Source organism: Gossypium hirsutum, chromosome D10 (assembly GCF_007990345.1).
Source record: "Gossypium hirsutum isolate 1008001.06 chromosome D10, Gossypium_hirsutum_v2.1, whole genome shotgun sequence".
In the NCBI taxonomy this organism is placed as follows: Eukaryota; Viridiplantae; Streptophyta; class Magnoliopsida; order Malvales; family Malvaceae; genus Gossypium; species Gossypium hirsutum.
Window position 1 is genome coordinate 65331517 of NC_053446.1, and position 131890 is coordinate 65463406.

The 131890-nt window shown below is 35.3% G+C and overlaps 8 protein-coding genes and 4 long non-coding RNA genes across 19 annotated transcripts; 2 read left to right on the forward strand and 10 right to left on the reverse strand.

The window, feature by feature from the left end:
- Positions 1-13717: 13717 nt before the first annotated feature.
- On the reverse strand, positions 13718-17168 carry LOC107934958 (inactive disease resistance protein RPS4-like). Its single transcript, XM_016867484.2, has 5 exons — positions 17091-17168; positions 16534-16602; positions 14639-16017; positions 13981-14037; positions 13718-13869 (listed from the first exon to the last, which is right to left on the reverse strand). Exons 1-3 carry the CDS (start codon positions 17166-17168, stop codon positions 14713-14715), a joined length of 1452 nt encoding a protein of 483 aa, XP_016722973.2. The 3' UTR covers positions 13718-13869; positions 13981-14037; positions 14639-14712.
- A 212-nt stretch (positions 17169-17380) lies between these two features.
- On the reverse strand, positions 17381-23429 carry LOC121222136 (disease resistance protein RUN1-like). Its single transcript, XM_041102064.1, has 3 exons — positions 23251-23429; positions 22768-23161; positions 17381-17761 (listed from the first exon to the last, which is right to left on the reverse strand). The coding sequence occupies exons 1-3, from the start codon at positions 23427-23429 to the stop codon at positions 17381-17383; spliced, it is 954 nt and encodes a 317-aa protein (XP_040957998.1).
- Positions 23430-28250: 4821 nt separating this feature from the next.
- LOC107934959 (toll/interleukin-1 receptor-like protein) lies at positions 28251-28697 on the reverse strand. The gene has a single exon (XM_016867485.1). It carries the CDS (start codon positions 28695-28697, stop codon positions 28251-28253), a length of 447 nt encoding a protein of 148 aa, XP_016722974.1.
- An 11598-nt stretch (positions 28698-40295) lies between these two features.
- Positions 40296-43404, reverse strand: LOC107934960 (disease resistance protein RPV1-like). The gene is made up of 7 exons (XM_041102065.1): positions 43033-43404; positions 42488-42659; positions 42129-42266; positions 41287-41756; positions 40741-41016; positions 40438-40518; positions 40296-40355 (listed from the first exon to the last, which is right to left on the reverse strand). The coding sequence occupies exons 1-7, from the start codon at positions 43402-43404 to the stop codon at positions 40296-40298; spliced, it is 1569 nt and encodes a 522-aa protein (XP_040957999.1).
- Positions 43405-45143: 1739 nt separating this feature from the next.
- Positions 45144-121241, forward strand: LOC107934943 (mechanosensitive ion channel protein 10). Of its 7 annotated transcripts, none has more exons than XM_041103657.1 (6): positions 45144-46256; positions 46340-46443; positions 113549-113647; positions 113829-114049; positions 114139-114227; positions 114831-115013. In XM_041103657.1, exons 1-4 carry the CDS (start codon positions 46080-46082, stop codon positions 113905-113907), a joined length of 459 nt encoding a protein of 152 aa, XP_040959591.1. In that variant the 5' UTR covers positions 45144-46079; the 3' UTR covers positions 113908-114049; positions 114139-114227; positions 114831-115013. The 7 variants fall into 7 exon arrangements, 2 of the variants coding, with proteins under 2 accessions (XP_040959591.1, XP_040959592.1); XR_005919943.1 differs by lacking the exons at positions 45144-46256; positions 46340-46443 and adding exons at positions 111717-112424; positions 112856-112937 and having other exon boundaries at positions 113080-113647; XR_005919942.1 differs by lacking the exons at positions 45144-46256; positions 46340-46443 and adding exons at positions 112498-112937; positions 115081-115462 and having other exon boundaries at positions 113080-113647; positions 114831-114918.
- LOC107935450 (disease resistance-like protein DSC1) lies at positions 46462-49524 on the reverse strand. Of its 2 annotated transcripts, XR_005919939.1 has the most exons (5): positions 48111-49524; positions 47482-47538; positions 47294-47369; positions 47136-47208; positions 46462-47026 (listed from the first exon to the last, which is right to left on the reverse strand). XR_005919939.1 is itself a non-coding variant. In XM_041103655.1 (4 exons), exon 1 carries the CDS (start codon positions 49087-49089, stop codon positions 48190-48192), a length of 900 nt encoding a protein of 299 aa, XP_040959589.1. In that variant the 5' UTR covers positions 49090-49524; the 3' UTR covers positions 47042-47208; positions 47294-47369; positions 47482-47538; positions 48111-48189. The 2 variants fall into 2 exon arrangements, 1 of the variants encoding a protein (XP_040959589.1); XM_041103655.1 differs by lacking the exon at positions 46462-47026 and having other exon boundaries at positions 47042-47208.
- Positions 67394-68230, reverse strand: LOC121222595 (uncharacterized). The gene is made up of 2 exons (XR_005919946.1): positions 67694-68230; positions 67394-67583 (listed from the first exon to the last, which is right to left on the reverse strand). It is a non-coding gene; the product is annotated as an uncharacterized lncRNA (long non-coding RNA).
- Positions 89939-94784, reverse strand: LOC121222596 (uncharacterized). The gene is made up of 6 exons (XR_005919947.1): positions 93153-94784; positions 91696-92415; positions 91550-91615; positions 91378-91462; positions 91167-91242; positions 89939-90456 (listed from the first exon to the last, which is right to left on the reverse strand). It is a non-coding gene; the product is annotated as an uncharacterized lncRNA (long non-coding RNA).
- Positions 94860-97489, reverse strand: LOC107934971 (disease resistance protein RUN1-like). Its single transcript, XM_016867496.2, has 2 exons — positions 96610-97489; positions 94860-96531 (listed from the first exon to the last, which is right to left on the reverse strand). Exon 2 carries the CDS (start codon positions 96420-96422, stop codon positions 95418-95420), a length of 1005 nt encoding a protein of 334 aa, XP_016722985.1. The 5' UTR covers positions 96423-96531; positions 96610-97489; the 3' UTR covers positions 94860-95417.
- LOC121222594 (uncharacterized) lies at positions 98163-99562 on the reverse strand. Its single transcript, XR_005919945.1, has 2 exons — positions 99421-99562; positions 98163-99330 (listed from the first exon to the last, which is right to left on the reverse strand). It is a non-coding gene; the product is annotated as an uncharacterized lncRNA (long non-coding RNA).
- On the forward strand, positions 99331-100463 carry LOC107934932 (uncharacterized). The gene is made up of 2 exons (XR_001694103.2): positions 99331-99944; positions 100048-100463. It is a non-coding gene; the product is annotated as an uncharacterized lncRNA (long non-coding RNA).
- A 3039-nt stretch (positions 121242-124280) lies between the features above and the next one.
- LOC107934968 (disease resistance protein RPS4B-like) lies at positions 124281-128182 on the reverse strand. The gene is made up of 2 exons (XM_016867494.2): positions 128090-128182; positions 124281-125633 (listed from the first exon to the last, which is right to left on the reverse strand). Exons 1-2 carry the CDS (start codon positions 128180-128182, stop codon positions 124281-124283), a joined length of 1446 nt encoding a protein of 481 aa, XP_016722983.2.
- Between the last annotated feature and the right edge of the window lie 3708 nt (positions 128183-131890).

Here is a 131890-nt window from a genome sequence, read left to right on the forward strand (position 1 = left end):
TGTCAGATGTCATCTTCACCAGAATCATGGCCTGTGAGACTCCAAAACAGGCCTGGGATAAGCTTAAGAAGGAGTTTCAAGGCACTGAGAGAACAAGGCAACAGCAGCTGTTAAACTTGAGAAGGGATTTCGAGAATTTGAAGATGAAGGAAGAAGAAACAGTGAAGCAGTACTCAGATAGAATTATGGCAGTGGTTAACAGCATAAGGCTCCTAGGTGAGCACTTTGATGAGGCAAGAATTGTGGAGAAAGTCCTCTCCACTTTGCCTGAGAGATATGAGGCCAAGATATCCTCTCTAGAGGACTCAAGAGACCTTGCTAGCATCTCTTTGACTGAGTTAATCAACACCTTCTATGCTCAGGAACAAAGGAGAGCTAGCAGAACTGAAGATCACCAAGAAGGTGCATTTCAAGCCAAGGCCAGAGAAGCCTCGAGCACCAATGCTCAAAGAGGCAAAAAGCCTTGGAAGAACAGGCCTAAGCCTGATGCTGCAAGGAGCAATGACCAGCCCTGCAGATATTGCAAGAAGCCTGGCCATCTAGAGGACAGATGCTGGTTTAGGCCAGATGCAGTATGCCAACACTGCAAGAAGAAGGGCCATGTTGAAAGGGTCTGTAAAAACAGAAGTAAGCCAAGGCAGAATCAATTTCAGCAGTCAAAGGTTGAAGCTCGAGTGGCTGAGGACAGTAGTGACCAAGAAGAATAGGTCTTTGCTATTTCCTGTGTAGCTGCTGAGAAGAAATGCTCAAAAGGCTGGTTGCTGGACAGTGGTTGCACTAACCACATGTCACCAGATGCCTCCTTGTTTAAAACCTTGGACAGAAGTTATAAAACCAAGGTCAAGGTTGGAAATGGTCAGTTTATAAGGGCTGAAGGAAGAGGAGAAGTGCTGATATGTACTCCCACAGGCAACAAGATCATTCCAAATGTGCTGTTGGTACCACAGATTGACAGAAACCTTCTCAGCATAGCTCAACTGCTCGAGAAAGGTTATTCTGTTGTGTTCAAGGATAAACAATGCCACATTACTGATCCAAGTGGATCAAGCCTTATGACAGTCACAATGACTGATAAATGCTTTGAGGTTCACTGGGCAAATGACTCAAACTCAGCATACACAGCCTCTGTTGAAGACTCCAAGCTTTGGCATCAAAGGCTTGGACATGCCAACTTCAGATCAATGGCTCGATTGGCCAAAGAGGGCATGGCAGAGAACTTCACCAGCTCAGTGGAGCATGATGATGTGTGTGAAGTTTGCCAAATGGGGAAACAGGCAAGACTGCCATTTCCTACAAATTCAGCTTGGAGAGCTACTGAAAGACTGCAGCTGGTGCACTCTGATGTATGTGGCCCGATGAGGACTGAATCACTCAGCAAAAACAGGTATTTCATCCTCTTCATTGATGATCTTACAAGGTTTTGCTAGATTTTTTTTTAAAACACAAGTCTGAGGTAGCTCAAGTGTTTGTGAAGTTTAAAAATGCTGTAGAAACAGAAACAGGTTGCAAGCTGAAATCGATAAGGACAGACAATGGCACTGAGTACACTTCAGCTCAGTTTCAAGCCATTTGCAATGATGCTGGTATCAAACATCAGCTTACAAATGTCTACACACCTCAGCAGAATGGGGTAGCTGAAAGAAAGAACAGAAGTCTAATGGATATGGCCAGATGTCTCCTGTTTGAAAAGAAACTGCCCAAGACCATGTGGGCTGAGGCAGTAAACACTGCTGTTTACCTTCAGAACAGGCTTCCTACCAAAGCTCTTGCATCCGAGACACCTTTCGAGGCTTGGTTCAGTTTCAAGCCTTCCTTGGCATATCTGAAGGTGTTTGGTTGCTTGTGTTATGCTCAAATACCAGCAGCAAAGAGAGACAAGCTCTCTAAAAGGGCTCAACCAGGTGTTCTAGTAGGCTACAGCTCAGTCAAAAAGGGCTACAGGGTTCTGGATCCCTTGACAAACAAAGTCCAGGTGAGCAGAGATGTCATCTTTGATGAAAAAGCCTGCTGGAATTGGGAGAAAAATGAGCCAGAAGCAATTTCAGAAGACCTAGTGCCTAATCAAGCTGAACTTGAGCAACTAGGACCTGAAATGGATGTTGATGATGTGCCTGTGAGAGGCACAAGGCCCCTAGAAGATATTTATGAAAGGGCACAGGTTACAATAGCAGAACCTAGCAGTTTTGAAGAGGCTGAGGCAGATGAAGGTTGGAAACAAGCTATGGTTGATGAAATCAACATGATTGTAAAGAATCAGACATGGGAGTTGGTTGAAAAGCCTGCCAACAGAAAGACTATCGGTGTAAAATGGGTCTATCGAGTGAAGCACAATGCAGATGGAAGTTTAAACAAGCTAAAGGCCAGGCTAGTTGTAAAGGGCTTCAGTCAAAGGTATGGTCTGGACTACATGGAAACATTTGCTCCAGTAGCCAGACTCGATACAATCAGATTGCTGATTGCAGTTGCTGCTCAGAACCAGTGGACAATCCACCAAATGGATGTCAAGTCTGCATTCCTCAATGGATTTCTAGAAGAGGAGATATACATCGAGCAACCCCCAGGTTTTATAGTGCCTGGTAAGGAACATTTGGTGTATAGGCTAAGAAAGGCCTTGTATGGCCTAAAACAGGCCCCTCGAGCCTGGTATGCTCGAATTGACTCATATTTGGTCAGTTTGGGATTTGAAAGGAGTGCTAGTGAGCCAACACTCTATGTTAAGAGGAATGGAGCTGAAACACAGCTTATTGTGTCACTATATGTTGATGATCTTCTAGTGACTGGAGGAGACAAGTTTATGATGGCTGATTTCAAAGCAAGAATGAAGGAAATGTTTGAGATGTCAGACCTGGGATTGATGACATATTTCCTAGGAATGGAAGTCAATCAAATAGAAGGAGGAATCTTCTTGAAACAAAAGACATTTGCCCTGAAAGTGCTGGCTAAATTCTCAATGGAGAATTGTAAACCAGTGAGCACACCAATGGTTATTGGCATAAAGCTATCGAGCCAGGAGGAACATGAATCTATCTGTGAAACAGATTACAGAAGCCTTGTTGGGTGTTTATTGTATTTGACAGCAACAAGACCTGACATTCTGTTTGCTGTGAGCATGCTATCAAGGTTCATGCACTGCTGTAACCAGCAACATTACAAGGCTGGGAAAAGGGTGCTAAGATACATCAAAGGTATCTTAAACCATGGAATACAGTTTAGAAAGGCTAAAGAGTTGAAACTGATTGGCTACACTGATAGCGATTGGGCTGGTTCAAAGGATGACATGAAGAGCACTTCTGGCTATGCTTTTACACTTGGCTCAGCTATGATTTGTTGGAGCTCAAGAAAACAAACAATGGTGGCTCAATCGACAGCAGAAGCAGAGTATGTGGCAGCTGCCAATGCTGTTAATCAAGCTATGTGGCTGAGAAAAATTTTGAGCAACTTGAATCTACAGCAGAATGAAGCAACTGTGATACATTGTGACAACAAGTCAGCAGTTGCTATTGCTAAAAATCCTGTCTTCCATGGCAGGACAAAACATTTCAACATCAAACTCCATGTGATAAGAGAAATGGAACAAGCTCGAGAGATCGAGCTAATCCATTGCAGTTCTGAAAATCAGATTGCTGATATCTTCACAAAGCCTCTTGGTGTATCAAGATTTCTAAGCCTGAAGAGGGAGCTAGGAGTCTGCTGCATAGAAGCTGAGGAGGAGTGTTGAAGTCAGCTCCCATGTAGCAGCAAAGGTGGCCATGCAAGGAACGTGCTTCAACAGCAAAATTGGTGCAGCAAGCTGAAGCTATCCATTTAGTTTCCTTAATTGAATGTTTTGTATTTAGTTAGGATCAAACTTAGTTGGTAGCTGCATTTTGATGTAATTAGGTGCTGAATGACAAGTTTAGGTAGAAGTTTTTTGTTTTTCAATCAAGTTTACCAAGTTACTAGGCATTTTAGTGGTGTTAGGTATGTTATTAGGTGATTACTTGTTTGTTTTACTTATTGACTGATATATGTAATGGCTTAATGCCTTGTTGATGTGTTAATGAAAGATATCAGCTCATTTTTCATTCAATCTTCTTCTCTCTTTTCTGTTTTTTCACTTGCTAGTTTCATCTTTCTGTTTTCTACTTCCGAGCTTGCTTCTTCACCAAGGCTCGAGGCTTACTACTCAAGCAAGACTAGAAACAGCTTGTTGCTGCCTCTTGCACCAACACACGTTTTACGACTGCTGGAATTCCGGCACCCCCTTAACATCATTCTCCCAAAGTAGTGACTGTAAATTCACAACGAAGAATCACCGTATGCAGCAAATGGTTATGGAAAATCGCATCGTTTGTTTCAAGACACAAACACCACTCTGCAACCGCATAACATGTTCAGCTAAGATCAACACCTACAGATTTGTGTAAATAATGCAATATAAAATAATCAGAGTAGTATAATTTGTGTTTTTTCTTGTAGTAAAAATCATAGTTTAGGATTAGAGGAAGTGACTGTAAAGACAAAGTTTCGAAGCTCATAAAAATGAATGTATGAACCAAATGGATTAAATCCAAATTATATGAAGAACATAAGGTGATAGAATAGTTAATGCTTAGTGACTAAAGTCCCTGATTGCCAATTACAGAATAGCATCAAAAACACATAATCATCATCTAATGAATCAAACTGATATAAATTTTGATCTGCAAAGGAAACTTTTTCTAATGATGTGCAGTCAAGTACACTCAAGTCGAGCAGATATGGTGGAAGCTCTGAGAGTAATTTGAGGCTCTTGCAACGATCCATATGCATATACTTAAGGCTTTTAAACCTCAAGCTTGGTGAGGGCACGTCAACAGTTGGAAATTTAATGATTGGACAACCACTAAGATGTAGAGAAGAAAGGGATTTCAACTTCGAAATATTGCTTGATACATCTTTTACCATTGAGTTTGTCAAGGTCTACCGTTGAAGTCTGTCGAGATGCTCAATGAAATCAGGTACTTCTTTTATTCCGGTTTCTGATAAATCTAACTGATACGGGGTTGCGCGCGGACCAAGATCGAGTTGCCAAGTCACGAGAAACTCCTACGAAAACCCTAAACAATTAGATCTGAAACGAAACAGAAAATTAAAAGATTAGATTTTTTTGAATTTTCAGATCTGAAATAAAATCCCCAAATCAGCAAAGAATCAAATTGAGAATAGAAATAAGTGTTAGGGTTCTTGAAACCCTCAAGGAGATTGTGATTCTGCCCAATTGAACACCAAGATAGTTTTCCCTAAATTTCGACAATCTAATTTCACCCAAAAAGAGTATGGAAAAACCCTAGAAATTGGGGATTTTTGGGCTGATTCCTTAAGATAGAAAAAGGCTGAAAACACAATAAGAACAGAAAATAGATTAGATAATGATTAAGCACAAGTAGAAATAAAGAAAGAATTGACAGTAAAAAATTAAAAGATAAGTCCTAAGAAGCCTTGAAATCTCGAAAGATCTCACAACTCCCTTCAAACGGCTCTAATCTCCCCTCCAAAGAATATCAATGGCAAGAAGAAGGTTGAAGATGGCTCCCACAATCAAAAAGATTGTTAAAACAACTTCTAAAGAAAACTCAAGAGAAAATCCTTGAAGAACTCAAAGAGAATTTTCACTCAAATCAAATCTGAAATTTTCAATATAATTGTAATGTAATGTAGGGTGGCTGGCCAAGCCATATAAATAGGCCTTTCAAATGTTTTCCTAATTTAATTAGAACACTAAAACTAAAACTAAAAAAAACTCCTAATTATTTTAATATGGAAATTCGGCCAAGGGTCTTTTATTTGGGACTCTTGGACTGAATATAAAAATTTAAACTAAATAAAATAAATAAATAAATAAATAAAAATAAAACTTTACAACTTGGGCCACTTTGACAATTTGGCCTGATTTTCAACTAAGTATGGGTGGATTTCTTGATTGGGCTTGGAATCTTCTTATTGGGCCTCGCCTTCAAGAATTTGGGCTTTTGTGACTCGTATCATTCCCCCCTTCCTCAAAAAGATTCGTCCTCGAATCTGAAAAATCAAATGAACTCGACTTTCCTCTATCGAACGGGAGTAATGGCAATTGAGTCCACTGAAAAGAATAGCCATGAAATAGTAAATAGCAACACAAACAAGCTTGTAGTCCAATTATAAGCATAATAGAACAGGTATAACGCAAGTGAATGGACAGATTCAGATTACCATGCAAACAATCTAATTTACTCACCACTGCCTCGTCAAATATTTGAAACAAAGATGGACATGTTTTAAGGCATTCAGTCGTCTCACATTGTTCCCACAAACCATGAATAAATTGCGAGTAATAAATCAAATGGTAAACATAATCGTCACAAGTAGGTATTTGAAAAGATTCACATGGTTCACAGAGTTGCATAATCATACCATGCATAAATCGACGGTCTATAGATTCACTCACACATGCATTATCAAAAACAAGAATCTTTTTATCAACCATCAAAACAGATAGATCATCAATAAATAAAATAGGACAGTCAAGCATGTTTCGATCTAAGTGTTCATCAACACGATCTTTATCACTATTCGAGGAGTACAAAAGTGTTTCAAAGGTTTCAAGCATCTTACCTTGATAAACAAAAGAATAATGGTCGATTTTACCTTTTTCATTTAAAACAAACCTTCGCTCATCGGGGGCATAGTGTAGTTGAATCTCCGTTGTTGAGTTAACCTTTGTCAAATGGAACTCAAACTTCATGTACAACCACATAAACTGTTTAAGGCACGAATATAAATTGAAAACAAATTTGGAAAATTTCGTTACCTTATTCTCCAAAATAGATTTGGACAAATTCGAGGATTTTACACAAGGTAAATCAAGAGAATAACAAATCACGCTTCTTTTCGTAATGACTTTATCAACCACAATCGAAGAGTAACAATTAATCGGATCAAAATGAGGGGATCTTTTAAGAACTAAGTCACCAAAAGTTTTATCAATAATTTTCAAATCTGCAATGGACTCGGTTTCTAAAATTTCCTTACCTCGCTTACCTTCGGGATCATGTAGTGTGATTTCATCTTTGCCTAAGTTGATCGTATGAAAGCGTCTTTCATTTGAGAGGTATTGAAGTTGAAAGTTATCTTTCGATCTTTCAGGAACCTGAAAAGTAGCAACACAAGAAAAATTCATATCTTGGTTAGTGGAAACATTCCTCACTAGCCTTTCCTCGTCTTTTTCTTTTGTTTCTTTTTCTAACTCATTTTCTCTTCTTTCTTCAACTTCTTTTTCAAATTTCTTTTCTGTTTCACATTCCTTTTCACTCTCAATCTCTTTTTGCTCTTTTTCATTCTCTTTTTCTTTTTCCTCACTTGTTTTAACAGAATTTCTCAGTTTGATTTGGTCCTCATGGACTTGTTCCGGAGTGAGCGGCACTAAGGTAAGTTTCTTTCCTTGATGCTTGAAAGAATACCTATTGGTACGACCATCGTGAGTGACTTTTCGATCCAGTTGCCATGGTTCTCCTAGCAACAAATGGCAGGCTTGAATAGGCATTACGTCGCACACAACTTCGTCTTGATACTTACCGATAGAAAAGGCAATGCGCACTTGTTGAGTGACCCTAAATTGGCCTTCGTTGCTAAGCCCTTGTAGTTGATAAGGTTGTGGATGCTTGGTAGTGGTTAAGCAAAGCTTTTCCACCATCGTCGTGCTGGCTACGTTCGTGCAACTTTCACCATCAATAATAACTCTACAAAGCTTACCTTGTACATGGCAGCGAGTATGAAAGAGATGTTCTCGTTGCTGCTCGCTCTTTGGTTTTGCCAAAGAGGATTGTCCACGATCATGAAAATCATCATCCATTCTAAGGACACGTCGAGGGCCGCGCCTCTGGGGTTGGTTATCCCTATCTTCTTTGATTGGATGAGGTTCTTGATTCAATCGCACCTCATTGATGGTAGCAGTCAAAGCTCGAAGAGCAGCAGCCTGTTCATCCAACTGTTGTTGGAATTTTTTAAATATGTCACCATTATTATCACCTGTAGACATTTTTTTTTTAAAAAAAATCTGCAAAACACTCAACACTCAAAAATAAAAGTTATCAAACCTCACCGTTAATCACTCAAAAAGAAAAAATCAAATTCTCAATGAGGTCGAATTCAATCTTGTGAGTTCTTTATCAGAGTTTATATCAACCAATTAGAGAGTGTGAACCAAACTACCAAAGAATCCTAATTTGCACTAGGATGCCAAAAACTGACGAGACACCAATTGATTCGTGTTGCACCGAGGAAGAAGTTGTGCACACGTTTAAATCCTACTAACACAAGAAACAAGAAGGTGTTAGATAACGTAAAGGAAGAATAAAGGTAAACAAATGAAAACCTACAGCTAAGAATCAATAAAATTGCTGAAAACAGAAAACCCGAAAAACTGCGGAGTAACTTGACAACTTCGTTTGAGGTGTTCCCGATCTCAAAAAATCACAAAATTAAATCTGGAATGTCTTCAAATATTGAATTTTTGATCTGGAAAATTTGGGCACCAAATTCAACCCGCTGAATATTTTTTTTAATTTTTTTATTGGATTTTGTCTTTTTTCAATTTTTTGACTTTTTCGACTTATTTTTTTACGGGAAATATTTTTTTATATTCAATAACAGTGCCAAAAATATGTATGTAAAATTTCAGATCAATCAGAAAACGTTTACCCACTCAAATGAATTTTTTATCGAAAATTTTTCTGGGTAAAACTGCTGTTTGTAATTTAAAAAATAGAGATCAGTTTAGAAATCAACCAAGAACACCCAAAACGCCCAAAATCTGATACCAAATGATACGGGGTTGCGCGCGGACCAAGATCGAGTTGCCAAGTCACGAGAAACTCCTACGAAAACCCTAAACAATTAGATCTGAAACGAAACAGAAAATTAAAAGATTAGATTTTTTTGAATTTTCAGATCTGAAATAAAATCCCCAAATCAGCAAAGAATCAAATTGAGAATAGAAATAAGTGTTAGGGTTCTTGAAACCCTCAAGGAGATTGTGATTCTGCCCAATTGAACACCAAGATAGTTTTCCCTAAATTTCGACAATCTAATTTCACCCAAAAAGAGTATGGAAAAACCCTAGAAATTGGGGATTTTTGGGCTGATTCCTTAAGATAGAAAAAGGCTGAAAACACAATAAGAACAGAAAATAGATTAGATAATGATTAAGCACAAGTAGAAATAAAGAAAGAATTGACAGTAAAAAATTAAAAGATAAGTCCTAAGAAGCCTTGAAATCTCGAAAGATCTCACAACTCCCTTCAAACGGCTCTAATCTCCCCTCCAAAGAATATCAATGGCAAGAAGAAGGTTGAAGATGGCTCCCACAATCAAAAAGATTGTTAAAACAACTTCTAAAGAAAACTCAAGAGAAAATCCTTGAAGAACTCAAAGAGAATTTTCACTCAAATCAAATCTGAAATTTTCAATATAATTGTAATGTAATGTAGGGTGGCTGGCCAAGCCATATAAATAGGCCTTTCAAATGTTTTCCTAATTTAATTAGAACACTAAAACTAAAACTAAAAAAAACTCCTAATTATTTTAATATGGAAATTCGGCCAAGGGTCTTTTATTTGGGACTCTTGGACTGAATATAAAAATTTAAACTAAATAAAATAAATAAATAAATAAATAAAAATAAAACTTTACAACTTGGGCCACTTTGACAATTTGGCCTGATTTTCAACTAAGTATGGGTGGATTTCTTGATTGGGCTTGGAATCTTCTTATTGGGCCTCGCCTTCAAGAATTTGGGCTTTTGTGACTCGTATCACTAACTCATAAAAGTTATTTGGGATCTCCGGAAACTTATTGAGACTACGACATCCCTTAAGGTGAAGGGTTTTAAGTGATGTCAAATGGTCGAGGCAAGGAAGTTCGACCAAACTTTCGCATTTTTCATAGTCAAGTGTTTCAAGGTTGACGGCTCCTAATAAATTAGGGATCTTCTTTAAATTTTTGCAACTAAAAAGGTTAATTTCCCGTAAATGAACAAGATCCTGCACATGATGAGAACATAAAGTAGTTAGACCATCATTTACTTAGACTCTATCAAAATAAAAATTTATATTTGATGTAGTGGGTGTATTAATTCACCCACCATTGTTTCTTTTAAAAAATAGAATAAAATCTTTTATATTTATTTTTTAAAAAATTAATAAAAATATGTTATCATAAGATTAAATGTTATATCAATTATAAATTATTTTTCTTAAAAAAATTCTTGGATGAAAAAAGTATAAAAGTATATATACCTGATGACCTTCGTTCCAAAGTTGTTCTATGTTTCCATATGCTAATCTCAATACAACAAGGTTCTTTGGATTAAAATTTGGTGATAAAGATTTGAAGGGGTAATAATCCCATCGAAGATACCTTAGCTCATCTGGAAGAGATATTATATCAACTTGGTATGGAAGTAGCTTCTTATAATACTCATGCTCTTTTCACAACAAATTCCTTGAATTCCTTGAATAACTCGTGTTTTCAAAACCAAAAGGTTGGAATAATAGGTTATCCATATGTGACATGTCTAACTTTATTCCTTGAATTCGATGAGTTCCTTGATAACAAAAACTAATTTATCAAATATTATCCCGAAAAAATTTATAGACATTCCATTAAATAACTCATAAAAGAATAATTACATTATGATAGGCGTAGACTAATTGAGCACTTTTAGGAATTTTTACATACAAAAAGTGTTTTCTTTTCTGTTGTTTTTATTTTTTTCAAATCAATGCATTAAGTATTTAACTAAGTCATAAACCTTGAGCAGATTCTCCACTATACCTAAGACATAGTCATTATGTGTCATTATGCATCAATTCCGCCATACCAGGCCCTTGGTGCTTAAGAAAACTTGATGCATCATTTGACGAGAAGAAGATGAAGAAGACGCCATGAAAGTGTACGGATTGTGAGATTGAGGAAAAAGAGCACAAATAAACCGTGGGAGCTTTGCTTTTGCTTCTACCTTTTAAATGGTAAGAAGAAAAAGTGACTTGATTAAACGGGGATGAGATTGAAAGTGTTTCTGTTAAGCTGAAGCATAGCCAATTCGTCCTAATCCAAGGCTCGGATAAGAAAAAGTCTTATTTTTTCCTAAACCTATTTTTTGAACCTCATGTTTTTTTACCTAAATTCTCTTATATTTTAGATTAACCTTCAAATTTAAACGAATAGTTCGGCCGCTTGAATAAATCTACTCCGGATTTACATATTGGCAGTAGTACTTTTTAGTCTAAACCCACCAAAAAATATGAAAGGACTTTGATCTAAATCAAGGCTAGCTTAAATAAATAATAAAAAGAAAAAAGCCTTCAATTTTGTCTAAATTTATTTTTTTATTCAAATTCTCTTATATTTTGGAACAACCTTCAAGCTTGATATTTGCATTTATTTGTAATACGAGCTGTTACCCTTAGATGAATATCCAATTTAAAGGGACTGTTTTTCTTGCCTAGTCGGAAATAATTGTTCCATTCATTAGTGTACTATTTGGTCCTCGACGCCCCACAATTAAGTTCACATGATATTGATTTTCATGTGTTTTTTTCCTTACCTTCATTCATTGATTGCAAAAAAGCAAATCAATACTATGCTACAAAGCCGTCTGTCATCCTCTTGGCTTAATTTTCATGGAAAATCTGCAGATTACAGTCTTATGCCTGTAACTTCATAATGCACCAAAGCATGAAAATTCACCACTTGATATGCGACGCACAATTTTTATGTTTTGTGGGTGATAAATAAGATACATTAAACACCTATCATCCAGTTTGGTTTTTAAATAAGCACTTCATTTTCTATCATATGAGATTAATTTATTTAAAAATTGTGGATGCAAGCTTACAACATCTATCACTAGCTAATTTGTAATGCTAATGGACCTGAATTTGTGTAATTACTGCAATATAAAATAATCAGAGTTGTATAATTTGTGTTTTTTTCTTATAGTAGATCATAGTCTAGGATTACAGAAAATTATTTTAATTACTAAGCTTCCAATCTTGAACTTGTTGGATATCATCTCATCAAAACCAATGTACAAACCAATTCCAAAACAGAGTAGAACTCTGGAATTTTAATTGCAAAAAGGGAAAATTGATTCAAGTTTTAGCCCAAACTGATGTAACAATCAAGTCAAATAGCTGTACCATGAAACCAACTCTTAATTTTGAAGTTCCAACTAAACCAAAATCATTTGGATTTCTTTTCCAGGTGTTTATGTTGGGTTCCTCTATGGGGTAAACATCAATCTAGCTTGAGAATGAAAACCGTGATAGGGTTGGCATTGAAAATAGCATCCAGGCTCCATGTGTTCATTCAACGAGTTTTGAGATGAGAGCAACTCTGCCAAATTCTGCATGCATTTATATGGTCCATTGATAAATCAGGGGAAAAGAATGCCATGAGGATGCTAATAATCAGAATAAGTCAGTAGTAATTTACCCAACAGCATATGCTTCCTCTCAATGGGATAAACAAGGCAACTCTGTTGACAAGTTGCAGTACTGCTTCAATATCTAAGTCCAACCACAATATAAAGAAATCATTTAGTAGACGAAATTGAAGATCTTAAAAGCTTACTTGTTACAAACATCTGTTATTTATTCCCTCATCTGCTTTCCTTACATCAATCATTGCCATCTTTATTCCCTTCACATTAATCTCTAGGTAAAAGGGCACATCTATAAATGTGGATTTTGTGGGAACTTTACTTGTTGGTGAGAAAGAAGATATCAAAAAACCACCCATAATCTGCAACTTCAATTCCAGTAGAGTACTGAATCTGAGTCTGGCTTGACTTTCATGCAAGTTTTATGAAATCTACAGATCACAGTCATACCAAAAAAAATAAAAAATAGAACATAACAAATAGAAAATACCTACTCCTAGATCAATATAAAAGCATAGGTCATAAGATTAACCAATCTCAAACATATGTTGATTATATTTAGGTAATAGTTGGTAGATTTACCTAACATGAACATAAATTAGAAATCATGAACTGAAATATTATATATATATATATTTACCAACTTTCAAAGGAAACATGAAACATAAATCAATGGGCGAACAAATCATTGAAGTAAAATGCAGATAGTATTGAGATGCAATATGATTAAATCTCTACTTGCTGCCTATGGCATGAGCACCAATGGTGGAACCTAAACAATTAAGCTGAATGATGTCCACCACTGATCCTATGAATCAAAACCAGCCAATAGCAAGTCAACTGTCAAAAAGAATTCAAGTATGAATCTTAATCTCTCCTCACTACAATGCTCAAACAACATGAAAGCAGTAAGATACAAAGAAATTTCAGCCCAAACTGATATGATAATCAAAATCCAAGATAAGAAAATATCAACTCCAATAGCTCTACCATGAAACTAACCCAATCTAGCTTGAGAAGAAAACTGTCAAAGGTTGCCTCCAGCTCCATGTGTTTATCCCACAAGCTTTGAGATCTGTTGCAAATTCTGGATTTATATAATCCCATTGATAAATATGGGAGAAATGGTGAGGATGCTGAAAATCATTATATGAACCTAAAATCATGATAATAAGTCAAAGTCAAAGGTAACTTACTTCTCCACCAAGACTGAATTGCCAGAACCCAAAAAGGGGCTCTAAAGATTACTTTGACTTTGTGTTGACAAATCTGTTGACAACTTGCATTGTCACCAAATATCAGTTCAAACACTTATATAAAGCAAGCATTCAGTAAATAAAATTGAAGGTCTTACAGCTCAGGTGTTCCTCCTTGTATGGCTAAAGCTCCAATTCAGCAGTGGCATTCCCAAAGATTTGTCATTCCCTAATCTTACATCAACACAGAAGCAAAGGATATAAGAAAAAACAATCTCACAAATAACCAATCTTTCTAATGAATCAAGATATGATTGAAGGAAAATGCAGCAAGTATTGAGATACCAGATGATACCAACGCTGGAACTAAACAATGAAGCTGAACCGAGTCCACCATTGGTCCTATGAATTAAAAAAAAAAACCCAATAACAAGTCAACTGTCAATAAGAATTAAGTATGAATTTTAATATCTGAATTTTGGCAACCACCAAAATCCCCTCTGGATATTTTATCAACTCCAAAGCAGAATCATTTTGCTACTGTATTGAAATCTCCAGTTACTGTTCAATTTTCCTCTAAATTAATTAATATATATGGAGAATTTCCTTCTTGGACAATATATGCTATATCTACAAAAGAACACAGACACGACAGGGGAATGAAGATGAGAAAAATGATAGTAAGCAACAATCACAACTGTTAACAAATTTCCAATTTTATGTTTCATAAATTATGCTTTTAACATTTACAATGTGGAACTACAAGGTTTCAGTATGGTAAAGCACCTTCTAGAAGACAAGTAATTTATAAAGCAGAGCAAGTTTAGATTCATCCTGGTCGGTTTTAATTAATTAAAGCACTTCATTTGCTGTTATTAATTTATAAGTTCAAAATTTACTATTAACAATTGTGGAAAACAAAAGCATGGCAATATGAAAAATGAAATGAAAAAACTGAAAAATGTATGATAATATGAAAAATGAGATGAAATGAAACCCTTACCTATGCATTTGGATGACATAATTGAGAAGTTGAAACTCCTCAAAAGCAGAGCCAAAGATGGAAAGAAATACAAACTATTTCAATCTTTTAAGTCCTCCATCCCCTTCTTCACCATCATGGCTAAAGCTTCTTTTGTTCCCAGCAACTCTCTTTTCAGTAGCATCTGAATCACTCTTTTTATCCACGTAAAATACATGAACACCACATCTCTCGACCTTGATGTACTCTTCTCCTCCTCTTCCTAAACCCAAAGGTCTGATGTAGAATTTGAAAGACGCCTCCTCATAATTCTTGTCTTCTATAACCATGTCGATGCTAGATAGAATAAACACGTGATAATCCATGTACTTAACTCGCTTAAAGAAACTGAGGAGAGATATCTCACTTCTGAAATTTTCACAACCACCTCCACCATTGCCACCACCGGCGGTTGTAAGTTGGTACTCACAAATACAGCCACCTAAGTGAAGTGCAAGGCAGTGAGTGGGATCAGCCACAAGGCAGATAGCAAAAACCAAAAATCTGCTCCCACTATCCCCATTTGGGGCTATCTTCAAACTTAAGGAAGAATTCATGCTCTGACACTTGAACATATTTGCTGAAATTTTGTTTCCTGGGAAATAACAAATCAATCTTGGAGCTCCGTCAGGGTTGGATTGCCGATCATATCTCGCTGCCCATTTCTTAGCTAGGGATCCAATTTTGAGCATGGCATTTGCTTCAATGTTATTAATTGACTCTTGATTCAATTTGAAGCAATTACAGAATAGCATGGTAAAACAAGTATCATCAGCATCTAAATAATCAAACTGATATAAATTTTGATCTGCAAAGGAAACTTTTTCTAATGATCTGCAGTCATGTACATTCAAGTCGAGCAGATATGGTGGAAGCTCTGAGAGTAATTTGAGGCTCTTGCAACGATCCATATGCATATACTTAAGGCTTTTAAACCTCAAGCTTGGTAAGCGCACATCAAGAGTTGGAAATTTAAGGATTGGACAACCAATAAGATTCAGAAAAGAAAGGGATTTCAACTTTGAAATATTGCTTGATACATCTTTTACCGTTGAGTTTGTCAAGGTCAACCGTTGAAGTCTGTCGAGACGCTCAATGAAATCAGACACTTCTTTTATTCCGGTTTCTGATAAATCTAACTCATCAAAGTTATTTGGGATCTCCGGAAACTTCTTGAGACTACGACATCCCCTAAGGCGAAGGGTTTTAAGTGATGTCAAACGGGCGAGAGAAGGAAGTTCGACCAAACTTTCGCATTTTTCACAGTCAAGTGTTTCAAGGTTGAGGGCTCCTAATAAATTAGGGATCTTCTTTAAATTTTTGCAACTGAAAAGGTTAATTTCCCGTAAATGAACAAGATCCTGCACATGATGAGAACATAAAGTAGTTAGAGCATCATTTACTTAGACCCTATCAAAATTAAAATTTATATTTGATGTATTGGGTGTATTAATTCACCCACCATCAATACATTAAATTGTTTCTTTTAAAAAATAGAATAAAATTTTTTATATTAATTTTTTTAAAAAATTAATAAAAATATGTTATTTAAATGCTATATCAATTATAAATTATTTTTCTTAAAAAAATTCTTGGATGAAGAAAGTATAAAAGTATATATACCAGATGAACTTCATTCCAAAGTTGTTTCATGCTTCCATATGGTAATTCCAATCCAACAAGGTTCTTTGGATTAAAACTTGATGATAAAAATTTGAAGGGGAAATATTCCCATACAAGATACCTTAGCGCATCCGGGAGAGATATAATATCAACTTGATTTGTAAGTAGCCACTTGTAATCCTCATGCTCTCTCCTCGACGGAATCAAAGAAAAATAGAAAAAATACATCTAAGATTAATCAGGCTTTCAAAAACAGAAGGTTGGAATAACAGGTTACCCATACGTGATATGTCTACTTTTATTCCCTGAATTCGATCAGTCCCCTGAAAACAAAAACCAATTTATCAAATATTAGCATGGAGAAATTTATGGACATTCCATTACATAACTCATAAAAAAATAATTATATTAGGATAGGCGTAGACTAATTGAGCACTTTTAGGAACTTTTACATACAAAAAGTGTTTTCTTCTCTCCTGTTTTCATTTTTTCAAATCAATATAAAAAAATAATTATATTAGGACATTCCATTATTTTTAGTATATATACCTTGAGCAGATTCTACCTAAGACATAGTCATTATGTGTCCAGTATGATGATAATTATTTTATTTTCTAAATACTAATTAAAAGGGATAATACTTGCTATGATATCAAATGTATAGGTTTATATAGTGGCATTCAACCAAATGACAATATCTCATTAAAGTATATTAAAAAATATAATTAGTGCTTACTTTATTATATTTGAGCACTTCTTCCACGTGTTTAAGATTCCATAGTCTACTGCACTTACCAAGGGTTTTAGATACTTGACAAACAATGTCCTTTCCCATCTCTTCAAGCGTATCATGCATATCAATTATATCTCGTAATTCCCGGCGGCGCATTGCAGAATAACGAAAATAACCAAGAGAGAAATTAAGAGTAGATGAGACATTGATCAGGCATTTGTCAAACAATTTGTTTATTCCACACACTGCACCCTTATAACAACCACTTAGAATAAGTTTTGTTCTTTTCATGGGTTCCCCATTAAAGAAGCATGCAATGTCAAGAAATATATTCTGCTCTACTAAATCTAGCCCATCATAACTACTTCTCAAAGCCTCTGAATTTTTTTCTCTGGGGGACAGTCCTTTAGCTTCTCCACCTTACTTTTCCAATAATTTATACTTCTCTTATTTAAATCAGAACCCAAAACTTTAAGAGCAAGTGGATTGCCTTGAGTGTACTTTACAAACCTACGGGATAGATCTTCAAAACCAACTGCGGGATTCAACTGCTTAAACGCAAAGGTAGAAAAAAGTTGAAGAGAATCGTTCTCAGTTAACCCTTTCACCTCATGTATTGTGTCAGCTCCTCCACTCTCAAGCACTTGTCTATCTCTTGATGTTATAATGGTTTTACTTCCATAACCAAAATGTTTAACACCCATATAATCTATTTGGTCTGAGTCATCAACATCATCAAGGACAACAAGTTGTTGGTGCAAGAGGCAATAACAGGCTGTTTTTATCTTGCTTGTATAGCAAGCCTCGAGCCTTGGTGAAGAAACAAACTCGGAAGCAAAAAACAGAAAATGAAGCTAGCTAGTGAATAACAGAAAAAAAGAGAAGAAGATTGAATGAAAATGAGCTGATTTTCTTCATTAACTCATCAACAAGGCATTAAGCCATTACATATATCAGTCAACAAGTAAAACAAACAAGTAATCACCTAATAACATACCTAACACCACTAAATTGCCTAGTAACTTGGTAAACTTGATTGAAAAACAAAAAAAATTCTACCTAAACTTGTCATTTAGCACCTAATTACATCAAAATACAGTTACCAACTTAGTTCAAAACAAACTAAAACACAAAATGTTCATTTGAGTAACCAAATGAAACAATGCAGTTTCGGTTTGCTGTTAAAGCACGATCCCTGCATGGCCACCTTGCATGGTCACCTTGGCTGCTGCATGGGGGTTGACTTCAACACTCCTCCTCAGCTTCTATGCAGCAGACTCCTAGTTGCTTCCTTAGATTTACAAATCTCGATGCACCAAGTGATTTTGTGAAGATATCAGCAATCTGATCTTCTGAGCTGCAATGAATTAGCTTGATCTCTCGAGCTTGTTCCATTTCTCTTATCACATGGAGTTTAATGTTGAAATGTTTTGTCCTGCCATGGAAGACAGGGTTTTTAGCAATAGCAACTGCTGACTTGTTGTCACAATGTATCACAGTTGCATCATTCTGCTGTAGATTCAAATCACCCAAAATTTTTCTCAGCCACATAGCTTGATTAACAGCATTAGCAGCTGCTACATACTCTGCTTCTGCTGTTGATTGAGCCACCATTGTTTGTTTTCTTGAGCTCCAACAAATCATAGCTGAGCCAAGTGTAAAAGCATAGCCAGAAGTGCTCTTCATGTCATCCTTTGAACCAGCCCAATCGCTATCAGTGTAGCCAATCAGTTTCAACTCTTCAGCCTTTCTAAACTGTATTCCATGGTTTAAGGTACCTTTGATGTATCTTAGCACCCTTTTCCCAGCCTTGTAATGTTGCTGGTTACAGCAGTGCATGAACCTTGATAGCATGCTCACAGCAAACAGAATGTCAGGTCTTGTTGCTGTTAAATACAGCAAACAACCAACAAGGCTCCTATAAAATGATTCATTAACAGGCTCATGTTCTTCTTGGCTCGACAGTTTTATGCCAACTGCCATAGGTGTGCATGTTGGCTTGCAATTTTGCATTGAAAACTTGGATAAAACTTTCAAAGCAAACGCTTTTTGTCCCAAAAAGATTCCTTGATCAGCTTGTTGTATCTCTATTCCAAGGAAATAAGTCATCAACCCCAAATCTGACATCTCAAACATCTCCTTCATTTTTCTTTTGAAATCTTCTAACATAGTCTTGTCTCCTCCTGTTACAAGGAGATCATCCACATAAAGAGACACAATAAGCTGTGTTTCTGCTTGATCCTTCTTAACATAAAGTGTTGGCTCACTAGCACTCCTTTCAAATCCCAAACTGACCAAGTATGAGTCAATTCGAGCATACCAGGCTCGAGGGGCCTGTTTTAGGCCATACAAGGCCTTTCTTAGCCTATACACCAAATGTTCCTTACCAGGCATTATAAAACCTGGGGGTTGCTCGATGTATATCTCCTCTTCTAGGAATCCATTGAGGAATGCAGACTTGACATCCATTTGGTGGATTGTCCACTGGTTCTGAGCAGCAACTGCAATCAGCAATCTGATTGTATCGAGTCTGGCTACTGGAGCAAATGTTTCCATGTAGTCCAGACCATACCTTTGACTGAAGCCCTTTACAACTAGCCTGACCTTTAGCTTGTTTAAACTTCCATCCGCATTGTGATTCACTCGATAGACCCATTTTACACCGATAGTCTTTCTGTTGGCAAGCTTTTCAACCAACTCTCATGTCTGATTCTTTACAATCATGTTGATTTCATCAACCATAGCTTGTTTCCAACCTTCATCTGCCTCAGCCTCTTCAAAACTGCTAGGTTCTGCTATTGCAACCTGTGCCCTTTCATAAATATCTTCTAGGGGCCTTGTGCCTCTCACAGGCACATCATCGACATCCATTTCAGGTCCTAGCTGCTCAAGTTCAGCTTGATTAGGCACTAGGTCTTCTGAAATTGCTTCTGGCTCATTTTTCTCCCAATTCCAGCAGGCTTTTTCATCAAAGATGACATCTCTGCTCACCTGGACTTTGTTTGTCAAGGGATCCAGAACCCTGTAGCCCTTTTTGACTGAGCTGTAGCCTACTAGAACACCTGGTTGAGCCCTTTTAGAGAGCTTGTCTCTCTTTGCTGCTGGTATTTGTGCATAACACAGGCAACCAAACACCTTCAGATGTGCCAAGGAAGGCTTGAAACTGAACCAAGCCTCGAAATGTGTCTCGGATGCAAGAGCTTTGGTAGGAAGCCTGTTCTGAAGGTAAACAGCAGTGTTTACTGCCTCAGCCCACATGGTCTTGGGCAGTTTCTTTTCAAACAGGAGACATCTGGCCATATCCATCAGACTTCTGTTCTTTCTTTCAGCTACCCCATTCTGCTGAGGTGTGTAGACATTTGTAAGCTGATGTTTAATACCAGCATCATTGCAAATGGCTTGAAACTGAGCTGAAGTGTACTCAGTGCCATTGTCTGTCCTTATCGATTTCAGCTTGCAACCTGTTTCTATTTCTACAGCATTTTTAAACTTCACAAACACTTGAGCTACCTCAGACTTGTGTTTTAAGAAGAAAATCCAGCAAAACCTTGTAAGATCATCAATAAAGAGGATGAAATACCTGTTTTTGCTGAGTGATTCAGTCCTCATCGGGCCACATACATCAGAGTGCACCAGCTGCAGTCTTTCAGTAGCTCTCCAAGCTGAATTTGTAGGAAATGGCAGTCTTCCCTGTTTTCCCATCTGGCAAACTTCACACACATCATCATGCTCCACTGAGCTAGTGAAGTTCTCTGCCAAGCCCTCTTTGGCCAATCGAGCCATTGATCTGAAGTTGGCATGTCCAAGCCTTTGATGCCAAAGCTTGAAGTCATCAACAGAAGTTGTGTATGCTGAGTTTGAGTCATTTGCCCAGTGAACCTCAAAGCATTTATCAGTCATTGTGACTGTCATAAGGCTTGATCCACTTGGATCAGTAATGTGGCATTGTTTGTCCTTGAACACAACAGAATAACCTTTCTCGAGCAGTTGAGCTATGCTGAGAAGGTTTCTGTCAATCTCTGGCACCAACAGCACATTTGGAATGATCTTGTTGCCTGTGGGAGTACATATCAGCACTTCTCCTCTTCCTTCAGCCCTTATAAACTGACCATTTCCAACCTTGACCTTGGTTTTATAACTTCTATCCAAGGTTTTAAACAAGGAGGCATCTGGTGACATGTGGTTAGTGCAACCACTGTCCAGCAACCAGCCTTTTGAGCATTTCTTCTCAGTAGCTAAACAGGAAACAGCAAAGACCTGTTCTTCTTAGTCACTACTGTCCTCAGCTACTCGAGCTTCAACCTTTGACTGCTGAAATTGATTCTGCCTTGGCTTACTCCTGTTTTTACAGACCCTTTCAACATGGCCCTTCTTCTTGCAGTGTTGGCATGCTGCATCTGGCCTAAACCAGCATCTGTCTTCTGGATGGCCTAGCTTCTTGCAATATCTGCAGGGCTGGTCATTGCTCCTTGCAGCATCAGGCTTAGGCCTGCTTTTCCAAGGCTTTTTGCCTCTTTGAGCATTGGTGCTCGAGGCTTCTCTGGCCTTGGCTTGAAATGCACCTTCTTGGTGATCTTCAGCTCTGCTAGCTCTCCTTTGTTCCTGAGCATAGAAGGTGTTGATTAACTCAGTCAAAGAGATGCTAGCAAGGTCTCTTGAGTCCTCTAGGGAGGATATCTTTGCTTCATATTTCTCAGGCAAAGTGGAGAGTACTTTCTCCACAATTCTTGCCTCAACAAAGTACTCACCTAGGAGCCTTATGCTGTTAACCACTGCCATAATTCTATCTGAATACTGCTTCACTGTTTCTTCTTCCTTCATCTTCAAATTCTTGAAATCCCTTCTCAAGTTCAACAGCTGCTGTTGCCTTGTTCTCTCAGTGCCTTGAAACTCCTCCTTAAGCTTGTCCCAGGCCTGTTTTGGAGTCTCACAGGCCATAATTCTGGTAAAGATGACATCTGATACACAGTTCTGAATGCAGGACATGGCTTTGTGCCTTTTGGTCCTCTCATCAGCATGTTGTCTGATCTGAGCTACTGTGGGATTAGCCCTCAGTGGTGCTGGCTCAGCATCTGTGTTAACAACTTCCCACAGATCAAAGGCCTGCAGGTAAGTCTTCATCTTTACCAGCCATATGTGAAAGCTTTCTCCATTGAAGACTGGTGGGGCTGCTGGTGAAAATCCTGAAGAAGCCATCAGGTTCCTTGGTTTGAAGCAACAGGTCCACTAAGACAACGGCTCTGGATACCAATTGTTGGTGCAAGAGGCAATAACAGGCTGTTTTTATCTTGCTTGTATAGCAAGCCTCGAGCCTTGGTGAAGAAACAAACTCGGAAGCAAAAAATAGAAAATGAAGCTAGCTAGTGAATAACAGAAAAAAAGAGAAGAAGATTGAATGAAAATGAGCTGATTTTCTTCATTAACTCATCAACAAGGCATTAAGCCATTACATATATCAGTCAACAAGTAAAACAAACAAGTAATCACCTAATAACATACCTAACACCACTAAATTGCCTAGTAACTTGGTAAACTTGATTGAAAAACAAAAAATTCTACCTAAACTTGTCATTCAGCACCTAATTACATCAAAATACAGTTACCAACTTAGTTCAAAACAAACTAAAACACAAAATGTTCATTTGAGTAACCAAATGAAACAATACAGTTTCGGTTTGCTGTTAAAGCACGATCCCTGCATGGCCACCTTGCATGGTCACCTTGGCTGCTGCATGGGGGTTGACTTCAACACAAGTACTTTCTTCTTGTTGAGTCTCTCTTGAGTTAAAGTGGATCTAATGGAGGGGGTGTCTATATCAACATTTGATTTCAATAATTCCGAAAGAAATTTATTTTGTAAAGATTCCTTCCCTTGCCTTTTTATTTCCTCTCTAACATTTTGAAGAAACCAACGACTTTCAAACTCTGAAGAGAATTTTTTATATACAGCCTCAGCAAGGGTTGTTTTGCCTTGACCACCCATTCCCCAAAGTCCTATTACACGATAGTCTTTTTGCTTAAACAGCTCTAAAATCGTATTTTTCTGATTTTCTATTCCAACCAATTCTTCAGAAGCACTTTCAAACCCAATATGCCTCAACTTTTTCATAACATCTCCAACAACTTCTTTAATGTAATCGGTTTCAGGTCTAGAAAACAATAAAAAATGTAAATAAGTAAACATGAAATCTAAAACAAATATAAGTTGAAAATAACAAGATGAGAAAATTATTGTTACTTGTCAAATTTGCCTCCTTTTATATGGCACCCTTTTAATGTACCGATCTCTGCAAAAGCAGATTTCCATCGTTGTACTGTATTAGTTGTGTTGAAGTCAGCTCCCATGCAGCAGCAAAGGTGGCCATGCAGGGAACGTGCTTCAATAACAAATTGGTGCAGCAAGCTGAAGCTATTCATTTAGTTTCTTTAAATGAATGTTTTGTATTTAGTTAGGATCAAACTTAGTTGGTAGCTGCATTTTGATGTAACTAAGTGATGAATGACAAGCTTAGGTAGCTGTTTATGTATTCAAACAAGTTTACCAAGTTACTAGGCAAATTAGTGGTGTTAGGTAAGTTATTAGGTGGTAACTTGTTTATTTTGCTATTGTAATCCCTTATATGTATTGGCATCATGCCTTCTTAAAATGTTAATGAAAATTCAGCTCATTTTCATTCAAATCTCTCTCTTTCTTTTCTGTTTTCCATTGTAAGTTTTTTTCTTCCTTGATTGTTTCTGCTGCAAGCCTCGAGACTTGCTGTTTAAGCAAAGCTGAAATCAGCTTGCTGCTGCCTCTTGCACCAACAATTGGTATCTAGAGCCCTTGTCTTAGTGGACCTGTTGCTTCAAACTAAGGAACCTGATGGCTTCTTCAGGATTTTCACCAGTAGCCCCACCAGTCTTCAATGGAGAAGGCTTTCACATATGGCTGGTCAAGATGAAGACTTACCTATAGGCCTTCGATCTGTGGGAAGTTGTCAACACAGATGCTGAGCCAGCACCACTGAGGGCTAATCCCACAGTAGCTCAGATCAGGCAACATGCTGATGAGAGGACCAAAAGGCACAAAGCCATGTCCTGCATCCAGAACTGTGTGTCAGATGTCATCTTCACCAGAATCATGGCCTGTGAGACTCCAAAACAGGCCTGGGATAAGCTTAAGGAGGAGTTTCAAGGCACTGAGAAAACAAGGCAACAGCAGCTGTTGAATTTGAGAAAGGATTTCGAGAACCTGAAGATGAAGGAAGCAGAAACAGTGAAGCAGTATGCAGACAGAATCATGGGAGTGGTTAACAGTATAAGGCTCCTTGGTGAGCACTTTGATGAGGCAAGGATATCGGAGAAAGTCCTCTCTATTTTGCCTGAGAGATATGAGGCCAAGATATCCTTTCTAGAGGACTCAAGAGACCTTGCTACCATCTCTTTGACTGAGCTAATCAACACCTTCTATGCTCAGGAACAAAGGAGAGCTAGCAGAACTGAAGACAATCAGGAAGGTGCATTCAATGCCAAGGCCAGAGAAGCCTCGAGCATCAATGCTCCAAAAGAAAAAAAGCCTTGGAAAAGCAGACCTAAGCCTGATGCTGCAAGGAGCAATGACCAGCCCTGCAGATATTGCAAAAGGCCAGGTCATTCAGAAGGCAGATGCTGGTTCAGGCCAGATGCAGTATGCCAATACTGCAAGAAGAAAGGCCATGTTGAAAGGGTTTGCAAAAATAGAACCAAGCCAAGGCAGAGCCAATTTCAACAACCAAAGGTTGAAGCTCGAGTAGCTGAGGACAGTAGTGACCAAGAAGAGCAGGTCTTTACTGTGTCTTGCTTAGCTGCTGAGAAGAAATGCTCAAAAGGCTGGTTATTGGACAGTGGTTGCACTAACCACATGTCACCAGATGCCTCCTTGTTTAAAACCTTGGATAGAAGTTGCAAAACCAAGGTCAAGGTTGGAAATGGTCAGTTCATAAGGGCTGAAGGAAGAGGAGAGGTGCTGATAAGTACTCCTACAGGCAACAAGATTATTCCAAATGTGCTTTTGGTGCCTGAGATTGACAGAAACCTTCTCAGCATAGCTCAATTGCTCGAGAAAGGCTATTCTGTTGTGTTCAAGGACAAACAGTGCCAGATTGCTGATCCAAGTGGATCAAGCCTTATGAAAGTCACAATGACTGACAAATGCTTTGAGGTGCACTGGCCAAATGACTCAAAGTCAGCATACACAGCTTCTGTTGATGATTCCAAGCTTTGGCATCAAAGGCTCGGACATGCCAACTTCAGATCACTGACTCGAATGGCCAAAGAGAGCTTGGCAGAAAACTTTACCTGCTCAGTAAAGTATGATGATGTGTGTGAAGTTTGCCAAATGGGGAAACAGGCAAGACTGCCATTTCCTACAAATTCAGCTTGGAGAGCTTTTGAAAGACTGCAGCTGGTGCACTCTGATGTATGTGGCCCAATAAGGACTGAATCACTCAGCAAAAACAGGTATTTCATCCTCTTCATTGATGATTTTACAAGGTTTTGCTGGATTTTCTTCTTAAAACACAAGTCTGAGGTAGCTCAAGTGTTTGTGAAGTTTAAAACTGCAGTAGAGACAGAAACAGGTTGCAAGCTGAAATCGATAAGGTCAGACAATGGCACTGAGTACACTTCAGCTCAGTTTCAAGCCATTTGCAATGATGCTGGTATCAAACACCAGCTTACAAATGTCTACACACCTCAGCAGAATGGGGTATCAGAAAGAAAGAACAGAAGCTTGATGGATATGGCCAGGTGCCTGTTGTTTGAGAAGAAACTGCCCAAGACCATGTGGGCTGAGGCAGTAAACACTGCTGTCTACCTTCAAAATAGGCTTCCTACCAAAGCTCTTGCATCCAAGACACCTTTCGAGGCTTGGTTCGGTTTCAAGCCTTCATTGGCACATCTGAAAGTGTTTGGTTGCCTGTGTTATGCACAAATACCAGCAGCAAACAGAGACAAACTCTCTGAAAGGGCTCAACCAGGTGTTCTTATAGGCTATAGCTCAGTTAAGAAGGGCTACAGGGTGCTGGATCCTTTGACAAACAAAGTCCAAGTGAGCAAAGATGTCATCTTCGATGAGAAGGCTTGCTGGAATTGGGAAAAGAGTAAACCAGAAGCTACTTCAGAAGATCTGGTGCCTAATCAAGCTGAACTCGAGCACCTTGGTCCTGAAATGGATGTTGATGATGCGCCTGTGAGAGGCACAAGACCCCTAGATGAGATTTATGAAAGAGCACAAGCTGCTATAGCAGAACCTAGTAGTTTTGAAGAAGCTGAAGCAGATGAAGGTTGGAAACAGGCTATGGTTGATGAAATCAACATGATTGTGAAGAACCAGACATGGGAGTTGGTTAAAAAGCCTGCCAACAGAAAGACCATTGGTGTAAAATGGGTCTATCGAGTGAAGCACAATGCAGATGGAAGTTTAAACAAGCTAAAGGCCAGGCTAGTTGTGAAGGGCTTCAGTCAAAGGTATGGTCTGGACTACTTGGAAACATTTGCTCCAGTAGCCAGACTCGATACAATCAGATTGCTGATTGCAGTTGCTGCTCAGAACCAGTGGACAATCCACCAAATGGATGTCAAGTCTGCATTCCTCAATGGATTCTTAGAAGAGGAGATATATATCGAGCAACCCCCAGGTTTTATAATGCCTGGTAAGGAACATTTGGTGTATAGGCTAAGAAAGGCCTTGTATGGCCTAAAACAGGCCCCTCGAGCCTGGTATGCTCGAATTGACTCATACCTGGTCAGTTTGGGATTTGAAAGGAGTGCTAGTGAGCCAACACTCTATGTTAAGAGGAATGGAGCTGAAACACAGCTTATTGTGTCACTGTATGTTGATGATCTTCTAGTGACTGGAGGAGACAAGTTTATGTTGGCTGATTTCAAAACAAAAATGAAGGAAATGTTTGAGATGTCAGACCTGGGATTGATGACATATTTCCTAGGAATGGAAGTCAATCAAGTAGGAGGAATCCTCTTGAAACAAAAGACATTTTCCTTGAAAGTGCTGGCTAAATTCTCAATGGAGAATTGTAAACCAATGAGCACACCAATGGCTATTGGCATGAAGCTATCGAGCCAAGAGGAACATGAATCTGTCTGTGAAACAGATTATAGAAGCCTTATTGGCTGTTTGTTGTATTTGACAGCAACAAGACCTGATATTCTATTTGCTGTGAGCATGCTGTCACGATTCATGCATTGCTGTAATCAGCAGCATTACAAAGCAGGAAAAAGGGTTCTGAGGTATATCAAAGGTACCTTGAACCATGGTATATGTTTCAAAAGGGTCAAGGAGTAGAAATTGATTGGCTATACAGACAGCGATTGGGCTGGTTCAAAAGATGACATGAAGAGCACCTCTGGTTATGCTTTTACACTTGGCTCTGCAATGATTTGTTGGAGCTCAAGAAAACAAACAATGGTGGCTCAGTCAACAGCTGAAGCTGAGTATGTAGCAGCTACTAATGCTGTTAATCAAGCTGTGTGGCTGAGAAAAATTTTGAGTGATTTAAACCTACACCAGAATGAAGCAACTGTGATATATTGTGACAACAAGTCAGCAGTTGCTATTGCCAAAATCCTGTCTTCCATGGTAGGACAAAACACTTCGATATTAAACTGCATGTGATAAGAGAGATGGAACAAGCTCGAGAAATTGAGCTGATTCATTGCAGCTCTGAAAATCAGATTGCTGATATCTTCACAAAGTCTCTTGGTGTATCAAGATTTCTAAGCCTAAAGAGGGAACTAGGAGTCTGCTGCATAGAAGCTGAGGAGGAGTGTTGAAGTCAGCTCCCATGCAGCAGCAAAGGTGGCCATGCAGGGAACGTGCTTCAATAGCAAATTGGTGCAGCAAGCTGAAGCTATTCATTTAGTTTCTTTAAATGAATGTTTTGTATTTAGTTAGGATCAAACTTAGTTGGTAGCTGCATTTTGATGTAACTAAGTGATGAATGACAAGCTTAGGTAGCTGTTTATGTATTCAAACAAGTTTACCAAGTTACTAGGCAAATTAGTGGTGTTAGGTAAGTTATTAGGTGGTAACTTGTTTATTTTGCTATTGTAATCCCTTATATGTATTGGCATCATGCCTTCTTAAAATGTTAATGAAAATTCAGCTCATTTTCATTCAAATCTCTCTCTTTCTTTTCTGTTTTCCATTGTAAGTTTTTTTCTTCCTTGATTGTTTCTGCTGCAAGCCTCGAGACTTGCTGTTTAAGCAAAGCTGAAATCAGCTTGCTGCTGCCTCTTGCACCAACAAGTTGGTTGCTTTGATTCATGCTCATCGAAGGATCTCTCAAAACTCCCACCAATTTTTCGCACGTTGGAATGATCGACATGATAAAAGATGGGAAAAACAGTATGTCCATGAGAGCGCTTGCGGATCATGATGTCAGAGATTTCAACCAAGCATGATTTCGAAGAGGCATAGTCTGCAGACAAAATGATGATTGAGATATTTGAGACTACAATTGCTCGAGAAAGTGCTTGTGAAAGCTGCTCCCCTTTTTCCAGTTTTTCTTCATCGAAGAAAACATCAAGTCCCTTGCTTTTCAAAGCCTCAAGTAGATGACTGGTGAAACTAAGGCGCGTGTCTTCACCTCTGAAGCTCAAGAAAACATGATACTTCATTAGAGTAGAAGATGAAGAAGAAGAAGCCATGAAAGAGTATTGATAGTGTGCTTGGAGCAAAAGAGAGAACAAATATTGCAAGTGAGTTTTGCTTCGGTTGTGGTATTATTGTAAGAAGAAAAAGTGTAAATGGGAAAGAGATTGAAGGCTTAGGCAAAAGCACAGGCGACGACTCGAGCTTAGCCAATTATCTTTTACTCAACGCAGGTGTTACTTGCACACCACATGAAATTAGCCAATTCGGAAAGGGTCAAATTTTGTTCAGGTCCCTCTGCTATTCTCAATTTTGAGATTTAGTCCTTCTTCTTTAAAATGATCTTTTTATTTTATGTTGTCATTAATTAATTCAAATAGGTAAGGTTGTTAACTATTCAGGTTAAAATTTTAGAGTGGATGAAAAAAAAAACTCTTTTATCATAAAAGATTCTTGTAATTTTAAGGGGAAAAAATCATGTTATAGTCTTATTTATTTATATTAATTAATGACTCAAAAAATTTATTTAAAAATCTTTAATCACAAAAGAAATTCCAGAAAAAGGTTGAGATAAAAAGAGAAACATGTGGGTTATCATACATGTTTATCATTTTTCACTATTTTTTCCTAGGTGAAATAATGATAGATTTTCTTTGTTAGTCCTTTCTAACTAGAGGTGTCCATGGGCCGGGCCGAGCCCAAAAAATTCAGCCCACGTCCTAGGCCTAGGCCCAGCCCGGCCCAAAATGTGGGCCTGGAATTTTGTCTAGGTCTGGCCCGGGAAAAATTCCTAAGCTCGAGCCCGGATCGGCCCAGCCCATTTTTTAATAAACACCAAAAATTTATTTTAAAAATAAAAAATAAAAAAATATTTTAAAATGAAAAAATAAAAAAATAAAAATATTTATTATATTCGGGCCAGGCTGGGCCGAGTTGGGCTCGGGCCAAAAAAGTGGTGCCCGAGGCCCGGCCCATTTTCTAAACGGGCCTCGTTTATTTGCCCAAACCCATATTTCGGGCCTATATTTTTATCCAAACCCTCTCATATTTCGGGTGGCCGTCGGACCTCTATTTCAAACATAGGGACGGCAAGTTTGGGTAAAACGACTTCTTTAGTCTTTCTTAATTTCAAAATTGAATAAATTGGTCCCTTTAAAAGAAAGAAATTTAATCTTTGTTAATTTTGAAAGTGAGCAACAAATAAATTTTGAAAATTGAATTAGAACATTTAACTACATCGTTAATATCTTCTATCAAATTCACATAATTTTGATTGGTATAACAATAAATTTAGCCCTCCATGTTTACATTTTTGTCAATTTGATCTTGATTCTAAAAAATCAACAAATTTAGCATTAACATTTACATTTACACAAATGTAGCGGTCTGAATTTGTTAAATCAAGACAAATTAAACATAAATTCACCTAAACTGCTTAGCAACTGATTTAGAGCTTGATATAATCAAGATCAATAGGAGATACCATTGTTATAGATTAGTAAGTCTTAAAAGCAAATCAATATTTGGATTTGCCTACCCTTGAGAGCTTATATATACTTCGATCCCTTGTGTAATATTTAGTAAGTCTTTACAGTGTCTAATTATTTAGATATTTGATGGGTTTCTATTGCTTTGCAAGAAAATGAAAACTTGAGCTTACCCAATTATCTATCACTCAATGTGCGTATGGACCTTACAGACCCATCAGATTCTATCTTTTGAAAAGCCTTTTACCTCTGCTGCCTATCATCATAAGATTACCTAATTTTACAATCTAATGAAAATGATCAAGTTTAATACAATGAAGTTTACAATCAAGTGGAATAAATTTGATTAAACATCGTTTGAAGATCATATAAAATAAAGGAAAGAAAGTGTAAACCTTAAAATAAAGCCTCAATGGCTTCAACTGCGCTAACTTGAGTCGGAGCTTACAAGCAACACGTAAAACAAAAAACAACAATACAACATAATGTAAAATGTCAATAAATACAATGCCATGAATATTAAAATCCGATCCACCCCGTCCTTGGCTGATATGCCTTGGCAAGACATTTACGAAAATCAATATCTTTCACTAGAAGGATCAATTGATTAGCTCGGATATACGTCCCCAAAAGTATCCGAGGTTGAATTGATACACAATGAAACTGTCATGCTCTAGTTCGAAGCTTCAAGCACAGTATAATAGCTCGAATCACAGCCACGTTTTACGACTGCTGGAATTCCGGTACCCCCTTAACATCATTCTCCCAAAGCACTGACTGTAAATTCACAACGAAGAATCACCGTATGCAGCAAATGGTTATGGAAAATCGCATCGTTTGTTTCAAGACACAAACACCACTCTGCAACCGCATAACATGTTCAGCTAAGATCAACACCTACAGATTTGTGTAAATAATGCAATATAAAATAATCAGAGTAGTATAATTTGTGTTTTTTCTTGTAGTAAAATCATAGTTTAGGATTAGAGAAAGTGACTGTAAAGACAAAGTTTCGAAGCTCATAAAAATGAATGCACGAACCACATGGATTAAATCCAAATTATATGAACATAAGGTGATAGAATAGTTAATGCTTAGTGACTAAAGTCCCTGATTGCCAATTCCAGTATTCATCCTTTCTATCCAAAAAGAGAGTAAAACTCTGGAATTTTAATCACAAAAATCAAACCAAAGTTCAATCTCTGATAATCTAAAATACAAAAAAAAAGAAAAGAAAAGAAAAGGAAAATTAATTCAAATTTCAGCCCAAACTGATATGATAATGAAGTCAAATGGCTCTACCTTGAAACCAACTCAAACTAAACCCAAATCATTTGTTTTTAAAAAATCAGATGGCCATGAGGGTTGTAAAAGATCACAATGAAACAAAGGTAATTAAGCTCACCAGGAAGGCTAAATTGGCAAGAGCATATGGCTCCTCCAAAGCTCCAACAACCAGAAAGCATTGAAGCAAAGTTGAATGATATCAACTAGGAAAATCTGTTAACTAATTGCAATACAGCCTCGACGTCTCAGTTCAACCACAAATATATGGCAATAACTCAATAGAAGAAATTAGAAGCTTACTCAACTGCCATTAATGTCGTCTTGACTCTGTTTCCTCATCTGCTTTTCTTAAACCAATCACTGACATCTTCATTCCCTTCACAGTAGCATATTTAAAAAGTCAAAGCTTAATCTCTGGGTTTTGGCTGACTTCTACTACATTGCTTTAAACTCTGCAAGTAAAAAGCACATCTATAAAGTGAGATAAAAAAAAGATTAGGCATAGGGCACAACCTTACATTAACACTAGAAATTTAGTGGAACTTGTTTTTGTTGGTGAGAAAGAAGATATCATATCAAACCCACCCTTAATCTGCAACTACAATTCCAGTATAAATAGAAATGAATCATAAATCAACGAATCAAGATATCATTGAAGGAAAATGCAATGAGTATATTGAGATACCAGATGATTAAATATCTACTTTTCAATGAAGCTGAATGAAGTCCTCCACTGATCCTATGGAGTCAACTGCCGACAAGAATAAAGCATGAATCTTAATATCTCCTCACCACAATGCTGCTTAAACAACTTGAAAGGCAATAACATACAAAGAGACTTCAGCCCCAACTGATCTGATAATCAAAATCCAAGATAAGAAAATATCAATTCCAATGGCTCTACCATGGAACCAGCTCTTCACTTCAAACTAAACTCAAATCATTTAACATTTTTCCAGTATCTTCTTGGGTTCCTCAATGGGATAAACATAAGCTCACCAATCCAACTTGAGAATGATAGCCGTCAAACGCTTGCCTCCAGCTCCATGTGTTCATACCACAAAATTTGAGATACGAGCAACTCTCGGAATTTCTTTGATAAATCTAGAAAAAGATAAGCATTAGATGAACCTAAAATCATAATAATAAGTCAAAGGTAACTTACTTCTCCACCAAGACTGAATTGCCAGAGCCCAGAAAAGGTATTCAAAAGATTCCTTCAATTTTGCGTTGAACCATCATATGAATAGAATCAATAAGGCAAATCTGTTGACAACTTGCATTGTCTCAAAATATCAGTTCAAACACATAAATAAAATAAGCATCAAGTAAACGAAATTGAAGCTCTTACAGCTTAGGTTTTCTTCCTCATATGGCTAAAGCTCCAACTCATTATTGGCTAAAAATATTTTGCATTGGTCACAAACTTGACTTTAATACCAGAAATTTCATGGGAACTTGTTTTGTTGGTGAGAAAGAGGATATCAGAACCATCCATAATCTGCAAGTTCTGTTGAGTATCGAATCTCACAACAAATAGGAAACACCTACTCCTAAATCAACATAAAAGCAAAGGTTATAAGAGAAACCAATCTTTCTAATTAACATGAAATCATGTAATCATGAGTTGATAACATATAAGCACCGCTGTTAGAAACTAAACAATTAGGCTGAATAATTTAAGTATGAATCTTAATATCTAAATTTGGGCACCTACCACTAACCCCTATTGATAATACTCTAAAATGACATACTTTTACGAGCTAATTACATATATATTTTGTGTATGATCCTATTAATTTGGGCTGTTTATGGATATTTTATCAACTCCAAAGCAGGATCTTTTTGCTACTGTATTGAAATCTCTCCAGTTGCCATTCAATTTTCCTCCAAATCAATTAATATGGAGAATTTCCTTCTTAGACAATATATTCTATACCTACAAATGAACACAGACACAACAGGGGAATGGATATGAGAAAAATAATAAGGCTACCACAACTATAGAACAAATTTCCATTTTATGTTCATAAACTATGCTTTTAACATTTACAATGTGGAACTACAAGTTTTCAGTTTCTCGAAGATGGTAAAGCACCTTCTAAATGACTAGCAATTTATAAAGCAGAGCAAGTTAGCTTCATTCTGGTTTGTTTTAATTAAGTAAATTGAAATTTTAGTTTTAACAATTGTGAAAAACACAAGTATGGCAATATGAAAAATGACATAAAAAAACTGAAAAATGTATGATAATATGAAAAAATGAGATGAAAATGAAAACCTTACCAATGCATTTGGATGACATAATTGAGAAGTTGTAACTCCTGAAAACTAGAGGCAAAGATGAAAAGAAATAAAAACTTCGAAAGTTATCATGCCGTTTTTTCCTACCATATCTCGCTGCCCATTTCATAGCTAGGGATCCAATTTTGAGCATGGCATTTGCCTCAATGTTATTAGTTGACTCTTGATTCAAGTTGAAACAATTATAGAATATCATGCAAAACACATTGTAATTGTCATCATCAACTAAAGAATCAAACTGATATAAACTTTGATCTGCAAAGGATACTTTTTCTAATGATGTGCAGTCATGTACACTCAAGCCTTGCAGATATGGTGGAAGCTCTGAGAGTAATTTGAGGCTCTAGCAACGATCCATCCACATATACCTAAGGGTTTTAGACCTCAAGCTTGGTGGGGGCACATCAACAGTGGGAAACTCTCTTGAATCGAACAGGGAGATATTACACTGTAGCTTTGGAATACTTGAGCCGCTCATCTCTAACTCCCTAGGATTACTTAAAGAGTCTATAGACAAGGCCGCTTCTTCAATTGGAGTGTCAGATAACTTTAACCATATTAAGCCTCTCGGGACTTTTGGAAATTCGACTATTGGGCAACCACTAATATCCAGTCGACGAAGGGATTCCAACTTGATCGATGCATTTTTTACCGCTGAGCCTTTCACTTTTAAGTACACGAGATTACATAAAGGGTCGAAAGGCAATAACACTTCTTCAATTTGAGTGTGTTAAACTTCTTGGGACATCTGGAAATTGGACCATTGGGCAACCACTAAGATCCAGTTTAAGGGATTCCAACTTGATCGATACATTTTTTACCACTGAGCCTGTTGAAAGGTCAACAAAGGTAGGAAGCAACTTGTTAAAAAGGTTGAGCAAGTTGCACCGAATGTTGAAAAGTTGAATGGGATAATTGTATTTTTGGTCCCTAATTTTTTAGGCCATTTGCAAGTTAGTCCCTGAACTTCAACTATAAATAGGCCTTTTCATTTTTCATTTCAACCATCCCAACTAATCTTTCTCTCTTAGTTTTCTCTCTTCTCCCATTTGAGAATTCTTAAGGAATTCTATTTGTTTGTAATACTTTGGAGATAGTAAAGTTATCATCTGGTGTTAGTGCCCGAGGACGTAGGTATAATTTACCGAACCTCGTTAAAACTCTTGTGTTCTTTCTTGTCCTATTTTTTTTCAATATTTGAGGGTATAATAGTAGTATTTAATTGTGCTATTAAATTACTATAGAAGGGATATTCTGTCTAAGGAAAGACTTGGTATTTAAGAGATCCATGTGATCCACCTCTCTTTCCTGGGAATTGAACTTTGTGTGATTTTTTAGTACAATAATTTACACGCTTCCGACCCTATTGGAACAACAAGTGGTATCAAGAGCCGAAGGTTAATCGTAGTATGCTCTGTGGTTGCAGTTTAAACTGATCTTCCACATCAGAAAAGATTTCCTTAGGTATATTGAAAGATTATGGAGAAAACGGTCGGTGTAGGAGCTTCAACATCGTCAATGTGGACAAGACCGACAATTGCAAATGCAAGATTGGCCGTGGAGATCTTTGATGGCACAGGCCATTTTGGTATGTGGCAAAGTGAGGTTCTAGATGCCCTTTTTCAGCAGGGTCTAGACATTGCCATTGATGAAGAGAAACCAGATGATGTACAGGAGAAAGATTGGAAGGTGATCAATCGGTTGGCATGTGGCACAATTCGATCATGCCTTTCTCGAGAGCAGAGGTATGCTTTTTCAAAGAAGACTTCTGCAAATAAGCTGTGGGTGGCACTTGAAGAAAATTTTTTGAAGAAAAACAGTCAAAATAAGCTCCACTTGAAGAAAAGACTGTTTCGCTTCACATACGTCCCAAGTACCACAATGAATGATCACATCACCAAATTTAATCAGTTAGTCACTGATTTGCTGAATATGGATGAGGCATTCAAAGATGAAGATTTGGCTTTGATGCTGTTGGGGTCACTTCCTAAGGAGTTTGAGTTCCTAGAAACTACTCTACTTCATGGCAGGAGTAATATATCTCTAAGCGAAGTTTGTGCGGCCTTATACAGTTATGAACAGAGAAAGAAGGACAAACAGAAAAACTCAATCAGAGATACAGAAGCTTTAGTAGTCCGAGGTCGTTCATACACTCGGAAGAAAACTCAAAAAGGGAGATCAAAGTCAAAGTCCAGACTCGGGAAAGATGAATGTGCTTTTTGTCATGAGAAAGGCCATTGGAAGAAAAATTGTCCAAAGCTGAAGAATAAGGGAAAAGCTGCTGTAGATGCATGTGTTGCAAAGCATGATACTAGTGACTCTGAACTATCACTGGTTGCATCATCATCGTCGTTCCATTCAGATGAGTGGATATTGGATTCGGGTTGTACCTATCATATGTCCCCTAACCGGGAGTGGTTCTCTGATTTAGTAGAACTAAATGGAGGAGTTGTTTATATGGGCAATGACAATGCCTGTAAAACTGTTGGGATAGGTTCAATCCAATTAAAGAATCAAGATGGATCAACCAGAGTTCTGACTGATGTTCGGTACGTGCCCAGTTTGAAGAAAAATATCATCTCATTGGGAGCCTTGGAATCCAATGGTTCAGTTGTTACTATGAGAGATGGGATTTTGAAAGTGACATCTGGCGCACTTGTGATATTGAAGGGCATCAGGAAAAATAACTTGTATTACTACCAAGGTAGTACAGTTATTGGAGCAGTCGCTACAGCTTCCGGTAACAAAGAATTGGACTCAATGCAGTTGTGGCATATGAAGTTGGGACATGCCAGCGAAAATCCTTGCAAATTCTGGCAAAGCAAGGATTGTTGAAAGGTGCAAAGGCTTACAAATTAAAATTTTGCGAGCATTGTGTTCTGGGAAAGCAAAAGAGAGTGAAATTCGGTACTGCTATCCATAATGCAAAAGGTATTTTGGAATATGTTCACTCAGATGTGTGGGGGCCTTCCAAGACACCTTTATTGGGAGGAAAACACTACTTTGTTACTTTTGTTGATGACTTTTCCAGAAGAGTTTGGGTGTATACCATGAGAACTAAGGATGAAGTGCTTAGAGTTTTTCTTAAATGGAAAACTATGATCGAAAACCAGACTGGCAAGAAAATCAAGCGGCTTAGGATGGACAATGGAGGGGAATATAAAAGTGATCCGTTCTTCGATTTGTGCCAAGAGTATGGTATTGTTCGACACTTCATAGTTAGGGATACACCACAGCAGAATGGATTGGCAGAGCGTATGAATCGAACATTGCTTGAGAAAGTTCGATGTATGTTGTCCAATGCTGGGTTGGGCAAGCAATTTTGGGCTGAGGCTGTGACATACGCTGGCCATCTTGTTAATCGTTTGCCATCATCTGCATTAGAAAGAAAAACTCCTATGGAGGTATGGTCTGGAAAACCGGCTACAGATTATGATTTCTTACATGTGTTTGGATCCACTACATATTACCATGTGAAGGAGTCAAAGTTAGATCCGAGGGCAAAGAAAGCTCTCTTTATGGGAATCACTTCTGGAGTGAAGGGATTTCGTCTTTGGTGCTTAAGCACAAAGAAAATGATCTGTAGCAGAGATGTTACCTTTGATGAATCTGCCACATTGAAAAAGGTAGCAGATAAAGATATTCAGATGAGCAATACTCCACAACAGGTGGAGTTTGAGCAGATGGGGATTTGCCCAGTTAATAAGTCTAATTCTCCAGCCACAATGGAGGAATTAGAGGTTGAAGAGGTTCTGACCCAAGAACCACTAAGTACACCAGAACCAGTTGCAGTTGCAAAGCCACAGAGAGAAATTCGTAAACCTGCTCGATTTACTGATATGGTGGCCTACGCCCTTCCCGTTGTTGATGATATTCCTATCACTTATCAAGAAGCAATGCAAAGCTTAGAAAGTGATAAATGGAAAAGCGCCATGGATGAAGAAATGCAGTCTCTCTTGAAGAATAATACTTGGGAATTGGCGCAATTACCGAAAGGTAAAAGGGCAATCGGATGCAAGTAGGTATTCGCAAAGAAAGATGGATCTCCTAGCAAGAAGGATATTCGCTACAATGCAAGATTGGTAGCTAAAGGCTACGCTCAGAAGGAGGGAATTGACTACAATGATGTATTTTCCCCTGTTGTGAAGCATTCCTCCATTAGAATTTTGTTGGCCTTGGTAGCACAGTTGAATTTGGAGCTAGCTCAACTTGATGTTAAGACGGCTTTCTTGCATGGTGAGTTAGAAGAGGAGATCTATATGACTCAGCCCGAAGGATACACAGATGCTGGTGGTAGAAATTGGGTTTGTAAGCTGAACAAATCGCTATATGGATTGAAGCAATCCCCGAGGCAGTGGTACAAGCGATTTGATAGCTTTATGAGAAGGCAGAAGTACACAAGAAGCAAATATGACAATTGTGTATATTTGCAGAAGCTGTATGACGGATCTTTCATTTATCTACTCTTATATGTTGATGATATGTTAATCGCTTCGAAGAGCCAAAATGAGATAGATAAGCTGAAGGCTCAGTTGAATCAAGAGTTCGAGATGAAAGATCTAGGTGAGGCCAAGAAGATTCTCGGCATGGAGATAAGTAGAGATAGACCGAGAGGCAAGCTCTGTTTAAATCAGAAGCAATATCTGAAAAAGATATTACAATGTTTTGGTGTAAATGAAAACACAAAACATGTAAGTACCCCACTTGCTTCTCATTTGAAACTTAGTGCTCAATTATCTCCGAAGACTGAAGATGAAAGAGAATATATGGCGAAAGTCCCATATGCTAATGCAGTTGGGAGTTTGATGTATGCGATGGTGTGTACGAGGCCTGACATTTCACAAGCTGTTGGAGTTGTGAGCAGGTATATACATGATCCTGGAAAAGGACATTGGCAAGCTGTGAAATGGATTCTACGGTATCTTCGAAAAACCGTAGATGTTGGTTTAATTTTTGAACAGGATGAAGCACTTGGTCAGTTTGTAGTTGGATATGTTGATTCCGACTTTGCTGGTGATTTAGATAAACGTCGTTCAACTACGGGGTATCTGTTTACTCTTGCGAAAGCCCCAGTGAGTTGGAAGTCTACCTTACAGTCTACAGTAGCTGTGTCTACTACAGAGACAGAATATATGGCAGTTACAGAAGCTGTTAAGGAGGCTATTTGGCTTAATGGATTATTGAAAGACTTGGGAGTTGTTCAAAGTCACATTAGTCTATATTGTGACAGTCAGAGTGCTATTCATTTAGCGAAAAATCAAGTCTATCATTCAAGAACCAAGCATATCGACGTAAGATATCACTTTGTGCGGGAAGTCTTTGAAAAAGGAAAAATTCTACTTCAGAAGATTCCGACAGCAGATAATCCCACAGATATGATGACCAAAGTGGTAACAACAATCAAGTTTAATCATTGTTTGAACTTGATTAACATCCTGAGAATTTGAGCACCTACAGGTGTATGGCGCTCGAGAGCACATTTAGAGGCACTACAAAAGATAACTTTATCGAATTTGGGGAGTTGAAGGAAGTGTGTGAAGATGTGATTATCCTAATCAAATCTTCAAGGTGGAGATTGTTGAAAGGTCAACAAAGGTAGGAAGCAACTTGTTAAAAAGGTTGAGCAAGTTGCACCGAATGTTGAAAAGTTGAATGGGATAATTGCAATTTTGGTTCCTAATTTTTTAGGCCATTTGCAAGTTAGTCCCTGAACTTCAACTATAAATAGGCATTTTCATTTTTCATTTCAACCATCCCAACTAATCTTTCTCTCTTAGTTTTCTCTCTTCTCCCATTTGAGAATTCTTAAGGAATTCTATTTGTTTGTAATACTTTGGAGATAGTAAAGTTATCATCTGGTGTTAGTGCCCGAGGACGTAGGTATAATTTACCGAACCTCGTTAAAACTCTTGTGTTCTTTCTTGTCCTATTTTTCTTTCAATATTTGAGGGTATAATAGTAGTATTTAATTGTGCTATTAAATTACTATAGAAGGGATATTCTGTCTAAGGAAAGACTTGGTATTTAAGAGATCCATGTGATCCACCTCTCTTTCCTGGGAATTGAACTTTGTGTGATTTTTTAGTACAATAATTTACACGCTTCCGACCCTATTGGAACAACAGAGCCACTCATATTTAAGACCTGAAGATTACATAGAGAGTCGAAGGCAAGGACACTTCTTCAATTTGAGAGCCAGATAAATTTAATTCTATTAAGCTTCTTGGGATTTCTGGAAATTTGATCATCGAGCATTCACAAAGATTCAGTTTACGAAGGGAATCCAACTTGATCGATACATTTTTGACCGCTGAGCCACTGATATTTAAGTCCTGAAGATTACATAGAGAGTCGAAAGGCAACGACACTTCTTCAATTTGAGTGCGAGATAAGTTTAATTTTGTTAAGCTTTTTGGGATTTCTGGAAAGTTGATCATTGGGCAATTACTAAGAATCAATTCACCAAGGAGTTCCAACTTCGAAATATTGATCGATACTTTTTTGACCTCTGACTTGCTCAACGACAATCTCTGTAGTTTGTGGAGATGCTCAATTGAATCAGGCACTTCTTCTATTTCAGTTATTTCTAAACCCAAAGAACAAAAGTGTCTTGGGACCTGAGGAAACTTCTTGAGCCTATAACATCCCTCAAGGTGAAGCTTATCATGATGAAGAGATGCCAAATGATTGAGGCAAGGAAGTTCAACCAAACTTTTACATAAGAGCAATCAAGGAGTTCAAGGTTGATGGCTCCTGAAAGATTCCCTGAAACGTCAATTTGCCTTAAATTAACAAGGTCCTGTATAGAAAAATTAACTGTATTACTTTTAAGCATTAAAAAATGAAAAGGAAATGAATAATTATAATACTAAAAAATAAAATTTTATATTTGATATGTTGGGCGTAAATTCAGCCACAATTACTAGATCATGTCACTTATTTAAATAAATTTAAAAACTTTAAATAAATATTTTTTTTCCTTAAAAAAAATTTTAGGCGAAGAAAATATGAAAGCGCATACCATACGATCATCTTCATTCCAAAGTTGTTCCACATTACCACGTCGTAATATCAATACGACAAGATTCTTTGAATTAAAACTTGATAAAGTTTTGAAGGGAAGAGATATACTATCAACTTTGTTTGCATATTGGGGTGGAGGTTCCCATAAAGTATGTGCAAAATACCTAATGTTGATATATCTAAGCTTATGCATCTTCTCAAAACCGGTAGCACAAAATTGTTGATTACCAGTTTGAGTTACATCTAACTTTATTCCTTTAAAAAACTCAGTCACCTGATAAATAAAAAATCATAGATTAACATAAAGAAATTTATCGACATTCTATTAAATCAGTCATAAAAATGCATTAGATATTTAACTAACCCAAAAAACTTTTAACAAAATTCCTTGTTGTATCGTAAGACATTTGGTCATTATGTTTATGGTAAGAAACAAATAATTTTATTTTTTGAAATAATAATTAAAAAGATAATACATGGTACACAACAACATCTATTAAACCTACCAAAGAGTGAAAAGAAAATAAATGCAATTAACACTTACTTTATCATATTTGAACACTTCTTCCATGTCTTCACAACTCCACAATCTACTTCGCTTTCCGGGGCATTCAGATTTTCGCATAACAATGTCCTTGCCCATCTCTTCAACCATGTCATGCATAAAAACACATCCATATTTGTTCTCAAGTAGACACTTGTCGACCAATTTACTTATTCCACATGTTGCACCCTTATAACAATTACTTGGAACTTTTTCTACATAATCCATGGCTTGCCCTTTAAAGATGCATGCTAGGTCAAGAAATATATTATTTTCTTCCTCATCGAGCTCATCCAAGCTACTCTTCAAAATATGTGAAATTTTAAATTCTGCACATTGCTTTAGTTTATTCACCTTGCCCTCCCACTCTTTTTTCGACTTCGTATATAGTTCAGAACCCAAAACTTTAAGAGCAAGTGGACTACCTTGGACATATTCTACAAACTTGCATGATAGATCTCGAAAATCAACTGCAGGATTCAACAACTTAAATGCAAATGTAGAAAAAAGTTGAAGAGAATCATTCTCATTCAACTTCTTAACCTTATATATGCGGTGAGCTCTTTGATTTTTTAGTACTTGTCTATCTCTAGATGTTACAATGATTTTACTTCCAGGACCAAAATATGTGACACCCATAAAATCTATTTGGTCTGGGTCACTAACATCATCAAGGACAAGAAGTACTTTTTTTATTATTCAGCCTCTCTTGATAAGGGTAACCTATGGAAGGGGTATCAATACAAATTTCTTTTTCGTTTAACAGTTTGGAAAGAAGTTCATTTCGTAAAGATTCATTCCCCTGTTTTTTTATTTTCTCACTAATGTTTTGAGAAACAAACGACATTCATACTTTGGAAAGACTTCTTTATAAACAGCATCAGCAAGGGTAGTTTTGCCAATACCACCCATTCCCCAAAGTCCTATTACACGCACGTCCATTTGCTCAATCAACCCCAAAATCATCTTCTTTTGATCATCTGTTCAGACCAATTCTTCAGAAACACTTCTACAATTGCTATTCAACTTTTTTAAAACATATCCAACCACATCTTTAATGTACTTAGTTTCAGATCTAGAAAATGATTAAAAAAACCAGCCGTCAAAAGAAAGATATGTCAAATATAATAAGATGAATATATATATATATATAGTTACCTATCGAATTTGCCTCCTTCTATATGCCACCCTTTTAACGTACGGACTTCAGTGAAGGCGGCTTTTGATCGCTTCACTTCATCAACCGGCCTCTTTGATTCATGCTCTCCGAAGGATGTTGTTGAAGTTGGCCAGCATGCTGCCTTGTTGCACCAGAAGCAGCCCGAGCCAGTGAAGTTGCAGCAGAAGATCAAGCTACTGTTGCCATTTTGTTTCTTCAAGTGATGTTTTGTAACTTAGTTGGATTAAAAACTAAGTAGCTTTTGTACTTGATGTTATTAGGTGAAGAATGAGCTGTTAAATCAGCTTTACAAAGTGTACAAGTTAACTTTATCAAGTTTCAATGTGCTTAGTGGTAGTAGGTATTGTTTAGGTGATGATTTTGTAACTCATTGACCAGCCACTTGATAATTTTAATGAAAATTCATTCAAATTTCATTATCCAATACTCTCTCTTCTTAGCTTCCATTTTTAGTGTTTCAAAAGCTTAATTCTGCTCTTGAATTCATTTTTGTTTCTTCTGCAAGCCTCGAGCCTTGTTGCTCAAGTCTCAGCAAAATTTGCTTGCATATTATTCATAACACCAACAGATGTCTTAGAAGTCCCACCAATATTTCGCACATGGGAGGGATCAACATGGTAAAAGATAGGAAGAACAATATGCCCTCGAGTCTTTTTACACTTCATGATCTGAGAGAGTTCACCTAAGCATGATTTCGAAGAAGCATAGCCTTTAGATAAAACAAGGATTGAGAGATTTGAGGCTGCAATTGCTTGAGAAAGTGCTTGTGAAAGTTGCTCCCCTTTCTCTAGTTTTTCTTCATCGAAGAAGACATTCAGTCCTGTGCCTTTCAAAGCTTTGAGTAGATGACTGGTAAAGTTAAGGCGTGTGTCTTCACCTCTGAAGCTCAAGAAAATTTGGTGCTTCATTTGACGAGAAGAAGATGAAGAAGACGCCATGAAAGATTATGGATAATGTGAGTGAGGCAAAGAGAAAAATTTATAGCAAGGGAGCTTTGGTTTGCCTTTTGAAGAAGAAAAGTTTAAATTATAGATTCATCATCAGTGGGAACCTTTTATTAAATGGATTTTTGGTTGAATTTTCAAACATATTAAAATTTATTTCTTTTTTTTATACAAAGCCTATAGCTACACGTAATTCTTTCTCACCTTTAAATAGAAAGAAAAGACACATTTAAACACACTCGAACTCACATCTTTAAACATTTGTGTGATGCTATTATTTTCTATTAAAGATTCTCATTAATAAGCTATTTAAATTCCATCACTAAGAATATTTTTTTTTTCATCACTTAAATAATGGCTTTAATTAGACATAGATTCTAGTGTCACGGGGCTAGAACTGTCGTCTCACGATCCGTGCGGCCTTAGGCAATCCGTTCGTCCAAACTCGCCTAAGTCAGCCTTTACTAAAGTGAAGATTCCTTAAGAACTCCTCCAAGGCACTGAATTGAAGAGCGGAAGCGATTTATGCCAAAAGAAGAAAAATGAAAGAACAAGAGAAAGTCACAGAAAAGAACACACCCAAGGTGTTTGAATAAATGCTCTCTGAATTCTATTACTTTTAAGAATTCAATCTTACAATGGATGAGTACAAATGAGGGGAGGCTCTCTATTTATAGTTGAGCTCCCCTAAAATCGACGATCAAGATACATTTACATCAACGGACGAGATTAACCATATCCCTTAATTTTAGGGATTTACAATATTTGTCATATCAAATCTAATCTAATCTTTGCAAGATATGATTCTCTCTATCTTCTAAGATTAGTTACCAAAATTAGCCTAAGTTGCCATGTCTTCATTATCGGGCCAACCAGGCTTCAATCTGACAGGCTTCTCCAACAATTCTTTGAATCGGGCCAGTTCTCGTGGGCTAAATGTTCCCTATTTAATTGATGACCTCTATGGGGCACATCTTGTGTCATGGTCACGGGCTTTAGACTTTGGCCCGTGACACTAGCACATTCAAATAACATAATTACGTAACAAATATATTTATAAAAATTTACATAAAAAATAAGTGAAGTTCCTACAAGCATAGGAGTCCCATCACCTATTAAGAGAGGGAATGTACTTGAGTATGGTGTAGACTCATTCAAAGCAGAGGCATTGCCCCTGAATCCAGATACCAAGACGAAGTTCCTATAGGTATAGGAATATACGAATCATCATTATCAAAATTGGACCCAAAATGAGTGGCATTAATATTAGACCCAGTAGAGTTAGAGACATTAGACGTATGTAAATCAGGAATTCGAGGCAATCCAATGCATGGATCTGACCCAATATAAACACGAGCTCTTATTTTTGTCTGCCAGGGAATACACAACCCATTATATGACCCAAACGTAGTACAAACACCACCATCTGAAGGCTCAAGCCCTCGTACACGACCACGAGGGCTTGTAAACTCCACACAATTAAATGTTGGCCCATTTGGAGAAACATTAGCAGTGGACCCAACTGGAGAAAAATCACCCCTAAAGTCCTAGCATGGGCCAGATGGCCTACCACGCACAGACGGCCCAAGATTTTGGCCAATGGCCGAGTGAACCCAGTTACAAGCCCAAAATACGGACCTAACCCAGTGAACTGCCTCATGACCAGGCTCAAACCGCTACTCATGACCAAGCCCAAATGGTTGGCTTAACCCAGCATAATGCCCAAGCGGTAGGCCTGCTCCATCATCAAACGCAAAAAAAAGGGGTTAAAAACCCTAGTGTATGACATATACAGGGGAGGCGCAGTAGACAAGTGACCACCCTACCATTTACCAGAAAGAAATCGTATGGCGCCGTCTACGAAAGGCCACCAAACTGACTAGAGGCGGGCGATAGAAATGAGAAACCAACATCCGAACCCTGCCTAGTACGATCGGTCGAATTTGAAGCCCAGGCCACTAATGTCAGACCACTGTAGTCGCGATTATGACAATATTAAAAACGTTGAGCTAATGCCCAAACTGACCACAGATCTAACATTGGAGTTTGGATCGAAAACTCATCAAACTGTTCTTTTTTGAACTATTAATTAAATACCTCTGCTAGTAATTTTGGATACTGCTTCTTTGCTTCCAATCATACCTTGTTTATTTCTATTCCAATTAGATTACATTGATATGAGCATGCTTTATCTGTTGGCACCTTTCAAGGTTTACAACTAAATTGTATCAGCATTCTATATATTTGGCTTTCTTGAAATCCTTGTTTTATGATGCTTACTAATGATTGTATTTCATCTTTATGATTTTCACTCTTGTTCGATGCTTATTTCAATTGATGTAAATGCAGATGCATCCTTTTTGGATGAATGGTCTTTTGATCAATTTCAGAGCCTGCTGAATAGGTCCAATGAAAACCCAAAGTTGAAAAGGTTACTTGAACAAGATAATCTTGTTGTATTTTATGGTTTGAACACAATCGGACACTATAGGGTGTTGCTGCAATGAAGGAAAACCATCCTTAAAGATGAGGATTTTTTTTTATTAACATGCTCGTTGTTGTTATTTTGTACAGGTAAAGGTTTACACGGATCGGAAAACACTAGTACATGCTTTGAGTGACACCAAAACAGCTGTAAAGCAGTTGAATACACTCGTGACTGTCATCATATGGCTTCTTTTGCTGGAAATTGCAACCAGAAACTGCTTTTGCTCCTTTCATCACAGCTTGTAGTGGCTGCTTTTATGTTCGGAAACACCTGCAAGACTATTTTTGAAGCTATAGTATTCGTGTTTGTGATGCATCCTTTTGATGTCGGCGATCGTTGTGTGGTTGATGGTGTTCAGGTAACTATTGAAAATGACATTATTACATGCATGTATGGGAAAGTTACTAATTATGCTTATCACTTGGTAATGGTAACTAACAGTTGCTGGTCGAGGAGATGAATATTTTAACGACCGTCTTCCTGAAACTTGATAATGAAAAGGTGTACTACCCGAATTCAGTTTTGGCTACAAAGCCCATCAGCAACTCTTATAGAAGCCCGGATATTGGTGTATTTCTAAAAACACCGCAAATGTTTGTGGCGTTGACAGCGGCATTTTTTGCGACGCTTTCAAAAACGCCACAAATAAGCGCCGCTAAAGGCATAAAAAAACGCCGCTAAAAAACCTATTTTAGTGTAGTGGTAATTGGATAGTTACCAAATAGTTAACTGCTCCCACTTAATACATAAACAAAAACATGCTTAACTTGTACATAAAAGAAAGCTAACATACTAGCTATTACATCAACACAAATCAATCAAATCATCCTACTAACTTTGCTGTCAAATTACAAAAGAACTAGACAAAGTTACATAGGAACAAAACACTCAAAATAAGTTGCTGCATTCGGACCAGCTTCATTTCTTCACTTCAGAACAATGCTGCTGCTTGACAGAGCTGAATTTTACTGCTGGTCTTTTGTTGCAATGCAGGCCAAAGCTTAACAAATATCAACTCCAATAGCTCTACCATGAAACTAACCCAATCTAGCTTGAGAATGAAAACTGTCAAAGGTTGCCTCCAGCTCTATGTGTTTATCCCACGAGTTTTGAGATCTGTTGCAAATTCTGGATTTATATAATCCCATTGATAAATATGGGAAAAATGGTGAGGATGCTGAAAATCATTATATGAACATAAAATCATGATAATAAGTCAAAGTCAAAGGTAACTTACTTCTCCACCAAGACTGAATTGCCAGAACCCAAAAAGGAGCTCAAAAGATTACTTTGACTTTGTGTTGACAAATCTGTTGGCAACTTGCATTGTCACCAAATATCAGTTCAAACACTTGTATAAAGCAAGCATTCAGTAAATAAAATTGAAGGTCTTACAGCTCAGGTGTTCCTCCTTGTAAGGCTAAAGCTCCAATTCAGCAGTGGCATTCCCAAAGATTTGTCATTCCCTAATCTTACATCAACACAGAAGCAAAGGATATAAGAAAAAAACAATCTCACAAATAACCAATCTTTCTAATGAATCAAGATATGAGTGAAGGAAAATGCAGCAAGTATTGAGATACCAGATGATACCAACGCTGGAACTAAACAATGAAGCTGAACCGACTCCACCATTGGTCCTATGAATTAAAAAAAAAAAAACAACCAATAACAAGTCAACTGTCAGTAAGAATTAAGTATGAATTTTAATATCTGAATTTTGGTACCCACCAAAATCCCCTATGGATATTTTATCAACTCCAAAGCAGAATCATTTTGCTACTGTATTGAAATCTCCAGTTACTATTCAATTTTCCTCCAAATTAATTAATATATATGGAGAATTTCCTTCTTGGACAATATATGCTATATCTACAAAAGAACACAGACACGACAGGGGAATGAAGATGAGAAAAATAATAGTAAGCAACAATCACAACTGTTGAACAAATTTCCAATTTGATGTTTCACAAATTATGCTTTTAACATTTACAATGTGGAACTACAATGTTTCAGTTTGGTAAAGCACCTTCTAGAAGACAAGTAATTTATAACGCAGAGCAAGTTTAGATTCATCCTGGTCGGTTTTAATTAATTAAAGCACTTCATTTTCTGTCACTAATTTATAAGTTGAAAATTTACTATTAACAATTGTGGAAAACTGAAAATTTTATCATAATATGAAAAAATGAGATGAAAATGAAACCCCTACCTATGCATTTGGATGACATTATTCAGGAGTTGAAAGTCCTCAAAAGCAGAGCCAAAGATGGAAAGAAATACAAACTATTTCAATCTTTTAAGTCCTCCATCCCCTTCTTCATCATCATGGCTAAAGCTTCTTTAGTTCCCAGCATGTTTCTTTTTAGTAGCATCTGTATATCTGTATCATCTGTATCATCTGTATCATCTATAGCATCTGTAGCATCTGTAGCATCTGTATCATCTGCATCCACGTAAAATACATGAACACCACATCTCTCCACTTTCATGTCTACATCTTCATCTTCTAGACCCCAATTTCTGATGTAGAATTCAAATGATGCCTCCTCATAATTCTGGTCTTCTTTAACCATGTCGATGCTAGATAGAATAAACACGTGATCACCCATGCACTTCTCTGGCTCAGGAAGCTTGAACAAAGATATTACACTTCCTAGCTTTTCATAACCACCACCACCATTGCCACTACCAGCGGCTGTAAGTTGGTACTCACAACTACAATCAAGTAATCGATGGCAGTCAGTGAGATCAATCACAAGGCAGATAGCAAAAACCAAAAATCTGCTCCCACTACCCCCATTTGGGGCTATCTTCAAACTTAAGGAAGAATTCATACCCTGGCACTTGAATATATTTGCTGAAATTTTGTTTCCTGGGAAACAACAAATCAATCTTTGAAAGTTACCACGCCGTTTTTCCCTGCCATATCTCGCTGCCCATTTCTTAGCTAGGGATCCAATTTTTAGCATGGCATTTGCCTCAATGTTATTAGTTGACTCTTGATTCAAGTTGAAACAATTAAAGAATAGCATCAAAAACATATAATCATCATCTGATGAATCAAACTGATATAAATTTTGATCTGCAAAGGAAACTCTTCGTAATAATATGCAGTCATGTTCAATAAAGTCGAGCAGATATGGTGCAGACTCTGAGACTTTGACGGTCTTGTAACGATCCATCTGCATATACCTAAGGCTTTCAAAGCTCAAGCTTGGTGAGGGCACATCAACAGTTGGAAATTTAACGATTGGACAACCACTAAGATGTAGAGAAAAAGGGATTTCAACTTTGAAATATTGCTTGATACATCTTTTACCATTGAGTTTGTCAAGGTCAACCGATGAAGTCTGTCGAGATGCTCAATGAAATCAGGTACTTCTTTTATTCCGGTTTCTGATAAATCTAACTCATAAAAGTTATTTGGGATCTCCGGAAACTTCTTGAGACTACGACATCCCTTAAGGCGAAGGGATTCAAGTGATGTCAAACGGGTGAGGGAAGGAAGTTTAACCAAACTTTCGCAATTTTCACAGTCAAGTTTTTCAAGGTTGAGGGCTCCTAATAAATTAGGGATCTTCTTTAAATTTTTGCAACTGAAAAGGTTAATTTCCCGTAAATGAACAAGATCCTGCACATGATGAGAACATAAAGTAGTTAGAGCATCATTTACTTGGACTCTATCAAAATAAAAATTTATATTTGATGTATTGGGTGTATTAATTCACCCACCATTGTTTCTTTTAAAAAATAGAATAAAATCTTTTATATATATTTTTTAAATTTAATAAAAATATGTTATTTAAATGCTATATCAATTATAAATTCTTTCTCCACTACACCAGAACAGGCCTTTAGTGGCGTCTATAGCGGCGTTTTAACACAAAACGCCGCAAAAAACCGAGCAATAGCGGCGAGTGCTAAAAACGCCATAAATTATAGGCAACAGCGGCGATTTACCAAAAGCGCCGTAAAAGAGTTAGGTAAACGGCACCGTTTTCTTTGTCAGCTTCAAAGACATTAGTGGCGCTTTAAACAAAACGCCACAAACGTGAAGCATTAGCGGCGCTTTTAAAGAAGCGCCGCAAAACTGATTAATATACGACGCCGTTTTGATTTACGTTTTATTGCATTAGTGGCGTTTATAAAGAATTGCCGCAAAAGATCATGTATTAGCGGTGCTTTCCACGAAGCGCCACAAAAGTTCTTACCGAATGACGGCATTTTCATGTTGAGTTTTAGACACAATAGTGGCGCTTTTATGGAAGCGCCGCTGAAGTCAATCATTAGCGGCGTTTTAGAGGAAGCGCCGGAAAATTTCATAAGCATGCGCCGTCTTAGGGACAATAGTGGCGGCGATTTCCTGAATCGCCACAAAAGATTTTACAGAACGAAGTCGTTTGGATCTTGTTGAGTTTTAGACACAATAGCGGCGCTTAAGAGGAAGCGCTGCAAAATGTTTTAAGCATACGCCGTCGTTTCTTGTTGTGCTTAGGGACATTAGTGGCGCTTTACGAGAAACGCCGCAAATGTCAAGCATTAGTGGTAATCATTTTAGGCAAACGACGACGTTTTAGTTTTTAGATTTTAGAGATATTAGTGGCGCATAGCTATAAACACCGCAAAGTTCAATAATTAGCGGCGCTTTTACGTTTCACCACAAAAATTTTTAAGCGAACAACAACGTTTTGTTGTTAAGGTTTAGTTACATTAGCGGCGCAACTTTATAAACGCCGCAAATTTCAAGCATTAGAGGCGCTTTGTGTTAAGCGCCACAAATATATTTAAGCAAACGGCTTCGTTTTGTTGTGGAGGTTTAGAGACATTAGTGGCGCTTTATTGTAAGCCCCACAAGTAAAAATACATTTATTTTAGGTTTAAGTGTTTAGTATTTAAGGTTTAATTTTTATAGTTTAGGGTTTTAGGATTTATGAAGTAATGTTTATTATATTGGGATTAGAGTTTTAAGTTTAGAGTTCATGATTTACCGTTCGTGGTTTATGGTTTAGTGTTTAGTGGTTAGGAGCATAGGGTTTAGGGGTTATGGGCTTAGGGTCTAGGGGGTAATGGCTTCGGGTTTTGGGTTTAAAGGTTTATAGGTTAAGGGTTTAGGGGTTTATGGGGTTTAGTAGTTTAGGGTTTAGGGTTTAACGTTTAAGGTTTAAGATTTATGATTTTAGGGTTTATAATTTATTATTTATGATTTTATGGTTAATTTAGGGTTTATAGCTTAGGGTGCATGTTTAGGGTATAAAGTTTAAGGTTTATGGTTTAGTGTTAAGAGTTTAGTGTTTACGATTTATGGTGTAGGTTTATGGTCAAGTGTTTATTGTTTAGGGTTTAAGAGGTTAAAGTTTAAAGGTTACGGGTTTAGAGTCTAAGGGTTAGGGGCTTATGGTTTAGGGTTTAATTTTTATTTTCCCACATTTAAGGGTTATGCTAAAAACATAGAAAAATATATGTTAAAAATAGAAAAAAATAAAATAGTATTATTTAAAATAATTTGAAAATAATTTTAAGTTTGACCAGTAGTGGCATTTTTCTTGAAAACGCCACAAATATTCATTGAAAGGTAGCAAAACAGTTTCGTTTTGTCTGATTTTTTAGTGGCGTTTTTACTAAAATGCCGCAAAAGGAGTTATATTAGTGGCGTTTCTACGAAAAACGCCGCAATTATGTTTTTTGTCTTTGTTAAATGTTGTCGTTTTTATCTACGTTTTCAGTGGCGTTTTTGCCAAAACGCCGTAAAATGATATGTGTTAGTGGCATTGTTAGGTAACGCTGCAATTATGTTATTAGTCTTCTGTAAACGTTGTCGTTTTTATCTACATTATTAGTGGCATTTTTACGAAAACGCCGTAAAAGGTTATGTGATAGTGGCGTTTTTATAAAAATGCCGCAATTATGTTACAAGTGTTCGCTAAACGTTGTCGTTTTTATCTACGTTTTTAATGGCGTTTGTACTAAAACGTCGGTAAAGGATATGTTTTAGTGGCGTTTTTATTATAAACGCCGCAATTATGTTTTAAGTGTTTGCTAAACGTTGTCGTTTTCTGTCTAGGATTTTTTAATGCGTTAGTGGCGTTATTTATAAACGCCGCAAATTTTAATTGAACTAACTTATACGACGTCGTTTGTTTAGCGCTGAATTTCCTTACTTCTCCCCCACTCTGATTTCCCTAATTTTATTTCCCTAATTTCCCATTTCCTATCCCCCCAACTTCCCCGATTTCATTTCCCCCAATTCCTTTTCCCCCAATTTCCCCAATTTCATTTCCCCAAATCCCCAAATCCCCAAATTCCCTCATGTCATTGCAGTCGTCTCCACTCTGGTGGTCGCTCTGTCACCCACTTTCTCTGTCGTCCGCTTCTTCTATTCACTGTAAGTTTCCTTGTTTCCACATTGCACGATTTTTCGTTATTTGTTTCGATTAAGGTTATATTTCTTTTGATTAAAGCCCTTTATTTCGTTATTTGTTACCTTGTTGAATCGGGGTTTATTTTCACTATTAATCTATTGGATTATTTTGGTAAAGGTCACAGACCAACTAATCTATTGGAGGATTAAGGCTTGGGGAGTTGTTGATCTTCTGCAAGGGTAAGTTACTGATTTGGGGGTTTAAAATTGACTTTGCTTTAAACTTTTGACTTCATAGACAAAAAGATTAGGGGATTTGACTTTGCTTTAAACTTGGCAATCGCCAATTGCATCTATGCATTTAAATAAATGCTGCGTATTTTATACATTGGGTTTTCTCATATTTGTTAGTTTTATACAAGATGTACCTCATGTGTTAGGTTTTATTTATTTGAAATGAAATATTTTAATTAATTGGTAACAGTTTGCAATGCTTAGAAAATGAACACATAATTTTCATAGTCTCTCTAGCATGTTAATATTTTCCAGCAGCAACTTAGAAAGGAATATGGTTTGCTACATTCGTGCAAAAAACGCAATAAATTTTGGACAAAAATATTATATCGTAAATATTAAAATTTATATTCTTTTTATATATTACATATATTAATATGGATATATAACCTATATTTCAATTTTTGTAATAATAACATTTTAAATTTAAAAAATAATTGTAAATGATAATTTAATATCTATTAAAACCAATATTTTTAATATATCACCCCATATATGGTATGGGTATATAACCTATATTTAAAACTTATTACTATAAAATTTATAAGTTTTTTAAATAATTATATATTGTTTTAATATCTATATAAGTTTTCTAAATTTATAAGTTTTCTATATTAGTATTAAATTTATTAGTATTAAATTTATAAGTTTTCTAAATAAGTGTTCTAAATTTATTAGTAATAAAATTTATTAGTATTAATTTTATAAGTTTTCTAAATAATTATATATAAGCTTATATAAGCTTGCATAACTTACATAATAACTTACATAACTTACATAGCTTACATTCTACACAACTTACATAACATACATAATACAGAAATTACATAAAATACAACGTACGTATCTTACATAATACATAACTTACATAATACAACATTTACACAACTTAAATAACTTATATAACTTGCATAACTTATATAATAACATAATAACTAACATACAATATATAAACATATATAGAAACTTGCATAACTTATATAATAACATAATAACTAACATAATACATAACCTACATAACTTACATAACTTACATAAACTAAATAACTTACATAACTTACGTAACTTATATAAATTAAATAACTTACATAACTTACATAACTTACATAATACAACATTTACTTAAATAACTTACATAATACATAACCTTCTTAACTTACATTATACACAACTTACATAATTAATATTATACACAACTTACATAATACATTACTTACATAACTCACATTACTTACAGTTCTTACACAATACATAATATATAGCTTACATAACTTACATAATACATAAAAATATATCATATCATAACTTACATAACTCATTTATGGTTATAACTGGCATTTTAACTTCCCGTGCAAATTATTGTCAACGTCAGGCTTCAAGAATTAAGAAATGGACCGGTCTTGGATGAATTTGTCAAGGGTTAGCAACAGTTATCGAAATAGAGTACAGACTTTTCTAAATTTTGCATTTCAATATGCAAGCCAAGGGAACATGATTCTTTGCCCGTGTAAGAAGTGTGTCAACATAAGCTGGCATTATCGTGAGGTTGTATACGAGCATCTAATTGTTGATGGGTTTGTTCGGGGTTATAAACAATGGTTATTTCATAGAGAATGCCTGCATAGTACTTCCTCTTCAACAATGGATGTATCTTATCCTGGTACTACTTACCAACAGTCTGATAGAGGGAATGACATGGAAGGTATGTTGCGGGATGCATTTAATATGCACAATCATGGTGTGCAGTTGTTCCCAACGGATTTTGTGGCATCTGATGATTGTAATATTGGTGGAACTGCTTTTATCGAACCGGGAAGTAGTGTACCTCATGAAGAGCCGAATGGAGAAGCGGCGAAGTTCTACGCTCTACTTAATGACATGAACGAAGAACTGTATGAGGGATCAAAATTTTTAAAAATGTCCTTCTATGTTCATCTTTTTCAGTTAAAATGTTTGGGAGGGTGGACCGAAAACTCGTTGACAATGCTGTTAGAGTTTTTGAGAGAAATGTTTCCGTTTGCAAAAATCTCTCAGTCATGCAAAGATATGAAGAAAATGATAAAAGATTTAGGCCTTGGGTACAACAAAATCCATAGTTGCCCAAATGACTGCATGTTGTATTGGGGCGATCGGAAAAACCAACAGTGCTGTCATGTATGCGGCCAATCCCGTTGGATAAATAGAAACACAGAAGATGGGAACGACGATAAAAATGATGCACAGTTGAGGAAGAAGCTAGTCAAGATTTTACGGTATTTTCCCCTTATACCAAGGCTTCAAAGGCTTTTCATGTTGTCCAAGAAAGCGGAGTCTATGACGTGGCACCATGATGGATGAACCGATGATGGATTACTAAGGCATCCGGCAGATTCTTTAGCTTGGAAATCATTTGACAATAAATTTCCAAGCTTTGCAAGCGATCCTAAGAGTGTGAGGCTTAGACTAGCATCTGATGGATTTAATCCTTTCAAGATCATGAGCACTGCGTACCGTACTTGGCCAGTAGTGCTTGTTCCTTACAATCTGCCTCCGTGGATTTGCATGAAGCAATCTTCCCTTATCTTATCTAAGATTATCCTTAGAGAGAAAGGGCCCGGGAATTTACAGCCACTTATTGAAGAGTTAAAACAATTATGGGCTGGTGTCAAAACATACGATGTGTTGAGAAATGATAACTTTAATTTACGTGTAGCTTTGATGTGGACCATTAATGACTTTCTCGCTTATGCCAATTTATCCGGTTGGAGTACCAAGGGTCGTTATGCGTGTCCTTATTGTGCTGCACAAACATGTTCGCAATGGTTGTACAATGGGAAGAAGTTCTCTTACATAGGGCATCGTCGGTGGTTACCAAAAAATCATAGATTTAGATTTTAGAGTTCTATATTTGACGGTACTAAAGAGTTCGGAGAAGCTCCTTCGCAGACCAGTGGCTCTGAAATCTTATTCATGTTGGAAGATATGAATTTCATTTATGGGAAGATGAACCAACCGCCAAACACGCAAATAAATAGAAGATCAAATAATGAAGCTAATGATGACTCTGATGAAGAGGACGATCCTAATGAGGCAGACTTGTGGAAAAAAAGAAGTATTTTTTTGAGTTGCCTTATTGGGAGCATCACCTTTTACGACACAATCTTAATGTTATGCATATTGAGAAAAATGTCTGCGAGAACATTGTGGGTACAATTTTGAATGTCGACGGAAAATCAAAAGACAATCTTCAGAGTCGACTTGATTTAGTCCAAATGGGAATTCGACCTGATCTTCTTCCCAATCCACTTTCGAATGGGAAATATCAGTTGCCGCCTTCTATTTTTTCAATGTCGAAGACTGAAAAAGAAGTGTTCTGCACGGTGTTGAAGGATATAGAGGTTCCAGATGCGTATGCATCAAATATATCTCGATGTGTTAGTGTTAAAGATCGAAGATTATATTCGCTAAAATCACATGACTATCACATCTTGATGCAAGATTTACTGCCAATTGCTCTACGATGTTGTATGTCCAAGAAGGTGACGTCTTGTATAATTGAACTATCCAATATAATGAAAGCCATTTGTGGCAAAGTTTTGGATGTTCAAGAACTTTAGAAGGTACAGGTTCGAGCCGCTTTGACTTTATGCAACATGGAGAAAATCTTCCCACCTTCCTTCTTCACCATTATGGTTCACTTGATAATCCATCTCCCGCATGAAGCAATTCTTGGCGGACCCGTTTTCTATCGATGGATGTATCCCATAGAAAGGTGTTAATTAAAATTTTTAAAATTTTCCTTCATTCACCTCTATGCCTTTAGTCACAACGTTTGATAGTGTTGTATATCGTGTTTAGGTTTCTATCCAAATTAAAGTCTTACTGCTGCTACAAGCGATATCCAAAAGGATCGATTGCTGAAGGCTACTTAGTAGAGGAATGTATGACCTTCTGCTCAAGATATTTGGAAGATGTTGAAACAAGGTTGAACAGACCAAATAGGAATGCTGGACTCACGGACCATAACATCGCCGATACTTATGTGTTCCAAAGTTTTAGAAAACCAATCGGCAAAGTTGAAATTGTAAAATTAGATCATTTATCGTGGGTACAAGCACATCGATATGTTCTGTTTCACCACGAATCAATGGAACATTTACGGAAGTAAGTTTTACAAATTTGATAAATATTTATCAAATTAAAAATTTATTATCTTCTAACAAAGTGAATATTTTTTAACATAGTGAGTACAAACAAATATTGAGATCTTGTTCGCGCTCCCGAAGAACACAATATCGAGATATCAATAAGTTGTTTACATAATCTTTTCATGAATGGTTAAGCTCAACGATATGCAGTTGGAGCTTCCGCTTACAAATAATAATATTTTCTCATAACATTTTTAATTACTCAATTTACTTTCCATTCAATAGGTTTGGAGTGGGAAGAACGTAAACGACGAAGTTAAATGGCTCTCCCAAGGTCCAAATCAAGTGGTTAAAAGATATAGTGCGTTCCTCATCAACGGATTCAGATTTCATACAAAATATTGCGAGAGGTTGAGGAGAACGCAAAATTGTGGAATAGTTGTTAATTCCTCAATTACAAGTTATGCTAGTGCTAGGGACAACAATCCTGTCGAGGGAAATGTGGAATATTTCAGACTTCTTACTGACATAATTGAGTTGAATTACTATGGCAAATGGAAAGTTGTCTTATTTCGAGGTGATTGGGCCGATGTTAATACTGCCTGTGGAATTAAGCAAGATCAATTTGCTTTTACAATGGTGAACTTCGCTCGATTGATTCACACAGGACAACAACTGATAGATGAGCCGTATGTATTCTCATCTCAAGTCAAACAAGTTTTTTACTGAAAAGATCCAACTGATGAGGGTTGGTACGTTGTACTCCGTAACATCCCTAGAGACTTGTTTGACATGGGCAATGGAAGTAGAGATAACATCAACGACAGATCAAAAACTTTGCCCTTTCCAGAACAAAACTTAAACAATAATATCCCTAGTACTAGTACACAATTTCAATGGGTTTGTCAGGATACGGATGAAGATATTTACGAATAATGACGTAGTAAGATTTTACGATTTTTTAATTATATGTAATATCATAATTTAAATCTTGGTCTTATTATATATTTCAACTATTTTATATGTGCTGTTATTGTTGTAATTAGTTATTAAGTTTTCAACTATTTTATGTGTATTGTAGATAAAATGCCTAGAAGAAAAATTCCAATGGGAAGCATTGTTCAAAATGATCCAAACTCGACAGAAACAAATAGTACTGAACAACAGACAGTAATTGGATCTTCGAATGTTCCAATTACACCTGAGGACCCTATAGAAGTTCAAAGTAATTTTACATTTAATTTACATGCGTGTTGACTTATAATTGATTTATTTTTCAAATTCTTATATTATAATATACCATTTGCAGCTGAAAATGGTGGGACACGTAGAGGTTGAGGACGTACGCTACTTAGAGATTTATACGAGTTAGATCTAGTCGAGTGCGTCAAGGTATGCAGAAACAGTTTTGGTCAGCCTGTTGGATTAAAAGCTCGACTTTTAGCAGGATACATGTGGCATTTTAGCACGAAATGCGGATATGTTGCCTATTAACTACGAGTCATGGAATCAAATGCCCGATAGCAACAAAAACTAAGCCCTCGATAATATTAAGGTAACAAAATGTTAATGTCATCTATAATACTTGGGAAATAGTTTCATTTATATTTACTTTATTAACTTATGTTTTTTGTAGGCGAGATTTGCTTTAGAGGTCTTGGATGCTTATGTAAAGAAGGCATTGGGAAAAAGATGGGGAGAACATAAAAATACTTTGAAGAAATATTATTATAAGACAAAAACAACCCTCGATGAGAAATTACAAAATGTCCCGTCGAGTATGCTGAGGTACCAATGGGAAGATGCGGTTAGATTTTGACATTCGAAGAAAGGCGAGGTATGACGTACTTTCAAACTATTGTAATTATTTTGGTTTGTAGTATTTACTATTTACGTACTAAAAATTTCATAACGTAGGATCGTGAACGAGTTGGAAAAAGCAGCAGGCATAAACAAAAATTCACTCACACAGCCAGGTCGAGAAGTTTTGCATGTGTAGCTGAGGTGGAGGTATTTTTAATTTTTTAATATTGTCAAATATGTATAACTTTCCATTAAATAATATTTTTACTACTATATTGTAGGAACTGTCGTCCGGTCAAAAAGTTGTACACCTTCAGCTTTTTGAAATTACACATAGGAAGAAAGATGGATCTGCTATGACTCCTGAAGCTGGTGAAATTATGGTACGTTTACTTAATACCATTTGACTTGTTTTAGTTATTTATAGTGTTTATTTTCTAATGGTTTAATTCATTGCTTGTAATGCGACTATTGTTATGTTGCATTTGTTTTTTTAATATATATTGCGTTCTTAACTATGTGATTTATTTATTAGGAAAAACTAAAGAATAAAAATGCGGAGTACGAAGCGATTGCTTCTAGTGATAGTTCTGTTCATCCTAAAGACATTTTTAACCGGATTATTACTGAAGTTTTGGGTCATGAAAGGTATGGTCGGGTTCGATTTCAAAGATCTTTTGTTAGCCCAACCCAATATTTTGGATCCAGCTCGCAGCAATACATGGCTTCGGGGAGTCAGACTCATGCTGAAGTTCAGAGGTTAAAAGACCAGATGGCTCAGATGCAAGCAACCACAGTTGAGGTTCAAAAGAAATATGAAGAACTCTAGCTACAACTTAAAGTAGAGGCGGCAGCGAGGGAAGCAAAGGCTGTAGTGAGAGAAGCAGAGGTTCAAAAGAAATATGAAGAACTCCAGCTAAAACTTAAAGAAGATGCAGACTCGAGAGAAGCAGAGCAGAGCAGAAAGTACGACTAACTCCAACAGCAGCTTCAGAGTATGATGAAGATGTTTCAGCAGTCGCAAATTCCGCCGTCATAGAGTATTGCATAAATATTTTTATCATTTCAACTTTTAACATTTTTTTAAAAATAATATGAATTCACTTTTATTTATTGATATTAATATTATTTTATTCGTTTAATTTGAAATATTATATAACTTTATTGCTTTTGGCTGGTTTAGATCTGGTTGCTTTTGATTTGTTGCTACAGTAAGGCTGAAAAAATGGAAAATTTTATTTTACAGAAATCCCAAATTAATGGCATTTTTTTAAAAGCACCGCTAAAAGTCGCGTCCCTATAGCAGCGTTTGTGTATAAAGCGCCGCTAAAGAACATGTTCTTTAGCGACGTTTTTCTTCAGGCGCCGCTAAAGAACATGCCCTTTAGCGGCAGTTTTCTTCAAGCGCCGCTAAAGAACATGATATTTAGTGGCGTTTTTCTTTAAACGCCATTAAAGAACATGATCTTTAGCGGCGTTTTTTTCTAACCACCGCTAAAGAACATGATCTTTAGCGGCGTTTATTTCTAAGCGCCGCTAAAGAATATGACCTTTAGCGGCGTTTATTTTTTTAAACGCTGCAAACATTAGCGACGTCGTTAGCGGCATTTTTTGCGGCACTTGTGGAAGCGTCGCAAACACCTTTAGTGGCGCTAAGAAGCGCCGCTACATGCCTAAAAAAACGCCGCTAAAAACCTGTTTTGGTGTAGTGCTCTTAAAAAAAATTCTTGGATGAAGAAAGTATAAAAGTATATATACCTGATGAACTTCGTTCCAAAGTTGCTCCATGTTTCCATATGGTAATTCCAATGTAATAAGGTTCTTTGGATTAAAACTTGATGATAAAGATTTGAAGGGGTAATAATGCCATACAAGATACCTTAGCTCATCCGGAAGAGAGATAATATCATCTTGGTATGTATGTAGCTTCTTATAATCCTCATGCTCTTTCCTCAACCAACTCCGAGGAAAATAGAAGAAAATACATCTAAGATTAATCATGCTTTCAAAACCAGAAGGTTGGAATACTAGGTTACCCATACGTGACAAGGCTACCTTTATTCCTTGAATTCGATCAGTTCCCTGATAACAAAAACCAATTTATCAAATATTAGCATGGAGAAATTTATAGACATTCCATTAAATAACTCATAAAAAAATAATTATATTAAGATAGACGTAGACTAATTGAGCACTTTTACATACAGAAAGTGTTTTCTTTTCTTTTCTTTTTATTTTTTCAAATCAATGCATTAAGTATTTAACTAAGTCATAAACCTTGAGCAGATTCTACATTATACCTAAGACATAGTCATTATGTGTCTAGTATGATGATAATTATTTTATTTTTAAATACTAATTAAAAGGGATAATACTTGATATGATATCAAATGTATAGGTTTATATACTGGCATTCAACCAAATGACAATATCTCATTAAAGTATATTAAAAAATATAATTAGTGCTTACTTTATTATATTTGAGCACTTCTTCCACGTGTTTCGGATTCCATAGTCTACTGCACTTACCAAGGGTTTTAGATTCTTGACAAACAATGTCCTTTCCCATCTCTTCAAGCGTATCATGCATAGAAATTGCATCTCGTAATAATTTACATGGCCACATTGTAGAATAATCAAAATGATCAAGAGAGAAATTAGTAGAAGATGAGACATTGATCAGGCATTTGTCAACCAATTTGTTTATTCCACACTCTGCACCCGTATAACAACTACTTAGAATAAGTTTTGCTCTTTCCATGGGTTCCCCTTTAAAGAAGCATGCAATGTCAAGAAATATATTCTGCTCTACTAAATCTAGCCCATCATAACTACTTTTCAAAACCTCTAAAATTTTTTTTTCTGGGGGACAGTCCTTTAGCTTCTCCACCTTACTTTCCCAATAATTTTTACTTCTTTTATTTAAATCAGAACCCAAAACTTTAAGAGCAAGTGGATTGCCTTGACTGTACTTTACAAACCTACGGGATAGATCTTGAAAACCAACTGCGGGATTCAACTGCTTAAACGCAAAGGTAGAAAAAAGTTGAAGAGAATCGTTCTTATTTAACCCTTTCACCTCATGTATTGTGTCAGCTCCTCCACTCTCAAGCACTTGTCTATCTCTTGATGTTATAATGGTTTTACTTCCATAACCAAAATGTTTAACACCCATATAATCTATTTGGTCTGAGTCATCAACATCATCAAGGACAACAAGTACTTTCTTCTTGTTGAGTCTCTCTTGAGTTAAAGTGGATCCAATGGAGGGGGTGCCTATATCAACATTTGAGTTCAATAATTTCGAAAGAAATTCATTTCGTAAAGATTCCTTCCCTTGTTTTTTTATTTCCTCTCTAACATTTTGAAGAAACCAATGACTTTCAAACTCTGAAGAGAATTTTTTATATACAGCCTCAGCAAGGGTTGTTTTGCCTTGACCACCCATTCCCCAAAGTCCTATTACACGACACTCTTTTTGCTTAATCAGCTTCAAAATCGCATTTTTCTGATATTCTATTCCAACCAATTCTTCAGAAGCACTTTCAAACCCAATATTCGTCAACTTTTTTATAACATATTCGACAACATCTTTAATGTACTCGGTTTCAGGTCTAGAAAACAATAAGAAATGTAAATAAGTAAATATGAAATCTAAAATAAAGATTAGTTGAAAATAACAAGATGAGAAAAATATAGTTACCTGTCAAATTTGCCTCCTTCTATATACCACCCTTTTAATTTACCAACCTCTGCAAAAGCAGTTTTCCATTGTTGTACTCTATCAGCTGGTTGCTCTGATTCATGCTCTTCGAAGGATGTCTTAAAATGCCCACCACTATTTCGCACATCGGAAGGATCAACATGGTAAAAGACGGGAAGAACAATATGTTTGTCAGTGGGATTGTGCTTGCGATCCATGATGTCAGAAAGTTCACCTAAGCATGATTTTGAAGAAGCATAGGCTTTAGATACAACGAGGATTGAGAGATTTGAGGCCGAAATTGTTCGAGAATACGTTGGTGGAAGTTTCTCTCCTTTTTTCAGTGTTTCGTTATCGGGGAAGACATTAATTCCTACTTTTTCCAAAGCATTGACTAGGTGATTGGAGAAGTTGAGGCGTGTGTCTTCACCTAAGCTTAAGAAAACTTGATGCTTCATCAACTTTTGCATAACATACGCAACAATATCCTTGATGTACTGGGTTTCAGGTCTAGCAAATAATAGAAGAAGTATATATATGAAATCCAAAACGAAGATAAGTCAAATATAAGGAGATGAGACAAATATAGTTACCCATCCGACCTGCTTCCATCTATATGCCACGCTTGTAATTTACCAACTTCAGCAAAAGCAGTTTCCCATTGTTTCACTTCATCAACTGACCTCTTTGTTTTATGCTCATCAAAGGATTTCTTAAAACTTCCATCAATTTTCACCACATCAGAGGGGTTAACATGGTAAAAGATGGGACGAACAATATGTTGTCCGACGCTATAGCGGTCCATGATGTCAGAGAGTTCAACCAAGCATGATTTCGAAGAGGCATAGTCTGCAGACAAAACGATGATTGAGATATTTGAGACTGCAATTGCTCGAGAAAGTGCTTGTGAAAGCTGGTCCCCCCTTTCCAGTTTTTCTTCATCGAAGAAAACATCAAGTCCCTCGTCTTTCAAAGCTTGAAGTAAGTGAGTGGTGAAATTAAGGCGCGTGTCTTCACTTCTGAAGCTCAAGAAAACATGATACTTCATTAGAGTAGAAGATGAAGAAGAAGAACCCATGAAAGAGTATTGATAGTGTGCTTGAAGCAAAAGAGAGAACAAATATAGCAAGTGAGTTTTGCTTGGGTTGTGGTATTATTGTAAGAAGAAAAAGTGTAAATGGGAAAGAGATTGAAGGCCTAGGCAAAAGCACAGGCGACGATTTGAGCTTAGCCAACTATCCTTTAGTCAACACTGGTGTTACTTGCACGCCACATTATCTTTTTGAAGAAAGCAATGAGTTTCAAACTCTGAAGAGAGTTTTTTATATACAGCCTCAGCAAGGGTTGTTTCGCCTTGACCACCCATTCCCCAAAGTCCTATTACACGACAGTCTTTTTGCTTAATCAGCTTCAAAATCGTCCTTTTCTGATATTCTATTCCAACCAATTCTTCAGAAGCACTTTCAAACCCAATATTCGTCAACTTTTTTATAACATATGATTAAATTATTTATTATTTATATTAATAATCTTATTAAAATTTAATAACAATAACAATAATTATCTACCTAAAAAAAATTCTGCTAAGGTTATTCTAGTTATTTTTAGGGGTGTGCATAATTCGGGTAAAACCGAAAAAATTCGGTTAACCGACCAAATTCGGTTAATCGGTCGGTTAACCAAATTTTTACGGTCGGGAGTCGGTTAATTTTTTTATGATTTTTTTGTTAACGGTTAATTCGGTTCGAAACCGGTCGGTTAACCGAATTTTTTCGGTTAACCGAAAAAATTAATAAATAAAATTATTCAACCCAACCCAATTACCAACCTAACCCAATAAAACTAAAACAAAAGTCTACCCAATTACCTAACCTAATAAAACTAAAACAAAAGCCTACCAAATTACCAACCCAATAAAAATAAAACTAAAGTCTAACTCTTAAGTATCTACCCAATTACACATGTTTTTTTTTAGGTTTAATGCAAATGGAGATTTTTTGGAGAGAAGAAATGGATATAAATGGAGAATATTAAAGACTTACATTTAAACTATGTGCTATTTCAAGAATTAATTTCAAGAATTATGTAATGTTTTTAATTATGTAGTGGTTCAAAGACTTATGTAATATTTTTAATTATGTAGTGATTCAATTCGGGTAATTCGGTTAATTCAGTTAATTCGGGTAATTTGGTTAATTCGGTTAAATCGGTTAATTTGGTTAGTTTTTAACCAAAAATAAATACCATACAATTTTTGGTTAATTCGGTTAACTAATCTAATTAACCGAAAGAATTTCGGTTCGGTTAATTTCTTTTTAAAAAAATTCGGTTCGGTTAACGGTTAAAAATTTTAGAAAGTCGGTTAATTCGGTTATAGCTATTTCGGGTCGGTTAACCGGTCGGTTAACCGAATGCACACCCCTAATTATTTTAGTTTTTGTCCTTATGCTATTACAACATCATATAGTTTAAGGGTATTCTGCTAAGGAAAACATGATACTTCATTAGAGTAGAAGATGAAGAAGAAGAAGAAGCCATGGAAGAGTATTGAAGCAAACGAGAGAAAATTTGGTTGGGTTGTGGGATTATTGAAAGAAGAAAAAGTGTAAAATATGCATAATCTTTGGTATCCTTTCATTAAATGGGAAAGAGATTGAAGGCGTTTTCCTTAGACTTGAGCTTAGCCAATTATCTTAGTCAACACCACCGGAGATAATCAATTCTCCTTTTTATCTTTTACCGCAAAAGTGGGAGTGTTTTGATGGTGGGTGGGCCCATCAAACCCAAAATGATTCTTATTTCAACGATTTAAAATACAAATTTAAAAATCGCGATTAATTGAGCTTAGTTGAGAGGATAAGTTTACAGTTTTATAATAAAGTCCCTCGTGATGTTTTAAATATTTTAAATCAAGATAAAAGTTAAGGGTGCTTTTGATCAATTTAGTTTGATGTAATTTTTATTTGTTTGTTTGTTTTTTACTAAAAAATTGGTTATTATCTGAAATCGAATCGAATTTTATTTTTTATTTCATATATAATTAATTTTAACTTTTTTGATATAAAAATACATATTTTATATTTAAAATAGTGAAAGTAATTTAAAATTTTTTGAAAAATTATTGTATTTTAGAAATATTTATGAAAATAAATTTGAAATTTATCAAATAATATTTAAAAGCCATAAAACAAAACTCATTTTATCAAAATAAACCTTAAAAATCAAAACAAAAAATTAATATAAGAAACTGTGAACTAAACCGAGCCGAATTAAACTATAATGGATGATTCAAAAAATATAAATAACCCGGCCCTGTGAACCTCTTTGAAACTTCACTATCCATGAAATTAGCCAATTTGGAAAAGGGTCAAATTTTGATTTTGAGTCCTTTTACTATTCTCAAATTGGAGATTTAGTCCTTTAACTTAAAATAATCTCTTTATTTATATGTTGTCATTAGTTAATTCAAACAAGACAATTAACTATTTCAATTAAAATTAAAACGTATTATTATCAAAGTGATATAATATCTTGTAAAAGGTAACTAAAATAAACAAATAAAGAACAAAAAAAATTGAGAGAGAAGTGAAGATAAGGGCATAGTTAACTTTTTCTATGTTTATTAAGATAAATAATCTTAAGGAGCAAATCCAAAAATTAGTTTAGAGTCTACTGTTGGAGAGGTTAATGATAGTAGTTATGGATCATCTGTTGGTGATGAAAATGCTGCTGATTTTGCATTAGATAAAGTGGACAATGTTGCTGTTGCAATTAGTGGAAAAGAGGAGGATGGGAATAATACTAAAACTGAGGTATGGGACTTAGATGAACATGGCAGCTTGGTTGGGTCCAATGAAGATGAAGAACATGTTGACGGTGAGAGAAGAAGAAGCAAGTTTCTCTTATACAATGATCGATCTAATCCGTTAAAATTTAGTTTGGGAATGTTGTTTAAAGATGGCAAATAGTTTAAGAGTGCAATTCAAAACTATTCCAAAGAATGTCGAAGACAACGAAAGTTTCTTAAGAATGAATCGAAAAGGGTTGTTGTGAGGTGCATTACTTCCCCTAACTGTCCATGGAGAATTTTGGCTAGCTACAATCCTATTGCCAAATACTTGCAAGTAAAAACTTTTCAGGAGAAGCATCATTGTTTGGCTAGTTTTGAGAACAAAATGATGATTGCTGCTATGATTGCCCAACATTTTGAAGCAATTATCAATGATCACTAAGGAAAATTCAAAGAAGATGTGCTTCATAGATGCATGTAAATGTGAACATTCAGTGTTGTTATAGAGCTAAGAAAGTAGTGAAGGAGAAAATGGCTGGAATTATGAGGAATTTGGTCAGTTATATGACTATACTCATGAGTTAAGGTCAAAGATGTCAGGCAGCACAATAAAAATGGTTGTTCACAGTAGATTCCCCTCCTTATTTTAGAAGGTTTTATCTGTGCTTTGATACACTAAAGAGAGGCTGGAAAGTGAGGTGTAGGCCATTTATTGGATTAGATGGTTGCTTCCTAAAAGGGTCATTTAAGAGTGAATTTCTCACAATTGTTGGAAGGGATGCAAACAACCAGATGTTCCCTATGGCATGGGTTGTGGTTGAAGTGGAATACTTTGATTCATGGGCCTAGTTTCTTAGTCTCTTATTAATTGATTTGGGCTTGGAGGATGGGTATGAGTTCACAATTATCAGGGACCAACAAAAGGTTAGGGAATTAACTAATTTGGGCTTGGTCTTGTCTTTTTATTTTGTTAAGTATAATTAGCTATATTTTTCTAACAATCTAACTGGTTCATTAAAACACAATTAAGGCCTTCAGATTGTAATTTCTACATATCGCCAAAGGTGGAGCATAGGAATTGTGCGAGGGACATGTTTGCAAATTGGTCAGGAAGGAAGCTAGGGAAATCTTATGAGTATGATTTCTGGCAGATTGTGAATTCCATAACTGAGAATGAATGGGAGGAATTATGTGCAGCACTATGTCTGACTTGACTTTCATTAAAATTTTATGGAAACTACGGATCACGGTCATAAAATTCAAAAAAATAAAACATAACAAATAGAAAACACCTACTCCGTGATCAATATAAAACCATATGTTAGAAGATTAACCAATCTCAAGCATCTATTGATTATATATAGGGAACAGTTGGTAGGTTTACCTTATCTAACATGAATATAAATCAGAAATCATGAACTGAAAACATATATATTTACTAACATTTTAAGGAAATATGAAGCATAAATCAATGGGTGAACGAATCATTGAAGTAAAATGCAGATAGTCTTGAGATACAATATGATTAAATCTCTACTTACTGCCCATGGCACAAGCACCAATGGTAGAACCTAAACAATTAAGCTGAATGATGTCCACCACAGATCCTATGAATCAAAACCAACCAATAACAAGTCAATTGCCAAAAAGAATTCAAGTATGAATCTTAATATCTCTTCACTGCAATGCTCAAACAACATGAGAGGAAGTAACATACAAAGAACTTTCAGCCCAAACTGATACGACAATCAAAATCCAAGGTAAGAAGCTATCAACTCCAATGGCTCTACCCTGGAACTAACCCAATCTAGCTTGAGAATGAAAACTGCCGAAGGTTGCATCTAGCTCCACGTGTTCATCCCACAAGTTTTGAGATCTCTTGCAAATTCTGGATTTATATAATCCCATTGATAAATATGGGAAAAAATGGTGAGGATGCTGAAAATCATTATATGAACCTAAAATCATGATAATTAAGTCCAAGTCGATGGTAACTTCTTCACCAAGACTGAATTTGCCAGAACCCAGAAAGGGCCTCAAAAGATTACTTTGAAGTTGTGTTCACAAATCTGTTGACAACTTGCATTGTCACCAAATATCAGTTAAAACACTTGTATGAAACAAGCATTCAGCAAAACAAATTGAAGCTCTTACAGTTCAGGTGCTCCTCCTTATATGGCTAAAGCTCCAATTCAGCAGTGGCACAAATAACCAATCTTTCTAATGAATCTAGATGTCATTGAAGGAAAATGCAGCAAGTCTTGAGATACCAGATGACACCAATGCTGGAAACTAAACAATGAAGCTGAATCGAGTCCACCACTGGTCCTATGAATTAAAAAAAAACCAACCAATAACAAGTCAACTGTCAATAAGAATTAAGTATGAATCTTAATATCTGAATTTTAAGAACACAGACACAACAGGGGATGAAGATGAGAAAAAAAAAATAATAAGCAAAAATCACAAGCTGTTGAACAAATTTCCAATTTTTATGTTCATAAATTATGTTTTTAACATTTACAATGTAGAACTACAAGGTTTCAGTATGGTAAAGCACCTTCTGAAAGACAAGTAATTTATAAAGCAGAGCAAGTTAGATTCATCCTGGTCGGTTTTAATTAATTAAAGCACTTCATTTGCTGTTATTAATTTATAAGTTCAAAATTTACTATTAACAATTGTGGAAGACAAAAGTATGGCAATATGAAAAATGAAATGAAAAAACTGAAAATGTATGATAATATGAAAAACTGAGATGAAATGAAACCCTTACCCATGCATTTGGATGACATAATTGAGAAGTTGAAAGTCCTCAAAAGCAGAGCCAAAGATGGAAAGAAATACAAACTATTTCAATCTTTTAAGTCCTCCATCCCCTTCTTCACCATCATGGCTAAAGCTTCTTTTGTTCCCAGCAACTCTCTTTTCAGTAGCATCCACGTAAAATACATGAACACCACATCTCTCCACCTTGATATACTTTTCTCCTCCATCATTGTCTTCATCGAAATGGAAATTTTTGATGTAGAATTCAAATGTTGCCTCCTCATAATTCTTGTCTTCTATAACCATGTCGATGCTAGATAGAATAAACACGTGATAATCCATGTACTAAACTGGCTCATAAAAACTGCGGAAAGAGATCTCACTTCTGAAATTTTCACAACCACCTCCACCATTGCCGCCAACGGTGGTTGTAAGTTGGTACTCACAAATACATTCACGTAATTGAAATTCAAGGCAGTGAGTGAGATCAACCACAAGGCAGATAGCAAAAACCAAAAATCTGCTCCCACTACCCCCATTTGGGGCTATCTTCAAACTTAAGGAAGAATTCATGCTCTGACACTTGAACATATTTGCTGAAATTTTGTTTCCTGGGAAACAACAAATCAAACTTGGAGCTCTGTCAGGGTTGTATTGCCAATCATATCTCGCTGCCCATTTCTTAGCTAGGGATCCAATTTTGAGCATGGTATTTGCCTCAATGTTATTAGTTGAGTCTTGATTCAAGTTGAAGCAATTACGGAATCGCATCAAAAAGTTATGATTTATGCAAAACTCATCATCTAAAGAATCAAACTGATTTAAATTTTGATCTGCGAAGGATACTTTTTCTAATGATGTGCAGTCATTTACACTCAAGACTTCCAGATATGGTGGAAGCTCTGAGAGTAATTCGACCTTTGGGCAACCACTAAGATCCAGATAATGAAGAGATTCCAACTTGATCGATACATTTTTGACCGCTGAGCCACTCATATTTAAGTGCTGAAGATTACATAGAGAGTCGAAAGGCAACGACACTTCTTCAATTTGAGTGCCAGATAAGTTTAATTTTATTAAGCTTCCTGGGATTTCTGGAAATTTGACCATTGGGCATCCACTAAGATTCAGTTTGCGAAGGGATTCCAACTTGATCGATACATTTTTGACCGCTGAGCCACTCATTTTTAAGTGCTGAAGATTACATAGGGGGTCGAAAGGCAACAACACTTCTTCAATTGGGCAACCACTAAGATCCAATTTACGAAGGAATTCCAACTTTAAAATATTGATCGATACTTTTTTCACCTTTGACTTCCCTAACCACAAAGTTTCAAGTTTGTGGAGATCCTTAATTGAATCAGACACTTCTTCTACTTTGGTTTCTGATAAATCTAAAGAACAAAAGGGACGTGGGACATTAGGAAACTTCTTGAGACTATAACATCCGTTAAGACGAAGACTATATTGATGAAGAGATGCCAAATGATTGAGGCAAGGAAGTTCAACCAAACTTTTACAGTTAGAGCAACCAAGGAATTCAAGGTTGATTGCTCTTGAAAGATTAGATATCTTCCTTAAATTCACGCACCCATCAAAGTAAATTTTCCTTAAATGAACAAGGTCCTGTACAGAAAAAATAATTGTTTTACTTTTAAGCATCAACCACTTACTTTAGACCGTAAAATATGTAAAGGAAATAAATAATTATAATACGATAAAAAATAAAAATTTATATTTGATGTATCAAGGGTGAAAATCCACCCACAGCTAATAAATCAAACGATATCACTTATCTAAATAAAATAAATTCTTTTATATATATTTTTAAAAACCTTTAAATAAAATATTATCATATGAATATTTGATACATCAAATTATAAATTATTTTTTTCAAAAAAAAAAAAGAGTATAAAAATGCATACCATACGATCATCTTCATGCCAAAGTTCAACCAAACTTTGACAGTAAGAGCAATCAAGGAATTCAAGGTTGATGGCTCTTGAAAGATTACATATCTTCCTTATATTTTTGCATTCTGAAATATAAATTTCCCTTAAATTAACAAGCTCTTGTATGGAAACAACATTTGTATTGCTTTGAAGCATCAACTACTTACTTTAAGTAGTAAAAAATGAAAAAGGAAATAAATAATTATAATACTAAGAAAAATAAAAATTCATATTTGATGTATTGGGTGTGAAAATTAACACACAATTAATAGATCAAATGATGCCACTAATTTATATAAAATAAAATAAAATCTTTCATATTTCTTTTTTAAAAACTTTAATTAAGATGTCAACATATCATATGATTATTTGATACATTAAATTAAAAAAAATCTTAAATGAAATAAGTATGAAAGTACACATACTATATGATCATCTTCATTCCAAAGTTCAACCAGACTTTCACAGCCAATGCAACGAAGGAGTTCAAGGTTGATGGCACCTGAAAGATTATCCATCTTCCTTAAATTCTTGCAATATGAAACGTCAATTTCCCTTAGATTAGTAAGATTCTGTGCAAAAGAAAAATATATAAAAATAATTATATATCATTGTCAAGTATCATCTACTTACTTTAGGCAGTAAGAAATAAAAAGAAAATAAATAATTGACAAGATCCTGCACAGGATGAGAACGAAAGTAGTTTCATTACTTTAGAGCATCATCTACTTATATTAAGATTATCAAAATAAAAATTTATATTGGGTGTATTAATTCACCCACCATTAATAGATGAAATTGCTTCTTTTAGAAAATATATATATATATATTTAAAAAAATTAAATAAAATGATTTCACTTATTCAAATAAAATAAAATGTTTCATATTTATATTTTAAAAACTTTAAATAAATATCATATGATATATTATTTGACACATCAAATTATAAATCCTCTTTCTCCTTAAAAAAACTTCTTAAATGAAGAAAGTATGAAAGTATATACCATATTGTCATCTTCACTCCAAAGTTGTTCCATGTTGCCATGTAATAGTTTCAACATGACAAGATTTTTTGGATTAAAACTAGATAAAGATTTGAAAGGGTAAACATCCCAACAGAGAAACCTTAACTCATCAGGAAGAGATATACTCTCAACTTGATTTGCATATAGCTTCTTAAGCCATAACATTTTCTTAGGAAAGCTGATGTTGATATATCTAAGCTTATGCATCTTCTCAATAGCAGTAGCACAAAACTGTAGACTATCAACTTCAGTCATGTCTACCTTTATTCCTTTAATTAGATCAGTCCCCTGATAAAAAAAATATTTATCATGAATTAACACAAAGAAATTTATGTACATTCCATTAAATCAGTCATAAAAAAGTTAATTATATTAGGAAACACTTTAAACTAACGCATACCTTTTTTTTTTTTGAAGTTTGAATTTTTTTTTAATCAAAATGGCTTTTTATAATTAAAATTTATTTTAATATATGAAACTTTGATTTGTAATCAAGTAACTCAGCTCTTGTGTATGTATGTGATGCTATTTTTGTCTTAAAGATTATTATCAACAAGAAAAATTGTTCCAATGATGTTGGGGGGTGTTAATTTCCAAGTCAAGGTCTTCCATTGGGACAAAATTGTTAAGTAAATAAAATTCCATTCTTTGAATTTCTTTTTGGGTCCTAACAAAAATATTGACTTCTACACACTTTGTGATTTGGGTCAATTGAACTGAAATTTCATATAATTTTCTTTAAGAAGAAGCACTTTCAGACAATTTTAAGTGAATTGAACTTAAATTTCCCACAACTTTATAATTTTCACTTTTTCCCCCTAAATGAAAAGTTTTGGGAATGAAGGGTGTTGTGTTTCTATTTTCCTAGGTAAAATAATGATAGATTTTCTTTCTGCTTTGGGGGTTTCCTATTTAATCCTTTATTTTGAGCACAGGTAAGGTGAGTTTGGTTAAAAAGACCTCTTTAGTTTCTTTCAATTTTGGAATCGAATAAATTGGTCACTCTCAAAAAAGAAAATCAAAGCAATTGAATCATGGTTAATTTTAAAGGTGAGTAACTAAGGACAACTAATCGTGATGTTAACGCCTTTCGTCAATTGTACATAATTTTGATTGGTATAACAATAAATTTAGCCTTCAATGTTTCCATTTTTTTGTCAATTTGGTCTTGGTTCTAAAAAATTAATAAATTTAGTATCAACATTTACACAAATGTTGTGCGCTAAATTTGTTAAATCAAGACAAAATTGTAAAATTTGAGGGGTAAATTTGTTATTATACTAATCAAAATTATGTAAGTTTGATGGACAACATTAATGTTGTGCTTAATTTACTTTAATTGCTCACTTTCGAAATTGATGGAATTTAAATTGTTCTAATTTTTTAAAGGGAGATCAATTTACTAAATATCAACCTTGAGATAGATTGAATAGATCTTTTACCAACAAATATGCTTGCTTACATTTATTTTAAACATAGAATCCAATCGGTTTTCTAATTAAACATGGATTCACCTAAACTGATTAGCAAGTAGGAATGAGCAAAATTCAATTCTATTTGTATTGGCAAGCATGCAATCTTTGATTTTTTCAAAGATGAATGGTGTCAGAAAGTTGGCACCGAAAATCTAAGCATTTAAGGCATAGATTTTTGAGTTGAAATTTGGCTTGGAATAATTGCAATTTTGGTCCCTAATTGTATAGGGACTTTGCAAGTTGATCCTTGAGCTTCAACTATAAATAGGCCTAGCTATTTCTCATTTTCACCATCCCACAAATGCCATTCTCTACTTAAGGCATTATTCTCTCTCCTTATTTGTAAAATTTCACTTGTATTTTGGAGTGAAATATATTTGGTAGTGCCCGAGGACGTAGGCAAAATTTGCTGAACCTTGTTAAAATTCTAGTGTTCTTTATTGTTTATTTTGCATATTTTGTAAGTGTGATTGTAGTGATTTATTGTGCTATTAAATTACGATAGAGGGATATTCTGGCTAGGAAAGACCTGGGAATTGAACTTAGTGTGATTTTTTAGTACCATAATTTTACTCTTTTACACGCTTCCGCGCAACAATTGGTATCTGAGCTAGATTCGTACTTGGGGAATACGACCGTTTACGATACTATTTACGTATACGGTATTGTTCATCCACGGCACTATTCACGTAGACGGTACTGTTCACATAAACAGTAGTTGGGATCGAGGAGAAGAATGGCAGAGGCATCGTCATCAACAAAGACTACCGTGACCAATGCAAATTTTGAAGTAGAGAAATTTGATGGTACCAATAATTTTGGTATGTGGCAATGTGAGATCCTGGATGTCTTATGTCAGCAAGAGTTGGATATAGCTCTTGAAGAAAAACCTGACAAGATGGATGACAAGGAGTGGGCCAAGATCAATAGACAGGCGTGTGGTACAATCCGCTTATGTCTGGCCAAAGAGCAGAAGTACTCTGTCATGAGGGAGACATCAGCAAAGAAGTTATGGGATACATTGGAAGAAAAGTTTCTAACGAAAAGTCTTGAAAATAGGCTTTATATGAAAAAGAAACTTTTTCGATTCACGTATGCACTCGGTATGTCGATGAATGACCATGTGAACTCATTCAATAAAATTTTAGCAGACTTGCTAAATTTGGATGAGAAGTTTGAAGATAAGACAAGGCATTATTGTTGTTGAATTCTCTTCCCGATGAATATGATCATCTTACCACCACATTGCTTCATGGGAAGGATACGATCACATTTGATGCAGTCTGCAGTGCGTTGTACAGATTTGAGACTCGAAAGAAAGATAAAAGAGATCACAGAGATACAACTGCAGAAGTCTTAACAGTAAGAGGTCGTTCACACAGCAACAAACCTGGTAGAAGGGGCAAGTCCAAAGGGAGACCCGCCAAAGATGAATGTGCTTTTTGTCGTGAGAAAGGGCATTGGAAAAAGAATTGTCCTAAGTTACAAAAGGGCAAGGCTATTTCTAATGCATGTGTAGCGGAGCATGATAAGGAGTCAGACTTTAGCTTGGTTGGCATGGCAATGACATGTCATACAGATGAGTGGATATTGGATTCGGGATGTACTTACCATATGTGTCCTAATAAGGACTGGTTTTCTAGTCTTGAAGAACTAGAAGGTGGAGTTGTTTTTATGGGCAATGACAGTGCCTGTAAGACAATGGGAGTAGGTACAATCAAATTAAAGAATCACGACGGCTCAATCCAAGTCTTGACAGATGTTCGCTATGTACCTAGCTTGAAGAAAAATCTCATCTCATTAGGGGCCCTAGAATCTAAAGGGCTCACAGTCACTTTGAGAGATGGATTACTAAAGGTAGTAGCTGGGGTATTGACGGTGATGAAAGGCACTAGAAGAAATAATTTGTACTATTTAAATGGAAGTACAGTTATTGGATCAAAATCAACAGCTTCTGCAAAAGATGCAGATTCAGAGGCTACCAGTTTATGGCATAGGCGATTGGGACATGCTGGTGAAAAAGCTTTGCAGACTTTGGCGAAGCAAGGCTTGTTGAAAGGTGCAAATTCTTGCAAATTGGAATTCTGTGAACATTGTGTTCTGGGCAAGCAGACGAGGGTAAAATTTGGTTCAGCAATTCACAATACGGAAGGAATTCTGGACTACGTTCACAGTGACGTGTAGGGACCTACCAAAGTGGCTTCTTTGGGAGGTATGCACTATTTTGTTACTTTTGTTGATGATTATTCAAGAAAAGTATGGGTGTATCTAATGAAAAGAAAAAGTGAAGTTTTGGATGCATTTCTGAAGTGGAAGAAGATGGTGGAGACTCAGACTAGTCGAAAGGTCAAACGACTTCGATCAGATAATGGTACTGAGTACAAAAATGATCCATTTCTACAAGTATGTCAAGATGAGGGCATTGTGCGACACTTCACTGTCCGGGATACACCACAGCAGAATGGGGTGGCAGAACGTATGAATCGGACTATACTGGAGAAAGTTCGATGTATGTTGTCCAATGCTGGATTGGGCAAGGAATTTTGGGCTGAGGCAGTTACATATGCGTGCCATCTAATCAACCGGTTGCCATCAGCTGCAATAAAGGGAAAAACTCCTATGGAGATGTGGACTGGTAAACCTGCTACTGATTATGATTCTTTACATGTTTTTGGTTCCACTGCATATTATCATGTAAAAGAATCTAAGTTAGACCCAAGAGCAAAGAAAGCATTATTCATGGGTATAACTGGTGGAGTAAAAGGATACCGTCTCTGGTGTCCTGATACAAGGAAGATTGTTTTCAGTAGAGATGTGACTTTTGATGAATCAACCATGATGAAGAACAAAGATTCACAAAAGGATGACAAAACCAGTAGTACTTTGCAGCAGGTGGAGCTTGAAAAGGTTAATGATGATCCAGCTAATATTGAAGAAACAAATGATGAAGAAGTTTCGACTCAAGAACTTCTACAGCAACAAGATTCAATTGCATATAGGAGGCCAAGAAGAGAGATTCGTAAGCCTGCTCGCTTTGATAATATAGTGGCCTATGCACTTCCAATTGTAGATGATGATGTTCCTTCTACTTACACAGAAGCAATAAGTAACCCTGATAGTGTAAAGTGGAAGCAAGCTATGAATGAAGAAATGCAGTCTCTTCATAAAAATAGGACTTGGGAGTTGGTGACACTGCCCAAGGGAAAGAAGGCAATTGGATGTAAATGGGTATATGCAAAGAAGGAAGGATTTCCTGGTAAAAATGAAATTCGATACAAGGCTAGATTGGTAGCAAAGGGTTACGCTCAGAAAGAAGGAATAGACTACAATGAAGTGTTTTCTCCAGTTGTGAAGCATTCGTCTATTCGGATTTTGCTAGCCTTGGTTGCGCAATATGACCTTGAACTAGCTCAGCTTGATGTGAAGACGGCTTTTTTACACGGTGATTTGGAAGAGGAAATCTATATGACTCAACCTGATGGATTCAAGGTTGCTGGTAAAGAAAATTGGGTTTGCAAACTGACGAAGTCGTTTTATGGATTGAAACAATCTCCGAGACAGTGGTACAAGCGATTTGATCAGTTCATGAAAGGGCAAAGGTACACAAGAAGTAAATTTGATCATTGCGTGTATTTTCAGAAGCTACAAGTAGGAACTTTCATATACTTGCTCTTATATGTTGATGATATGCTGATAGCATCTAAGAGCAAAGTTGAGATAGAGAAATTGAAGACTCAACTCAATCTTGAATTTGAGATGAAAGATCTAGGTGAAGCTAAGAAGATTCTTGGCATGGAAATATGGAGAGATAGAGCTCAAGGCAGAGTTAGCTTGTCTCAGAAGCAGTATTTGAAGAAAGTACTACAGCAGTTTGGCATGAATGAGCAGACCAAACCAGTAAGAACCCCATTGGCTTCTCATTTCAAGCTTTCTGCACAACTATCTCCTTCGACGAATACGGAACAAGAATACATGTTACAAGTTCCGTATTCTAATGCAGTGGGTAGCTTGATGTATGCAATGGTGTGTACAAGACCCGACATTTCACAAGCAGTTAGTATAGTGAGCAGATATATGCATAATCCTGGAAAAAGGACATTGGCAAGCTGTGAAATGGATTCTACGATATATTCTGAAGACCGTGGATGTTGGATTACTGTTCAAGCAGGATACTACACTTGGTAAAGGTGTTATTGGGTACGTTGATTCTGACTATGCCGGTGATTTGGACAAACGAAGATCAACCACCGGTTATGTGTTTACACTTGCTGGAGGACCAATAAGTTGGAAGTCTACACTACAGTCTACAGTTGCGTTGTCAACCACAGAAGCCGAATACATGGCTGTAACAGAGGCTGTAAAGGAAGCTATTTGGTTACAAGGTATGGTTAAAACCTTGGGATTGGTTCAGGAGCATATTGACGTGTATTGTGATAGTCAAAGTGCTATTCATTTAGCAAAGAATCAAGTCTATCATGCACGTACAAAGCATATCGACGTACGATTCCATTTTGTGCGGGAAATTATTGATGAGGGGAAAATTCGTCTTCAGAAGATCAAGACTGCAGATAATCCCGCAGATATGATGACCAAGGTGGTAACAACAATCAAGTTCGAACATTGTTTGAACTTGATCAATATTCTGGAAGTCTAACAGTTGAAGAAGGCACTATCAAGTATTGTTGTCAAAGGCAGAAAGAATTGTGTGAAGATAAGATTATCCTAATCAAATCTTCAAGGTGGAGATTATTGGCAAGCATGCAATCTTTGATTTTTTCAAAGATGAATGGTGTCAGAAAGTTGGCACCGAAAATCTAAGCATTTAAGGCATAGATTTTTGAGTTGAAATTTGGCTTGGAATAATTGCAATTTTGATCCCTAATTGTATAGGGACTTTGCAAGTTGATCCTTGAGCTTCAACTATAATTAGGCCTAGCTATTTCTCATTTTCACCATCCCACAAATGCCATTCTCTACTTAAGGCATTATTCTCTCTCCTTATTTGTAAAATTTCACTTGTATTTTGGAGTGAAATATATTTGGTAGTGCCCGAAGACGTAGGCAAAATTTGCTGAACCTCGTTAAAATTCTAGTGTTCTTTATTGTTTATTCTGCATATTTTGCAAGTGTGATTGTAGTGATTTATTGTGCTATTAAATTACGATAGAGGGATATTCTGGCTAGGAAAGACCTGGTACTTAAGCGATCTTCGTGATCCACCTCCCTTTCCTGGGAATTGAACTTAGTGTGATTTTTTAGTACAATAATTTTACTCTTTTACACGCTACCGCGCAACAATTTGAAAAAATAGAAAAAAAAATCGAATTTCAAATTATTCGAATTGAGTTAATTGAGTTAATCAAATTAATTGACTCAACTTGATTTTCTTTCAAATTTCGAGTTCAATTCGAGGAGTTTTCGAATTCAAAGAATCCAAATAATTCGAATAAATCGATTACCCAAACAAAATTAAGCTAAATGATGTCCACCACAGATCCTATGAATCAAAACCAACCAATAACAAGTCAACTGCCAAAAAGAATTCAAGTATGAATCTTAATGTCTCTTCACTGCAATGCTCAAACAACATGAGAGGCAGTAACATACAAAGAAATTTCAGCCCTAACAGATATGATAATCAAAATCCAAGATAAGGAAATATCAACTCCAATGCCTCTACCATGAAACTAACTCAATCTAGTCTGAGAATGAAAACTGTCAAAGGTTGCCTCCAGCTCCATGTGTTCATCTCACAAGTTTTGAGATCTGTTGCAAATTCTGGATTTATATAATCCCATTGATAAATATGGGAAAAAATATTTAAGGATGCTGAAAATCATCATATGAACCTAAAATCATAATAATAAGTCAAAGTCAAAGGTAACTTACTTCTCCACCAAGACTGAATTGCCAGAACCTAAAAAGGGCCTCAAAAGATTACTTTGCATTTGTGTAGACAAATCTGTTGACAACTTGCATTTTCACCAAATATCAGTTCAAACACTTGTATAAAGCAAGCATTCAGTAAAGCAAATTGAAGCTCTTACAGCTCAGGTGTTCCTCCTTGTATGGCTAAAGCTCCAATTCAGCAGTGGCATTCTCAAAGATCTGTCATTCCCTCGTCTTACATCAACACAAAAGCAAAGGATATAAGAAAAACCTGTCTCACAAATAACCCATCTTTCTAATGAAAGAAAATGCAGCAAGTATTGAGATACCAGATGACACCAATGCTGGAAACTAAACAATGAAGCTGAATCGAGTCCACATTTGGCCCGATGAATTAAAAAAACCAACCAATAACAAGTCAACTGTCAATAAGAATTAAGTATGAATTTTAATATCTGAGTTTTGGTACCCACCAAAATCCTCTATGGATATTTTAACAACTCCAAAGCAGAATCATTTTGCTACTGTGTTGAAATCTCTAGTTTCCGTTCAATTTTCCTCCAAATTAATTAATATATATGGAGAATTTCGTTCTTGGACAATATATGCTATATCTACAAAACAACACAGACATAACGGGGGAATGAAGATGAGAAAAAATAATAATAAGCAACTATCACAAACTATTGAACATATTTCCAATTTTATGTTCACAAATTATGCTTTTAACATTTACAAAGTGGAACTACAAGGATTTAGTATGGCAAAGCACCTTCTAAAAGACAAGTAATTTATAAAGCAGAGCAAGTTAGATTCATTCTGGTTGGTTTTAATTAATTAAAGCACTTCATTTTCTGTCACTAATTTATAAGTTGAAAATTTACTATTAACAATTGTGGAAAACAAAACTATGGAAATATGAAAAATGAAACGAAAAAACTGAAAATTTTATGATAATATGAAAAAATGAGATGAAAATGAAACCCCTACCTATGCATTTGGATGACATAATTGAGAAGTTAAAACTCCTCAAAAGCAGAGCCAAAGATGGAAAGAAATACAAACTATTTCAATCTTTTAAGTCCTCCATCCCCTTCTTCACCATCATGGCTAAAGCTTCTTTTGTTCCCAGCAACTCTCCTTTCAGTAGCATCCACGTAAAATACATGAACACCACATCTTTCCACCTTGTTATAGTCTTCTTCTTCATTAATTTCATCATCATTGTCGATGATGTAGAATTTAAATGATGCCTCCTCATAATTCTTGTCTTCTTCAACCATGTCGTTGCTAGATAGAATAAACACGTGATCACCGTTGTACTTATTTGGCTCAGAACAATCGAAGAAAGATATCTTACTTATGTAGCTTTTAGAATCACCACCACCGGCGGCTGTAAGGTGGTACTCACAAATACAATTAAGATATTTAAAACGATGGCAGTGAGTGAGATCAGCCACAAGGCAGATAGCGAAAACCAAAAATCTGCTCCCACTACCCCTATTTGGGGCTATCTTCAAACTCAAGGAAGAATTCATTCTCTGATACTTGAACTTATCTGCAGAAATTTTGTTTCCTGGGAAACAACAAATCAATCTTGGAAAGTCTTCTCGCTGGTATTTCCAATCATATCTTGCTGCCCATTTCTTAGCTAGGGATCCAATTTTGAGCATGGCATTTTCCTCAATGTTATCAATTGACTCTGGATTCAAGTTGATGCAATTACAGAATAGCATGCCAAACAAATCATCACCTAACGAATCAAACTGATATAAATTTTGATCTGCAAAGGAAACTTTTTCTAATGATGTGCAGTATTGTACATTCAAGTTTTGCATATATGGTGGAAGCTCTGAGACTAATTTGAGGCTCTCGCAACGATCCATCCTCATATGGTTAAGGATTTTAGACCTCAAGCTTGGCGTGGGAAAATCGACAGTTGGAAACTCTCTGGAACCGAACAGGGTGATATTACACATTAGCTTTTGAATACTTGAGCCGCTCATATTTAAGTATTGAAGATTACTTAAAGAGTCTAACGACAAGGCAGCTTCTTCAATTCCAGTTCCAGATAAGTCTAACCATGTTAAGCTCCTCGGGATTTTTGGAAATTCGACCATTGGGCATTCACTAAGATTCAATTCACTAAGGAGTTCCAACTTTGAAATATTGATCGATACTTTTTCTACCTTTGATTTGCTCAACAACAATCTTTCAAGTTTGTGGAGATACTTAATTGCATCAGGTACTTCTTCTATTTCAGTTTCTCGTAAATCTAAATAACAAAAGTGACTTGGGACCTGAGGAAACTTCTTGAGACTATAACATCCCTCAACGCGAAGCTTATCCTCATCACGAGATGCCAAATGATTAAGGCTGGGAAGTTCAACCAAACTTTCACAGTAAGAGCAATCAAGGAGTTCAAGGTTAGTGGCTCTTGAAAGATTAGGTATCTTCCTTAATTTTTTGCAATTTGAGACGTCAATTTCCCTTAAATTAACAAGATTCTGTACAAGAAAAAAATTAAATGTCATCTACTTACTTTAGGCAATAAAAAATGGAAAGGAAATAAATAATTATGATACTAAGAAAAATAAAAACTTATACCCGATGTACTGGGCTTGAAAATTCACCCACAATTAATAGATCAAGTGATGTCACTTATTTAAATAAAATAAAATCTTTTATATTTATTTTTTAAAAAACTTTAAATAAGATGTCCTCATATGATCATTTGATACATCAAATTATAAATCCTTTTTTTCCTTAAAAAGATTCTTAGATGGAGAAAGTATGAAAGCACATACCATATGATCATTTTCATTCCAAAGCTGTTCCATATTGCCACTTCGTAATATCAACATGACAAGATTCTTTGGATTAAAACTTGATAAAGTTTTAAGGGGAAAATAATCCCAACAAAGATACCTTAGCTTATTAGGAAGAGATATACTATCAACTTGGTCTACAAGAAACTTCGGATTTCGATAGCCCTTCTCAATCTTTGAATCATAGAAGCAAATATATTTAAGATTAAGCATGCTCTCAAAAACAGATGGACATAACTGCAGCTCATCCATTTGAAACATGTCTAATTTTATTCCTTCAATTGATACGGTCCCCTAATAATGAAAAAACATTTTATCAAGTATCAGTATGTAAAGATACATTTTGCTTTCTTTTAAAAGCAATGCATTAAATAAGTACTAGCCCAGTAAACCCTTGATATTTTTTTTTGAAATAATAATTAAAATGATTAACATTTGATACAATATAAATATAAACAATTAAACTTTTAACACATGAAAACATATAATTAACTGAATTTATATATTTACATGATATCACAAATAAATTTTAATTAAAATAACACGAATATATAAAATAATAGAAAACACTGTAAATACAATTAGCGCTTACTTTATTATATCTGAGCACTTGATCTACTTCTTCAGGAAACCATAACCTGCTACGCTTTCCCGGGTCTTCTTTACATTCTTGGCGAACAATGTCCTTGCCAATCTCTTCAAGCATGTCATGCATAGAATAACAATCTATGCTATCAAGTAAGCACTTGTCGACTAAGTTTCTTATTCCACTCATTGCACCCATATAATAATTACTTAGTATTTTTTCTACAGTATCCATTTTTTCTCCTTTAAAGAAGCATGCTATGTCAAGAAATATATTCTTTTCTAGCTCACGCAACCCATCTAAGCTACTCTTCAAAATATGTGACATTTTTGGCTCGGCATATTGCTTTAGACTATCCACTTCGCTCTCCCACTCTTTTCTAGACTTTGTATATAGTTTAGAACCCAAAACTTTAAGAGCAAGTGGATTACCTTGGGCATATCCTACAAACTTGCATGATAGATCTTGAAAATCAGCCGCGGGATTCAACAAGTTAAATGCAAGTGTAGAAAAAAGTTGAAGAGAATCATTCTCATTCAACTTCTTCACCTCATATATGTGGTTAGCTCTTCCATTTTTAAGCACCTGTCTATCTCTAGATGTTACAATGATTTTACTTTCTGGACCAAAATGTTTAACACCCATAAATTCTATTTGATCTGGGTTACTAACATCATCAAGGACAACAAGTACTTTTTTATTGTTCAACCTCTCTTGGTAAGGGTGTCCTATGGAAGGGCTGTTAATACAAATTCCTTTTTGGTTTAATAATTTGGAAAAAAGTTCATTTCGTAAAGATTCATTCCCTACATTTTTTATTTTCTCACTAACATTTCGCAGAAACAAGTGGCTTTCAAAATTTTGGCAGATTTCACTATACACAACATCAGCAAGGGTAGTTTTGCCAATACCACCCATTCCCCAAAGTCCTATTACACGGCTATGCTCTTGCTCAATCAGCCCCAAAATTATCTTTTTTTGATCATCTATTCCAACCAATTCTTCAGAAACACTTGTACAATTGCTATCCAACTCTTTTGAAATATATTCAACCACATCTTCAATGTACTCTGTTTCATATCTAGAAAATAGTTAAAAAATCGACAGTCAAAAGAAAGATATTCGTATTAGTCAAATATAAGGAGATGAGAATATATATATATATTGTTACCCATCGGATTTGCCTCCTATATGCCACCCTTTTAATGCACCGACCTCTTGAAATGCAGATTTCCATCGTTGTACTCTATCAGCTGGTTGCTTTGATTCATGCTTTTGGAATGATGTCTTAAAAGTCCCACCAATCTTTTGCACATGGGAAGGATTAACATGGTAAAAGATGGGAAGAACAATATATTTGTCAGTAGGATTGCGGTTGCGATCCATGATGTCAGAAAGTTCACCTAAGCATGAATTTGAAGAAGCATAGTCTTTAGATAAAATGATGATGGAGAGAATTGAGGCCGCAATTGCATTCGAAAGTGCTGATGAAATTTTCTCCCCTTTCTTTAGTGTATCGTCATCGAAGAAGACAGTCCATCCCTTGTCTTTCAAAGCTTGGAGTAGATGAGCGGTGAAGTTAACGCGCGTGTCTTCACCTCTGAAGCTCAAGAAAACTTGATGTTTCACTTGACGAGAAGAAGATGAAGAAGACGCCATGTAAGTGTATGGACTGTGAGGTTGAGGAAAAAGAGAACAAAATAAACTGAGGGAGCTTTGCTTTTGCTTCTATTTTTGTAATGGTAAGAAGAAAAAGTGTGTCAATTAAATGGGAATGAGATTGAAAAGGTGAAGCATTGCGGATGAGTTTTTACTGATAAAAATTTCAATATTTAATCCGCTTATCGAATCTAAAACCTCCATTATCAATATACCAAATATTTTCTTATTAATTGAATGCTAAAACTTATCTAAATATAAGTTAAAAATTAAGGGTTATTTAGACTTTAAAGGCTTATTTGGGGTATGATAAAAGTACAAGAGATTATTTAAATGATGCTATAAATCATCTATAAGAAAAATAAATATTAATTGATTTTTGTAATTAAACGTATAACTTCAAAAAAAAATTGTCACCATTCTTGAATTTCGTTTTGGGTTATGATAAAATTTCTAATAAATTTCCTAACAAAAATATTGACTTTTATACACTTTGTCATTTGGGTCATTGAACTGACTTTCATAAGAATAATTGCCACTTTTAGACCATTTTAGGTGAATTCAACTTAAATTTCCTACAACTTTCTCAACAATAATCGCCACTTTTTTCCCCTAAATGGAAAGTCTTTGGAAGGAAGGATGTTGTGTTTCTATTTTTCTTGGGAAATAATGATAGATTTTCTTTGTGCTTTTGGGGGGTTTCCATTTTAGTCCTTTCTTCTGAAATAGGTAGGGTGAGTTTGGGCAAAAATATCTCTCCAATCTCTTTCAATTTTGAAATTGAATAAATTGGTCTCTCTCAAAAAAATCAAAGCAATTTAATCATTCTTAATTTTGAAAGTGAGCAACAAAGAACAATTATTCATGACGTTAATGCTTTTCGTCAATTGTATATAATTTTGATTGGTATAATAAAAATTTTAGCCATGTTTACATATTTTGTCAATTTGGTCTTAATTCTAAAAATTCAACGAGTTTAGTATAAACATTTACACAAATATTGCTGGCTAAATTTGTTAAATCAAGACAAGTGATATAATTGTAAACTTTGAGGGGTAAATTTGTTATTATACCAATTAAAATTATTTACATTTGATGGAAAACATCAATGTTGTGATTAACTATCATTAATTACTCACTTTAGAAATTGCTCCAATTTTTTTAAGAGACTCCAATTTGCTCAATACCAAAATTGATCAAAGAGATTGGATAGATTTTTAACCAACAAATATGCTTGCCTACATTTATTTTAAATATAGAATCGAACCGGTTTTCTAATTAATGGTCTATTTGTTTGTATGTAAAATGTTTTCCATAACATATTTTCATTGTTTTACCGTGTTTGTTTGGTGAAAAATGAATTATTAAAGGAAATCATTCTTCAAAAAAAATGTAAAATCAAGACTTTTTCAAGGAAAATATCTTACCAATTTTTTTTCCCGTAAGATATTTTCTAAACTAATAAGACTATATTGACTATCTTCACTGTCAAAAAAACAAAAAAAAAGGAAGCTTTCAGAGCAACAAAAGGAAAGCTCTCTTCACTGTCGAAGAAAATAGTCCCTCATATTATAATTTTATATTTTTACAAATTAGTCCCTGGAATCTAAATTTTTACTATTCTACAATTTAATTCCTCAAAAATAGATTTTATTATTCTACAGTTCAGTTCTAAACCTCTTTTTGTACAATTCTGCAAAACAGTCCCTTCTCTAAAATTTCTAGATTTTATAATTTAGTCCTTACAATTAAAATTTTGTTTTGGTCCTATTATTATTCCTAAATTTAGATTTTTATTTTTATACTTTAAAATAGAATAATTTGATCCTTTACTACAATAATATCGTCAATTAATCAAAGTAAATATTACTATTAATTATTCCAATTGAAATACTAACGTGAATTTTTTAAAAAAACATTGCTTCCATCATAAAGATTTCAGCATGACTAGCTAATATGGAAATGCACAATCAATATTCCATTATCGTTTTACAGAAGAGTGATCAATTTCCCTTTTGGATGACCAAATTAACAAAAATATTAGAGCAACCAAAATAGGAATGACCCCTATTTGAAATAACTAACGAGATAATAATTTACCCATAAAATTTTAAGAGCTTAACTTAATAAAGCTTATGACTTATTTAGTATATTAGTCTAAGCAAATCATCTATAGGAAAAAAAAAAGTTACTAGTTGATTTTGTAGCCAAATCTAGTTGATGGATATTAAGTAAATTTCAAAGCACAAAATATTGATGCCCAAATTAGTTTGGAATATTATAATAATATAAAATTAGGACATATTTAGAAACAAATTAAAAAGGTAATCCTCTTTTAATAAATGTGAAAAATAGGTCGTACACCGGCATTAGTAGTGGAGCTTTTATTTTAATGCCACGAGTGAGATTAAAAAATTGTCTTATTTTAATTCATTGAATATTGCAAAAAATATGCTACAAAGATGTCAAGAATCTTCTCCTTTTTCTTTTGTTTTTTCGCTGAATTTACAAAGCAAATCTGCATATTACAGTCATACATATTGTTCCAAAATGCATAAGGAGATAATGCACCAAATTAAGCATGGAAACTCACTTTTTTGTTTTTGATGAGGTGATAAAGACTACATTAAACTTATTAATAAAATATTTTTATTGGCTGAGAAAAAGAAAAGGTTGCTTTTGCTTTTGACACCCATTTCAAAATGACTAATAAACCTTCTTTCTTTCCTCGAAGCTACATATGTAGGAATTTGGATAAATCAAAGCAGACCACCCCTGGGCTGAATTTTCATGGAAGTTCCACCAAATTTGCACATCACAACCGTACATATAGCTTGTAAAATGCATTAGGAAAAAAGTAAGTTGATAATGCACCAAAGAATGAAAATTCTAAATCACAAGCTATTTGTACAGCATGTGATTCTGGTTGGTTTTGATTAATTAAAGCACTTCATATTTCTATCATTGGCCATTAATTTAAAAGTTGGAAAATAATAGTTTATGTGTTACAACGTAAATGTTGAGTAAAATATTATTCAACGTACCAATATCGGCACATTTTCTAAATAGCTCGGGTCTTGGGCTAGATAGTTTGGCCTAGCTCAAATTTGATTATTTCTTTTCTGTTGTTGTTTGCTGCTGTTATATTGTTGTTTCGTTACAATTTTATTATTGTATTGTTAATATTTTATTGTTATTGTTTGGATATTGAATTTTTGGTTTTATTGTTAATTTTGCTACTATTTTAAAACCATTTGATTGTTGAGTTGCAACCGTGTTAGTGTTATTTAAGTATAAATATTTATTTTTAAAAATATATTTTTAATTTGTTGAGAAACATTTATTTTAATATTTTGTGTATTTGATATATTATATTTTTTAAAATTATCTTTACATAAAAATAATCTAAAGAAATTAATACGGGTAGGTCAGCCCGAGCTTAGAAAACGGGCCTAAAATTTTGCATTGGCTCGACTCATGATCAAGTCTATATGAACTTTAAATAATCAACTCATTTAATTTATCCAACCCAATATCAAGTTTTCATTGCAAAAATATTATTTATATAATTAATTAAAATAAATTTAATTCATTGATTCAATTAAATTATTTTCTCAACTAAATTTTAATTTTATTAAAGTCATGATAATTTTATCGTACTAGAACCTATAATTAAATAAATTTTGAGTTAAGGCACGTGTCTTCACCTCTCAAGGTTAAGAAAACTTAATGCATCATTTGACAAGAAAAAGATGAAGAAGATGCCATGAAAGTGTATGGATTGTGAGATTGAGGAAGAAGAGAGGAAAGTACACAAAGGGAGCTTTGGCATCCTAGTATTAAATGACAATGAGAATATGAGATTTAACAAAGGCAACGACTGGAGGAGATTAGCTAATTATCTGAGTCAAGAAAATTGTCACTCTCACACTTTCCAGAAATGACAGTCTTCTTGATTTGTATATTTTACCCACAATAGTCAAGGTCTTCCAATGGGACAATGTTGAGCAAATGGTTAAATTCTTAAAAGAGTCCTTGAATAGTTTACTTTTGTTGTACCCAAATAAACCCCTATGTTTTTATCTGTGTTTAAATTAGCCCTTATTTCAAATGACATGTTAATTTTAAACTAAGTTGGTGACGAGGAGACTTATAATCTACCATTTAATATATTTTATTTTGTGTTTATTGTTGTGCAAAGTTTAATTATTATTGTTAATTTTTAAAAACCAAGTTTAACTTAAATCGTTTGTTAGTTAAAAGGATAATAAATCTCGTATTGCTTAAGAACAAAGCACAAATTGGGATTATGAATCTATATAAAAGCCCATATTTCACATTATTTAGAAAAACAAAGGCAAAAAGATTTTGAGTTTATATAAAGAACCATATTTTACGCCTTAACTCTATATATTAGCCTTCTGGTGATGTGGACTTTGATGAAGAAGAAGGCATGAAAGAGTATTAAAAGGGAGTTTTGACCAGCAAGAAAACTTGTTCCAAATGACGATGATGATTATGATGGGTGTTAATTTCCAAGTCAAGGTCTTCCAATGGGTTTTGACCAACAAGAAAACTTGTTCCAAATGACGATGATGATGATGGGTGTGTTAATTTCCAAGTCAAGCTCTTCCAATGGGAGACTAAAACTTTTCTAGATACAAGTTAAAAATTAAAATTAATTTATTTGGATAACAAATAAAGTTTAAAGGCTTGTGTGGGGTATGATGAAAGTACACAAGATTATTTAGATAATGTGATAAAGGTTGATGGCCTAATTAATATGTTAGTATGAGTAAATCATCTATACGAAAATATATATTAGTTGATTTCGTAACCAAACGTACAACTTCAAAAGCAATTGTTACCATTCATGAATTTTTTTTGGGGTTGTGATGAAATTTCTTACGAATTTCCTACCACTTTCTTGAAGAATAATTTTCACTTTTTTTCCCTAAATAAAAAGTCGTTGGAAGGAAGGGTGTTGTGTTTCTATTTTCCTAGGTGAAATAATGATAGATTTTCTTTGTTAGTCCTTTCTAACATAGGGAAGGCAAGTTTGGGTAAAATGACTTCTTTAGTCTTTCTTAATTTCAAAATTGACTAAATTGATCCCTTTAAAAGAAGAAAAATTTAATCTTTGTTAATTTTGAAAGTGAGCAACACATAAATTTTGAAAATTGAATAAGGACATTTAACTACATCGTTAATGTCTTCTATCAAATTCACATAATTTTGATATTGATATAACAATAAATTTAGCCCTTCATGTTTGCATTTTTGTCAATTTGATCTTGATTCTAAAAAATCAACAAATTTAGCATTAACATTTACACATTTACACAAATGTAACAGTTTGAATTTGTTAAATCAAGACAAATTAAACATGAATTCACCTAAACTGCTTAGCAACTGATTTAGAGCTTAGATCAATAGGAGATACCATTGTTATAGAATAGTAAGTCTTTAAAGCAAATAAATATTTGGATTTGCCTACCCTTGAGAGCTTATATGTACTTTGATCTCTTGTGTGATATTTAGTAAGTCTTTACAGTGTCTAATTATTTAGATATTTGATGGGTTTCTATTGCTCTGCAAGAAAATGAAAACTTGAGCTTACCCAATTATCTATCACGCACATATGTGCGTATGGACCTTACAAACCCATCAGATTCTATCTTTTGAAAAGCCTTTTAACTCTGCTGCCTATCATCATAATTTTACTATCTAATGAAAATGATTAAGTTTAATACAATGAAGTTTACAATCAAGTGGAATATATTTGATTAAACATCGTTTGAAGATCATATAAAATAAAGGAAACAAAGTGTAAACCTTAAAATAAAGCCTCAATGCCTTCAACTGCTAACTTGAGTCGGAGCTTCCAAGCAGCACGTAAAACAAAAAACAATAATACAACATAATGTATAATGTCAATAAATACAATGACATGAACATCAAAATCCGATCCACCCTATCCTTGGCTGATATGCCTTGGCAAGACATTTACGAAAATCAATATCTTTCACTTGAAGGATCAATTGATTAGCTCGGATACGTCCCCAAAAGTATCCGAGGTTGAATTGATACACAATGAAACTGTCATGCTCTAGTTCGAAGCTTCAAGCACAGTATAATAGCTCGAATCACAGCCACGTTTTATGACTGCTGGAATTCCGGCACCCCCTTAACATCATTCTCCCAAAACAGTGACTGTAAATTCACAACGAACGATCACCGTATGCAGCAAATGGTTATAGAAAATCGCATCGTTTGTTTCAAGACACAAACACCACACTGCAACCGCATAACATGTTCAGCTAAGATCAAACACCTATAGATTTGTGTAAATAATGCAATATAAAATAATCAGAGTAGTATAATTTGTGTTCTCTTGTAGTAAAATCATAGTTTAGGATTAGAGAAAGTGACTGTAAAGACAAAGTTTCGAAGCTCATAAAAATGAATGCATGAACCAAATGGATTAAATCCAAATTATATGAAGAACATAAGGTGATAGAATAGTTAATGCTTAGTGACTAAAGTCCCTGATTGCCAGTTCCAGTATTCATCCTTTCTATCCAAAAAGAGAGTAAAAATCTGGAATTTTAATCACAAAAATCAAATCAAAGTTCAATCTCTGATAATCTAAAATACAAAAAAAGGAAAATTAATTCAAATTTCAGCCCAAACTGATATGATAATGAAGTCAAATGGCTCTACCTTGAAACCAACTCAAACTAAACCCAAATCATTTGTTTTTAAAAAGCAGATGGCCATGAGGGTTGTAAAAGATCACAATGAAACAAAGGTAATTAAGCTCACAAGGAAGGCTAAATTGGCAAGAGCATATGGCTCCTCCAAAGCTCCAACAACCAGAAAGCATTGAAGCAAAGTTGAATGATATCAACTAGGAAAATCTGTTAACAAATTGCAATACAGCCTCGACGTCTCGGTTCAACCACAAATATATGGCAATAACTCAATAGAAGAAATTAGAAGCTTACTCATCTGCCATTAATGTCGTCTTGACTCTGTTTCCTCATCTGCTTTTCTTAAACCAATCACTGACATCTTCATTCCCTTCACAGTAGCATATTTAAAAAGTCAAAGCTTAATCTCTAGGTTTTGGCTGACTTATACTACATTGCTTTAAACTCTGCAAGTAAAAAGCACATCTATGAAGTGAGATAAAAAAGATTAGGCATAGGGCACAACCTTACATTAACACTAGAAATTTAGTGGAACTTGTTTTTGTTGGTGAGACCGAAGATATCATATCAAACCCACCCTTAATCTGCGACTGCAATTCCAGTATAAATAGACATGAATCATAAATCAACGAATCAAGATATCATTGAAGGAAAATGCAATGAGTATATTGAGATACCAGATGATTAAATCTCTACTTTTCAATGAAGCTGAATGGAGTCCTCCACTGATCCTATGGAGTCAACTGCCGAAAAGAAAAAAGCATGAATCTTAATATCACCTCACCACAATGCTGCTTAAACAACTTGAAAGGCAATAACATACAAAGAGACTTCATCCCCAACTGATCTGATGATCAAAATCCAAGATAAGAAAATATCAATTCCAATGGCTCTACCATGGAACCAGCTCTTCACTTCAAAATGAACTCAAATCATTTAACATTTTTCCAGTATCTTCTTGGGTTCCACAATGGGATGAACATAAGCTCACCAATCCAACTTGAGAATGATAACCGTCAAACGCTTGCCTCCAGCTCCATGTGTTCATACCACAAGATTTGAGATACGAGCAACTCTCGGAATTTCTTTGATAAATCTAGAAAAAATAAGCATTAGATGAACCTAAAATCATAATAATAAGTCAAAGGTAACTTACTTCTCCACCAAGACTGAATTGCCAGAGCCCAGAAAAGGTATTCAAAAGATTCCTTCAATTTTGCGTTGAACCATCATATGAATAGACCAATAAGGCAAATCTGTTGACAACTTGCATTGTCTCAAAATATCAGTTCAAACACATAAATAAAATAAGCATCAAGTAAAAGAAATCGAAGCTCTTACAGCTTGGGTGTTCCTCCTTATATGGCTAAAGCTCCAACTCATTATTGGCTAAAAATATTTTGCATTGGTCACAAACGTGACTTTAATACCAGGAATTTCATGGGAACTTGTTTTGTTGGTGAGAAAGAGGATATCAGAACCATCCATAATCTGCAAGTTCTGTTGAGTGTCGAATCTCACAACAAATAGGAAACACCTACTCCTAAATCAACATAAAAGCAAAGGTTATAAGAGAAACCAATCTTTCTAATTAACATGAAATCATGTAATCATGAGTTGATAACATATTAGCGCCGATGTTAGAAACTAAACAATTAGGCTGAATAATTTAAGTATGAATCTTAATATCTAAATTTGGGCACCTACCACTAACCCCTATTGATAATACTCTAAAATGACATACTTTTATGAGCTAATTACATATATATTTTGAGTATGATCCTATTAATTTGGGCTGTTTATGGATATTTTATCAACTCCAAAGCAGGATCTTTTTGCTACTGTATTGAAATCTCTCCAGTTGCCATTCAATTTTCCTCCAAATCAATTAATATGGAGAATTTCCTTCTTAGACAATATATTCTATACCTACGAAAGAACACAGACACAACAGGGGAATGGATATGAGAGAAATAATAAGAAGACTACCACTAACTATAGAACAAATTTCCATTTTATGTTCATAAACTATGCTTTTAACATTTACAATGTGGAACTACAAGTTTTCAGTTTCTCGAAGATGGTAAAGCACCTTCTAAATGACTAGCAATTTATAAAGCAGAGCAAGTTAGCTTCATTCTGGTTTGTTTTAATTAAGTAAATTGAAATTTTAGTTTTAACAATTGTGAAAAACAAAAGTATGGCAATATGAAAAATGACATAAAAAAACTGAAAAATGTATGATAATATGAAAAAATGAGATGAAAATGAAAACCTTACCAATGCATTTGGATGACATAATTGAGAAGTTGTAACTCCTGAAAACCCGAGGCAAAGATGAAAAGAAATAAAAACTTCGAAAGTTATCATGCCGTTTTTTCCTACCATATCTCGCTGCCCATTTCATAGCTGGGGATCCAATTTTGAGCATGGCATTTGCCTCAATGTTATTAGTTGACTCTTGATTCAAGTTGAACAATTATAGAATATCATGCAAAACACATTGTAATTGTCATCATCAACTAAAGAATCGAACTGATATAAACTTTGATCTGCAAAGTATACTTTTTCTAATGATGTGCACTCATGTACACTCAAGCCTTGCAGATATGGTGGCAGCTCTGAGAGTAATTTGAGGCTCTTGCAACGATCCATCCACATATTCCTAAGGGTTTTAGACCTCAAGCTTGGTGGGGGCACATCAACAGTGGGAAACTCTCTTGAATCGAACAGGGAGATATTCCACTGTAGCTTTGGAATACTTGAGCCGCTCATCTCTAACTCCTTAAGATTACTTAAAGAGTCTATAGACAAGGCCGCTTCTTCAATTGGAGTGTCAGATAACTTTAACCATATTAAGCCTCTCGGGACTTTTGGAAATTCGACCATTGGGCAACCACTAATATCCAGTCGACGAAGGGATTCCAACTTGATCGATGCATTTTTTACCGCTGAGCCTTTCACTTTTAAGTACACGAGATTACATAAAGGGTCGAAAGGCAATAACACTTCTTCAATTTGAGTGTGTTAAACTTCTTGGGACATCTGGAAATTGGACCATTGGGCAACCACTAAGATCCAGTTTAAGGGATTCCAACTTGATCGATACATTTTTTACTGCTGAGCCACTCATATTTAAGACCTGAAGATTACATAGACAGTCGAAGGCAAGGACACTTCTTCAATTTGAATGCCAGATAAATTTAATTCTATTAAGCTTCTTGGGATTTCTGGAAATTTGATCATCGAGCATTCACTAAGATTCAGTTTACGAAGGGAATCCAACTTGATCGATACATTTTTGACCGCTGAGCCACTGATATTTAAGTCCTGAAGATTACATAGAGAGTCAAAAGGCAACGACACTTCTTCAATTTGAGTGCGAGATAAGTTTAATTTTGTTAAGCTTTTTGGGATTTCTGGAAATTTGATCATTGGGCAATTACTAAGAATCAATTCACCAAGGAGTTCCAACTTCGAAATATTGATCGATACTTTTTTTTACCTTTGACTTGCTCAACGACAATCCCTGTAGTTTGTGGAGATGCTCAATTGAATCAGGCACTTCTTCTATTTCAGTTATTTCTAAACCCAAAGAACAAAAGTGTCTTGGGACCTGAGGAAACTTCTTGAGCCTATAACATCCCTCAAGGTGAAGCTTATCATGATGAAGAGATGCCAAATGATTGAGGCAAGGAAGTTCAACCAAACTTTTACATAAAGAGCCATCAAGGAGTTCAAGGTTGATGGCTCCTGAAAGATTAGGTATCTTCCTTAAATTAGCGCACCATGAAACGTCAATTTGCCTTAAATTAGCAAGGTCCTCTATAGAAAAATTAACTGTATTACTTTTAAGCATTAAAAAATGAAAAGGAAATGAATAATTATAATACTAAAAAATAAAATTTTATATTTGATGTGTCACTTTTTTAAATTAATTTAAAAACTTTAAATAAGATGTTATTTGATACATCAAATAATAAATATTTTTTTCCTTAAAAAAATTTTTAGGCGAAGAAAATATGAAAGCACATACCATACGATCATCTTCATTCCAAAGTTGTTCCACTTTACCACGTCGTAATATCAATACGACAAGATTTTTTTAATTAAAACTTGATAAAGTTTTGAAGGGAAGAGATATACTATCAACTTTGTTTGCATATTGGGGTGGAGGTTCCCATAAAGTATGTGCAAAATACCTGATGTTGATATATCTAAGCTTATATATGCATCTTCTCAAAACCGGTAGCACAAAATTGTTGATTACCAGTTTGAGTTACATCTAACTTTATTCCTTTAAAAAACTCAGTCACCTGATAAATAAAAAATCATAGATTAACATAAAGAAATTTATTGACATTCTATTAAATCAGTCATAAAAATGCATTAGATATTTAACTAACCCAAAAAACTTTTAACAAAATTCCATGTTGTATCGTAAGACATTTGGTCATTATGTTTATGGTAAGAAACAAATAATTTTATTTTTTGAAATAATAATTAAAAAAGATAATACATGGTACACAACAACATCTATTAAACCTACCAAAGAGTGAAAAGAAAATAAATGCAATTAACACTTACTTTATCATATTTGAACACCTCTTCCATGTCTTCACAACTCCACAATCTACTTCGCTTTCCGGGGCATTCAGATTTTCGCATAACAATGTCCTTGCCCATCTCTTCAACCATGTCATGCATAAAAACACATCCATATTTGTTCTCAAGTAGACACTTGTCGACCAATTTACTTATTCCACATGTTGCACCCTTATAACAAATACTTGGAACTTTTTCTACATAATCCATGGCTTGCCCTTTAAAGAGGCATGCTAGGTCAAGAAATATATTATTTTCTTCCTCATCTAGCTCATCCAAGCTACTCTTCAAAATATGTGAAATTTTAAGTTCTGCACATTGCTTTAGTTTATTCACCTTGCCCTCCCACTCTTTTTTCGACTTCGTATATAGTTCAGAACCCAAAACTTTAAGAGCAAGTGGACTACCTTGGACATATTCTACAAACTTGCATGATAGATCTCGAAAATCAACTGCAGGATTCAACAACTTAAATGCAAATGTAGAAAAAAGTTGAAGAGAATCATTCTCATTCAACTCCTTAACCTTATATATGCGATGAGCTCTTTGATTTTTTAGTACTTGTCTATCTCTAGATGTTACAATGATTTTACTTCCAGGACCAAAATATGTGACACCCATAAAATCTATTTGGTCTGGGTCACTAACATCAGGACAAGAAGTACTTTTTTTATTATTCACCCTCTCTTGATAAGGGTAACCTATGGAAGGGGTATCAATACAAATTTCTTTTTCGTTTAACAGTTTGGAAAGAAGTTCATTTCGTAAAGATTCATTCCCCTGTTTTTTTATTTTCTCACTAATGTTTTGAAGAAACAAACGACATTCATACTTTGCAAAGACTTCTTTATAAACAGCATCAGCAAGGGTAGTTTTGCCAATACCACCCATTCCCCAAAGTCCTATTAGACGCACGTCCACTTGCTCAATCAACCCCAAAATCATCTTCTTTTGATCATCTATTCAGACCAATTCTTCAGAAACACTTCTACAATTGCTATTCAACTTTTTTAAAACATATCCAACCACATCTTTAATGTACTTAGTTTCAGATCTAGAAAATGATTAAAAAACCAGCCGTCAAAAGAAAGATATGTCAAATATAATAAGATGAATATATATATATAGTTACCTATCGAATTTGCCTCCTTCTATATGCCACCCTTTTAACGTACGGACTTCAGTGAAGGCGGCTTTCCATCGCTTCACTTCATCAACCGGCCTCTTTGATTCATGCTCTCCGAAGGATGTTGTTGAAGTTGGCCAGCATGCTGCCTTGTTGCACCAGAAACAGCCCGAGCCAGTGAAGTTGCAGCAGAAGATCAAGCTACTGTTGCCATTTTGTTTCTTCAAGTGATGTTTTGTAACTTAGTTGGATTAAAAGCTAAGTAGCTTTTGTACTTGATGTTATTAGGTGAAGAATGAGCTGTTAAATCAGCTTTACAAAGTGTACAAGTTAACTTTATCAAGTTTCAATGTGCTTAGTGGTAGTAGGTATTGTTTAGGTGATGATTTTTTAACTCATTGACCAGCCACTTGATAATTTTAATGAAAATTCATTCAAATTTCATTATCCAATACTCTCTCTTCTTAGCTTCCATTTTTAGTGTTTCAAAAGCTTAATTCTGCTCTTGAATTCATTTTTGTTTCTTCTGCAAGCCTCGAGCCTTGTTGCTCAAGTCTCAGCAAAACTTGCTTGCATATTATTCATAACACCAACAGATGTCTTAAAAGTCCCACCAATATTTCGCACATGGGAGGGATCAACATAGTAAAAGATAGGAAGAACAATATGCCCTTGAGTCTTTTTACACTTCATGATATGAGAGAGTTCACCTAAGCATGATTTCGAAGAAGCATAGCCTTTAGATAAAACAAGGATTGAGAGATTTGAGGCTGCAATTGCTTGAGAAAGTGCTTGTGAAAGTTGCTCCCCTTTCTCTAGTTTTTCTTCATCGAAGAAGACATTCAGTCCTGTGCCTTTCAAAGCTTTGAGTAGATGACTGGTGAAGTTAAGGCGTGTGTCTTCACCTCTGAAGCTCAAGAAAACTTGGTGCTTCATTTGACGAGAAGAAGATGAAGAAGACGCCATGAAAGATTATGGATAATGTGAGTGAGGCAAAGAGAAAAATTTATAGCAAGGGAGCTTTGGTTTGCCTTTTGAAGAAGAAAAGTTTAAAATATGGATCCTTCATCAGTGGGAACCTTTTATTAAATGGATTTTTGGTTGAATTTTCGAACATATTAAAATTTATTTCTTTTTTTTATACAAAGCCTATAGCTACACGAAATTCTTTCTCACCTTTAAATAGAAACAAAAGGCACATTTAAACACACTCGAACTCACATCTTTAAATATTTGTTTGATGCTATTATTTTCTATTAAAGATTGTCATTAATAAGCTATTTAAATTCCATCACTAAGAATATAATTTTTTTCATCACTTAAATAATGGCTTTAATTAGAGATAGATTCTAGTGTCACGGGGCTAGAACTTTCGTCTCGCGATCCGTGCGGCCTTAGGCGATCCGTTCGTCCAAACTCGCCTAAGTCAGCCTTTACTCAAGTGAAGATTCCTTAAGAACTCCTCCAAGGCACTGAATTGAAGAGCGGAAGCGATTTATGCCAAAAGAAGAATAATGAAAGAACAAGAGAAAGTCACAGAAAAGAACACACCCAAGGTGTTTGAATAAATGCTCTCTGGATTCTATTACTCTTAATAATTCAATCTTACAATGGATGAGTACAAATGAGGGGAGGCTCTCTATTTATAGTTGAGCTCCCCTAAAATCAACGATCAAGATATATTTACATCAACGAACGAGATTAACCATATCCCTTAATTTTAGGGATTTACAATATTTGTCATATCAAATCTAATCTAATCTTTGCAAGATATGATTCTCTCTATCTTCTAAGATTAGTTACCAAAATTAGCCTAAGTTACCATGTCTTCATTATCGGGCCAACCAGGCTTCAATCTGACAGGCTTCTCCAACAATTCTTTGAATCGGGCCAGTTCTCGTGGGCTAAATGTTCCCCATTTAATCGATAGACCTCCATGGGGCACATCTTGTGTCATGGTCACGGGCTTTAGACTTTGGCCCGTGACACTAGCACATTCAAATAACATAATTACGTAACAAATATATTTATAAAAATTTACATAAAAAATAAGTGAAGTTCCTACAGGCATAGGAGTCCCATAACCTATTAAGAGAGGGAATGTACTTGAGTATGGTGTAGACTCATTCAAAGCAGAGGCATCTCGACAAACATGGTGCATTGCCCCTGAATCCAGATACCAAGACGAAGTTCCTATAGGTATAGGAATATACGAATCATCATTATCAAAATTGGACCCAAAATGAGTGGCATTAATATTAGACCCAGTAGAGTTAGAGACATTAGACGCATGTAAATCAGGTATTCGAGGCAATCCAACGCATGAATCTGACCCAATATAAACATGAGCTCTTATTTTTGTCCGCCAGGGAATACACAACCCATTATATGACCCAAACGTAGTACAAACACCACCATCTGAAGGCTCAAGCCCTCGTCCACGACCACGAGGGCTTGCAAACTCCACACAATTAAATGTCGGCCCATTTGGAGAAACATTAGCAGTGGACCCAACTGGAGAAAAATCACCCCTAAAGTCCTAGCATGGGCCAGATGGCCTAGCACACACAGACGGCCCAAGATTTTGGCCAATGGCCTAGTGAACCCAGTTACAAGCCCAAAATACGGACCTAACCCAGTGAACTGCCTCATGACCAGGCTCAAACCGCTGCTCATGACCAAGCCCAAATGGTTGGCTTAACCCAGCATAATGCCCAAGCGGTAGACCTGCTCCATCATCAAACGCAAAAAAAAGGGTTAAAAACCCTAGTGTATGACATATACAGGGGAGGCGCAGCAGACAAGTGACCACCCTACCATTTACCAGAAAGAAATCGTGACGACGCCGTCTACGAAAGGCCACCAAACTGACTAGAGACGGGCGATAGAAACGAGAAACCAGCATCCGAACCCTGCCTAGTACGATCGGTCGAATTTGAAGCCCAGGCCACTAATGTCAGACCACTATAGTCGCGATTATGACAATATTAAAAATGTTGAGCTAAATGCCCAAACTGACCACAGATCTAACATTGGAGTTTGGATCAAAACCTCTTCCCACAACCACCAGTAGGGGACGGCCACCACACACAGAGTCCTCCACCGGCGGTGACGGAATAGTCTCCAAAAGGTTAGCATGAAACGGCACCTCCTGAACCACGCGAATTTAGCGACTTCCATACTCCAACAACTCATCTATGAGGTGTTGTAACGGTAAGGCTTCCGACAAGAATGACACTAAGGTGAGCATGGCGTTGAACTCCGGTGGTAGGCCCACAAGTACGATCTCCACTTTCTCTTTCTCCGAGATCCAAGATCGACAAGCCTCGATTAAAGCACAGGTATTCTGAATCTTTACTACATACTCCTTTATCGACAGATTACCTTTCTTAAGCGAATGTAAATCATGGCGAATGCAAGATAACTTGACACCTGTGACGGCAGTGAAAAGGCAAGTGGCAGTGTTCCAAACATCGCACACCATCCTAGCATATGTAAAAGAAGACAACAGTGAAGGACTAATAGTAGAAAATAACCAGAAAGAGGCAAGTAACCTATCCTGCTGAACTAATGCTGAGGCATCCGGATTTGGAACTAGAGATCCCTCCGAAGACGGCACAAAATGCGGCAGAACAGGTAACGTTCCCTCCAAAAAAAACCAGTCAATTCATAACCTTCAATAATCAAGTGAATATGTTGCTGCCTCTGTCAATCATTGTTGTCCGACGTTTACCATGTTAATATCTACAAAAACTTGAAAGAAAAATAGAATATGCAGAGAATGATTTTTGTATTATTATCTTGAATTTAACCAGTACAACTATAGTATTTATAAAATGTGTATGAGTAACTGCTGCTAACAATCTCACTTAACAGCATAACTGCTTGTATAACAAACTAACAGCTAATAGACTAATAGAGTCTTTATCTATACTCTAACACTTTAAACAGAGCAAGTTAGATTCATCCTGGTTGGTTTTAATTAAGTAAAGCACTTCATTTTCTATCATAGGCAATTAATTTAAAAGTTGAAAATTTAGTTTTAACACCTATGAAAAACAAAAATATGGCAATATGAAAAATGAAATAAAAAATCGAGTAATATGAAAGAATGAGATGAAAACCCCTTTATGCATTTGGATGACATGATTGAGAAGTTGTAACTACTGAAAACCAGAGCCAAAAATGAAAGGAAATAAAAACTGTTGAAATCGTTTAGGGCCTCCATCCCCTTCTTCACCATCATGGCTAAAGCTTCTTTTGGTCTCGGCAGGTCTCATTTCTGTAGCATCAGCATCACTCTCTGCATCTACGTAAAATACAAGAACACCACATCTCTCCACCTTGATAATTTTTCTGCTGCTTCTTCATAATGATGGAAATTTTTGATGTAGAAATCAAATGATGCCTCCTCATAATTCGTCTCTTTTAACCATTTTGATGCTAGATAGAATAAACACGTGATCACCCATGCATTTCTCTGACTCAGAAGCATCCAAGAAAGATATGGTACTTTTGAACTTTTCATGACCACCATCAGCGGCTGTAAGTTAGTAGCCACAAATACATTTAAGACTTCTCAAGCGAGGGCAGTGAGCGAGATCAGCCACAAGGCAGATAACAAAAACGAAAAATCTGCTCCCACCACCCCCATTTGGGGCTATCTTCAAACTTAAGGAAGAATTCATACTCTGATACTTGAACTTATTTGTTGAAATTTTGTTTCTTGGGAAACAACAAATCAAACTTGGAAGGATATCACCCAGGTATTTCCTACCATATGTCGCTGCCCGTTCCTTAGCTAGGGATCCAATTTTGAGCATGGCATTTGCCTCAATGTTATTAGTTGACTCTTGATTCAAGTTGAAGCAATTACAGAATAACATGCAAAACACACCATCACCTTCATCACCTAACGAACCAAACTGATATAAATTTTGATCTGCAAAGGGAACTTTTTCTAATGATGTGCAGTCATGTACATTCAAGTCGAGCAGATATGGTGGAAGCTCTGAGAGTAATTTGAGGCTCTTGCAACGATCCATATGCTTACACATAAGGCTTTTGAACCTTAAGCTTGGTGAGCGCACATCAACAATTGGAAATTTAACGATTACACAACCACTAAGATCTAGAGAAGAAAGGGATTTCAACTTTGAAATATTGCTTGATACATCTTTTACCATTGAGTTTGTCAAGGTCAACCGTTGAAGTTTGTCGAGATGCTCAATGAAATCAGGTACTTCTTTTATTCCAGTTTATGATAAATCTAACTCATAAAAGTTATTTGGGATCTCCGGAAACTTCTTGAGACTACGACATCCCTTCGGTGAAGGGTTTTAAGTGATGTCAAATGGCTGAGGCAAGGAAGTTCGACCAAACTTTTGCATTTTTCACAGTCAAGTCTTTCAAGGTTGAGGGCTCCTAATAAATTAGGAATCTTCTTCAAATTTTTGCAACTAAAAAGTTTAATTTTCCATAAATGAACAAGATCCTGCACATGATGAGAATATAAAGTAGTTAGAGCATCATTTACTTAGACTCTATCAAAATAAAAAATTATATTTGATGTATTGGGTGTATTAATTCACCCGCCATCAATATCAAATTGCTTCTTATAAAAAAATAGAATAAAATCTTTTATATATATTTTAAAAAATTAATAAAAATATGTTATCATAAGATTAAATGTTATATCAATTATAAAGTATTTTTCTTAAAAAATTATTGGATGAAGAAAGTATAAAAGTATATATACCTGATGACCTTCGTTCCAAAGTTGTTCCATGTTTTCATGTGCTAATCTCGATACAACAAGGTTTTTTGGATTAAAATTTGGTGATAAGATATGAAGGGGTAATAATCCCATTGAAGATACCTTAGCTCATCCAGAAGAGATATAATATAAACTTGGTATGTAAGTAGCTTCTTATAATACTTATGCTCTTTTCACAACAAATTCTAAGGAGAATAGAAGAAAATATATCTAAGATTAATCATGTTTTCAAAAACAAAAGGTTAGAATAATAGGTTATCCATATGTGACATGTTTAACTTTATTCCTTGAATTCGATCAGTTCTCTGATAACAAAAATTAATTTATCAAATATTATCCCGAAAAAATTTATAGACATTCCATTAAATAACTCATAAAAAATAATTATATTAGGATAGGCATAGACTAATTGAGCACTTTTAGGAATTTTTACATACAAAAATTGTTTTCTTTTCTTTTGTTTTTATTTTTTCAAACCAATGCATTAAGGATTTAACTAAGTCATAAACCTTGAGCGGATTCTACATTATAACTAAGACATAGTCATTATGTGTCATTATGCATCAATTCCGTCATACCAGGCCCTTGGTGCTTAAGAAAACTTGATGCATCATTTGACGAGAAGAAGATGAAGAAGACGTCATGAAAGTATATGGATTGTGAGATTGAGGAAAAAGACCACAAATAAACCGTGGGAGCTTTGCTTTTGCTTCTACTTTTTGAATGGTAAGAAGAAAAAGTGACTTTATTAAATGGGGATGAGATTGAAAGTGTTTCTGTTAGGCTGAAGCATAGTTAATTTGTCCTAATCCAAGGCTCGAATAAGAAAAAGAGTCTTACATTTCTTCTTAAACCTATTTTTCGAACCTCATATTTTTTTTACCTAAATTCTCTTATATTTTAGATTAACCTTCAAATTTAATTTAAATGAATAGTTAGGCCACTTGAATAAATCTACTCTCGATCTACATATTGGCAGTAGTACTTTTTAGTCTAAACCCACCCAAATTATAAAAGAACCTTTGGTCTAAATCAAGCTAGCTTAAATCAATAAAAAAAAGCCTTCAATTTTGTCTAAATTTATTTTTTTTATTCAAATTCTCTTATATTTTGGATCTTTGTTAGTAATACGATCTGCTACCCTTAGATGAATATCCAATTTAAAGGGACTGTTTTTCTTGCCTAGTCAGTGAAATAATTGTTCCATTGATTAGTGTACTATTTGGTCCCCGATGCCCCACAATTAAGTTCACGTGATATTGATTTTCATGTGTTTTTTTCCTTACCTTCATTCATTGATTGCAAAAAAGCAAATCAATACTATGCTATAAAACTGTCAGTCATCCTCTTGGTTGAATTTTCATGGAAAATCTGCAGATTACAGTCTTATGGCTGTAACTTGATAATGCACCAAAGCATGAAAATTCACCACTTGATATGCGACGCACAATTTTTATGTTTTGTGGGTGATAAATAAGATACTTTAAACTCCTATCATCCAGTTTGGTTTTTATATAAGCACTTCATTTTCTATCATATGAGATTAATTTATTTAAAAATTGTGGATACAAGCTTGCAACATCTATCACTAGCTAATTTGTAATGCTAATGGACCTGAATTTGTGTAATTACTGCAATATAAAATAATCAGAGTTGTATAATTTGTGTTTTTTTCTTATAGTAGATCATAGTTTAGGATTACAGAAAATTATTTTAGTTATTAAGCTTCGAATCTTGAACTTGTTGGATATCATCTCATCAGAACCAATGTACAAACCAATTCTAAAATAGAGTAGAACTCTGGAATTTTAATTGCAAAAAGGGAAAATTGATTCAAGTTTTAGCCCAAACTGATGTAACAATCAAGTCAAATAGCTGTACCATGAAACCAACTTTTCATTTTGAAGTTCCAACTAAAGCAAAATCATTGGGATTCTTTTTTTCCAGGTGTTTATGTTGGGTTCCTCTGTGGGGTAAACATCAATCTAGCTTAAGAATGAAAACTGTGATAGGGTTGGCATTGAAAATAACATCCAGGCTCCATGTGTTCATTCAACGAGTTTTGAGATGAGAGCAACTCTGCCAACTTCTGAATGCATTTATATGGTCCATTGATAAATCAGGGGAAAAGAATGCCATGAGGATGCTAATAATCAGAATGAGTCAATAGTAATTTACCCAAGAGCATATGCTTCCTCTCAATGGGATAAACAAGGCAACTCTGTTGACAAGTTGCAGTACTGCTTCAATATCTAAGTCCAACCACAATATAAATAAATCATTCAGTAGAAGAAATTGAAGAGCTTAAAAGCTTACTTGTTACAAACATCTGTTATTTATTCCCTCATCTGCTTTCCTTACATCAATCATTGCCATCTTTATTCCCTTCACAATAATCTCTAGGTAAAAGGGCACATCTATAAATGTGGATTTTGTGGGAACTTCATTTTTTGGTGAGAAAGAACATATCAAAAAACCACCCATAATCTGCAACTTCAATTCCAGTAGAGTATTGAATCTGTGTCTGGCTTGACTATCATGCAAGTTTCATGAAATCTACAGATCACAGTCATAAAAAAAAATAGAACATAACAAATAGAAAATACCTACTCCTAGATCAATATAAAAGCATAGGTTATAAGATTAACCAATCTCGAAAATATGTTGACTATATTTAGGTAATAGTTGGTAGGTTTACCTTAGCTAACATGAATATAAATTAGAAATCATGAACTGAAATATTATATATATATATATTTACCAACTTTCAAAGGAAATATGAAACATAAATCAATGGGTGAACAAATCATTGAAGTAAAATGCAGATAGTATTGAGATGCAATATGATTAAATCTCTACTTGCTGCCTATGGCATGAGTACCAATGGTGGAACCTAACCAATTAAGCTGAATGGTGTCCACCACTGATCCTATGAATCAAAACCAGCCAATAACAAGTCACCTGTCAAAAAGAATTCAAGTATGAATCTTAATCTCTCCTCACTACAATGCTCAAACAATATGAGAGCAGTAACATAAAAAGAAATTTCGGCCCAAACTGATATGATAATCAAAATCCAAGATAATAAAATATTGTTGGATTTTTCAGCAACAAAAGAAAACGAATGAAGCAAGAATAAAACTGAAAAATGAAAACTCAGCAAAGATGTAACTGAAACTCTATATTTTTCATTCAAATTTTGAAAGATATATGAGTTACACAAGTAATTGGACAGTTACCTAATAGTTAACTGCTCCCACTTAATACATAAACAAAAACTTGCTTAACTTGTACATAAAAGAAAGCTAACATACTAGCTATTACATCAATACAAATCAATCAAAACATCCTACTAACTTTGCTATCAAATTACAAAAGAACTAGACAAAGTTACATAGGAACAAAACACTCAAAATAAGTTGTTGCATTCGGACCAGCTTCATTTCTTCACTTCAGAACAATGTTGCTGCTTGACATTTACTGCTAGTCTTTTGTTGCAATGCAGGCCAAAGCTTAACACTCCTCCTTGGACTGTATGCAACAAACACCAATTTTTCTTTTCAAGATTTCAAACCTATTAGCTCCTAATGACTTGGTCAAAATTTAGGCCAATTGAGTTTCTGAGCTGCAATGAGCAAGGCTGATCTCCTTCGATTGCTCAGCTTCTCGAACAAAATGAAACTTAATTTTAAAATGCTTAGTCTTACCATGGAAGACTGGATTTTTGGTTATGGCAACAACTGATTGATTATCAACTTTGATTTTAGTAGGCCGAGCTTGCTCTTCATTCAAATCACATAAAAGCTTTCTAAGCCAAATGGCTGATTAACTGATGCTACAGCTGAGATGTATTCTACCTCTACTGTAGATTGAGCAACAGTTTGTTGCTTCTTTGAGCTCCAGCAGAAAACACTAGAGCCTAAGGTAAAAAAGTAACCCGATGTGCTCCTCATATCATCAACTGAACCAGCCCAATCACTGTCAGAATAACCAACAAGCTTTAACTCCTCTATCTTTCCAAACTTCACACCAGAATCAATTGTTCCTTTGACATATCTTAACACCCTTTTTGCTGCTTTTAAGTGTGCCATATTACAGCAATGCATGAACCTTGAAAGAAGACTGACAGCATAGACAATGTCTGGCCTTGTTGCTGTTAAATAAAGTAAGCAACCAATTAAGCTTCTATATGCCTTTTCATCTACTCTATCATGCTCACTAGTGCTGGACAGCTTCTCTCCCAATGCAACAGGTGTAGCAACAGATTTGCAGTTTGACATACAGAACTTCTCCAACACTTTTGATGCAAATGTTTGCTGACTTATGAAAATGCCATGACTTTATTGATTTACTTCCATGCCAAGAAAGTATGTCATTAAGCCAAGATCAGTCATTTCGAATACTTCTTGCATCTGTTTCTTAAAATCTACAATCAACTCATCCTTACAGCCAATAACTAGCAAATCATCAACGTATACGGACACAATTAGCAAAGTCTCCTTTCCATTTTTCTTAACATAAAGAGTAGGCTCACTGACACTCTTTGTGAACTCGAGCCTTGCCAAATAGCCATCTATCCTTTCATACCAGGCCCTTGGAGCCTGTTTTAGGCCATACAAGGCCTTCTTGAGTTTGTAGACTTTATGTTCTTCACCAGGGACCTTAAAACCTTTAGGCTGTTCTATGAAGATTTTTTCATTGAGAAAACCATTTAGGAAAGCTGACTTAACATCTAAATGATGCACTTTCCAGTGTTTTTGAGCTGCCAAAGCAAGCAACAATCTTATGTTGTCCAACCTTGCAACAGGTGCAAAGGTTTCAGAGAAATCAATCCCTTGCCGCTGACTGTACCCTTTCACTTCCAGTCTAGCTTTGTGTCTGTTCAGAGAACCATCAGCATTGTTCTTAGTTCTGAAGACCCATTTGACACTAATGATCCTTTTATTTTCAGGTCTATTAACAAGCTCCCAGGTACCATTCTTGTGAATCATCCTTAGTTCAGCTTCCATGGCCTCTTGCCAACATCTTTCTTTTGCTGCTTCATCATAGCATGAAGGTTCCACCAAGGTTACAGCACACCTTTCATAGATGTTTGCTAGTGTCCTAGTGCCTCGAACAGGTTCATCATCATAGCCATCTTCAATCACTTCTTCAATTTCAGCCTGTTGTAGGTCAAGGCCATTCTGATCTTCATCAAGTAAACTTGCCTCAATTCCATCCCATTTCCAGCTATTTACTTCACTGAATTTGTCATCTCTGCTCACTATAACATTCTTGGTCAGTGGATCAAAGACTCTATATCCTTTTTTTACACTGCTATAGCCAACAAACACCCCTGGCATCGACCTCCTATCCAACTTGATTCTTTTCTCTATTGGTACCAATACATAACACAAACAACCAAACACCTTCACATGTTAGAAAAATGGTTTCTATCTAACCCAGGCTTCAAAGGGTGTTTTACCCTTGACTGTATTAGTTGGTAGCCTGTTTAGCATGCAAATAGCTGTGTTCACAGCTTCAGCCCAGAAAATGTTAGGCATTTTAGCCTCAAATAGAAGACACCTGGCCATATCGAGAACTGTTCTATTTTTTTCTCACAAACACCATTTTGCTGTGGTGTATAAACAATAGTTAGCTGGTGTTGAATTCCAGCATCATCACATATCTTTTGAAACTTTTAAGATACATACTCAGATCCATTGTCAGACCTCGAGCATTTCAGCTTGCAGCTAGCTTGGTTTTCAGCCAAAGCTTTAAATTTGCAAAAGAAATTGTAAACATCTAACTTTTGCTTTAGAAAATTTACCCAACAAAACCTAGTGCAATCATCAATGAAAAATACAAAGTACCTGCTGCCATTTAAGGAGGTGGTCTTCATAGGTCCACAGATGTCTGTATGAACCAACTGAAGTTTTTCTTGTGCTCTCCATGCTTTGTTGACATGGAAAGGTAATCTGGTCTGTTTGCCTACTGATAGACCTTACACACAACCTCTATTGGCTCAATTTTAGACATGTCATTAACCAAATTCATCTTTTGCAACATACTTAGTGAATTGTAGTTCACATGTCCCAGCCTCCTATACCACAAGATTGCTTCATCGCATAGCTATTGTAGTTAACACCTCACCAGTAACATTTTTGATCACATAAATTTTGCCTTCAAAAACTAAAGAGTAACCTTTCTCCAGTAGCTGACCAACACTCAGCAAGTTTTGGTCAATATCAGGTACATAGAGAACCTCAGAAATGGTTTTGTTACCTGACTTGGTGCCTATCATAGCCTTGCATTTCCCTTTTGCTTTCAGCAGCTCACCATTGCCAATTCTGACTTTGGACTTGAAAGTGGTGTCTAGCTCCTTGAATATACTCTTTTCAGAAGCCATGTGGTGAGTACATCCACTATCAATTAGCCAAATTTTGCTAACCTTGCTCAAGCTTGCAAAGCATGATGCTGAAAAAACATGTTCTTCTTGTATTTCAACATCTTCTGTAGCCTGTGCTTGATTCTGATACTGTGGTTGTGCTTTTGGCTTGTTTTTACAGACTTTTTCAATGTGGCCAAATTGTTTACGGCCTCTACACTGAATGTCTGGTCTGTACCAACAGTATTTTTCAAGGTGAGTAGTTTTCTTACAATGAACACAATGTGGAAACTTCTTCTTGGCAGGCTCTTTCTTCTTCTTTTCTGTCCAAGGCTTTTTGCCTTTGGAATTCAAATTTGAACTTGAGTTTTCTCTGCTTCTAGCTTGAAAGGCTCCTTCATAATGGTCTTCCATTTTGTTTTCCCTTCTTTGCTATTGTGCACAAAGAGCATTTATAAGCTCTGTCAAAGGGATTGTTGATAAGTCTCTTGAATCCTCCAAAAAAGAAATTTTTGCTTCATACTTCTCTGGCAAGGTTATTATGACTTTCTCAACTACCTTTGATCACTAAATTCTTCCCCAAGCAGCCTTATATTGTTGACAGTGGCCATAATTCTGTCAACATACTACTTAATAGTTTCTGAGTCCTTCATTTTCAGGTTCTCAAAGTCCCTTCTCAAGTTGACCAGCTGTTGTTGTCTGGTCTTGTCTGACCCTTGAAACTCCTCCTTGAGTTTATCCCAAGCCTACTTTGGTGTGTCACAGGCCATTATCCTTGTGAGGATAACATCAGAAACTCCACTTTGAAGGCATGACATAGCCTTATACTTCTTGGCACAGTCTTCACTATGCTGTTTGATCTGAGCTATGGTCGGGTTGGCTCTCAATGGTGGTGGCTCAGTGTCATTGAGAACAACATTCCACAGACCATGTTCCTACAGATATGTTCTCATTTTCACTGCCCAGATGTTATAATTTTCACCAGAAAAAATAGGTGGAGGAGGTGGTGTAAAATTTATTTTCACAGTAACCAAAAAAAACCAATTAAAAACAGCTTCTGCTTCTTTGTTTCAAACACAACTTGCTTAGTGGCAGTGCACAACCAAGGCCCTCAAAGACAACGAGCTCTTGATACCATTTGTTAGATTTTTCAGCAAAAAAAGAAAACAAATAAAGCAAGAATAAAATTGAAAAATGAAAACTCAGTAAAGATGTAATTGAAACTCTATATTTTTCATTCAAATTTTGAAAGATATATGAGTTACACAAGTACACTACACCAAAACAGGCTTTTAGCAGCAATTTTAACGGCGTTTGGACAAAACGCCGGTAAAAATCAGGCATTAGCGGCGTTTGTCGAAAAACGCCGTTATAAATGAGCATTAGCGGCGTTTTAAAAAAAAATGCTGCAAAAAACCTAAGCCCAACGGCGTTGTTTTTAGACCTTTTAGGGCTCTAGTAGCATTTTGGAAGAAGCGTCGCTAATGCTCGGGGTTTTAGCAGCATTTTTGAAGAAGCGCTGCTAATGCTCGGGGATTTAGCGACGTTCTCAAAGAAGCGTCGCTAATGTTCGGGGCTTTAGTGGCATTTTTGAAGAAGCGCCGCTAATGCTCGGGGATGTAGCGGCTTTTTTTAAAATGCGCCACTAAAACATTTTATCTTAATTGGTTTGTTTATATTAATTAAATAAAATTCAATTTATTGCTAATTGAATATTTAAAATCTTCAGAAAAAAATAATGACACGTAGAAATAATTTGAAATAAAACACATGGAAAAATTAAAATACTATTATTTAAAATAATTTTAAAGTTTTTTGGTTACATGATTACTGATTGTTTTTTAATTTATATATTAAAAAAATTATTATATAATCGTAAAAGAGATAGTATTAATTTAAAATATTGAATTAAGTATCACTATAGTTTAGGGTTTTTGGTTTAAGGTATATGATTAATTTAAGATTTAAGGTCGGTTTAGGACTTACTATTTTAAGGTTTAGGGAGTATGGATTTAGGGATTATGGATTAGGGATTATAGTTTAAGGGTTGAGATTTAATGTTTAGGGGTTAGGGTTTAGGGGTTAGACGTTATGGGTTAAGATTTAGGCATTTAGGTTTTAGGGATTCAGGGGTCGAGTTAGGGTTTTGGGTTTAGATTAATTAGTTTTTTAATTTATATTTTAAATATGTTCTTATATAATTGTAAAAGAGATAATAATAAATTTGTTTAGGGTTTTTAATGTTTAAGGTTTATGGTATATGGTTTAGGGATTATGGTTTATGGTTTAAGGTTTAAGGGTTGGGGTTTAAGAGTTATGGGCTGGGGTTTAAGGTTTAAGGGTTAATAGTTAGGAGTTTAGGGTTTAGGAGTAAGGGGTTAAGGGTTAAGGGTTTATAAAATCTATTTTGGATAGGACCAAATTATAAAAAATAAAAATGAAATACAAAAACTAAAATCATTCCACATCAAACATCCAGCAAAATAGTTATTTTTTAGTTAGGAAGAAATATCTCTAATAAAATGGAGATTAGATCGGAAAAGAATAATATAAAATCATGATTTACGTCTAAATCTTTAATAGAAATTTGATATGTGATAGGTTTATTGCTTAATAATTAATTACAACCATTTAATCATTTGTTTTCTTATTAAAATGTACAATATTTATTTTGAGAGTACTTGATTTTTTTTATAAAAATCTAATTTATAAAAAATAGTAATAAAAAATATTTTATAAAATCATTAAACTAATAATTTTTAGCAGACAAAATAAAAGATTTTGAGCAGAACAAAACGGCATCATTCTGTTCAAAATGGAATGAATTTTTGTGGCTTTTTTATAAAAATGCCACAAAATATAAGCAAATAAAAACGCCGCAAATAATCATTTTATTTTAAAAAGATTGCCCCCTTTTTATCCCAAAATTTCCCCGCTGAAACCCCTAATTTTTTCCGCTCTTCTTCGCAGTTTGAGTATTAAAAATTTAATACTTGCATTTCGCTTCTTCACCCTTTTCAAACTCATTTCTTTCGCCTCTTCTTTCTTTTTCTTGGATCTTCTTTCTCCCTCTCTGCAAAGATCTTTGATTTTTTCTCCCTTTCTGCAAAGAGTTCTAATTTAAGCCGTCTTTCGATGAGTATTTGAAGACTATGGAGTCTATGAGGGAGAAAAAGCAATCTTTTAAATCAAATAGAGGTAAGTCAAGTAGAAACTTTGGGGAGAATGAAAATATGTCCAAAATTGAACATACACTACAGCAAAACTGGTTTATTTATTATATTTAATTATACAATACTATACAAATATTAAAAAATATTTTGAGAAAATTTGATATAATACTTTGAACTACACATAACAACTCCTTAACCTTTAAAAAAAAACCTATCTAAAATATTAAATATTAGACTAAAAATAACATGGGCAGGAAAAAATGAGTTTAGGTTTGTCATTATAAATTTGGATAGGTTTTGGTAAAATTTTAGGTCTACCGAGTCGGATCGTATTTGGACAAACATAAACTATATTAATTCATATATAAACTCAATCCGACCTAATTCAAGAACACCTCTTCGTTGAACCTATACACTACAGCAAGATTCAGAGTATTTATTACTTGATCTTGAAGCTGTTCGTGCGCAGATTGACATCCGTCCAAATGCACCTTATACTCTTTCTGTAAGTTCTAAATTTTTATATGTTACAAATTTGTTAAGATTCAGAGTATGTTACTCTTTCTGTAAGGCAAATTTCTCTTATAAATTATGAAATCGTTCTAAAAGAAAAGAAAGAAGCTTAAAATGAAAAAAAAAAAAAAACTCATCAAACTGTTCTTTTTTGAACTATTAATTAAATACCTCTGCTAGTAATTTTGGATACTGCTTCTTTGCTTCCAATCATACCTTGTTTATTTCTATTCCAATTAGATTACATTGATATGAGCATGCTTTATCTGTTGGCACCTTTCAAGGTTTACAACTAAATTGTATCAGCATTCTATATATTTGGCTTTCTTGAAATCCTTGTTTTATGATGCTTACTAATGATTGTATTTCATCTTTATGATTTTCACTCTTGTTCGATGCTTATTTCAATTGATGTAAATGCAGATGCATCCTTTTTGGATGAATGGTCTTTTGATCAATTTCAGAGCCTGCTGAATAGGTCCAATGAAAACCCAAAGTTGAAAAGGTTACTTGAACAAGATAATCTTGTTGTATTTTATGGTTTGAACACAATCAGACACTATAGGGTGTTGCTGCAATGAAGGAAAACCATCCTTAAAGATGAGGATTTTTTTTATTAACATGCTCGTTGTTGTTATTTTGTACAGGTAAAGGTTTACACGGATCGGAAAACACTAGTTCATGCTTTGAGTGACACCAAAACAGCTGTAAAGTAGTTGAATACACTAGTGACAGTGGTCCTAATTATTGTTACTGTCATCATATGGCTTCTTTTGCTGGAAATTGCAACCAGAAACTGCTTTTGCTCCTTTCATCACAGCTTGTAGTGGCTGCTTTTATGTTCGGAAACACCTGCAAGACTATTTTTGAAGCTATAGTATTCGTGTTTGTGATGCATCCTTTTGATGTCGGCGATCGTTGTGTGGTTGATGGTGTTCAGGTAACTATTTAAAATGACATTCTTACATGCATGTATGGGAAAGTTACTAATTATGCTTATCACTTGGTAATGGTAACTAACTGTTGCTGGTCGAGGAGATGAATATTTTAACGACCGTCTTCCTGAAACTTGATAATGAAAAGGTGTACTACTTTGGCTACAAAGCCCATCGGCAACTATTATAGAAGCCCGGATATGGGTGATACAATAGAGTTCTCGATTGATTTTTTGACCCCAGCAAAGACAATAGGCAGGCTGAAAGAAGAGATAAAGAAGTAAGTTGACTTTAGTTCAAGCATGTAAGGTGTCTCCATGTTATATAATATTTTTTATTATGTTTTGATCTCGATAGTTGAGTATGATTTTTATTATGTTTATCAGAACTTACTGTTCTTTGTTCCAAGTTCGTTTTGGTGTGTACAATTTATGATCTTTCTGCTGCCAATTCTTAAGCAGGCATTTGGAAGCTAATACCCTGTGGCATCGTAATCACCTTGTGGTGGTGAAGGAAATCGAGAATGTGAATGCCTTTTGAAAGTGCGCAAACTGTATGCTCGCATCCAACTCAGTACTATAGTATTATGTTGAGACTTATCCTTTCCAACAATTGGAAGGATATATTCTTGTTTTCTGGTAGGACATGGCTTCATCACTCTGTTATGAATGTTACCTTGCATGTTAGTATTTCTCAATTCTATAAATTACGTATTTGTGAAATTCCATTTTTATTTTCCATGCATAAATTACGTATTTGTTGACACTACAGATCTAGTCTGCCAATCTGGACCTGGTTCTTGGCCTTCTTCCGTCTATGCTCAATCAGCAATTTATCCCATGGCACATAGTGCAGCCCAGGTTTTACTTCATTCTTTTATATATTTTACATTCATACAAGAGTAATTTTTGTCTTTTTACATTTCAAATAAAACCATTTTTATTGTATTTTATACATGTTGATATTTGAAGTCATGACATTAGCATATATAAAATCTCAACTTTCCCACTACAGCAAATGTTTCACCTCACTGAATTAGTGTCAATTGTACATTGAGTCGGTTAGAGAAATAAATTATATTCTTACAAGAATTCTTTTGTTTTTTTTCATTTTAAATTATAAATGTTGAGATTTGAAACCATACAATTAACATATATAAAAATGCGAGTTTAGTACAGCCAAGTGGTAAAAGAATTGAATTATTAGCTTCTTTTGAGGGGTCAGAATTAAAAAGAAAATAAACATCAAATTACAAGTTTACAAGTTTGTTTCTAGTAACACATGTGGATAATATAATTGCCTTAAGTTCATCCACTTATAAAACCTTTGTATGGGTTGCTTCTCTCTCTTTCCCCTCCCAGCTTATGACTTGCAGTCTGTTTTGCCTACAAGAACATCTCTTTATCTTCTATAACAAACTGCTCACATTAATATTTTGATATTTTTTTTGGTGATGATTACAGGCTATTTATTATCTGGAAAGGGGGAATCTGTTTTTGTGGCGGCACATACATCTGCTGGAAAGACAGTTGTAGCAGAATATGTTTGCTTGTAAATCTATAGACGTTTTGATTTTTGTTATCTGGAGATGTGACAAATTGCTCACATTGATTAAGAACCTCAGGCCATATCTTTTTTATTTTTAAGTTTCTGAAGTTCTATGCCGAATTTATTTTAGTTTCAAGATTTTTGATAAGTTTTCATGTCATGCAGCATTGCACTAGAGCTGTGTATACTGCCCCAATTAAAACAATGAGCAACCAGAAGTATAGAGATTTCTGTGGGAAGTTTGATGTTGGCCTTCTCACAGGTGATGTTAGTTTGAGACCAGAGGCTTCTTGTCTCATCATGACAACTGAATTATTAAGGTCAATGCTTTGTCGAGGTGCAGATATTATTCGCGATATTGAATGGGTGAAGGGGTTGCTTTTTGTAGCATTACCTTACATAGTAGTTTCATTACTTTTTCTGCTGAACGCTCTTGTTAGTTCTTTTCTCTAATTTGTGAACATGGTATTTAAGATGTTTCTTTCTATTGTGACTATATGAATGTAGGTTATATTTGATGAGGTGCACATTTATTACCTTGCAATGTGTATAGTCATAGGCAAGTTCAACTAGTTAGTCTGTTTCACATATGTATTATTTATTTTAGTTTTAATTCTAAATTTTTATTTTTACTTTAATATTTACAACAACTTGAGTTCTAATTTTTAGATTTTAATTGTGTTATTAATTTATTATTTTAAATTCTAAAACTAAATTTATTATTTTTTATATTTAGTTTTAAAGTTAAAATTTTCATAGAAAATTTAATTTAAATAATATTTTTTTATTTATCCTTGAAAGTATATTTAAAGTTCAAATTTAAAAAATAAAACATAATATAATATTTATAATAAATATTAATATTATTTGATTAAAATAATTTTTTTAAATGTTATGTTTTTAGTGGCGTTTTTGCGAGAACCGTCGCTAAAGGTTTATTTTATAGCGCCGTTTGTGGGAAAAGCGCCGCTAAAGGTCTTGATCTATAGCTGCGTTTGTGAAATAAGCGTTGCTAAAGGTCTTGATCTATAGTGGCGTTTGTGGGAAAAGTGCCGCTAAAGGTCTTGAGCTATAGTGACGTTTGTGGGAACAACACCGCTAAAGGTCCTAATCTATAGCGGTGTTTGTGGGAAAAACGTCGCTAAAGGTCTGATCTATAGCGGTGTTTATTTCTAAAAACACCAGCAACATTTTTTGCGACGCTTTCAAAAACGCCACAAATAAGTGCCGCTAAAGGCATAAAAAAACGCCGCTAAAAAACCTGTTTTAGTGTAGTGGTAATTGGATAGTTACCTAATAGTTAACTGCTCTCACTTAATACATAAACAAAAACTTGCTTAACTTGTACATAAAAGAAAGCTAACATACTAGCTATTACATCAACACAAATCAATCAAATCATCCTACTAACTTTGCTATCAAATTACAAAAGAACTAGACAAAGTTACATAGGAACAAAACACTCAAAATAAGTTGCTGCATTCGGACCAGCTTCATTTCTTCACTTCAGAACAATGTTGCTGCTTGACAGAGCTGAATTTTACTGCTGGTCTTTTGTTGCAATGCAGGCCAAAGCTTAACAAATATCAACTCCAGTAGCTCTACCATGAAACTAACCCAATCTAGCTTGAGAATGAAAACTGTCAAAGGTTGCCTCCAGCTCCATGTGTTTATCCCACGAGTTTTGAGATCTGTTGCAAATTCTGGATTTATATAATCCCACTGATAAATATGGGAAAAATGGTGAGGATGCTGAAAATCATTATATGAACATAAAATCATGATAATAAGTCAAAGTCAAAGGTAACTTACTTCTCCACCAAGACTGAATTGCCAGAACCCAAAAAGGAGCTCAAAAGATTACTTTGACTTTGTGTTGACAAATCTGTTGGCAACTTGCATTGTAACCAAATATCAGTTCAAACACTTGTATAAAGCAAGCATTCAGTAAATAAAATTGAAGGTCTTACAGCTCAGGTGTTCCTCCTTGTAAGGCTAAAGCTCTAATTCAGCAGTGGCATTCCCAAACAAGGTAATTTTTTATTTTTTTTATATTATTTTTGTAAAAAACCCAAGCTTATCCGAAATGGTAATTTTTTTGAGCATGCTTTATCTGTTGGCACCTTTCAAGGTTTACAACTAAATTGTATCAGCATTCTATATATTTGGCTTTCTTGAAATCCTTGTTTTATGATGCTTACTAATGATTGTATTTCATCTTTATGATTTTCACTCTTGTTCGATGCTTATTTCAATTGATGTAAATGCAGATGCATCCTTTTTGGATGAATGGTCTTTTGATCAATTTCAGAGCCTGCTGAATAGGTCCAATGAAAACCCAAAGTTGAAAAGGTTACTTGAACAAGATAATCTTGTTGTATTTTATGGTTTGAACACAACCGGACACTATAGGGTGTTGCTGCAATGAAGGAAAACCATCCTAAAAGACGAGGATTTTTTTTATTAACATGCTCGTTGTTGTTATTTTGTACAGGTAAAGGTTTACACGGATCGGAAAACACTAGTACATTCTTGGAGTGACACCAAAACAGCTGTAAAGCAGTTGAATACACTCGTGACAGTGGTCCTAATTATTGTTACTGTCATCATATGGCTTCTTTTGCTGGAAATTGCAACCAGAAACTGCTTTTGCTCCTTTCATCACAGCTTGTAGTGGCTGCTTTTATGTTCGGAAACACCTGCAAGACTATTTCTGAAGCTATAGTATTCGTGTTTGTGATGCATCCTTTTGATGTCGGCGATCGTTGGGTGGTTGATGGTGTTCAGGTAACTATTGAAAATGACATTCTTACATGCATGTATGGGAAAGTTACTAATTATGCTTATCACTTGGTAATGGTAACTAACAGTTGCTGGTCAAGGAGATGAAGATTTTAACGACCGTCTTCCTGAAACTTGATAATGAAAAGGTGTACTACCCGAATTCTGTTGGTGTTTAGAACTCGAACTTTGATGGTTGATCGAGAGATTTAAAGCAGAAAAAAGAGAAAGGAAGTTTTTAAGTAGAAAAGAAAATAAATGAAGGCTGGAAAAATAATTGAAGACAGGAATATATTTGATTTGCACCTCAACGGTTTAAATACAAAAAATTCAAGACTAAAAATAGAAAAAAGAGGTTCTAAAAAACTGTTAAAAATATGGTAACAATATACCAAACAAATCAAAAAATCTAATCTCCTAAAGTCAAGGAGAATTATTCAAACTTAGTAACAGAAAAAATTTAAATGGCAGCAATCTTAAACACATTATCTCAACACTCCTCCTTGTTTAGATGCTGCAAACTCCAATTATATTTCTGTCCAGAGGTCGATCAACCAACTCCCAAGTTTTGTTTTTCTTGATCATCGCAAGCTCCTCCTTCATTGCAGCCATCCAATGTTGACTGTTTTTTTGCATCATGATACTCTGCAGGCTCACAAATAGCCATGTTACATCTTTGGTAAATGTCGGAGAGCAGCCTTGTACCTCTGACAGGTGCGTCATCAGCTAAAACATCTTGCCCTTCATCTTCAAGCTCTTCTAGCGTGCTGCCAATGGTAAAATGATTTGGTGCACTAGAAGTTTGGTTCGTCTTGGTTGAGTCTTCCCAATTCCATTGCTCATTTTCAACAAAATAAACATCTCTGCTCACAATAACACGTCCAGTGTGTGGTTGAAAGACTCTGTAAGCTTTAGATACAGTGCTATACCCAACAAAAATGCCAGCTTCTGCCTTTTTGTCAAGCTTATCACGCTTGACCTGTGGAATGTAAGTGAAACATAGGCAGCCAAACACTCTAAGAAACTTTTTTAAAGAAGGTTTGTAACCATACCAAGCTTCAAATGGCATCTGATCCTTCACAGCTTTTGTTGAAATCTGATTTTGCAAGAACTCAGCAGTGTTTGCAGCTTCTCCCCAAAAGCTTTTTGGAAGATTCTTCTCATGAAGCATACAACGAGTCATCTCCATTATGAATCTGTTCTTCCTTTCACTGACTCCATTTTGTTGTGGAGTGTATGGCGCCGTCAACTGATGCTCAATTCCAGCCTCAAGTCTCTTGTGCCAAGTCTCAGTAGCATTAACTTTAGATTTAAAAGCCATTTGCTCATTTTCCATTGGATTAAGAGCAAAAATTTTTCCCTTCATTTTGACATTGAACAAGTCTCTGCCATTAGCATCTCTGATCAAGCACTGCTTATTCTCAAATAGCACTTTATAGCCTTTATCCAGTAACTGACCAACACTTAAGAGATTTTGATCAATTTTAGGTACAAATAAAACATCTGAAATGAATTTTGTACCTTCATAGTTTGTAATAGCTATTGTGCCTTTTCCCTTAACTTCCAAGTACTCACCATTTCCAATCCTCACTCTTTTGACTTCAGTGTTTCTCAATTCCTCGAAGAGCTCCTTGTCATAGGTCATGTGATTTGTGCACCCACTATCAATCAACTAGCTCTCACTTGATTCTCTTCTTGAGAAACAAGTAACCACAAACAAATGATCTTCTTCTTCTTGATCAACTACCTGTGCATCTACTTCTTGCACCTGGCCTTTGACCTTGCAAATCACTGCTTCATGTCCAAGTTGATTGCATTTGGAGCATTTGGCGTCAGGTCTTTTCCAACATTTGAATGGTGGATGACCTTTCTTCTCACAATGGTGACAAGGTGGGTAGGATTTCTTGACACCTCCTCTTTTGCTTTTTTGATAATTGTCTGATGAATTTTCTCCACTCGTCGATTGGTTCTTAAAATTTTTCTTCTTTTTATACCTATTGTTGTCTTGATGCTTGACAGGTAAGGCCCCTTCTATCACTCCCTCTTGCCTCATGGATCTTCTTTGCTCTTGTGCTTGTAAAGCATTCAAGAGCTCTGCAAGAGAGATCTTTGACAGGTCATTGGTGTTCTCCAGAGTAGTAATGGTGGCTTCAAACTTCTCTGGAACAGTGACCAGCAGCTTTTCTACGATTCTAGAGTCATTCAACTCAGAACCAAGCAATCTCACCTTGTTGGCAATGCTGAGAAGTCTGTCAGAATATTCTTTCACTGACTCAGACTCCTTCATCTTCTGCAACTCAAATCCCTGATTAGATTCAGGACTTTCATTCCACGAATCCTCTCATCTCCTTCATACTCAGCCTTGAGGTAATCATAGATTTCCTTTGTTGATTTCAGAGACATTATCCGTGTGAAAATCATTTGAGACACAGCTGCAAATAAGCAAGCTTTTGCCTTTGATTTCCTTGTCTTCTTTTCCTTTTGTGCTTTAATCAGTGCCACAGTAGGATTTGCTGGAAGTGGTGGGACTTCGTAATCCTCTTCTACAGGTTCCCAAAGATCCAAAGCCTCTAGGTAAGTCTCCATGCGAACTACCCACACTGGTAATTGTCTCCATCGAAGACTGGTGGTGCAACAACTGAAAAATTGGACCCTCCTTCCATTTTAACACGCAAATAACCTCACAGATCCCTCAAGAAAACAGCTCTGATACCAATTTGTTGGTGTTTAGAACTCGAACTTTGATGGTTGATCGAGAGATTTAAAGCAGAAAAAAGAGAAAGGAAGTTTTTAAGTAGAAAAGAAAATAAATGAAGGCTGGAAAAATAATTGAAGACAGGAATATATTTGATTTGCACCTCAACGGTTTAAATACAAAAAATTCAAGACTAAAAATAGAAAAAAGAGGTTCTAAAAAACTGCTAAAAATATGGTAACAATATACCAAACAAATCAAAAAATCTAATCTCCTAAAGTCAAGGAGAATTATTCAAACTTAGTAACAGAAAAAATTTAAATGGCAGCAATCTTAAACACATTATCTCAACAAATTCAGTTTTGGCTACAAAGCCCATCAGCAACTATTATAGAAGCCCGGATATGGGTGATACAATAGAGTTCTCGATTAATTTTTTGACCCCAGCAAAGACAATAGGCAGGCTGAAAGAAGAGATAAAGAAGTAAGTTCACTTTAGTTCAAGCATGTAAGGTGTCTCCATGTTATATAATATTTTTTATGATGTTTTGATCTCGATAGTTGAGTATGATTTTTATTATGTTTACCAGAACTTACTGTTCTTTGTTCCAAGTTCGTTTTGGTGTGTACAATTTATGATCTTTCTGCTGCCAATTCTTAAGCAGGCATTTGGAAGCTAATACCCTGTGGCGTCGTAATCACCTTGTGGTGGTGAAGGAAATCGAGAATGTGAATGCCTTTTGAAAGTGCGCAAACTGTATGCTCGCATGCAACTCAGTACTATAGTATTATGTTGAGACTTATCCTTTCCAACAATTGGAAGGATATATTCTTGTTTTCTGGTAGGACATGGCTTCATCACTCTTTTATGAATGTTACCTTGCATGTTAGTATTTCTCAATTTTATAAATTACGTATTTGTGAAATTCCATTTTTATTTTCCATGCATAAATTACGTATTTGTTGACACTACAGATCTAGTCTGCCAATCTAGACCTGGTTCTTGGCCGTCTTCCGTCTATGCTCAATCAGCAATTTATCCCATGGCACATAGTGCAGCCCAGGTTTTACCTCATTCTTTTATATATTTTACATTCATACAAGAGTAATTTTTGTCTTTTTACATTTCAAATAAAACCATTTTTATTTTATTTTATACATGTTGATATTTGAAGTCATGACATTAGCATATATAAAATCTCAACTTTACCACTACTGCAAATGTTTCACCTCACTGAATTAGTGTCAATTGTACATTGAGTCGGTTAGAGAAATAACATATATTCTTACAAGAATTCTTTTGTCTTTTTTCATTTTAAATTATAAATGTTGAGATTTGAAACCATACCATTAATATATATAAAATCTCAATTACTAATATTATTACACAATCAATGCTTCATTTTAAATTTTTTGTACATATTAATATTATTAAACAAAAGTTTTCACCTACACATATTACATATTTTATTTTGTTCATATTGCATATGTTATTTTTAAATAAAAAATTATGTTATTTTTGATGTGTTTTAAAATGCAAATCTAAGTTTTAAAATCGTAATTTTGACATGTAAAAATTTTAATATACTTTTAACAACGTAATAAAATAGTTGTCGTGACATCACTATCGAACTATTCTAGATGGCAAAAATGAGAGTTTAGTACAGCCAAGTGGTAAAAGAATTGAATTATTAGCTTCTTTTGAGGGGTCAGAATTAAAAAGAAAATAAACATCAAATTACAAGTTTACAAGTTTGTTTCTAGTAACAGTGGATAATATAATTGCCTTAAGTTCATCCACTTATAAAACCTTTGTATGGGTTGCTTCTCTCTCTTTTCCCTCCCAGCTTATGACTTGCAGTCTGTTTTGCCTACAAGAACATCTCTTTATCTTCTATAGCAAGCTGCTCACATAAATATTTTGATATTTTTTTTGGTGATGATTACAGGCTATTTATTATGTGGAAAGGGGGAATCTGTTTTTGTGGCGGCACATACATCTGCTGGAAAGACAGTTGTAGCAGAATATGCATTTGCTTTGGCATCAAAATTACGTTATTTATTTTGGTTTTTTGCTTGTAAATCTATAGACGTTTTGATTTTTTGTTAGCTGGAGATGTGACAAATTGCTCACATTGATTAAGAACCTCAGGCCATATCTTTTTTATTTTCAAGTTTCTGAAGTTCTATGCCGAATTTGGTTTAGTTTCAAGATTTTTGATAAGTTTTCATGTCATGCAGCATTGCACTAGAGCTGTGTATACGCTTTCAAAAACGCCACAAATAAGCGCCACTAAAAAACCTATTTTAGTGTAGTGGTAATTGGATAGTTACCTAATAGTTAACTGCTCTCACTTAATACATAAACAAAAACTTGCTTAACTTGTACATAAAAGAAAGCTAACATACTAGCTATTACATCAACACAAATCAATCAAATCATCCTACTAACTTTGCTATCAAATTACAAAAGAACTAGACAAAGTTACATAGGAACAAAACACTCAAAATAAGTTGCTGCATTCGGACTAGCTTCATTTCTTCACTTCAGAACAATGTTGCTGCTTGACAGAGCTGAATTTTACTGCTGGTCCTTTGTTGCAATGCAGGCCAAAGCTTAACAAATATCAACTCCAATAGCTCTACCATGAAACTAACCCAATCTAGCTTGAGAATGAAAACTGTCAAAGGTTGCCTCCAGCTCCATGTGTTTATCCCACGAGTTTTGAGATCTGTTGCAAATTCTGGATTTATATAATCCCATTGATAAATATGAGAAAAATGGTGAGGATGCTGAAAATCATTATATCAACATAAAATCATGATAATAAGTCAAAGTCAAAGGTAATTACTTCTCCACCAAGACTGAATTGCCAGAACCCAAGATTACTTTGACTTTGTGTTGACAAATCTGTTGGCAACTTGCATTGTAACTAAATATCAGTTCAAACACTTGCATAAATCAAGCATTCAGTAAATAAATTGAAGGTCTTACAGCTCAGGTGTTCCTCCTTGTAAGGCTAAAGCTCCAATTCAGCAGTGGCATTCCCAAAGATTTGTCATTCCCTAATCTTACATCAACACAGAAGCAAAGGATATAAGAAAAAACAATCTCACAAATAACCAATCTTTCTAATGAATCAAGATATGATTGAAGGAAAATGCAGCAAGTATTGAGATACCAGATGATACCAACGCTGGAACTAAACAATGAAGAAGAACCGAGTCCACCATTGGTCCTATGAATTAAAAAAAAAAACCAACCAATAACAAGTCAATTGTCAGTAAGAATTAAGTATGAATTTTAATATCTGAATTTTGGTACCCACAAAAATCCCCCATGGATATTTTATCAACTCCAAAGCAGAATCATTTTGCTACTGTATTGAAATCTCCAGTTACTATTCAATTTTCCTCCAAATTAATTAATATATATGGAGAATTTCCTTCTTGGACAATATATGCTATATCTACAAAAGAACACAGACACGACGGGGTAATGAAGATGAGAAAAATAATAGTAAGCAACAATCACAACTGTTGAACAAATTTCCAATTTGATGTTTCATAAATTATGCTTTTAACATTTACAATGTGGAACTACAAGGTTTCAGTTTGGTAAAGCACCTTCTAGAAGACAAGTAATTTATAACGCAGAGCAAGTTTAGATTCATCCTGGTCGGTTTTAATTAATTAAAGCACTTCATTTTCTATCACTAATTTATAAGTTGAAAATTTACTATTAACAATTGTGGAAAACTGAAAATTTTATCATAATATGAAAAAATGAGATGAAAATGAAACCCCTACCTATGCATTTGGATGACATTATTTAGAAGTTGAAAGTCCTCAAAAGCAGAGCCAAAGATGGAAAGAAATACAAACTATTTCAATCTTTTAAGTCCTCCATCCCTTTCTTCATCATCATGGCTAAAGCTTCTTTAGTCCCCAGCATGTTTCTTTTCAGTAGCATCTGTATATCTGTAGCATCTGTATCATCTGTATCATCTATAGCATCTGTAGCATCTGTAGCATCTGTAGCATCTATATCATCTGCATCCACGTAAAATACATGAACACCACATCTCTCCACCTTCATGTCTACATCTTCATCTTCTAGACCCCAATTTCTGATGTAGAATTCAAATGATGCCTCCTCATAATTCTGGTCTTCTTTAACCATGTCGATGCTAGATAGAATAAACACGTGATCACCCATGCACTTCTCTGGCTCAGGAAGCTTGAACAAAGATATTACACTTCCTAGCTTTTCATAACCACCACCACCATTGCCACTACCAGCGGCTGTAAGTTGGTACTCACAACTACAATCAAGTAATCGATGGCAGTCAGTGAGATCAATCACAAGGCAGATAGCAAAAACCAAAAATCTGCTCCCACTACCCCCATTTGGGGCTATCTTCAAACTTAAGGAAGAATTCATGCCCTGGCACTTGAATATATTTGCTGAAATTTTGTTTCCTGGGAAACAACAAATCAATCTTTGAAAGTTACCACGCCGTTTTTCCCTACCATATCTCGCTGCCCATTTCTTAGCTAGAGATCCAATTTTTAGCATGGCATTTGCCTCAATGTTATTAGTTGACTCTTGATTCAAGTTGAAACAATTAAAGAATAGCATCAAAAACATATAATCATCATCTGATGAATCAAACTGATATAAATTTTGATCTGCAGAGGAAACTCTTCGTAATAATATGCAGTCATGTTCAATAAAGTCGAGCAGATATGGTGCAAACTCTGAGACTTTGACGGTCTTGTAACGATCCATCTGCATATACCTAAGGCTTTCAAAGCTCAAGCTTGGTGAGGGCACATCAACAGTAGGAAATTTAATGATTGGACAACCACTAAGATGTAGAGAAAAAAGGGATTTCAACTTTGAAATATTGCTTGATACATCTTTTACCATTGAGTTTGTCAAGGTCAACCGATGAAGTCTGTCGAGATGCTCAATGAAATCAGGTACTTCTTTTATTCCGGTTTCTGATAAATCTAACTCATAAAAGTTATTTGGGATCTCCGGAAACTTCTTGAGACTATGACATCCCTTAAGGCGAAGGGATTCAAGTAATGTCAAATGGGTGAGGGAAGGAAGTTTAACCAAACTTTCGCAATTTTCACAGTCAAGTTTTTCAAGGTTGAGGGCTCCTAATAAATTAGGGATCTTCTTTAAATTTTTGCAACTGAAAAGGTTAATTTCCCGTAAATGAACAAGATCCTGCACATGATGAGAACATAAAGTAGTTAGAGCATCATTTACTTGGACTCTATCAAAATAAAAATATATATTTGATGTATTGGGTGTATTAATTCACCCACCATTGTGTCTTTTAAAAAATAGAATAAAATCTTTTATATATATTTTTAAATTTAATAAAAATATGTTATTTAAATGCTATATCAATTATAAATTCTTTCTCCACTACACCAGAATAGGCCTTTAATGGCGTCTATAGTGGCGTTTTAACACAAAACGTCGTAAAAAACTGAGCAATGGCGGCGAGTGCTAAAAAATGCCGTAAATTATAGGCAGCAGCGACGATTTACCAAAAGCGCCGCAAAAGAGTTAGGTAAACGGCTCCGTTTTCTTTGTCAGCTTCAAAGACATTAGTGGCGCTTTAAACAAAACGCCACAAATGTGAAGCATTAACGGGGCTTTTAAAGAAGCGCCACAAAACTGATTAATAGACGACGCCGTTTTGATTTACGTTTTATTGCATTAGTGGCGTTTATAAAGAATCGCCGCAAAAGATCATGTATTAGCGGCGCTTTCCACGAAGTGCCACAAAAGTTCTTACCGAATGACGGCATTTTCATGTTGAGTTTTAGACACAATAGTGGCGCTTTTATGGAAGTGCCGCTGAAGTCAATCATTAGCGGCGTTTTAGAGGGAGCGCTGAAAAATGTCATAAGCATGCGCCGTCTTAGGGACAATAGTGGCGGCGCTTTCCTGAATCGCCACAAAAGATTTTACCGAACGAAGTCGTTTGGATCTTGTTGAGTTTTATACACAATAGCGGCGCTTTAGAGAAATCGCCGCTAAAGTCAATCACTAGCGGCGCTTAAGAGGAAGCGCCGCAAAATGTTTTAAGCATACGCCGTCGTTTCCTGTTGTGCTTAGGGACATTAGTGGCGCTTTGCGAGAACGACAACGTTTTGTTGTTAAGGTTTAGTTACATTAGCGGCGCAACTTTATAAACGCCGCAGATTTCAAGCATTAGAGGTGCTTTGTGTTAAGCGCCGCAAATATATTTAAGGAAACGGCTTCGTTTTGTTGTGGAGGTTTAGAGACATTAGTAGCGCTTTATTGTAAGCCCCACAAGTAAAAATAAATTTATTTTAGGTTTAAGTGTTTAGTATTTAAGGTTTAATTTTTATAGTTTAGGGTTTTAGGATTTATGAAGTAATGTTTATTATATTAGGATTAGAGTTTTAAGTTTAGAGTTCATGATTTACCGTTCATGGTTTATGGTTTAGTGTTTAGTGGTTAGGAGCATAGGATTTAGGGGTTATAGGCTTAGGGTCTAAGGGGTAGTGGCTTTGGGTTTTGGGCTTAAGGGTTTCTAGGTTAGGGGGTTAGGGGTTCATGGGCTTTAGTGGTTTAGGGTTTATGATTTATGGTTTAAGGTTTAAGATTTATGGTTTTAGGGTTTATAATTTATGATTTACGATTTATGGTTAATTTAGGGTTTATAGCTTAGGGTGCATGTTTAGGGTATAAAGTTTAAGGTTTATGGTTTAGTGTTAAGAGTTTAGTGTTTACGATTTATGGTGTAGGTTTATGGTCGAGTGTTTATTGTTTTGGGTTTAAGAGGTTAAAGTTTAAAGGTTACGGGTTTAGAGTCTAAGGGTTAGGGGCTTATGGTTTAGGGTTTAAATTTTAATTTTCCACATTTAAGGGTTATGCTAAAAACATAGAAAAATATATGTTAAAAATAGAAAAAAATAAAATAGTACTATTTAAAATAATTTGAAAATAATTTTAAGTTTGACCAGTAGTGGCGTTTTTCTTGAAAACTCCACAAATATTCATTGAAATGTAGCAAAACGGTTTCGTTTTGTTTGATTTTTTAGTGGCGTTTTTACTAAAATGCCGCAAAAGGAGTTATATTAGTGGTGTTTCTACGAAAAATGCCGCAATTATGTTTTTTGTCTTTGTTAAATGTTGTCATTTTTATTTACGTTTTTAGTGGCGTTTTTGCCAAAACGCCGCAAAACGATATGTGTTAGTGGCGTTGTTAGGTAACACCACAATTATGTTATTAGTCTTCTGTAAATGTTGTCATTTTTATCTACATTATTAGTGGCATTTTTACGAAAATGCCGTAAAAGGTTATGTGATAGTGGCGTTTTTATAAAAATGCCGCAATTATGTTACAAGTGTTCGCTAAACGTTGTCGTTTTTATCTACGTTTTTAATGGCATTTGTACTAAAACGCCGGTAAAGGATATGTTTTAGTGGCATTTTTATTATAAACGCCGCAATTATGTTTTAAGTGTTTGCTAAACGTTGTCGTTTTCTGTCTAGGATTTTTTAATCCGTTAGTGGCGCTATTTATAAACGTCGCAAATTTTAATTGAACTAACTTAAACGACGTCGTTTGTTTAGCGCTGAATTTCCTTAGTTCTCCCCCACTCTGATTTCCCTAATTTCCCATTTCCTATCCCTCCAACTTCCCCGATTTCATTTCCCCCCAATTCATTTTCCCCCAATTTCCCGGATTTCATTTCCCCAAATCCCCAAATTCCCAAATTCCCTCTTGTCATTGCAGTCGTCTCCACTCTGGCGGTCGCTCTGTCACCCGCTTTCTCTGTCGTCCGCTTCTTCTATTCACTATAAGTTTCCTTGTTTCCTCATTGCACGATTTTTCGTTATTTGTTTCGATTAAGGTTATATTTCTTTTGATTAAAGCCCTTTATTTCATTATTTGTTACCTTGTTGAATCGGGGTTTATTTTCGCTATTAATCTTTTGGATTATTTTGGTGAAGGTCACAGACCAACTAATCTATTGGAAGATTAAGGCTTGGGGAGTTGTTGATCTTCTGCAAGGGTAAGTTACTGATTTGGGGGTTTAAAATTGACTTTGCTTTAAACTTTTGACTTCATAGACAAGAAGATTAGGGGATTTGACTTTGCTTTAAACTTGGCAATCGCCAATTGCATCTATGCATTTAAATCAATGCTGCGTATTTTATACATTGGGTTTTCTCATATTTGTTAGTTTTATACAAGATGTACCTCATGTGTTAGGTTTTATTTATTTGAAATGAAATATTTTAATTAATTGGTAACAGTTTGCAATGCTTAGAAAATAAACACATAATTTTCATAGTCTCTCTAGCATGTTAATATTTTCCAGCAGCAACTTAGAAAGGAATATGGTTTGCTACATTCGTGCAAAAAACGCAATCATTCGTGCCAAAAACACAATAAATTTTGGACAGAAATATTATATCGTAAATATTAAAATTTATATTCTTTTTATATATTACATATATTAATATGGATATATAACCTATATTTCAATTTTTGTAATAATAATATTTTAATTTAAAAAATAATTGTAAATGATAATTTAATATCTATTAAAACCAATATTTTTAATATATCACCCCATATATGGTATGGGTATATAACCTATATTTAAAACTTATTACTATAAAATTTATAAGTTTTTTAAATAATTATAAATATTGTTTTAATATCTATATAAGTTTTCTAAATTTATAAGTTTTCTATATTAGTATTAAATTTATAAGTTTTCTAAATAAGTGTTCTAAATTTATTAGTAATAAAATTTATTAGTATTAATTTTATAAGTTTTCTAAATAATTATATATAAGCTTATATATAAGCTTGCATAACTTACATAATAACTTACATAACTTGCACAACTTACATAATACACCACTTACATAACTTACATAACTTACATAGCTTACATTCTACACAACTTACATAACATACATAATACAGAAATTACATAAAATACAACGTACATATCTTACATAATACATAACTTACATAATACAACATTTACACAACTTAAATAACTTATATAACTTGCATAACTTATATAATAACATAATAACTAACATACAATATATAAACATATATAGAAATTTGCATAACTCATATAATAACATAATAACTAACATAATACATAACATACATAACTTACATAACTTACATAAATTAAATAACTTACATAACTTACATAACTTACATAACTTACATAACTTACATAATACAACATTTACTTAAATAACTTACATTATACACAACTTACATAATTAATATTATACACAACTTACATAATACATTACTTACATAACTCACATTACTTACAGTACTTACATAATACATAATATATAACTTACATAACTTACATAATACATAAAAATATATCATATCATAACTTATATAACTCATTTATGGTTATAACTAGCGTTTTAACTTACAGTGCAAATTATTGTCAACGTCAGACTACAAGAATTAAGAAATGGACCGGTCTTGGATGAATTTGTCAAGGGTTAGCAACGGTTATCGAAATGGAGTACAGACTTTTCTAAATTTTGCATTTCAATATGCAAGCCAAGAGAACATGATTCTTTGCCCGTGTAAGAAGTGTGTCAACATAAGTTGGCATTATCGTGAGGTTGTATACGGGCATCTAATTGTTGATGGGTTTGTTTGGGGTTATAAACAATGGTTATTTCATGGAGAATGCCCGCCTAGTACTTCCTCTTCAACGATGGATGTATCTTATCCTGATACTACTTACCAACAGTCTGATAGAGGGGATGACATGAAAGGTATGTTGCAGGATGCATTTAATATGCACAATCATGGTGTGCAGTTGTTCCCAGTGGATTTTGTGGCATCTGATGATTGTAATATTGGTGGAACTGCTTTTACCGAACCGGGAAGTAGTGTACCACATGAAGAGCCGAATGGAGAAGCGACGAAGTTCTACGCTCTACTTAATGACATGAACGAAGAACTGTATGAGGGATCAAAATTTTCAAAAATGTCATTCTGTGTTCGTCTTTTTCAGTTAAAATGTTTGGGAGGGTGGACCGGAAACTCGTTGACAATGCTGTTGGAGTTTTTGAGAGAAATATTTCCGTTTGCAAAAATCCCTCAGTTATGCAAAAATATGAAGAAAATGATAAAAGATTTAGGCCTTGGGTACAACAAAATCCATAGTTTCCCAAATGACTGCATGTTGTATTGGGGCGATCGGAAAAACCAACAGTGCTGTCATGTATGCGGCCAATCCCGTTGGATAAATAGAAACACAGAAGATTGGAATGACGATGAAAATGATGCACAGTTGAGGAAGAAGCCAGTCAAGATTTTGCGGTATTTTCCCCTTATACCAAGACTTCAAAGGCTTTTCATGTCATCCAAGAAAGCGGAGTCTATGACGTGGCACCATGATGGATGAACCGATGATGGATTACTAAGGCATCCGGCAGATTCTTTAGCTTGGAAATCATTTGACAATAAATTTCCAAGCTTTGCAAGCAATCCTAGGAGTGTTTGGCTTGGACTAGCATCTGATGGATTTAATCCTTTCAAGATCATGAGCACTGCATACAGTACTTGGCCAGTAGTGCTTGTTCCTTACAATCTGCCTCCGTGGATTTGCATCTTCCCTTATCTTATCTATGATTATCCTTAGAGAGAAAGGGCCTGGGAATTTACAGCCACTTATTGAAGAGTTAAAACAATTATGGGTTGGTGTCAAGACATACGATGTGTTGAGAAAGGAGAACTTTAATTTACGTGCAGCTTTGATGTGGACCATTAATGACTTTCCCGCTTATGCCAATTTATCTGGTTGGAGTACCAAGGGTCGTTATGCGTGTCCTTGTTGTGCTGCACAAACATGTTTGCAATGGTTGTACAATGGGAAGAAGTTCTCTTACATGGGGCATCGTCGGTGGTTACCGAAAAATCATAGATTTAGATTTTAGAGTTCTGTATTTGACGGTACTGAAGAGTTCAGAGAAGCTCCTTCGCAGACCAGTGGCTCTGAAATCTTGTTCATGTTGGAAGATATGAATTTCATTTATGGGAAGATGAACCAACCGCCAAACACGCAAAGAAATAGAAGATCAAATGATGAAGCTAATGATGACTCTGATCAAGAGGACGATCCTAATGAGGCAGACTTGTGGAAAAAAAGAAGTATTTTTTTGAGTTGCCTTATTGGGAGCATCACCTTTTACGACACAATCTTGATGTTATGCATATTGAGAAAAATGTCTGCGAGAACATTGTGGGTACAATTTTGAATGTCGACGGAAAATCAAAAGATAATCTTCAGAGTCGACTTGATTTAGTCCAAATGGGAATTCGGCCTGATCTTCATCCCAATCCACTTCTGAATGGGAAATATCGGTTGTCGCCTTCTATTTTTTCAATGTCGAAGACGAAAAAAGAAGTGTTCTGCACGGTGTTGAAG

Excerpts from the sequence above, each read along its gene's own strand:
- LOC107934960 (XM_041102065.1), bottom strand. The coding sequence starts at position 43,404 with ATGGCGTCTTCTTCATCTTCTTCTCGTCAAATGAAGCACCAAATTTTC. Across the intron at positions 41,017-41,286 it reads AAGTGTTCAAATATGATAAA|GTGACTGAGTTTTTTAAAGG; the intron begins GTAAGTGTTAAT and ends TTTATTTATCAG. Across the intron at positions 40,356-40,437 it reads AACTCCTTGATTGCTCTTAT|GCTCAAGAAGTTTCCTCAGG; the intron begins GTAAAAGTTTGG and ends GGGATGTTATAG.
- LOC107934958 (XM_016867484.2), bottom strand. The coding sequence starts at position 17,168 with ATGCGCCGCCGGGAATTACGAGATATAATTGATATGCATGATACGCTT. Across the intron at positions 16,603-17,090 it reads GAAAGGACATTGTTTGTCAA|GGGACTGATCGAATTCAGGG; the intron begins GTATCTAAAACC and ends TTTTGTTTTCAG. Across the intron at positions 16,018-16,533 it reads ACCTGTTATTCCAACCTTCT|GATCTTGTTCATTTACGGGA; the intron begins GTTTTTGAAAGC and ends CATCATGTGCAG.
- LOC107934943 (XM_041103658.1), top strand. The coding sequence starts at position 46,080 with ATGGCTTCTTTTGCTGGAAATTGCAACCAGAAACTGCTTTTGCTCCTT. Across the intron at positions 46,257-46,339 it reads GTGTGGTTGATGGTGTTCAG|TTGCTGGTCGAGGAGATGAA; the intron begins GTAACTATTGAA and ends GGTAACTAACAG. Across the intron at positions 120,876-121,056 it reads CTGAAAGAAGAGATAAAGAA|GCATTTGGAAGCTAATACCC; the intron begins GTAAGTTCACTT and ends ATTCTTAAGCAG.
- LOC121222136 (XM_041102064.1), bottom strand. The coding sequence starts at position 23,429 with ATGAATAGCTTCAGCTTGCTGCACCAATTTGTTATTGAAGCACGTTCC. Across the intron at positions 23,162-23,250 it reads AAAGGAGGCAAATTTGACAA|ACCTGAAACCGATTACATTA; the intron begins GTAACAATAATT and ends ATTGTTTTCTAG. Across the intron at positions 17,762-22,767 it reads GACTCAACAAGAAGAAAGTA|CTTGTTGTCCTTGATGATGT; the intron begins CTTGTGTTGAAG and ends TTGCACCAACAA.
- LOC107934959 (XM_016867485.1), bottom strand. The coding sequence starts at position 28,697 with ATGGCTTCTTCTTCTTCATCTTCTACTCTAATGAAGTATCATGTTTTC.
- LOC107934971 (XM_016867496.2), bottom strand. The coding sequence starts at position 96,422 with ATGATTTTGGGGTTGATTGAGCAAGTGGACGTGCGTCTAATAGGACTT.
- LOC107934968 (XM_016867494.2), bottom strand. The coding sequence starts at position 128,182 with ATGACAAGAGGGAATTTGGGAATTTGGGGATTTGGGGAAATGAAATCC. Across the intron at positions 125,634-128,089 it reads GGGGAAATGAAATCGGGGAA|GATCTTGTTCATTTACGGGA; the intron begins GTTGGAGGGATA and ends CATCATGTGCAG.
- LOC107935450 (XM_041103655.1), bottom strand. The coding sequence starts at position 49,089 with ATGCAGATGGATCGTTACAAGACCGTCAAAGTCTCAGAGTCTGCACCA.